The sequence below is a fragment of the Lepus europaeus genome, chromosome 23 (assembly GCF_033115175.1).
Source record: "Lepus europaeus isolate LE1 chromosome 23, mLepTim1.pri, whole genome shotgun sequence".
In the NCBI taxonomy this organism is placed as follows: domain Eukaryota; kingdom Metazoa; phylum Chordata; class Mammalia; order Lagomorpha; family Leporidae; genus Lepus; species Lepus europaeus.
Window position 1 is genome coordinate 23,781,654 of NC_084849.1, and position 130,447 is coordinate 23,912,100.

Below are 130,447 nucleotides of genomic sequence, written 5' to 3' on the forward strand. Positions count from 1 at the left end.
AAGAGGAAAAATAACTAATGAAAACATAATATATATATATGAGGACCTCATCACAGGCTAAGAAGAAACACTGGAGACAGAGTGAAGAATTTGAGATATCCTTCCTCCTGGTCCATACTGGGAGAGGGGAGTGGCAGCTTCGGCAGGAAAGGAGCAAACTTGCACCCAGACACAGTGCTTCTATCTCCCATGCAAATCCAGCCAGAAGGCAACAAATCTCCTGTCACCCGGAGGCAGAGGTTAAGGCTCATTAACACTGAGGAAAAAGAACTTAAGAAAGCATCCTGAACTCAGACCTTAAAAATATATTTCTTACCCACGCATAACAGACCAGACAACCGAACAGCAGCAGCTGAGAACCAGGGATACGGCATCTTTCTGAAACTGAGGCTGGACAAGGACAGCTAAAGAACATTATCCTCAACCACACTCCCAAGCAAGAGAATTCCAAATAAGAGTAGTCCACCACCAGGACACTGACGAGATCACGGAAACGAGCCTTCTCTCTGGGATGTACGCACAACGGGAAGACCAAAAGCAGAGGGTGGAGCAGACACTGATTGAATTCGGACAGATCATTTCCCATACTGAGCACAAGGTAACACGAGATGAACTTGAAGCTAGTAGTATAGTAAGGGTAACCATAACGTCGTAACCCAAACTCTGGCCAGTGACTGAAAAACTGACTCAAATCCTCGCACCGACAGCCTACAAAAGCAAGTGGCACATTCACCCCTACAGACCTCACTCTCCGAACCAGAAGGAGAAAAAAAATGCTATTTTACCTTTGTATCTAGAATACATTGTATCCAGCTTTCAGCAACAACAAAAAAAATATAATACACATAAAAAAGCAATAAAAAATTATCAAGAGACAACCAAAATGTTGAAACTATCAGATGGTGAATTCAAAATAATAATTATCAATATGGTAAAGGTTAATGAGAATAGTGGACGATATGCATAAACAAATGGGGAACTTCACCAGAGATATGGCGTTCAGAAGAAAGAATCAAGTAGAATTCTGGAAATGAAAAATATTGAGTTAGAAATGAAGCATGTAGGGGCGGGCGCTGTGGCTCAGTGGGTTAACACCCTGGCCTGAAGCACCGGCATCCCATATGGGCGCCGGTTTGAGTCCCGGCTGCTCTTCTTTCCATCCAGCTCTCTGCTATGGCCTGGGAAAGTAGTGGAGGATGGCCCAAGTCCTTGGGCCCCTGCACCCGCATGGGAGACCCGGAGGAAGCTCCTGGCTTCGGATCGGCACAGCTCCGGCCATTGCGGCCAATTGGGGAGTGAACCATCGGATGGAAGACTCCACTCTCTCCGCCTCTCCTTCTCTCTCTGTGTAACTCTTTTGAATAAATAAATAACATCTTTAAAAAAAAAAAATGAAGCATGTCACTGAGGGGCTGATAAGCAGGATTAAAGAAGCAATGATGGGTTAGCCCTTAGCCTGGCAGTTAAGACACTGGTTGGGATACCTACTTCTCACATCAGAGCGCCTAGATTAAATTCCCAGCTCTGAATCCTGACGCCAGCCTCCTGCCAATGTGGCTCTGGGAGACGCCAGTGCTGGCTCAAGCTATGGGTTTCCTCCCACCCACAAGGCAGCACTGGACTGAGTGCCTGGGTCCCAGCTTCAATTCTTTCCTCAGTCATTGCAGGCATTTGGGGAGTGAGCCGGTGCATAGTCTGTGTGTCTGTGTGTGTGTGTCTCTGTGTGTGTGTTTCTCAAATAAATAAATCATATCTTTAAAACAATCAGGGAGATTTTCATGGTGCTGCCAAACAAGACTTCCTGTGTGCTGCTAAAAGGCCCCAGGTGGCTCAGCATTTGCTGCTGTTCACTTCCCTCCAGAGCCCTCCAAAGGATGCCTGAACACCTCGGACGTTCGGAAGAGGATCAAGCCACTGAATAGGATAAAGCCACTGGGACTACAACCACCCTGGGATACAAAAACCAAAACCAGAACAACAAAAAACAAAGGAGCACATTTCCAGGGGTCTTACTGGTAACAATTTTCAGTGGAAACCTGACAAAAAGAATGAAGACACCATCCGTCCCGCCCATGCTCCTAGTCTTCTTCCTCCTCCCTCTCTTATTCCCATTCTTAATTTTTACAAAGATCTATTTTCAGTTAACTTTATACTTGTAAGATTAACCCTACACTAAGTAGAGTTCAAGAAATAGTATGAAGAAAAAAACCTGCTCCTCATTTTCCCATTTTTAGAACTTTTCCTAGCCTTTTTTTTTTATTATTAATTTTTTTTTTTTTTTGACATGCAGAGTGGACAGTGAGAGAGAGAGAGACAGAGAGAAAGGTCTTCCTTTGCCGTTGGTTCACCCTCCAATGGCCGCCGTGGCTGGCGCGCTGCGGCCGGCGCACCGAGCTGATCCGATGGCAGGAGCCAGGTGTTTCTCCTGGTCTCCCATGGGGTGCAGGGCCCAAGGACTTGGGCCATCCTCCACTGCACTCCCTGGCCACAGCAGAGAGCTGGCCTGGAAGAGGGGCAACCGGGACAGAATCCGGCGCCCCGACCGGGACTAGAACCCACGGCGCCGGCCACCTAGCCTTTTCTTTCACTTGCATTAGCAATGTTTGCACATCACTGAACGAGGGCCTTTCTCCTAACGTGCTACTACACACAGGATGATGCCATACCGGCAAGCACAGGACACAGTCTGGGACGGCCCTGCAGGTCTTTATCATCGCCACTGCTCAACATGCTTTAGTGAAAGAAGCCACTGGCACGGCACTTCTTACTAGGAAAAAAGAGTAAATATGGTTTTTAAGAATATATACATTTAAGAAAGAAAGCTCTACAATCTCTATTAATTATTCAATTGCCATTGACCTCCATTTCAGCTCAGCCTTGCACTTCTCCTATTTTTTCGACTGGTACTATCCACTTTTGAGATAATTTCAAAATCTCAATATCTGATCACAAACTCCATCTCCTTGCACCTTTACCTGACTTACAAATTAGTTGCCTTCGATAGATTCACATAGTCACCTTTTCTCCTCCTCTACCTAGCCTGTGAGAGGGAAGTACTGGAGTCACTGGGGCTCTGGATATCAGCAGACAGCCATTTGGAAAACACTGAGCGGTTCCTTGTCAGGTTCCCACACCATTCCCGCACCTCCGCTAATTCCAAGCCACTGCCCTCAAAGTGGTCCTTATCTATCCTCTGCCCTGTCCAGAACGTGCAAGCCAGGACTTACTCTTAAGACATATGTTTAGATGCATCAGCAGTCTGCATTTACTCTTTACTTCTTCCCAGTTCAGAATTAACTCTTCCACACTCTCCTCTCTGTACGTCTACCTCCACGTAGGGACTGTTCTCTAACCTATCTTTTCTTAAACATACAATTCTCCTTATCTGTGGCCATTTCATGTCATACCAGTGCTCAATCATCTCATCTGGAAAACAGCAGACACTTCTAGCCCTGTCTGTAGCTATCACTGCTAATAGATTTTTAAATATTAGCCCATGCTGCTTCCTCTGCACCTTTCACTCCTTAGTTCACTCACTGATGCTATCTGCTTGGCTCCTTCCGCACTTCCAGTAACGACCCGTCAGCAAACGCCTCTTAATGTAACTTTGGGATCTAATCTTCAATATCTAGGAAACTTTTTTCTAAAATACAAATTTTTTTTTTGACAGGCAGAGTGGACAGTGAGAGAGAGAGACAGAGAGAAAGGTCTTCCTTTGCCGATGGTTCACCCTCTAATGGCCGCCGCGGTAGCGCGCTGCGGCCGGCGCACCGCGCTGTTCCGATGGCAGGAGCCAGGTGCTTCTCCTGGTCTCCCATGGGGTGCAGAGCCCAAACACTTGGGCCATCCTCCACTGCACTCCCTGGCCACAGCAGACAGCTGGCCTGGAAGAGGGGCAACCGGGACAGGATCGGTGCCCCGACCGGGATACAAATTTAGTTCCACCTGCCACAGGGTAATTCAAGACCAACTTTACGGTAATTTGAGGTTCCCCATTGCCCAGAGTTTAGGATGCTAGCAATCTGGTCCCAGCCAACGTTTTCAGCATCACCTGAGTAACTTTGCTACATGCACTTTGTGCTTTATTAGCAAAACAAATGCCTTCTTTAGTTTCTGTGGGGAATTCCAGATTCCTCTTTTTTCCTCATCTTTTCTTAGATTAATGTAAACATTTAATTGGCTTCTATATCCTTCTACTTCAAGCTAGTCTTTTTGCTACCAGCAATGCTCCTTCTAGATAAAAATAGAAAAAAAGAAAAAGAAAGAGAGAGAGAGAAAGAAAGAGAGAGGAAGAGGGAAGGTAGAAAGGCAGGGAAGGAGTGAGGGGCAGAGGGAGGGAGGGAGGGAGGGGCAGAGGGAGGGAGGGAGGAGCAGAGGGAGGGAGGGAGGGAGACTCCCACGCTGGGGGCTCTGCCTTCTTTCCCCCTCACCTCACGCCTCTCTATGTCTGGCAGAGCATCTCCAGTCACAACCCAGCTCCTGCTTTCTCATCTGTTTTTTTTTTTTTTTTTAATTCTTTGGATAATCTGATTTTTTTTACAGATTTTACAAATCTGTAAAACTTAATTTCAGGATAATTAAAACTGGAATGGCAAGCTTGTGGAAAAAAAACTGTGATGGAGGAAAAGAAGTGGGACAGTGCTATCATACCAACATCATCCCTCTCCTATAAGACATGCTAAAAAAAAAAAGTCATATGTGGGGCCAACTTTGTGGCACTGTGGTGGGGTGTAATGTGTAAAGCCACCATCTGTGATGCCAGCGGCCCATATGGACACTGGTTCAAGTCCTAGCTGCTCCGTGTCTGATCCTGCTCCCTTCTAATGTGCCTGGGAAAGCGGTAGAAGATGGCCCAAGTCCTTGGACCCCCGCACCCACGTGGGAGAGCCAGAAGAAGCTCCTGGCTCCTGGTTTCAAACTGGCTCAGCTCCAGCTGTGTGGCCATTTGGGGAGTGAAATAGCAGATAGAAGATCTCTCTGTCCCTCTATGTTTCTATAATTCTGCCTTTCAAACAAATAAATAAATCTTAGAAAAAATACAAGCCATTTGAGTACAACTCAATTACTTAGAAAAAGTGCATCACGTGAAAAAAAGTCCTAAAAAAATTTAAACCTGACATCTTTCAAGTCATGCTTCAAATCAATTTGATTATAGTTTCCAAAGACACAAATTGTTCAGGATCACTGCAATTCAAATTGAAAGCTCGTTTAGCACTGTAAAACGTCTGACTGAATGACATGTGATTTGGCTAACAATACCAAGAAGTAACAAGGAGAAATACAATAAATGATCAAGATGCCAGGTCTTCTGGAGATCGCTCACTGAATCGAATTCATGTCAAATTTTAAAAGCTTGGAGAATTTTCTTCTGAGGCGCCTAAGTTAGTTTTTCTACACTGCATATACCAAGGACTTGTGAGGACAAAATGAAAACAGTACTACAAAGAGAGAGGGAACAGTTTCTTTTCTCCTCTGTAGCTGGAGAACTGTGGGATCATAAACAAACATTTAGCTTTCTGGATCTCAGTTTCTTCACTCATAAAATGAGTGTTAAATTTTTTAAAAAAATATCTTCCAGTCTAATCACCTACAAATCTATGCATCTAGAAAATCCTGAGGCCAGTATCATCTGATGACATGAAGTAGCCACAATATAAAACTGTTCAAGAAATATAAGAAAAGCAAATCCTGATAAAATCAGCTAATTTTTCAAACACACTCCAAAAACCAACCAGGAATATTCTAAGATACAAGGAAAGGAAAAATGTCAAGACTCATCTTAAATAGGCCAAATCATAAAATTTCGCAAAAACTAAAAACAGAAAATAAATGACAAAATGTACTCAGTTCTAGAAAGGGGGTCAAGTAGAGATAGATAAAGTGGAGATATGTGTGTATGTGTGTGTGTGTGTGTATCTATCTGTCTCCACTCAGGACATTCTGTGAAGCTCCAGACTTTCAAATCCTTTGTATTCAAGTAGAAAAGCATTACGATGAGAAAAATAAAATGTATCAAGCAATGGACTGAGAACCCAACACTGCACCAACAGCCAGAGAATCCCAGCCAAAGGTGTGATGCTGACCATGAAGTCCTCTTTACACCTAACAGAATGGACAGAATGCTACAGGAGAAAATAATCAAGCTACAATTTTTTTTTTCTTTTCTTTTAAAGTCTTTTTTTTTTTTTTTTTTTTTGACAGGCAGAGTGGATAGTGAAAGAGAGACAGAGAGAAAGGTCTTCCTTTTTGCCGTTGGTTCACCCTCCAATGGCCGCTGCGGCCAGCTCATCGTGCTGATCCGAAGCTAGGAGCCAGGCGCTTCTCCCGGTCTCCCATGCGGGTGCAGGGCCCAAGCACTTGGGCCATCCTCCACTGCCTTCCCGGGCCACAGCAGAGAGCTGGCCTGGAAGAGGGGCAACCGGGACAGAATCTGGCACCCCGACCGGGACTAGAACGTGGTGTGCCAGCGCCACTAGGCGGAGGATTAGCCTGTTAAGCCATGGCGCCAGCCTACAATTTTGTTTTTAAAAGCAGCACTCTTGGCTGGCGCCGCGGCTCAATAGGCTAATCCTCCGCCTTGCGGCGCCAGCACACCGGGTTCTAGTCCCAGTTGGGGCACCGATCCTGTCCCGGTTGCCCTTCTTCCAGGCCAGCTCTCTGCTGTGGCCCGGGAAGGCAGTGGAGGATGGCCCAAGTGCTTGGGCCCTGCACCCCATGGGAGACCAGAAGAAGCACCTGGCTCCTGCCATCGGATCAGCGAGGTGCGCCTACTGCGGCGGCCATTGGAGGGTGAACCAACAGCAAAGGAAGACCTTTCTCTCTGTCTCTCTCTCACTGTCCACTCTGCCTGTCCAAAAAAAAAGCAGCACTCTTAGGGGCTGGTGTTGAGGTGCAGCAGGTTAAGTCACCACTGTGACACCCGCATCTCCTAGAATGCCAGTCCTGTTTCCAGCTGCTCTGCTTCCAAACCCAGCTCCCTGCTAACGTGCCTGGGAAAGCAGCAGAAGACGGCCTAAGTGCTGTGTCCTTGCCACCCAAGTGGGAAACCTGGATAGATTTCTTGGCTCCTGGCCACTGCAGTCACTTGGGGAGTGGACCAGTGGACAAAACATGTCTTTTTCTCTCACTCTTTCCCTTTCTCTGCCTTTCAAACAAATAAAATAACATCTTTAAAATTAAATTAATAACTTTTAAAAATGTAATAATATAAAAGCAGCAATTCTGCCAGCCTTGAGCGAAGGTGGCAGCTGAGTTAGGAAAGTGAAGGTACTTTTTTTTTTTTTTTAAATCTCCATTACTGCTGGAACTCACAGGAAATGTGTGTAATGATAGCAGCAGTATGGAAGTCTCAAACCTCCAGTTCACAAGATGAAAGAAAAAAACCCAAGGACCGGGCCAGTGCCGTGTGGCTCACTAGGTTAATCCTCCACCTGAGGCACCAGCATCCCATATGGGTGCTGGATTCTAGTCCCGGTTGCTCCTCTTCCAGTCCAGCTCTCTGCTGTGACCTGGGAAGGCAGTGGAGGATGGCCCAGGTGGTTGGGCCAGTGCACCCGATGGGAGACCAGGAAGAGACTCCTGACTCCTGGCTTCAGATCGGTGTAGCTCTGGCTGTTGCTGCCATTTGGAGAGTGAATCAACGGAAGGAAGACCTTTCTCTCTGTCTCTCTCTCTCTGTGACTCTACCTATCAAATAAATAAATAAATAAATATCCAAGGACCCTGCAAAATTAAAATGCATTTCCCTTTTTTGTGCTCTAACTCTGGCAGCGCCTCCAGAAGGCACGTAATGTCAGGAGGCCTCAGCCAGGTTTTTCACACCCATCTACTTTCCCATGGTTTGGAAACACTGCATGATCCTGTCTCTGTCAATGAAAACATTCATCATCAACACATCTAAAGGTGCTTCAGAGTTCACGTGAAACTTCTTTTCTATCTGAATTAAGCTGCACAAAACAAAACAGACATCAAAAAAAAAAAAAAGTAGAATTTCCAGAGCAGCCTTGACAGAAGCCTTCTTCAAACTTCTCAGGCTTCCAATCTTCTACTTTGGTGACTGTCAGCCTCCCAGTGGCTGAGAGATCACTGTGGTGAGAGAACGAGATAAACCCCTACTCCCCACAGAGTTCAGTGAGGGGCCAGGTGTCAGCGACCATCAGTCGGCAGAGCTCCTCTCCTGTGAGTGTTACCTGTGAGTCAGGAGTGCTTTCTGGACTGGTAGAAGGCAGTTTCGGGCCCTTGGCACCAGCGTGTCCTTCAGCATCTTTTCCTGAACAGAGAAGGGAACAACTGAGGAGGTGAGGACCACACTGCAAGAAAGGTAGGCCTTTTGTGAGGAAAGCTAGGCTACCTGCAGAGAGTATTTACCTACTTCCTGCTTGTATATCACTTCCTCTTTATTGTCTATAGCGTATTCATTTCTTTTCCCTGAAGGACCCTGATCCCCGCTGGGTCCTTTAGATCGCGACCCCAGACTCAAAAAATCCTCAGACCAGATGATGCAAGTGCAAGAGGCGGCTTTATTTCACGAGCGCTCGCGGACGCCGTCTCCAGACCCGACGCAGCGGGAGGCAGGAGAGAGGCGTGCGTAGTAGTGTCTGGGGGGCACTTATATACCTGGGGGATAGCAAAAGCGGGAGTACAGAAGCAGAAGAAGCATGGCTACAGGGCTTCGATAAGACAATGGGGTAGGGGCATGCAGGAAATACTTTGCATACTTTTCCGTCTGCCCGGACCCACAGATAAGGGGCGGTTGGGTACTTTCCGTGCCTGTTCCTGTTTATCGGGTGCCGTTATCTCAAACCGCAGCTGCCTGCCCATGACTTATGGTTTCGGCCCAAATTCCAGGAAATGTTTTACTAGAGTTGCCTAAGATGGTGCTGGGGTAGTTAAAATGGCGTGACCATTGTCAGGGTTTTCATCCCCACTGTTCTGAAAACACACAGCAAACATGATCCTGCTTTCAAAGAATATGCACAGGAAGTTGATTTGGGGCCAGCAGCTTTGCAACCATATCATTCAGTTTGCATATTATCACCATGTTATTCAAGAAGGTACTCATCAGATATATCTTAAATACATACAACCTGCAGAACCTATGCACCAGAATATACAGACTACAATTCTGTGCTTCAGGGTCTACTTTTCTAATAAAGTATGCTATGACTAAAGTCTCACTTTAATTTTCATATTATTTACATTTCATAAATAATAAATTAATCTAAATGGAAGGTAGCTTCAGGCTTTTTAAAGGTTATATGCATCATCCAAGGGAAATTCAAGGCTAGGATTATTAATGATTGTTGCTAATAATTTTATTAATTTCGTGCACAGAATCAGATAAGAAGCCACAGGAATACTTAATAGATAAAACTGTGATATAAAATTTAGTCAGTATCTCTGTGTGCTCACCTCCCACTGAGACAAGCACTATCCTGAAAGAAATGTTTATCAGCCAGTGCTGTGGCTCACTTGGCTACTCCACCACCTGTGGCACCGGCACCCCAGGTTGTAGTCCCAGTTCAGGCACCGGATTCTGTCCCGGTTGCACCTCTTCCAGTCCAGCTCCCTGCTGTGACCTGGGAGTGCAGTGGAGGATGGCCCAAGTCCTTGGGCCCTGCACCCCATGGGAGACCAGGAGAAGCGCCTGGCAGAAAGGAAAAGGAAAAGGAAAAGGGAAAGGGAAAGGAAAAGGAAAGGAAAGGAAAGGAAGAAGGAAGGAAGGAAGGAAGAAAAGAAAAGAAAAGAAAGAAATGTTTATCATTCTCACATATTTCTTTGAAGTTTTACCCTATGTGCATTTAGTTTGAAATTTAAATATAATAGCACACTAAAAAAAAAAAAAAAAAAAGCCACAGAAGACTGCAAGGTATCTGGCGCATAATAAATCTTCCCAGGCAGTCGAATCTGTTAATTCACAGGCTTTTATTGGGGTTCCACTCCCTGGCGAGGTTCCCCGGTCCCAACAGAGCAACAGAGCGGGGGCCGGGGAAGTCGCGCGTCAGAGATTGGGAGGGCTCCTTTGATAGATTCAGGGCATGGGGGTTAAAGGTCGAGGCAGGTCTGATCCTCATCGGTTGACCTTTAGGCACCCACAGGGACCTTGACAAGGACTCTTCATTCCCAGAATTATAGGCCTTCCCTCCTTGCGGATCCCAAAGCTATCAGAGACATTTTTCTCTGATCTCAGAACTGAAACACTCAGAGTACTGTTTTCCATACCATGACAGCCTTAAATGTCATGATTTAAAAATTTTGTGACATGGCATATTACAAAATCAATTTGAAAAGATAGGGGCCAGGCCTGTGGCGTAGCAGGTAAACCACCGCCTGCAGTGCCGGCATCCGATATGCACACTGGTTTGAGATCCAGAAGCTCCACTTCCGATCCAGCTCTTTGCTATGGTCTGGGAAAGCAGATGACCCAAGTCTTTGGGCCCCTGTACTGTCGTGGAAGACCTGAAAGAAGCTCCAGGCTCCTGGCTTCGGATCGGCGCAGCTCTGACCACTGTGGCCAATTGGGGAGTAAACCAGCAGATGGAAGACCTCGCTCTCTGTGCCTCTCCTTCTCTCTGTGTAACTCTGATTTTCAAATAAATAAATAAATCTTTGAAAAGATAGTAAATAGTCGCCAGTGGCTTTACCTGCTATACCACAATGCCAGCCTCTCATTGGTACAATGCTAAGAAGATAACCATACTTCCCTCTCTTCCTCTCTCCCTCCCTCAATCCCTCTCCTTCCTTTTTTTTTAGTTCAAGTTTTGCAAAAATATGATTTCAATCCACTCCATAATCACCAGCTTGATGTACCACTAACCGTAATACTCAACAGTAGAAAGATCACAGTTCCACAGGAGTATAAACAAGGGCCAAAAGCAACAATGAAATCACAAGATGTCCATTTCATCCCTATACAATTTTTGTATTCTGTATTAACATATCAGAGAAATATATGTTATCTGTCCTTTTGGGACTGGCTTCTTTCACTAAGCACAATGGATTCTAGTTGCACACATTTTTTTTACAAAAGACAGGATCTCATTCTTTTTTATGGCTAAATACAATTCCATAGTGTATGTATACCAGATTTTCTTTTCTTTTCTTTCTTTTTTTTTTTTTTTTGACAGGCAGAGTGGACAGTGAGAGAGAGAGACAGAGAGAAAGGTCTTCCTTTGCCGTTGATTCACCCTCCAATGGCCGCCACGGTTGGCGTGCTGCGACCGGCACACCGCGCTGATCCGATGGCAGGAGCCAGGTGCTTCTCCTGGTCTCCCATGGGGTGCAGGGCCCAAGGACTTGGGCCATCCTCCACTGCACTCCCTGGCCACAGCAGAGAGCTGGCCTGGAAGAGGGGCAACCGGGACAGAATCCGGTGCCCTGACCGGGACTAGAACCCGGTGTGCCGGCGCCGCAAGGCGGAGGATTAGCCTGTTGAGCCGCGGTGCTGGCCCATATTTTCTTTATCTAGTCATCATTTGATGGACATTTGGATTCATTGCATTTCTTAGCTATTGTGAACTTAACTACAATAAACATGGGGGTACAAATAACTCTTTCATATGCTGACTTCATTTCATTTGAGTGCATTCACAGGAGTGGCATGGCTGGTTCATATCTATTTTTGCATTTCTGAGGAATCTCCATACTGTCTTACATAATAGTTCTACCAGTTTACATTCCTACCAACAAGTATTAAGGTACCTTTTTCCCAGCATCCTTGCAAGAATTTATTATTTTTTGATTTCTGTATGATAGCCATTCCAACTGGGGTGAGGCAAAATCTCACTGTAATTTTATTTGCATTTTCCTGATATCTAGTGAGCCTGCGCACTTTGTCATGTGCTTTGAGAAATACTTGTTCATGTCCCTTGCCCATTTCTTAACTGGATTGTTTGTTTTGTTGTTGTTGAGTTTCTTGAGTTCTTTATAGATCCTAGATATTAATCCCTTATTGGTTGTATAGTTTGCAAATACTTTCTCCCATTCTGTCAGTTGTCTCTTCAATTTGTTGAGTGTTTCCTTTGCAGTGCAGAAGCATCTTAGCTTAATGTAATCTCATTGTCTATTTTTGCTTCTATTTCCTATGCTTCTGAGGTCTTTTCCAAGAAGTCTGCCATGCCAATGTCCTGCAGTTTCCCCAATGTTTCCCTCTAGTAATTTAATGATATCAAGTTGTAGATTCAGATCCTTGATCTATTTTGAGTTGATTTTTGTAAAAGATGTAACATGGTGGTCTTGCTTTATACTTCTGCATGCATAGATCCAATTTTCCCAATAAAATTTGTTGAAGAAACTGTCCTTTCTTCAAGGATTGATTTTAGCTTGTCAAAGACTGGTTGGTTGGAGCTGTGTAGACTGGTTTCTGGAGTTTCTGTTCTGTTCCATTGGTCTGCATGTCTATTTTCATGGCAGTCCCATGCAGTTTTCATAACTACCCTGCAGTGTGTCTTAAAGTCTGGTACTGTGATGCCTCCAGTTTTGTTTTTGCTGTTTAAGATGGCTTTAGCTATTCAGAGTCTCTTGTGCTTCTACATGAATTTTAGCATTGTTGTTTTCTAGATCCTAAAAGAGTTTCCATGGCATTTTGATTATCATTGCACTGAACCTGTAATCTGCTTTGGGTAGTATAAACATTCTGATTATATTAATTCTTCCAATCCATGAACATGGAAAATTTTTCCATTTTTTTGATGTATTTTCTTCTATTCTTTAATGTTCTGTAATTTTCACCTTGGTTTCCAAGATATTTATTTTTATAGCAATTGTGAATGGCACTGATCTTACAAGCGCTTTCTCAGCTATGGCACTGTTTGCGTATACAAGGCTATTGATTTTTGTGTGTGTGGATTTTATATCCTGCAATTTTGCCAAAGTCTCTTATGAGCTTCAATTGTCTCTTGGCGGAGCTTTTTGATTCCCCTACGTATAAGATCATGTATTTCTAATTTTTTCTTCTTTTTTTATGAGAGGATATTATTCTGTCATAAAAAAGAAGGATGAACCTGGAGGATATTATGCTAAGTGAAATAAGCCAGACACAGAAAAATAAACACTTGAATGATCTAACTTATATGTGGAATCTAAAACCGTGATATTTACAAAAGCGGACAATAGAACAGTAGTTGCCAAGGCCTAGGGGGGAGTTGGTCAAATGCTACGAAGTATAGTTATGCAAGAGTAAATGTCTGGAGACTTAACATACAACTTGGTACCTAAATTTCACAATTGTATATTTAAAATTTGCTAATAGGACAGATCTCAAGTGTTTTCATCACAAAAAGAAGAGGTAACTATATGAACTGCTGGATATGTTAATTAGATGGACTGTGATGACTGTTTCACAATGTAGATGCACGTATCAAAACATCAAGTTGCATAACTTAAATACACCTACTTCTTACTTATTAATTTTATGCCTCAATAACGAAAGGGAAGACAGTGCAGAGAAGGGAGCCAGCATTGCTGACCCAGAGGGCAGAGCAAAGGGGAGAGAGAAGCTGAGAAGAGGTGCGCTGCCGTGAAGGCTACTGATGCTAACACTCGACGACGACCACGCTAGGGCATCTGCAGGGCAGCCTGCCCCTCACCAGGACACTGCACCAGCAACGTGCACCGAAAGCTTTACAGGTGTGTGTGCCCTAAGGTCACAGCTAAGAAACGTATGGAAACAGGCAGAGCTTTGTGGCAGACTATCAGGTCATTTCATAGTCTTAATGTCTTCTTTACGTTTTCTTCACAGTAAAACTGTTCTATTTATAATCATGAAAAAAAAAAGGTGTTATTTGAAAGAAATGAAGCCAAACCCTGCAGTCTCATCCTGGGGACTCTACAGAAATCAGAACAGAGGGCTCCAGGTCGCAGAGCCCGAGGCTCAGACCCTTCAGGAGAGTACATCCACAGTGGTCCTACGCACAGTAAGACTGAAGGCACTGCTCCAGCTCCCTACTCCCACACCTCTAGGTAGATACTGGAGGAGAACAGACCAGGTTTTTCCTGAGGTGAAGACATGCTGTCCCCCTAGCCCGAATTAGAGATGGGGAAGCTGCTTCTGCAGACACTGAGCCTTCGTGTACTGCTGTTGAAAAGCAGGTTTAATCAGTATCCTGGGTGCCAGCACACAATTGTTGTCCACCTGGTCAAACACAAAAGGCAAGAGATTGTCTATTAGACCACTGGAGTTTTCATAACTTTGACATATTATTCATCCAATCACTGTCACTGTCACTCAGTGGGCACTCAATTCTTCAAATTCCACATCTATGCTGAACTAGGTGCTAGGGATTCAACATTGAATATACAAGAATAAACCACATGGGCCGGCGCCATGGCTTAACAGGCTAATCCTCTGCGTTGCGGCGCCGGCACACCGGGTTCCAGTCCCGTTTGGGGCGCTGGATTCTGTCCCAGTTGCCCCTCTTCCAGGCCAGCTCTCTGCTATGGCCCAGGAAGGCAGTGGAGGATGGCCCAAGTTCTTGGGCCCTGCACCCGCAAGGTAGACCAGGAGAAGTACCTGGCTCCTGGCTTCGGATCAGCGATATGTGCTGGCTGCAGCGGCCATTGGAGGGTGAACCAAGGGCAAAAAGGAAGACCTTTCTCTCTGTCTCTCTCTCTCTCACTATCCACTCTGCCTGTCAAAAAAAAAAAAACCAAGAATAAACCACATGAGGCCAGCACCGTGGTGCAATAGGTTAATCCCCGACATCCTATATGGGCACCAGTTCTAGTCCCAGCTGCTCCCTTTCCGATCCAGCTCTCTGCTATGATCTGGGATAGCAGTAGAAGATGGCCCAAGTCCTTGGGCTCCTGCGCCCATGGGGGAGACTGGGAAGAAAAACCTGGCTCCTGACTTCGGATCGGTGTAGCTCCGGCTGCTGTGGCCGTTGGGGAGTAAACAAACGGAAGAAAGACCTTTCTCTCTGTCTCTCCCTCTCACCGTCTGTAACTCTACCTCTCAAATACATACATACAATCTTTTTTTTAAAAGAATAAACTACAGAGCCTGTCTTCAAGGAGTTCATGTTCATTCAGTCTACAAAATGTCATTACATAGGATAAGCGTTTTCTCTTTTGTGGCCTTTGCCATAACTGACCTACACAATCACATTCCACTGTTCCAGTTTTACCCTGGAATATTTTCTATCTGGACATCTTTCCATGAACTACCTGAAATTGAAACAGATTTTACTGTAATCTGAGTTTACTGGTATAAAACAGACATATTTTAAAACTTTCAGACACAGGATATTAAGGAAAATCATTTAAGTCATAAAATTATGGCAAAAAAAAAACAGATGGCCACATGCCTTCCACATCATATGTTAATGGCAAACCATTCAACTCATTATTTACTATTGATTGGAATTCCTAAAATTAGTGAAAATACATGGTAATCTATAAAAACCTGTCTAGTGATTATACAAATAACTTGTCTGATAGGAAAGATAACAACAAAGATACTATAAGTTATTGTCCTGCCGGGCATTAAGCAGGTTTTTAATCTGAGTATTCCTACTCTAATAATGACTCAAAATATTAATAAAAACATGGATATTCAAAATGGCCCTTGAATTACCTTTGCTCTCTTCCTGGTTCTTTCATTAATTAACATACTGAATAAAATATTTAACATGTTTTCATTTCAATTTTTTGTGAGCCATATTTTTCATTTTGTGAAAATTCTACTTTGACAAGGTGGGAAAAAAACCATTTTTTTAAAGTAGGACATCAGGGGCCTTGTGCTTGGTAGTGAGATGATGGACATCAGTAATCAGCCTTCCTTAGTAGGACTCTTGGGACATTAGAGATCTCAAGGTCATCTCAGAACTTCTAAGAAAGACACCCAAGCTTCTGCCTCCTGACTACATGACTAAAAATAGTAAAAACAGAGCAATTTTAATTAGAGACAATTACAATGATTTTCCTTTGAAATTCTGTCAAATAATTTAAGATAATTTTAAGATGCTGCTTGGTAACTAGACGCACTCTTACTTCTTTCAATACCAGTGTTTAAATATGCTATACTCTGCTTCTATCAAGTAATTATTTGACTGGCCCTCGACCCTAATGACTTATTCTCTTTATATAAATACACACACACACACACACACACTAAGATCTCTCTGACAGACCGATGAGTGGAACAGAATCTATATCCATTCATACCAACAGTCCTCGGTTTCAAATCTTCCTTTTAAGCCCGCAATATTTCCAGACCAAACAGCTTTGATCAAAAATGCACATTCACTGTTTGGGCATTTTAGTAAACATCAGTGCAAGGAGTCAGAGATAATCCTATAGAAACACAAGAATCAAACGGAATCAATTTCTTTGCCTTTACATGTTGTACAGTATATCTTAGAACAAATAAACCAAAAAATCAGTATTAAGATGATTCGCATCTAAGTGCATTTTTGAGTTGCAGTCACGGTGCAGTAAAAAGGTACATTGTAAGATCATAAAATTCACCATCAACAGATGTGTAATCAAAATCTATGTAAGAGCCACAGAAGTAAATGCCATAGTAAAAGTAGAATCTACCTTTGTTATAAACCAAAAACAAACAAAAACTGTTCAGGAAATACAGGGACACTTTTTCACTCTTTCCCATCTCTTTGCCAAGCTGGACTACATAAGCCCCCTTATTTGCTTCCCCTGCGATCTCCATGTTTACAATGAGTTCTGAACTCAGCTCCCCAAGGTGGACTGTACGCATCCCGAGGACAGAGCTGTGATGTTCCCACTCCTGTGTCCTCTGTGACTGAGCCCTCAGAAATGTCTGCTGGACCAGTTTGTTGGTCCCCGAGGTACTACTGGTTACAGTACGCCCCAGTCCCAGAAGGAGAGCCTGAGACCACATTTCCAGCCAAAGTTTCTTGGACTGCTAATATCTGGCATATTTTCTGACTCTGAAGAAGTGTTTGCACTTGAAATTTTGGGGGTTTTTTTCTGCTTAAAAACTAATCAATATTCTTAATGAAAGTAAGGTTACCATTAGGAAATTCCATTCAATGGTTTATGAATCATTCTCTGTGGTATGTGTGCCGAGGACTGAGTGCAGGGGTGGACACAGGGAAGGAGAAAGCTCTGAATGTAATGTCAAGAGCCTCCGACAGTTCTGGCCAGTGCGGTCAAACCAAAAGAAAAAGGAGAAATAGGAAGGGAGAGGAGGAGGTGGAAGAGAAAGAACAGAAAGAAGAAAAGATTAATCCTGGGAAGGAATAAATAAAACATCTTTATTCATAAGGTTAGTATTTTTGTAAATAATTGTGCACTAGCATAATGGATTTTTATAAAGCCATAGAAGATAAATAATCTACTTCAATAAAATTAAAAGAAAATATATAGAAATAATTATGTAAAAACATAAGGTTATTAATGAAAGCTTACATGCTAAGAAAAAAGCTGCTGCTCACCAACCCTAGGATGACAGGAAACAGTCCCCCCCCCCCCCACGTCAGCAGCAAGCTCCTAGGGTTATTGAGAATGCATGCAAACAGTGGGAGATTTAAGGTCACAAAAGCACTGGAACCCTATGTCAACAAGGCTCAGTCACTTTCCGCCCAAGTACTGGTGTACGTACCATGAGCCACACTCCAAGTAAATAGATTTCCAATTATTAGAATGCCTTAATTAAAAATAATTATTTAAAATAAGTTTAACATGATTCCGAACACTTCTTCTGTTTAGGCACCAACGTCAACAATCCTGGATTAACTGTTTCATTCACAACATAAATTTCTTTGGCATAGTCCCTCCAACCCCCTGAACCTCAGGTCTGTCCATCCTTCCTTTCTTCATTCCCTCTTACCTTCCTCTTTCTCTCTCTCTGTCTCATATTACATGAGAGGGATATATTTCGAAGTAAAGTTGTTTATACCTACAATCAGTAGCTTACATAAACCAAGGCATTACAGCTTAATAGGGTTCAGTGGAATCCCATTAGTCAAGATAACATGCATACTACATATGTAGGAAGACAAGCATCCATACAGGGGCTGCTACTGTTAAGGTTAAGTCACCACTTCCATCCCACACCAAAGTGCGGGTTCAAGTATTGTCTGCTCAATTTCCAATCTGTAGAAATAGAAAAAAGAGCAGTGTTTGGAAGGAGTTAAAGAGAGAAGTGGAGAGCCAGCGCCATGGTGTAGTGGGTAAGGCCCTGCCTGCAGTGCCAACATCCCATATGGGCACTGGTTCTAGTCCCGGCTGCTCCACTTCCTACCCAGCTCTCTGCTATGGCCTGGGAAAGCAGTAGAGAGGATGGCCCAAGGACTTTGCACCCCGGGTGGGGGCCTGAAGGAAGCTCTGGTTCCTAGCTTTGGATCAGCCCAGCTCCAGCTGTTGCAACCACTTGGGGAGTGAACCAGCAGATGGAAGACACCTCTCTCTCTCTCTCTCTCTCTCTGCCTCTGCCTCTGCCTCTCTGTAACTCTGCCTTACAAATAATAAATAAATCTTAAGAGAAAGAGAGAAGTGGAGGCATGAGGATTTTTAGCACAATAAAGCTACTCTGTATGACACTATAAAGATGAATACATGACATTACAGATTTTGGCAAAATTCATAGAAATGTACAATACAAAAGTGAACCCTAGTGTAAACTCTGAACTGTAGTTAATAATAATGGACAGCCATTGCTTCATTATTTTTAACATATGCACCAAATTAATGTAAAATATTAGTAATAGGAAAAACAATGAGGATGAGGGAATGTATAGGACTTATCTGTGCTATCCATTCAGTTTGTCTATAAATTTAAAACTGTTTCAAAAAATAAAGTCTATATAGTAAAGTTTTTCAAAAGCCATGAGAACAAGAGTTATTAAATGAAGACATAAAAAACTTTAAGCCAAAAGATGGAAAACAGAGGAAAGAGGATTAAAGACTAGGTAAGACAAAAACAAGACAAGACAGCTTCAAACTCAAAAACTAAAACAGAAAATTATAAAATATTTTCAACTGAATGGAAAATTTGTGGATGTAGCTAAAATTGTGCTCAGAGAAAAATTTGCAGTATTAAATATTTATACTGGGGGAAAAATCAGAGGTTTCAAACTAATGATTTAAGTACTCACCTGAGGAAATTAAATCCAAAGCAAGCAAAAAGAGAGAAATAATAAAAAGCAGCAATCAACAAATAGGAAAATAGAAAAACAGCAAAGAAAAACCAGTGACGCCAAAAGCAGGTCCTTGCAAAAATCAAGAGAAATGAGTAACCTCCAGACTGGCACTGTCCAAAGGAACTTTCACTGCAATGCCCTAGATGGTAGCACAAGTGATTACAGTCAAAATGTGGCCAGTGTGACTGAGGGGCTCAATTTTGATTTCATTTTATTTAAATTAACTTCATTTAAATAGCCATATTTGGTTAAGCATGGCTGTATTGGACAGTGAAACTACAGGCAAGAATACTGACGGGAACGAGAACAGGTACAGAAAGAGGAGAGGAAGATAAATGGGAAGGAGGGCAACAGAATGAGGGAATAAGGGAAGACACAAACAACCGAAATCAGGAATGAAATGAAAAAGAGGACTACACTACAGAGCCTAACATCAGAGGCTTCACAAGGATACAAGTGTTATAAACAGATTAAAAGGGCTAACCCCTTGAAAGATATCAAGAACTAAAACTCACTCAAAAAGAACCGAGTAGCACATAGAACCTCGACAGTCACAGTATAAAACTGAGTCCACAGTATAAAACCAACACTTGAAACTGGGCCCAGGCAGCTCCCTCGTATACACAACCAAACCTTTAAAGAATGACAATTCTATATAAAATGTTCCTGAAACAGGAGAGAACACTTCCCAACTAATTTTATGAAATAATCACTAACCTTGATACTAAAAATCAATATTATAATCACTAATTTTTTTTGACAGGCAGAGTGGACAGTGAGAGAGACAGAGACAGGTCACCCTCCAGTGGCCGCTGTGGCCGGTGCACCGCGCTGATCCGAAGGCAGGAGCCAGGTGCTTCTCCTGGGCTCCCATGGGGTGCAGGGCCCAAGGACTTGGGCCATCCTCCTCTGCCCTCCCGGGCCACAGCAGAGAGCTGGACTGGAAGAGGGGCAGCCGGGACAGAACCCGGCACCCCAGCCATGATGGCAGAGGCCCCAGGTCTCAGCTCCCGGCACAGTGCCCGGCACAGAGGGTGTCCTCGGACTCACGAGGTCATAGCCTGCTTCTCTGGGGGCCCCTCGCCCCTCGCCGGCCCTGGAGCAGCGGGTGGAGCTCTGGCCCCCGGCCCTGCCAGGCCCCGGCCCCCTGACGGCGGCAAACCCCAGTGGCGTGGGCTCCAGGCTCCCTGGCCACAGACCGGTGTCCCCAGCCAGCACCGGACACACGGGGTGTGGGCACGGGGTCGGCTCCCCGCCTCAGGCCTCGGCTGGGCCTCGCTCCCTCTCCCGGGCTCGGGCCGCGCCCACGGCATCCGTCCCCGCCAGAGAGGAAGGCCACGCCAGGGCGCTCCGACCCGGCCTCCAGTCCCCACCTGGCCAGTCCCGCCGGCCCCAAGCCTCTCCAGCTGGGTTCGCGCCACCGCCTGTCCTGTCCAATCCCAGAGGCAGCTGCGAGCCTGCGCACTGGGGCCTCGCCCTGCGCAAGCGCGCCCTCTGCTGTCAAGACTGGAGTTGGCTGGGCAGGCCTGGGCAGGGGCTGAGGCTGGGGCAGGCTGAGCTAGGCTAAGCTAGGCTAAGCTGAGCTAGGGCTGGGGCTGGGGCAGGCTGAGCTAGGCTACACTGAGCTAGGCTGGGCTAGACTGGGCTAGGCTGGGCTGGGTTGGGGGCTGGGTTGGGGCTGAGGCTGGGCAGGCCTGGGCTGGTGCTATGGCAGGCTGGGCTGGACTGGGCTGAGCTGAGCTGGGTTGGGGCTGAGGCTGGGGCAGGCTGAGCTAGGCTGGGCTGAGCTGGACTGGGCTGAGCTGGACTGGGCTGGGCCTGGGCTGGGATGCACTGAGCCAGGCCAGCCAAGGCCAGGCCAGGGGGCTTGGCCTGGGAGTGCAGGGGACCTTCCCTCCATCCCCAGCAAGGAATGCTAGGGTGTCCGCAGCACCCGGTTGGGGCTCAGCCTTGCGCCTGTCTCGGCCTCCTTCTCTTCATCCCGTGGGGGCGGGAGAAAGGAGAGGAAGGAGCAGCAGGTCTGGGTTCCGTGGGGGAAGCCCCCAGCAGGGCTGCTGCCACCATGGACAGCAGATCCGGAAGGCACTGCCTGGTCTTCGACTGCTCTGCTTGTCATCCAGGGCTAGGAGCCACCCCCTCCCCTGCCACCTGTCACTGAGGCCACACCTCCCCCAGGCAGTGAAGAAGCCCGCGTGTGGTTTGAGGCCCAGGCCAGAGCTCAGGCTCGGGAAGCCTTTGTGGTTTGAGGTGACTGGAAAGGCTGAGCTGGACGCTGGACACAGGACACAGGGACATGGACAGGGGCCACGGGGATGGGGTGTACAGGATGAGGACAGGGCTGTTTTGCATAAAGCTGTCACAGCGGTATGGGGGTGTGTGGCAGGGTCCTGGCAGACCCCAGAGTTTGGGGGAAGCTGGGACCAGCCTGGGGACACTCTGGTGACTCAGCTGCCAGCCGTGTTCAGGGACCCTGACCAGAGAGGTGATGCCCACTGTAAAGATGCAGGTCCCCCGCAGCCCAGCCCCATTCTGTCCTGAACCCCAAGTTAGCAGACAGCAAGGGGCACGGGCACTGTGTTCTGAGTCGGCAGGGGCTGCAGAAGAGATGGTCTTGGGGCTCATGGGCCCTGACCCACATGACTCCCAGCAGTGATCCTGTTTGGGGGTGAGCTTACTGAGTAGGGGTCAGTAGTAGGTTGTTTGCTCCCAGTCCCTGCTGCCCCAGGCCTGCAATGGACAAGGCCTGGAGACCCCCACCCCTCGGGGCAGCTGGGAAGCAGGAGCTGGGTGGGGGAGCAGCAGCACGGAGTGGGGGCAGGGAACTCTATGTCCTGCCTGGGGTCTATCTGCTAAAAAAAAATGTTGACAAACACTTCATTATTATTAGAGATCTAGATGAATTTTGTTTTCCTCCAGAAAGGATCGGAGGTTCTCAAATCCATGTAAGGGACTAAGGGCAGTAATTTATTCAGAAAAATTAAACTGAACCTAGTAAATGACAAACAAACAAATGCTGAGCTAATACATGAGTATGTGTTTGCATATAAGAAGCTTTGTTGATTTAAATACCAAAAAGAGTTATCAGTAACATGGAACTGATAAGACAGGTGTAACTGAAGGGTTGGACGGCAGTGACATGTCAGAGAGGTCTTAGAAGCTGAAGTGTTCTAAGCTGCTATCAATCAAAGTAGGGTAATGCTGTTGACTCCAGCAAGTAACTGAGCTCAGGAACACAGGAGAGTGAGGTAAGCAGTGCCTACCTGAGACAAAATCAGATTGAACTCAAGTGTATTATTTTATATATATGCATATGTGTACATACTTCCTAGTAAGCACTGTTACAGATGGCCTGGCTCTGCTCCCCTAGGGCACATCCCTTGCCACCCTCCAGGGCCTGGCCCCCCTCCATTCCTCGCCCTCCAGGGCTAGGCCCCTCTCCCCTTTATGCCCTCCAGGGCCTGGGCCCCGCTCCCCTCCCGGTGCTCCAGGGCCAGGCCGCACTCCCCTCCTCCCCCCAGCCCTGGGCCCTGCTCCCCTCCTTGCCCTCCAGGAACTAGGCCCAGCTCCCCTTCTCACCTTCCAGGGCCTGGGCCCAGCTCCCCTCACTGCCTTCCAGGTCCAAATCTCGCTCCTCTCCTCGCCCTACAGGGCCTGGGCTCCGCTCCCCTCCTGGCCCTCCAGTGCCTGGCCCTACTCTCCTCTTTGACCACCAGGGCCTAGGCCCAGCTTCCCTCACCGCCCTCCAGGTCCAAATTTCGCTCCCCTCCTCTCCAGACAGGGCCTGGGCCCCACTTCCCTCCTTGCCCTCCAGGGCCAGACCATGCTCCCCTCTTCGCACTCCAGGGCCCACCCTCCTAGCTGGGCCCCGCTCCCCTCCTCGCCCACCAGGACCTGAGCCCTGGTCCCATCGCTGTCCTCCAGGGCTGGGCCCCCCTCTCCTGAAGCACAGGCCTTGCTGCCCCCCAGGGCCGGGCCCACTCCCCTCCTCGCCTTCCAGGGCCTGGCGCTGCTCCCCTCCTTTCCCTCCAGGGCCGCCCTGCTCCTCTAGGGCACATGCCTTGCCACCCTCCAGGGCCTGGCCCCCGCTCCTCTCCTTGCCCTGCAGGGTTATGAACCCCACTCCCCTCGCCGCCCTCCAGGGCCAGGCCACCCTCTCCTGAGGCATGGGGCTCGCTGCCCTCCAGGGCCAGGCCCCACTCCACTCCAGGCCTCCAGGGCTGTTCCACACTCCACTAGTCACCCTCCAGGGCCAGGCCCCACTCCACTCCAGGCCTCCAGGGCTGTTCCACACTCCACTAGTCACCCTCCAGGGCCAGGCCCCACTCCACTCCAGGCCTCCAGGGCTGTTCCACACTCCACTAGTCACCCTCCAGGGCCAGGCCCCACTCCCCTCCTTACCCTCCAGAGCCTGGTGCTGCCCCTGTCTTGCACTCCAGGGCCTGGTCCTGCGCCCCTCCTCGCCCTCCAGAGTGGCCCTCTTCACCCTCCAGGGCTGGTCCCCTGCTCCCCTAATCGCCCTCCAGTGCCAGGCCCTGCTCTTCTCTGGCGCGGCCCTGGTCACCCTCCAGAACCCTGCACCTCACCCTCTAGGCCCAGCACCTCACCTTCCTCCTACTCCAGGGCCGGGCCCACTCTCTTCCTTGCCCTCCAGGTCCAGGCCCTGCTCCCCACCCTCCAGGGACAGGCACGGCTCTCCTCAGCCATGGGCCGTGGTCCCCTCCTCGCCTTCAGGGCTGTGCCCAGCTCTCTTCCTAGCCCTCTAGGACCAGGCTCTGCTCCCCTCCTGGGCCCCGCTCCCCTCAGCTGGTGCCACGCCATCCTCCAGGGCCTGGCCCTGCTCCCCTGTGGTACAGCCCTCAACACCCTCCAGGGCTGGCCCAACTCCCCTCCTCGCCCACCAGGGCCTGGCCCTGATCCCCTCCTTGCCCTCCAGAGCCGGCCCCACTCCCTCAGGGTGTAGCCCTTGCCACCCTCCGGGGCCCGAGCCCAGCTCCCCTCACAGCCCTCCAAGGCCGGGCCCCCCAGCTCCTGAGGCACGGGCCTCGCTCCCTTCCAGGGCCAGGCCCCGCTCCACTAGCTGCCCTCCAGGGCCAGGCCCCACTCCACTAGCTGCCCTCCATGCCAGGGCCTGCTCCCCTCCTCACCCTCCAGAGCCCTTTCACTTCCCTCCTGCCCTTCCAGGGCCGGGCCCTGCACCACTAGCCACCATCCAGGGCCAGGCCCCGCCCCCTTCCTAGTCCTCCAGAGCCTGGCACCGCTCCCCTCCTTGCCCTCCAGAGCACAGCCCTGCTCCCCTCCCATCTCTCTTGAAATACACCTCATCGAATACTCTGCACCAGCACTGTGGTGCAGCAGGTTAAACCCAGGGGAGCGTCCTGGTTTCCAAGCTTCTAACCCAGCTCCCTACTGATGAACATGGGGAAGCAGCAGGTGACGGCCCCAAGTACCTGGGACCCTCGGGCGGGATACCTGGGTGGGATTCCAGGCTGCTGGCTTCAGCCTGGCCCCACCAGCCATTGGGACCATTTGCGAAGTGAAACAGAAGATGGAAGCGCCTTCTCTTCTCTCTCCTTCTGTGTCACTCTGCCTTTCAGAAATAAATAAATCTTTTAAACAACACTTCCTGGAACCCATACAACAAAAGTATAATGTAATCATGACCCCTCCTCCTCCTCCCTCTCTTCTAGCTGCACACACACACCTATTAATTGTTTTGTGAATAGAGTACTTTAAAAAAACACATAGAGGCCGGCACTACGGCTCACTAGGCTAATCCTCTGCCTGCGGCGCCAGCACACCGGATTCTAGTCCCGGCCAGGGCACCGGATTCTGTCCTGGTTGCCCCTCTTCCAGGCCAGCTCTCTGCTGTGGCCCGGGAGTGCAGTGGAGGATGGCCCAAGTGCTTGGGCCCTGCACCCCATGGGAGACCAGGAGAAGCACCTGGCTCCTGCCTTCGGATCAGCACAGCACGCCGGCCATTGGAGGGTGAACCAACGGCAAAAGGAAGACCTTTCTGTCTCTCTCTTTCACTGTCCACTCTGCCTGTCAAATCTTACAATGAAGATTTCTCCCATCCAAATGTCTGTGTTCATATGAGAAACATAGCAAAGTTACCAACCAAGCTAAGGAACTTTCAAATGAACTTTGTTCTAGCTCCCCACCTGGATAGAAACTTGGAAGGCAGGTTTTAAATACCCAATTATTCCTTAGTTTCAAACTACTGAGGGAGCCCCGGGCTCATGGCCTGTCCTGCCCCATGAGGGACAGGGGTGTGGACATCCACTAGGTCTTATTCCCGCTCCGCCCGTGCCTTGTCCGGTGTAGGAGGCCACACCCTGCAGAGTCTGCCCTCAGAAAGACTGGACTAGGAACCGGTCCCTGCACAAGGCCTGCACGCAGGTGCAGGGCAGCGTCAGCAGAAGATGCTGGAGTGTGTACAGCAGGGTCCAGGCCAGGACGTGGAGGGCTCCAGCCTGGGCTGCTCCTCTAGATCAACCGTCTGCGAACTGCAGTCCTGCAAGTTCAAGGTGGAAAGCGAATCTGAAATAACGTGCTGTTTAGTCCTGCTCAGCCCTGCAAGCATTAGACAGTCCTGGGAATCTGGTATTTCAGTGCAGTTGTGAAACAGCCTGCTGTTTGTTTTACACATTAAATAATAATCACTTAGAGCACGCTAAACACCAGCGCTTATTTTAAAGTGACCAGGTCAGACGTATAGTCATATCAGAGCTAAATTCAGGAATAAAGTTAAAGACGAGATTCTCCAAAATATCTAGCAAGACTCTTATTTCCCAGGAACTGACCATAAAACGCTACATTTAGTATTAACACAAATGTTATTAATGTAATGAACTGAGCTGCTTCTTCAAACTGCATCTGGAATTTGAATATTTAAAAATTTTCTCGGCTGGCGCCGTGGCTTAACAGGCTAATCTTCCGCCTTGTGGCGCCAGCACACCGGGTTCTAGTCCCGGTCGGGGCGCTGGATTCTATCCCGGTTGCCCCTCTTCCAGGCCAGCTCTCTGCTATGGCCCAAGAAGGCAGTGGAGGATGGCCAAAGTCCTTGGGCCCTGCACCCACATGGGAGACCAGGAGAAGCACCTGGCTCCTGGCTTCGGATCAGCGAGATGAGCCGGCCGCAGCGGCCATTGGAGGGTGAACCAACAGCAAAAAGGAAGACCTTTCTCTCTGTCTCTCTCTCTCTCTCACTATCCAATCTGCCTGTTTAAAAAAAAAAAAAAAAAAAATTTCTCAGAACTTTGAGTCCCATGCTTGTTGAAGGCGTACCAATCAAGTATTATTGGGCAAAATGACCAATTCATTTTATATGTCAATAATAAATACGGAAGGAAAATTCAATTCATTCTTTTATCAAATTGTTAAGATAATATTCTTAATCTGATCTTAAAATTTGACTATATAAATGTTAAAAGAAAAAACAAACTGCAGTTTATAAAATTGAAGTACAGTATCATGATTTTGAAAATTACTGCAATAAGAATTTGCAAAAGTTTGATAGAATTCTAGTATCTAGATTTCAAAAATAATTGTTTGCTTCAACTAGAATTACAGAGCATGTTTCTCCCCTAATACCTGGGATGTTCTAGTGTTTATTCCGTACCAGAAATATTGAAATTCTATGAGATTTCTACATGTTTTTTATTTTTATTTATTTATTTTTTTGACAGGCAGAGTGGACAGTGAAAGAGACAGAGAGAAAGGTCTTCCTTTGCCGTTGGTTCACCCCCCAAATGGCTGCCACAGCCAGTGAGCTGTGGCCGGTGCACTGCACCGATCCGAAGCCAGGAGCCAGGTGCTTCTCCTGGTCTCCCATGCGAGTGCAGGGCCCAAGGACCTGGGCCATCCTCCACTGCCTTCCCGGGCCACAGCAGAGAGCTGGCCTGGAAGAGGGGCAACCGGGACAGAATCCGGCGCCCCGACTGGGACTGGAACCCGGGGTGCTGGCATCGCAGGTGGAGGATTAGCCTAGTGAGCCTCAGCGCCGGCCAGAAGCAGTTGTTTTAAACATTTATTTATTTACTTGAGAGACAGAGTTACAGACAAAGAGTGGGAAAGACAGAGAGAAAGGTTTTATCTCCACTGCTTCACTTCCCAAATGGCCACAACAGCCAAAGCTGGGCCAAACTGATTCCAGGAGCCAGGAACTACTTCTGGGTCTCCCACATGAGTGCAGGGGCCCAAGCACTTGGGCCATCTTCTACTGCTTTCCCAGGCCATAGCAGAGAACTGGATCTGAAGAGGAGTATCTGGGACATGAACTAGTGCCCATATGGAATGCCAGTGGTACAGGTGGAGTCTTAGCCTACTACACTACACCACAGTGCTATTCCCTGGAATTAGGTTTTGAATATTTTCTTGAGTATATTCTGTCGTTCTGTGACCTTGGGAAAACGTTTTGGACTTTCTGTGAATGAAAAAGCACTGGTAGTGAGTTCAAGCTTTTTTATTTAAAATAATTTCTAGGCTGTGAGGCTTTGGAAACATGATGAATGCAACGCTACATTAACAAGATGTCATATATATACATATTTATGACATGTGTGTGTATATATATATATATACACAACATGTAACATGATAAAGTGGGTTTTATCACAGAAATGCAAGTGTGGTTCAACATCTATGAAAAATCAATGAAATCACATCAGCAGACGCGGCTCAATAGGCTAATCCTCCACCTTGCGGCGCCGGCACACCGGGTTCTAGTCCCGGCCGGGGCGCCGGATTCTGTCCTGGTTGCCCCTCTTCCAGGCCAGCTCTCTGCTGTGGCCAGGGAAGTGCAGTGGAGGATGGCCCAAGTCCTTGGGCCCTGCACCCCATGGGAGACCGGGAGAAGCACCTGGCTCCTGCCTTCGGATCAGTGCGGCGCGCCGGCCACGCCGGCCGTTGGAGGCTGAACCAACGGCAAGAGGAAGACCTTTCTCTCTGTCGCTCTCTCTGTCCACTTTGCCTGTCCAAAAAAAGAAACAAATGAACAGCTCAATAGATGCAGAGAATGCTTCTGTCACAAGATTCAACATCCCTTCATGATAAAAAAAAAACATAGCTCAAAATTATCAAATCTATATGATAAAACAATAGCCAATGTCATACCTAATGGGAAAAAGCAGAAAACAATTCCCCTGAGTTTTGGAACAAGAGAAGAACTCCACATAAACCATTCTTAGTCCATGTAATACCTCAAGTACTCACAAGAGTACTCAGGTAAAGAAAAGAAATAAAGGATGAAAATTGGGAAGGAGAAAGACAAAATATCTGTTTTTCGAGAAGACATGATTTTAGATGGAAAAACTTAAAACACTGCAGTAAAATATGTTGGGAGTGATAAACCAGTAAGTCACAGGATACAAAATCAATGTACAAAAAAAGTTGCATTCTTCCACACCAATAATGATCCTCTCTAAAGGTAAGTTTAAGATCTTTGTAAAAAGTAAGAATGGGAATAGGAGAGGGAAGAGGAAGAAGGATGGGAATACGGGAGGGGTGGAGGGTAGAGTGGAATGTGTCACCATCTTCCTGTATCTGTATATATGAAATACATGAAATTTGTGTATCTTAAATAAAATAAAAAGTATGAGACAGGAAAAAAGAAACCTAAATTTACAATAGCTACAAAGTTAAATATTTAGTAATTAATTTAACCAAATAAGTGAAAGATCACAATAAAATTATAAAGCACTGATGAAATAAATCATCAGACATATGAAAATGTAGAGATATCCTCTGCTCATGAATTAGAAGAATTAACATTAAAATGTTCATCTTCTCTAGGAAATCTACAGATTCAATGCAACTCCTATCAAAATACCAATGACATTCTTTATACAGTCAGAAAAAAAAATTCAAACATTCATATGGAACCACAGAAGACCAAGAGCAGCCAAAGTGACCCTACACACAAAAAATATAAAGCTGGGGGCATAACAATACCTGATTTCACCAAGGAATAGTAATTAAAATAGGATGACACTGGCATGAAGTGGGTATAAACATCAATGAAAACACAAAAAATACATAAAAACAAATATTCATAGATAACAGCTAGCTGATTTTTGATGGAAATCCCACAGTATTTTCAATACGTGGTGCTGACAATACTAGATATAAATATACAGAATTAAATGTTTACCTTTCACCACATATAAAAATCAACTCAGATGGACCAAACCTAAACCTGAGACCTGAAAATACGAAACTGTTGGAATAAAACGTAAGGAGACTTTTTTTTTTTTTTTGGACAGGCAGAGTGGACAGTGAGAGAGACAGAGAGAAAGGTCTTCCTTTTTCCATTGGTTCACCCACCAATGGCTGCTGCAGCCGGCGCACACAAAGGCCACTAGCAATTGGTGATGTCCCAAGAATTGGTGGACATATGAAGTTCAAGATGGACTTGGATGAGGGTGCACTGCTCAGGAATCAGTAGGTGCTCACAAGTTCTGCGCCTTGAGACACATGACACGACCCCTGTATCTGGCGTCTGATGTGAGATGACGAATGGTGGCTCTCCAAATAGACGACGTGTCAGAGGCTGACATCCTCATCAAGCACACAGACCCCTCAGGAATGAATTTGCTTGATCTCTGAAAATAGCACTTCCACTTCACAAGAGATTCTCAGTGGCTGGAGGGCCCGGCTCACGGTTCTGAGTGAGGTAGTCCAAACTCTCTGTGTCACTAAAAGCTCCAAGCTAATTTGAAGTCCTTTACCCATGCAACCCTCAGAACCAAAAGCTATCCACTGAGCAGTCCTTAGCTTTTTCTTCGGAAGTACACCGGACCAAGGCGCATCCTTGTGGGTGACTGGTGAGACAGGTGGGTCTTAGGATCCAGTAGAGGTGAGGAAGTTGGTGTCATTAGGAAGTAAACTATGCTGGGCTTCCTGGGTTGAAACCGAATCATCGAGGAAAAGGAGATACATGTGGATGTGTGATGAATTTTTCTGAACTCCTTTTTCAAAATATAGACCAAAAATCTGAGGTTGCAAGCGCTCATCTCTGGGACTAAGGCCCCCAGCCACTGGGTCAGGAAGTCAGTTGCTGATGTTCCAGGCCCATTTTTCCTACTTTCCTCCTCCTCTTGATTATCAGTTGAAATGATGTCCTCAATATAGTGTCACAGGTAGATGCTAGATGACATCTGAAGGCCAGCCAGATCCTATTAACGTAGACCATGAGCCCTGGAGGACCACAGAGGCAGCCCACTGGAAGTCTCATAAAGGTGCCTTCAAATTAAAAAGCAAATGGTACCAAGTCTCCACAAGACAGACACAATAAAGTGCTTGCCACACAAAGAATGGCAACATGACCAGAGGCAGTCCGATAACGTCAAGTGAGGCAAATTCAAAGGGAGTGATCCAGTCAATGGGAGATCTGTTTTCTTGTCTTTCCATGAAACATAATGAATAATGCTGAAGTGAGTGAATACAGAAATCACTGGGTCCAAGGTGGCTTATTTGGGGCTGTCCTGGGGCGGGCAGCTTTGCCACTCAAGGGCGGTGGCTGCACACACTCGCTAGGAGCGCTTCCCAGCCTCCGTAGCGCTCTCTGATTCTGCATTGTACACAGTCTGTTGCTACACAGAGGCCCCTGCTGCACACCCACCGCAGCAGACAAAGGGACAGATCATGGTCACTCCGTGTGCTACCGTGACGCCATCTGTGTGTGCTCTCCAACAAGCTGCACAGGGTCTTGAAGCAGTTCAGTGAGAGCTGCCGGCTGCCCAGTCTGTTGCCTGGTGATGTGTAGACTCCTTCCTGTTAGAACACAGCCAAGCTTGCCCTTCTCCAGGGTCCCTGTGCAGGCTGTGAGCAGGCTCTGCGTCTCCTTCCACAGCAAGGTGTGTACCTCTGTGTGGACTCCCCGGTGTCTGAGCTACGGCACTTCACCCTCTGAGACAGTCACAGAGGGCCAGCTGCTTTCTTAACCATGTCCTGGTGGTGCGTGGCAGCAGGTGAGGGGCAGCCAGCAGCATCTGGTGCATCCAGACTCACCATCACACAACACACAAGACCCTGCCTCACCCAGGTGGAGGTACACATGTCTGACCTGCTCCCATGAGACCACGTGACTTCCATGCTGTGGCCAGCAGCACTCGGCACACAACCTCGAGGACAGGCCTTCCCTTGAGAAGCCTCACCGTCTCACTGGGGGTCTGTGGAGGGACACGGAAAGCAGTGATAAACCAATGGGCGAGCCCACGCACTCCACTAGACCATCAGTCCACAAGTCCACCAGGGACTATTCCAATTCCCATATTCTAACACACAACAGAGACATTTTCCACAGGTAAACCTGGAGCCTTTCTGACATGCTCTTATATTTATAACATGAAATATTCCTCAACCCAACTGTTAACAATAACTGAATTAACCAACATTGTAGCATACATGATGTTGTGCATGGAAAAATCTAAACACTCCACCAAAACAGGGTTCAAGATGAAAAACCAGTTCAATAAAGTTACAGGTTACAAAATCAACATACAAAAACTAGCTTTTTTATATGCTAATATCCAATTTGCCAAAAATGAAATCTAAAAATTATTCCCATACACAATAGGGACAAAAATAAATTATTTAGGTTGTAACCAACCAGGTGAACGATATCTACAATAAAAATTCTATGACTTTGAAGAAATAAATCATCCAGGACACACAAAATGGAAAAATATAACTTGCTCATGGATTTGAAGTATTAATAGAATTAAAATACCTATATTACCTAAGGCAATCTACAAATTAAATGAAATTCCTATCCAACACAAATGGCATTTTTCACAGAATGAGAAAATAATCCTAAAATCTGTAAGAAATCACAAAAGACCAGGAATAGCCAAAGTGATCCTGAACAGAAATTGAAAAAAAGCAACCTGGAGGCATCAGAATACCTGACTTCAAAGCTTACTACAAAGCTATAGCAATCAAAGCAGCATGACAGTGAAAAATTAATTAATTAATTAATCCAAACAGGTAGTGCCAATTGATTTTTCAGGAACGTGCCCAGACTATACATTGGAAAAAGTATAATCTCTTCAGTAAGTGGTGCTGGCAAAATTGGCTCCATCTATGTAGAATTGAAGATTTCCCCTCTTATTGTATCAAATGGCTGCAAGTGCAGGACGCCATGCTCAGTGACATTATCCTGACACAACAAGACAAATATTAGATATTCTCCTTTACGTACGGGAGCTAAAATTTTCTTTTTAAACATTAGCCAACAACAAAAGAAAAACAGAAAAGAAACTAATGATGTGTGTGTCAGTATTGCCGCAAATATAGTTTTGTCAAACCTTTCTTTTATATCTTTGTCAAACAAACTTAAGAATTATATGCTACTATAATTGTAATAATTTGTGATTACTTAAAATTTTTTTTAACTTTTATTTAGTAAATATAAATTTCCAAAGTACAGTTTATGGATTACAACGGCTTTCCCCCCCCTATAACTTCCCTCCCACTCGCACCCCTCCCCTCTCCCGCTCCCTTTCCCATTCCATTCACATCAAGATTCATTTTCAATTATCTTTATATACAGAAGATCGATTTAGTACATATTAAGTAAAGATTTCATCAGTTTGCACCCACACAGAAACACAAAGTGTAAAATACTGTTTCAGTACTAGTTATAGCATTACTTCACATTGGAAAACACATTAAGGACAGATCCCACATGAAGAGTAAGTACACAGTGACTCCTGTTGTTGACTTAACAATTTGACACTCTTATTTATGGCATCAGGAATCTCCCTAGGCTCTAGTCATGAGTTGCCAAGGCTATGGATGCCTTTTGAGTTCGCCAAGTTCGATCTTATTTAGACAAGGTCATAGTCAAAGTGGAAGCTCTCTCCTCCCTTCAGAGAAAGGTACCTCCTTCTTTGATGGCCCCGTTCTTTCCACTGGGATCTCACTCACAGAGATCTTTCATTTAGGTCTTCTTTTTTTTTTTTTTCCCCAGAGTGTCTTGCCTTTCCATGCCTAAAATACTCTCATGAGCTCTTCACCATATCCGAATGCCTTAAGGGCTGATTCTGATGCCAGAGTGCTATTTAGGACATCTGCCATTCTATGAGTCTGCTGTGTATCCCGCTTCCCATGTTGGATCATTCTCTCCCTTTTTGATTCTATCAGTTAGTATTAGCAGACACTAGTCTTGTTTGTGTGATCCCTTTGACTCTTAGACCTATCAGTGTGATCAATTGTGAACTGAAATTGATCACTTGGACTAGTGAGATAGCATTGGTACATGCCACCTTGATGGGATTGTATTGGAATCGCCTGGCACATTTCTAACTCCACCATTTGGGCAAGTCCGATTGAGCATGTCCCAAATTGTACATCTCCCTCTCTTATCCCCACTCTTATATTTAACAGGGATCACTTTTCAGTTAAATTTAAACACCTAAGAATAATTGTGTGTTAATTACAGAGTTCAACCAATAGTACTAGAACAAAAAAAATATTAAAAGTGTTAAAGTATTAAATTGTACAACAACAGTCAGGACAAGGGCTGATCAAGTCACTGTTTCTCATAGTGTCCATTTCACTTCAACAGGTTTCCCCTTTGGTGCTCAGTTAGTTGTATATGAGTGTAGTAGACATTTTTATAGAAAGGTTTTTTTAATAAATATAAATTTCATAAGTACAGCTTTTGGATTATAGCGGTTCCTCCCCCCATACTGGCCCTCCCACCCACAAACCATCTCACCTCCTACTCCCTCTCCCATCCCATTCTTCATTAAGATTCATTTGTAATTATCTTTTTATATAAAAGTTCAACTCTAAACTAAGTAAGATTTCAACAGTTTTCACCCACAGAGACCCACAAAATATAAAGTACTGTTTAAAGACTAGTTTTACGGTTAATTCTTGTAGTATAACACATTAAGGCCAGAGGTCCTACATGGGGAGCAAGTGCACAGTGACTCCTGTTGTTGATTTAACAATTGACACTCTTATTTATGACGTCAGTAAACACCCGAGGCTCCTATCATGAGCTGCCAAGGCTATGGAAGCCTCTTTTTTTTATGTTTTATTTTTTTGACAGGCAGAGTGGACAGTGAGAGAGACAGAGAAAAAGGTCTTCTTTTCACCATTGGTTCACCCTCCAATGGCCACTGCAGACGGCGCGCTGTGACTGGCGCACCGCGCTGATCCAAAGCCAGGAGCCAGGTGCTTCTCCTGGTCTCCCATGCGGGTGCAGGGCCCAAGCACTTGGGCCATCCTCCACTGCACTCCCGGGCTGGACTGGAAGAGGGGCAACCAGGAGAGAATCCAGCACCCCGACCAGGACTAGAACCCGGTGTGTTAGTGCTGCAGGTGGAGGATCAGCCTATTGAGCCATGGTGCCGGCCTGAAAGCCTCTTAAGTTCACAAACTCTGACCTTATTTAGACCAGGCCAAAAGCAAAGTGGAAGTTCTCTCCTCCCTTCAGAGAAAGGTACCTCCTTCTTTGATGGCCCTTTCTTTCCCCTGGGATCTCACTCACAGAGATCTTTCATTTAGGTGATTTTTTGCCACAGTGTCTTGGCTTTCCATGCCAGAAATGCTCTCATGGGCTTTTTAGCCAGATCTGAATGCCTTAAGGGCTGATTCTGAGGTCAGAGTGCTGTTTAGGGCATTTGTCGTTCTACGAGTCTGCTGAGTGGCCTGCTTCCCATGTTGGATCATTCTCTCCTTTTTAATCCTATCTACTATTATTAGCAGACACTTGGTCTTATTTATATGATCCCTCTGACACTTCATGCCATCTTACTAGTTAAATTGATCAGTTTAAGTTCATAACTGATCACAAAGAGAGGACTTTTTTGTCTGCTTATTTTTTATTGCCCTTGCTTATATTCTTCCTTACTAGCTGAGCTCTTTATTCAGTGGAATATTAAGCTCTCAGGAGGTAAATTTAAATATACACTATATCAAAATAGACAACCCCTCACTTTTTAAATTTTTGGTTTGTTAAGAATTGTGTACAAATTGAAATGTCTCTGTAGTGAATCTCAACAACCAATAACATATCAAATATGAAAAAAAGCTTATCTAGTTTTCATTGTAGTGCTCTGATGCTATTCAATTCCACATACACATGAAAACATACCACCATTTTTCTTAATTAAAGGAAACAATCTAAAATAAATATCCATCACCAACATAAAATACAGCATAGTAGCCGTTTGAGCATGACAAGAAGGAACAGTTCAGTTATTCCCAGGTTATGTTTGTGCTTTTATTAATGAATCATTTTCAAATACCATCACACTCGTTGTGACATTAATCATTTAAAACCCTTAACTTTATACACCAAGTAATATGTTGGTATTTTTACTCAAATTTTATCAACAAAAATTCTACATATTTATGGGCTAGTGTGACATTTCAATACTCATGTAATATTTGTACTGATCAAATCTACATTTACCTTTTGACATGATTTTATGGTTGGAGCCCTGAGCGCCTTTATTTCGTTTTCTAGTAAAAGATAGATTACTGTGAGCTACATACATCCGCCTGCATTATCCTAGGAAATCACTCAATGATCTAATGCTACTGAGATACGTAATCATCCGTAAACCAACTTTCCCACCTAGTTTTAGTATTGCAATTGGTTTCAAAAGCAAAACACAGAGAAACAATAAGAGGGAGAAGGGGAGGGGGAGGGGGGGGGGGAGGGGTAGGGAGAGGGGGAGGGAGAGACCCACCCATCTAGTAGTTCATTACCCAAATGCCCACAGTACTCAGGGCTGATCTGACTAGGCTGAGCTGGGAGATGGTCTCCAATGTGGTAGCAAGAATCCAACTACTTAAGCCATCACTGCTGCCACTGGTATCCTGAGCATTGTCTTTCCCACTGTACCAAATGACTATCCTTCAAAAAACTTTCTGACATAACCTCATATAGCCCTGGCTTTCAGAGCAGGAGGCCACAGTCCCCTGTCTGGACCCCATCACTGCATGGTCTCCTACACCCCCATCACCATGCATGCCTCCCTATGTGCCTCACACATGCTCCCTAACTTCAACCAGCCCACGTCTCCACCGCATATGCAGTATATCATAACACAGCTTCAGACAGGTATGTGGATATGCAGTTTGTTTCTGCCTGAGATATGGGTACCTTGGGTCTCTTGAGTGTACGTTTAACAATCCCAGAGTGCCATGAGGCCCAGTGTCACCTGGGGACCTAGTACCACAGATAGAACAGAACATCAGAGCCCTAAAGCTAGGACCGAGGCACGGGACTCAGACCATGAGCCGGCAGGTAAGGGTCAACCTGGCTTCTGCCAGCTTCTGCCAAACTCCTGCTCAGCTCCAGCCACAGCATCTGGTTGAATGGATCCAACTGAAGACACTGGGAACCCTGGCCTACTAGGGTTGCCACACATGCAGTCACTGGATATAAGGGCCCTCGTCTGAGGCAGAAGCAACCTGGATATCCACACGTCTAAAATCAAAACTGATCATTGTTATACCACATATCAAAGTCCACTCAAAATGAACTGAAAGTCCACAAAGAAGATCTGAATACTTACAACTTATAAAATAGAAAATTCCTTGACATTAGCCTCAACAGTGGTTGCTTATGTGTAACAACTAAAACACAGAGAGCAAAAGCAAATATAAGGAAATGAAATTACAACAAACTAACAAGTTTTTACTCAGGAAAGCAAATATCAATGAAATGAAAAGGCAAACCAATGAATAGGAGAAAATACTAACAATCTGTGTGATCAAGGGAGTAATACAAGGAATGCATACGAATAAGAAGCAAAGAATACAATTAAAAATGGACAAAGGACTGAATCAATGTTTTCCAACAAAGACAATGTACCCAGTGGGTATGTGAAAAAGTTCTAGGGCCAGCGCCGGGGCTCAACAGGCTAATCCTCCGCCTGCAGCGCTGGCACACCAGGTTCTAGTCCCGGTCAGGGTGCCGGATTCTATCCCGGTTGCCCCTCTTCCAGGCCAGCTCTCTGCTATGGCCCGGGAGTACAGCGGAGGGTGGCCCAAGTGCTTGGGCCCTGCACCCCGTGGGGGACCAGGAGAAGTACCTGGCTCCTGCCTCCGGATCAGCGCAGTGTGCTGGCCGCAGTGCGCCAGCTGTGGCGGCCATAGGAGGGTGAACCAACGGCAAAGGAAGACCTTTCTCTCTGTCTCTCTCTCTCGATGTCCACTCTGCCTGTCAAAAAAAAAAAAAAAAAAAAAAAAAAAAAAAAAAAATTCTGAACATTGCTATCATCAGCAAAATGCAAATCAAGACAACCGTTATTACCCCTTATCTGTTGAATGGCTACTATTAAAAAGTTAAAACATAACAAGTATTGGGTAAAATGTAGAGAAAATGAAACACACAGTATTGGAGGGAATGTAAATTGTAACATCCATTATGAAAAGCAATATGGAAGTTCCTCAAATAAAATTTAAAAAGCATTATTGGCCATGAATCCAAAAGAAAATCACCATCTCAAATAACAGTCTGCACCCCCACATTCACTTCAGCATCCTTCACAATTGCACAATATGGAAATAACCCAAATGTTTGTTGATGGACACATAAGGAAAAGTGGGATACACACACAGTGGAATCCTCACCAAACCCTAAAAAGAAAGGAAACGCTACTACTCGTCACAAGATGGACCCAAAAGTATGCAACTATAGGACAATACACTGAGTGAAACAAGACACAGAAATAAGAAATACTACCTGATCACACTTACATGTGGAATATACAAAAGTCAGACTTACACAGTCAGAGAGCAGGATGGTGTTTGTGATGAACTGGGAGTATGAAAATGAAGAGGTGTTAGTCAAACGACATAAATATATGGTTATGGGGCTGGAGCTGGGGTGTAAAAGCTTGAGCCTCCACCTGGACTGCCAGCATCCCTCATGGGCACCAGATCGAGTCCCAGCTGCTCCACTTCCCGTTCACCTCCCTGCTAATGTGCCTGGGAAAGCACCAGAAGATGACCCAACAACGTGGGCTCCTGTGCCAAAGTGGGAGACCTGGAACAACAAGGTCCTGGCTCCTGGCTTCCTCCCGGCCCAGCCCTTCCACTGAGGACATTTGAGGAGGGAAACAATGCATGAGATATTCAGGGCCTGCTTCCTGCCTTTCAAACACATCTAAAAAAATCAAATTTACAGTTATTATGTGATAAGGTTTTAAAAATCTAATATACACTGGGTAACTAATTAACATTATATTCTGTACTGTGATTTCCTAAGGTCAGTGTTCTTAAAGAATACTATAAACACGATAGGAGTGTGAGTGGGATGGTGGGTATGGCCGGGAGAATTACTAGGCTCCTAAAGTTGTATTTATCGAATGCATTAAGTTTGTACACCTTAAATAAAAATTATCTGGGAAAATACATAAATAAATAAAATAAATTTTAAAAAACACTGTAAGAGTGATACATATATTAAGTAGCTTCATTGTACTAACCCTTTCATAGTGTATTCTAAGTACCAGGAGAGTCAAAAGGTTTGTGTGAAAATGCAATATAAAGATAAGGCTCATATAAAAATACACATTGCAGCCTTGAATATATACAATTTTTGTTTCTCAGTTATACCGTAATAAGACTGAAAAAATAAAACAGGCAAAAATAGGTTCCTATACTTAAAATGCAAATAAAAATTAAGGAACTTAGGTTAATATTGTGAGGACTTGGTAGGATTCATGGGAGAGAAACGATTTTTAAAAAATTCACGATTGGGGCCGGCCCTGTGGCATAGCAGGTGAGCTCACCAAATGCAGTGCGGCATCCCATATGGGCATTCTACCAGACATTTAAAGAACTAACTCCAATTCTTCTCAAACTATTTAGAACAATCGAAACAGAGGGAATCCTCCCACATTCTATGAAGCCAGCATCACCTTAATTCCTAAACCTGAACAAGATGCAGCAGAGAAAAGAGAATTACAGACCAATTGCCCTGATGAACATTGACGCAAAAATCCTTAATAAAATTCTGGCCAATAGAATGCAACAACACAGCAGAAAGATCATCCACCCTGGTACACAGGGATGGTTCAACGTTCGCAAATCAATCAATGCGATACACCACATTGACAAACTGCAGAAGAAAAACCATATGATTATCTCAATAGATGCACAGAAAGCATTTGATAAAATACAACACCCTTTCATGATGAAAACTCTAAGCAAATTTAGTATAGAAGGAGATTTATATCTTGAAAATAAAGATTTGGGAATTCTATCAAGAGAATAGTTAAGACAATATCTAAGTAACATATTACATTGTCACCTGTATCTGCAGGAAATCAGGAAAGTGAAAAGTGAAATGAGAATTATAAATTACTATATGCTATTCTCCCACCAATGTGTGTACATTCCTATATGCATATAACATAGTCACATATTATAGGCAGGTTGTGAATTGGTCCAATTAAATCATGGAACTGAAAACGCAGGGCCTGCTTCATCAGGATGTGACCAGTGACACTGCAACTGTGCCAACCTCAAAAGAGTACACTCTCTGCTGTCCAAATTCTTACTGAATTTCACTTGAATCTGTGTTTTGTAAATGAAGTCTGATAGGAAGATGGGACAAGTGCAGGGCTTGGGGCCAGGGGGCTCATGCACAGTTTGATCTCACTGACTCACTGGGACAGGTCTTGGTCACAGTCCTCAGGTTCACTGCCCTAAAAAGCCTCCCCTTTCCCATCACTGGTGACCACTATGGCCCTTGGTTCAAAGGAATAGTTGGGTGTGGCACATTATGTTTAGAGAACACATGTTTGGGGAGGCACCACGGTAGTTTCTCACCTAAACTCAACCTAAATTCCTAGGGTTTCCATATTTAAATGCATGACAATGTTTAAACAATACAACCTGCATTTTCAGTTCCTACTAGGAGCTACACATTGTGGAGTTAGTTCTGTCAAGGTTTAGAACTTACACCTTCTTTTAATTTTCACAATGACATTCTCTGTTTAATAATCACAAGAAAGGAAGGAGAGAGGAGGACAGGATGGTGGTGCGGGGGAAGGTGGGAAGTATCACTATGCTCCTCAATCTATGTGTATGAAATACATGCTATCTGTTCACCTTTATATAAACAAAAAGTTATAAAACAAAAGAAATTTAGCTGTGAAAGCTGCAAGATGAAATGTATGAACCAAATGGAGATACCACGTATTTAAGTTGAAGAACAAAGCCAAACATGACAATACCACAATATGAAACCAGGACGTTCACGGCAGTATGACAGGCCCTTCCCCGTGGAATGAGTAGCAGCACATGTCTACAGATCCTAGTCACCAGGGGTGGAACCTCTGCCAGGGTTACAGGTGCACACTCTGCACTTGCTTCACTGGATCGATAGGTGGCGATGTCTTCATTTCATTGACCAGGTTGCTTCAGAACCCATGTTCATAAATGGCAGGACCCCAACAGATATCATGAAGTATTTCACTGGAAAACTGTGGGTCCCACTACATTTACCATGTTATCTCTATGTACCTCAAAAGTTTAGGGGTCTGCAAGAATTACTCAAATTCTACCTGCACAGAGCAGAGGACTATAGCCCATGGACAACAGTCTACCACAAGAATATTTCTTGGGGATGGCACTGTGGTGTAGCAGGTAAAGCCTCTACCTGCAATGCCAGGCATCTCATAAGAGCACTGGCTTGAGTCCCCACTGCTCCACTTGTGATCCAGCTCTCTGCTATGGCCTAGTAAAGTGGAAGATGGCCCAAGTGCTTCGCCCCTGCACCCATGTGGGAGATCCAGAAGAAGCTCCTGGCTCCTGGCTCCAGGATCAGCTCAGCTCTGGCCATTGCGGCCATCTGGGGAGTGAACCAGCTGCCTCTGCCTTTCTGTAGCTCTGCCTTTCAAATACATAAATAAATATTAAAAAAACCTTTCTTTCCCCATTTGACACTCACGTCATCTTCCACAGTTATCAGATGGGAAAATCAAGCAAAGCGTTTGATTATCATAGGAGGGGTTACCAATCACATAGAACTCAGTGTTTGTTGAAGCAGCAATTTTCAGTTTAACATCATATGTTAGAAAATGTTTACAAAGTTTAAATGTCTTTGAAAGCAGCACTCTTGGCCGGCGCCGTGGCTTAACAGGCTAATCCTCCGCCTTGCGGCGCCAGCACACCGGGTTCTAGTCCCGGTTGGGGCGCCGGATTCTATCCCGGTTGCCCCTCTTCCAGGCCAGCTCTCTGCTATGGCCCGGGAAGGCAGTGGAGGATGGCCCAAGTCCTTGGGCCCTGCACCCGCATGGGAGACCAGGAGAAGCACCTGGCTCCTGGCTTCGGATCAGCACGATGCGCTGGCCACAGCGGCCATTGGAGGGTGAACCAACGGCAAAAAGGAAGACCTTTCTCTCTGTCTCTCTCTCTCACTATCCACTCTGCCTGTCAAAAAAAAGAAAAAAGAAAAGAAAGCAGCACTCTGAAAACTACAGATGTGCCAATTCATTGAAGGATTTCCTCGACTCAATGCCTGTTCCCTCACTACAGCACTTCAGTAGAAAGCTCTAAAATATGTGCAATACTGAACTACAAGTCACAGTTCTAGTTTTCCCACTCATAATTATTGAGGCCTACATAACTCACAAACAAAATTGTACAAAGGTGAAACAAAGGCATTGTTTGTAGCGAACTCTCCAGCTAGTTTTCCCCCAAAGATCTGACTTTAGTTAAACAGAGGGAAAGCATCTTAAGACGGTTGGCATAAACCGCTTGAATTTTGGAATTTCCCCAGAAACTTCCCCTGGAAATGCCAGTCACAGATCTTAACAGTGCACACAGGGAGCACTAATCCTCCACCGGCAGCTCCAGCACCCTGGGTTCTAGTCCCGGTTGCCCCTCTTCCAGTCCAGCTCTCTGCTGTGCCCTGGGAGTGCAGTGGAGGATGGCCCAAGTGCTTGGGCCCTACACCTGCATGGGAGACCAGAGGAAGCACCTGGCTCCTGGCTTTGGATCAGCACAGCGCGCTGGCCATAGTGGCCATTTGGGGGGTGAACCAACGGAAAAAGGAAGACCTTTCTCTCTCTCGCTCTCTCTCACTGTCCACTCTGCCTGTCCCCCCCCCCCCAAAAAAAAAAGTGAAAGGAGGAAAAAGATTCAAACGGAAATAAATCCAATGGAATAGAAAATAACGCATCATAAATTCAGTGAGACCAAAATAAAATTCTTGAAAACTCAGTGACACGGACAAAACGTTTATCCACAGGAAACAAGGGAACAGACTTAAATGATCTAACAACAGAAATGACAGAGAGGGCACGACTACCTACCTTACCAAAATAATCATCAGAAAACACTATGGAAAAGCCAAGGCATAACATTGATACAGTGTGGACTGATTCTCAGAAAGACACAAACCGCTAAAACAGACTCCAGTACAACTAGGAACTCTGAATATACTTATAATTTGAAGAGAGACTGTAGTAGCAGGGAAACAAACAGAAACACAGGAAGAGAACGCCAGGACCAGACAGCTCCACTGGTGAAAACTCCCATTGAAAGGATAATTAAAATCCGTGATTTGCACACCCTTCCAAAAAGGAGATGAAGAGGAAAAACTTTCCTTTTTATTCCATCAGACCAGCATTATCCCAACATCCAAACACACACACCATACAGAAAATGGCACATAAATACCCGTCGTGAATGTGTCACATTCCTCGACAAAATATTACCCAATGTGATCCGGTAGCACAACTGTGCGCAACTGAGAGTTACTCCAGGAATGCAAGGATGGCTACCATACAAAAGCAATATATCCCAGAACAGAATCAACCTGGGAAAAGCCCACCAAGTATCCCTATAGACACAGAAGACCTATTTCACAAAACCGTCATTACTTTCTGCGGTATTAAAAAAATAAAATCATCAAATTAGGAACGGAAGGTACACCCCGGCTTGACAATGCTCTTTCATTCAAAACCCACAGAGCGCTACAGCACACCTCACGTGAGGAACCTGAAACTGTCCCCCTAGACCAGGACACAGACACGCTCTCGTTCCTCCCATCCAGTCTCAGAGGTCTAGAACAGGGCTGCTGGGCCCTCTCAAAAAGCAAACAGACGGGAACAAGGGGCCATCCGGGAGGAGACGGAGCCAACTCTGCTCTCGCACAGCTGCTCGCACACTGGGGACCGTTCCAGACCGTCCGCACAGCGCGACCGCGACTCCACCTGCGCCTCCGGGACCCGAGAACAATGCGCACGCCGGCAGCCAAGACCCCCAGCGGGACACCGCGATAGCCGCGCGTCACTCACCTCCAAGGGGGGTCTGTTCTGCTGGCGGCACAGAGGCCTGCCAAGGCCGTTACTTCCAGAAGGGGCAGAAAAAGAGAAATGCGCCTGGGAAACGGCGCGGCAGACTCGGACCCACAGCCTCTCCTGATCCCGGCCTGACCCGGGGGCCCCTGGGTCTCCCTCAGGCTCAGGCTCGGCCAGCGGCATCGAGGACGGCTCCTCTCCTCACGGCTCACGCAGGCTTTTGGGCAGCAGCGGACGCCATGCTGACTCCCACCTGAGCGCCAGCGGGGCAGTCAGGGCCACGCGAGTGTGCGAGTACACTTCCGGGGCAAAGTGCCGGGCGCAGGTGCACTACCCTCTGGCCGTCGCCATGGCGCCACGGGACGCACCTGCACACTGCCGCATTCAGCCGCTTCCAGTCCCACCTCTCCAGTGTGACCCAGGGAGGCAGCCGTCACTGATGGCCCAGGTACTCTGGACACTGCCTCCCTCCCTCCCTCCTGGGAGTCCTGAATGGAGCTCCTGCTTCCTGGCTTCCTGTCGGGACAGCTGGAGCCGAGGCCCAGGGGGAGGTGGCCTGTTGCTGGTCGCCTGGCCTCTGGAGGCGAGGGGGCGCGGGCGGGTGGCGGAAGGCGCCCAGCTGCAGCAGCCGTCTCAGTTCAGGCCGGCGCCGCGGCCCAGGGCATGAAGTGGGAGTCCGAGCTGGAGCTGCCGGTGCCCGGAGCCGGAGGAGTCGGAGCCAAACCCAGCCTGAGCAAGCGACCACGCACCGAGGAGTCCAAGGCCAACGGCGGCAGCGGGATGCAGGTGACCGCGCAGCTCGGAGCACCCGTTATCGCGGGGCTGCGGAACATGCCTGCTGGGGTGGCCGGGCCCCCTCACCCCCTCGCCCCCCACTCAGCCCCGCGGCTCTCTTCTGGGCCATCCACACACACAGGACTTCCCAGCCTTAATGACACAGGACACTCCCGGGTACCCCAGGACCCTGCAGAACCCTAACTCACCTCACCTTCCAAGAAGGGAAATGAAAGCCCCTTGGCAGCAGCGCCCTGCTGACCTTCGGAGCTCTCCCTGTCCGCCAACAGCACCGAGCCCTCACGCTCTCCTAAGACTGCATGTGAAGGCAGGGGCTCACAAAGCAAAGGCGGTCCCACGTACCCTTGCTACTTACTACTTAAACTCCTTGATAAGATTCTTGTGAATTTTCATGCAGAAATCCTCCACCGTGGTCCTCGAGTAAGGCAGCACCACCGGGGACGTGTAATCCGGTAACTGGCCCTTGGGCTTGGTGTAACTAGGAGAGAGGGGGTGACAGAGGTTACCACCTACTTAGAACGCTTCACATGTTGGATGCCAGCCAATCCCGCAGCACCCCTGAGGTCGGACCAGGAGAACCTCCCACCTGGGGAAGAAAGCACCTTCAATATGACCTAGAGATGACGAGAACCGATTTCCGTGTATCACAGAACATCGCGAGAGCGTGCTCAGGAGCTCCAGAGGGAATCTGGCCTAACTCCTGCAGCAACATCACGCCACGCACAAGGACTCACATCCTCACTAGTTTCAGGTAGTCCCAGATCTTCTCCAACAGGTCATCAAAGTTCCAGCGGTGATGAGCAGAGATCGGCACACAGTGAGGCACCTTATAGATGATATCCAGTTCCTCAATGGAGATCTGATCAATCTTGTTTAAAACATAGATACAAGGGATATAAACTCTACGAAGCAGAAAACAAAGAGGAATTAGCCTGCAGTTGCTGACAAAACTGTGAGTCTAATGAGCAGCACCTCCTCCCTCAGGCCCCAAATCGAGACTTAATCAACAACTCCCTGCTTTAAAAAAGAATGAGCAGAAATTGCTAAACGTGGAGTCTGAGTTGAGGACTCACTCAGGCCCCGTTCACACTGCGCACCACGGGTTTGTGGCTGCCTATCAGAGTGCCAGCCCGAGCCCACACTGCTCTGCTCTGCTCTGACCCAGCTAGGAAGGCGGCAGGAGACAGCCCGAGCGTCTGGGCCCCACGTCAGAGTCTAGGATGGACTGGCTGGCTCCTGGCTTCAGCCTGGTCCAGACTTGGTTTCTGTGGTCATCAGGAGAGTGAACTGAGGCCTGTGCTGTTGTGCGACAAGTTAAGCCACTGCTTGATGCCAGCATCCCATACAGAAGTGCTGGTCTGAGCCTGGCTTTTATTTTTTAAGATTGATTTTATTTATTTGAAAGGCAGAGTTACAGAGAGACAGAGGCAGAGAGAGAGAGAGAGAGAGAGAGAGAGAGAGAGGTCTTCCATCTGATGGTTCACTCCCCAAATGGCCGCAACAGCTGGAGCTGCGCGAATCCAAAGCCAGGAGCTTCTTCCGGGTCTCCCACGTGGGTGCAGGGGCCCAAAGACTTGGGTCATCCTCTACTCTTGTTTTTGTTTTTTGAAGAAAAATTTATTGGAGCCAGTGCTGTGTGTGGCATCCTGTACGGGTGCTGTCTGTGTCCCGGCACGTGAGATTTCAACACTTCAGAGAAAGGAAGCATGTTAGAAATCAAGACCTGGGGCCGGCATTGTGGTGTTAACAGGTAAAGCTGCTGCCTGCAATGCCGGCATCCCATACGGGCATCAGTTCAAGTCCCAGCTACTCCATTTCCAATCCAGCTCTCTGCTAACGTGCCTGGGAAAGCAGTGGAGGACGGCCCAAGTACTTGGACCCTTGCCACCCACATGGGAGACCCAAAAGAAGCTCCTGGTTTCCAGCTTCAGACTGTCACGGCCATTTGGGGAATGAAAGAGCACACGGAAGATCTCTGTCTTTCAAATAAATTAAAAAAAAAAAATCCAGACCAATCCCTCATTTTACTTCTAAAATACCCAAGCCCACACTGATAGCAGCGCAACTGGAGTCCGAATTGATCCATGCTCCAGGACTGTTTCCACCACAAGGCTTCAAATTCACCAGAGCACAGACCGCACACTCAGTGCGCACCTGTTTCCTTCCACCACGTCGATGAGGTCATCAGCCGTGGCATCGCTGCGCAGAGTCACGTCCGCATTGTGGATTTTGTATTCAGCCAGAATGCTCTTCACGGTTTCCGCATCCAGTTCACTCTGCGGGCACTGAATGGGCAGGGCAGACAGTGACTAATCAGAGAGCACAGAACGGCAGCTCCTACAAGTGGCTGCTACCCAAAATCTAGTTCTTTACCCTGGGTGAGAGTAACTGACTTCTAGCAGGAAATAAATAAAAAGGTTAAATTGTCTCAACTCTGAAGAATGTGTTAAGAGTTGAATTGTGTCATATGTTGAAGTCCTAACCTCAGTATCTCAGAAGTTTGGAGATAAATCTGGAAAAAGGGAATTAAATGAGAATGAAGTCATTAGGGTGGGGTCATTAGCTGTGTCCTTATGAGAAAGGATCAGGACAGAGACACAGAGGCAAGGCTGTGAAGACACAGAAGACCGCCATCTGCAAACCAAGGAGAGCACTCTGAAGGAACCAATCCATCGCCCAACCTCAGACTTCTGGCCTCCAGAACTATGAAAAATAAATGTCTCTTAAACCACCCAGTCTATGGCGCTTTATTAGGGCAGCCCTAGCAAATACAAAGACTTGAATGCACAAATTTAAGCATATGACAGGATGTTGGAAGAAATATTTTGTAACCTTTTGCTAGTCCTATCACTTGGATCCTAGAATGTTAAATTGAGTAGAAAGTCCTCAGTCTTTTTTTTTTTTTTTTTTTTTTTTTTTTTTTTTGACAGGCAGAGTGGATAGTGAGAGAGAGAGACAGAGAGAAAGGTCTTCCTTTTTGCCGTTGGTTCACCCTCCAATGGCCGCTGCGGCCAGCGCATCGTGCTGATCCGAAGCCAGGAGCCAGGTGCTTCTCCTGGTCTCCCATGCGGGTGCAGGGCCCAAGGACTTGGGCCATCCTCCACTGCCTTCCCAGGCCATAGCAGAGAGCTGGCCTGGAAGAGGGGCAACCGGGATAGAATCCGGCGCCCCAACTGGGACTAGAACCCGGTGTGCCGGCGCCGCAAGGCAAAGGATTAGCCTGTTAAGCCACGGTGCCGGCCAGTCCTCAGTTCTAAGCCCAAGACACAGCATTTGACAGATACGATCCCCCCTGCCATCGAAACACTTCCTGTGCTTGGAGTCCAAGATTCCAAACGCTCCCAGTGTTCCTTCTCCCTCCACTGAGAAGTCGCGTTTTCTTTCCTAGTTACACTCACTTCCTCAGTGATCTCAGCAGGCTCGTGGCCTTAAGGCTGGTAACTACCAGACTCATTTCCAGCCCGATCACTCCTCATGCACCTCCCTGACAGAAACCTGGACGTCCAAATCACAACTCAAGCCCTAAACCTTGACCTTCTCATCCCCTGCAAGCCGATTCTACCCAAAATTCTACCATTCGACAACGAGAGCTCCTTTTTCCAATTCAGAAAATACACTCGCCATCATCTCTCTCTCCCCACAAACAACCCACAACCAATCCAGCTGTGATTCCTACCAACTACTTCTCCTCTCTCCACTGTTACAGCCCTGGTCTACCAAGTCATCACTTCTTGATTAGATGGTGTGATACCTCTTAAATGATTTCTCTGATTGTCCTCTTAACCCAGTCCAGTCTATTCTCAACACAATAGCCAGAAAGATTCCACTGAAAACGAAGTCGAATCATATTTACATAGATCAGAACCCAAACAATAGTTAACCTCCTGCAGGTTAAAGCATTCATGGCCCTGATATTTACTCTTCTCCTGACCTGCTCATTCTGCTAACCCTCCAGCATGCAAAGGTGTGCTCCACGGGTTTCCACGTGGAACACTGCACCCCACATCCTCCGGTTCAGCTCTTCACCTCACCTCAGGGAAGACATTCCCAGACGTCCCCATCAGTACTCTCTATTCCCCTTTTCTCCGACTTCAGTTTACAGACTCATCATTATCCAGTGCACTCTATCTTCTTCATTTTGGTTTGCTATGTTACCCAATTAGAATGTAAGGGCAACAGTTTTAGTCTCTTCCATATCCATTCCTCCCACTGCCCAGAGCCTACAACAATGTTTGGTCCAAGGTAGCTGTTCTACCACTTTGTGTTAAATGAATGAAAACAAAGAATACTGGCAATCATCTGTTGCATACAAGCATAAAATTGGTCCACATTCCTGTACCATCCCAAATAGATAATCCAAAAGAGGGAATGAAATTGCAAAGGAAAACCTGAGAACCTGAGACTGACTCCTGTCCAAATCTTAAGTCATGGTCGGTCATTATAAGGTCATTGGTTATCTCAACCAGTTCAGGGAAAAGCCAGGATACACTCAAGAGTCAATGTTGGTGTACCTCAACGTACTCCCTTCAGCAACAGCCTGCTCCAATATCACCTTCCCACTTACAGTAGCCGTGAGATTAATGCCTCCTTTGTCCTTCTTCTTAAAGCCAATGTTGGGAGGTTTGCTGTTCAAACGAATGCCAAAGCCTTCCAGCTCATTTTCAATGATCTTCTTATGTCCCAAGGGTTTCAGGACATCCAGAACAATAGGTCAAGTTACAGGTTCTAGCCACTGAAGAATAAGAAAAATACACACACGTTTTCAAACAAAGCTTAACAAATATTCCTTAAAAATAGTATTTTCTCTATATACATGCACTTTTAAATTTGTATTTATTAATTTAATTGGAAAGGCAGAGACAGAGACAGACAGAGATATCTGCTGATTCATTCCTACAACAGCCAGGGCTTGGCCAGGACAAAGCCTGAAGCCAGGAACTCAATGGGAGGCAGCAATGAACATAAGACCTGAAATGCACTCCCCAGTCCTGGCCTCAATCCCAACCTAGTCCACTGGCTGTGGCACATGGGGAGTGAACTAACAGATGGGAGCTGTGTCTCTCTGCCTCGCAAATACATACATTTTTGAAATAAATAAAAAAAGTAGTCTTCTGTGCCTGGGTTTATTTTAGCACAGTGGTTTCTCCATTTAAACATGCTGCACACAGATCAGTAATCAATCTCTTCTTATAGCAGAGCAGCACTCCGTTGTACAGATTATATCATGGTTTGTTTATCCATCCATTTGTTCATCTACAAACATTCATGTACAAGTCTTTCTGTGGATGTACTGTTTTTTCATTTCCCTTGGGCAAACACCAGTGGAACTGTTGGGTCACATGGTAAATAGATTATTTATTCAAATGTTTGCACTATCTGATAACTCGATCAAGCAGTGTGAGAATTCCAGCCGCTCCATATCTTCCCCAGCACTTGGGCGTTGGCATGCTTTTTTGGTTTTAGCCATTCTAATGGGTCTATGATGACATCCCCTTGTGGCTGCATTTCCCTGATGACCAACAATGCTGAGCCACCTTTTTCAGGTGCCTCTTGGCCATTCACTTCTTGCCTTTTTTTTCCCCAAAGATTTATTTATTTGAAAGTCAAACTAGAGAGAGAAAAAGAAAGACAGAAAATCTTCCATCCACTAGTTCACTCCCAAAATGGCCACACACACACACAGGGCTGAGCCAAGCCAAGCCAGGATCTTCTTCCAGGTCCCCCACGTGGGTACAGGGGCCCAACTACTTGGGCCATGCTCTGTTGCTTTCCCAGGCGTGTTAACAGGGAGCTGGATTGGAAGCAGAGCAGCCGAGACTCTCACTGCTGCCCATATGGGCTGCCAGTGCTGCAGACAGCAGCTTTACCTGTTACGCCACAATGCCAGTCCCTTTAGCCATTTTTTAACTGGACTACCTTACAGTGAATTAATAAGAATTCTTCATATATTCTGGGGGCCAGCATCGTGTCACATGAGATTAGGTGCTGCCTGTGGGGCAGGTCTGAGTCCCAGCTGCTCCACTTGCAACCCAGCTCCCTGCTAATGTGCCTGCACAGAAGATGGCCCTGCCAACCACGTGGGAGACCAGATGGAGGTCCATTCAGCTGAGGAATGAGGCAGCAGATGGAAGACCTCACTCTCTAATTCTGCCTTTCACATAAATAAACCTTTTTAAAAATTATCTATATATTACGAAATCAAATCCATTGTCAAATATACATAGCTAATACTTTCTCCCAGTTTGAGGTTTGCTGCTGCTGCTTCTTTTTTTTTTTTTTTTTTGACAGGTAGAGTTATAGACAGTGAGAGAGAGAGAGAGAGAGAGAGAAAGGTCTTCCTTCCGTTGATTCACTCCCCAAATGGCCACTACAGCCAACACTGCGCCAGTCCAAAGCCAGGAGCCAGGTGTTTCTCCTGGTCTCCCATGGGGTGCAGGGCCCAAGCACTTGGGCCATCCCCCACTGCCTCCCCAGGCCATAGCAGAGAGCTGGACTGGAAGCGGAGCAACCGGGACTAGAACCCGGCGCCCATATTGGATGCCAGCGCCACAGGCAGAGGATTAACCAAGTGAGTCACGGCGCTGGCCCCTGCTTCTTCATTTTAACTGTGTCTTTCATAGGGGGACATTTGAATTCGATAATATGAAAATTATTCATGGTTTCTTTTGCATTTCATGATTTCAGTGTACTACCTAAAAAACCTTTGCCTAACCCTAAGGTACCAAATATTTTCTGTCTGGTTGGCATTTAATTGGACTAAGGAATAATACTTAAATCAAAGACTCTGGGAGTTACTACACAGTTGTTCTAATATTAAAATTTTTCTCATTAATAATAAACCACTCACTGTAAAAACTCAATTGCAGTATAAAAATTTTAGTGTTCTCTGTGTTGTATTATACACTTTCACGCTTACAGAAAACTAAAACCCACAAAAATTAGCAGCACTTTGTCAGTAATGTGTGCCTGATTTTATTAAGAAAAACCAATAATCCACACACCTACTGAACATTTATCCTCCTCTGCTACCAGGTCTTAATGATAACATAAAAACAGTATACCCAGGCCAGCGCTGCGGCTCACTAGGCTAATCCTCTGCCTGCGGCACTGGCATCCTGGGTTCTAGTCCCGGTTGCTCCTCTTCCAGTCCAGCTCTCTGCTGTGGCCCGGGAAGGCAATAGAGGATGGCCCAAGTGCTTGGGCCCTGCACCCACATGGGAGACCAGGAGGAAGCACCTGGCTCCTGGCTTCAGATCAGTGCAGCATGCTGGCCTTAGCAGCCATTTGGGTGGTGAACCAACAGAAGGAAGACCTTTCTCTCTAACTCTGCCTGTCAAAAAAAAAAAAAAAAAAAAAAAAAACGTATACCCAGCACAGACAATGCATGAAGTAGGATACCAAAATTAAAACAGAATGGTGAAATAAGCTAAGTGGCGATGTGGCCCTGGTGGGCACTGAATATTGTCCTCAAGAGAACCAGGATCCAGGGGAAAACGGCCACTGGGACCCAGGCTCGGGCTTACACCAAGAATAGCACAAAAATGGACGGGCAGACCCTCAGTCATTCTTCCTCTCTCTGCCTCAGAAATAACTTTTCTTTTCCCCCTTTTTTTTTTTAAGATAAAGGCCTGCGTCATGGCATGGAGGATTAAGCTGCCTCCTACAACAAGGGCACCCCATGTGGACACCAGTTCAAGTTCCAGCTGCTGTACTTCTGATCCAGCTCCTTGCTAACGTTCCTGGGCAAGCAGCAGATGGCCCAAGCACTGGAGCCCCTGCCGCCCATGTGAAAACTGGATAAAGTTCCTGGCTGCTGACTCTGGCCTGCTCCAGCCCTGGTCTTGCAACCATTTTGGGAGTAAAGCAGAGGATGGAAGATTTCTTCTTATTCTAATTCTGCCTTTCAAATAAAATACATTTTTTAATTTTTTTTTATTTTTTAAAGATTTATTTTATTTGAAAGGCAGTGAGTGAGAGAGAGAGAGAGACAGATTTTCCATCCGCTGGCTTACTCCCCAAATGGCCATAACGCCCAGGGCTGGGCCAGGCTAAAGCCAAGAGCTTCTTCTGAGTCTCTCACGTGGGTGCAGGGGCCCAAGCATTGAGGCCATCCTCTACTGCCTACAGGCGCATCAGCAGGAAGCTGGATTGGAAGCAGAGCAGCTAGGATGGGAACTGGTGCCCACATGGGATGCTGGCCCTACAGGCAGAGGCTTAACCCACCACACTGCACTGTCAGCCCCAATTAAATATTTAAAAAGAAAGAGGCGCCGCGGCTCAATAGGCCAATCCTCCACCTTGCGGAACCGGGACACCAGGTTCTAGTCCTGGTCAGGGTGCCAGATTCTGTCCTGGTTGCCCCTCTTCCAGGCCAGCTCTCTGCTGTGGCCAGGGAGTGCAGTGGAGGATGGCCCAAGTACTTGGGCCCTGCACCCCATGGGAGACCAGGAGAAGCACCTGCCTCCTGCCATCGGATCAGCGCAGTGTGCTGGCCGCAGCGTGCCAGCCACGGCGGCCATTGGAGGGTGAACCAACGGCAAAAGGAAGACCTTTCTCTCTGTCTCTCTCTCTCACTGTCCACTCTGCCTGTCAAAAAAAAAAAGAGAGAGAGAGAGAGGTAATAATCACAATAGAGAACTGGATAAAAGGTATGAAAATTTCCAGGAAACTCCAAACTAGTAACTATATAATCAATGCTCAAAAATCATTAGTGGCCGGCGCCGTGGCTCAATAGGCTAATCCTCCGCCTAGTGGCGCTGGCACACCAGTTCTAGTCCCGGTTGGGGCACCAGATTCTCTCCCGGTTGCCCCTCTTCCAGTCCAGCTCTCTGCTGTGGCCAGGGAGTGCAGTGGAGGATGGCCCAAGTGCTTGGGCCCTGCACCCCATGGGAGACCAGGAGAAGCACCTGGCTCCTGCCATCGGATCAGCGCGGTGCGCCGGCCACAGCGCACCAGCCGCGGCGGCCATTGGAGGGTGAACCAACGGCAAAGGAAGACCTTTCTCTCTGTCTGTCTCTCTCACTATCCACTCTGCCTGTCAAAAAAAAAAAAAAAAACAATCATTAGTGAGGGGCCGGTGCTGTAGCGTAGTGGGTAAAGCTACTGCCTGCAATGCTGGCATCCCATATGAGCGCCAGTTCAAGTCCTGGCTGCTCCACTTCCAATCCAGCTCTCTGCTGTGGCCTGGGAAAGCAGCAGAAGATGGCCTAAGTCCTTGGGCCCCTGCAACCATATGGGAGACCTGGAAGAAGCTCCTGGCTCCTGGCTTTGGATCAGCCGAGCTCCAGCCATTGCAGCCATTTGATGGAAGACTTCTCTCTCTCTCTGCCTCTCTGTAACTCTGCCTTTCAAATAAACAAGTAAGTCTTTTAAAAAAAAAAAAAAAAAAAAGTAGTTGTAAGAAAATGCAATGAAAATTATGAGCTGCCACTTTACATGCATTACAGTAGCAAAATCTGGTGAGTGTTGACAGAGCTAAGAAACAGGCATCTTCATGAACTCTGGTGGAATGTGACCCAGGGCAGGCATCCTGAAGCTTGTTCCAAAACCATTTCCCCAGCTGAAGGCTGCATGTATCTTAGCGATTCTGCTCATGAATATCTAAGAAATTTTCTCACAGTTTTTTAAAATTTATTTATTTATTCGATAGGCAGAGTTACAGAGGGGAGAGACAGAGAGACAGAAATCTTCCATCTGCTGGCTCACTCCTCAAATGGCTACAGTGACCACCACTGGGCCAGGCCAAAGCCAGGAGCCAGGAGCTTCTTCCATGGGTACTAATGATTTTTGAGCATTGATTATATAGTTACTAGTTTGGAGTTTCCTGGAAATTTTCATACCTTTTATCCACTTCTCTATTGTGATTATTGCCTATCTCTCTCTCTCTCTTTTTTTTTTTTTTTTTTTTTTGACAGGCAGAGTGGACAGAGAAAGAGAGAGACATCCTCTGTTGCTTTCCCAGGGGCATTAGCAGGGTGCTGGATTGGAAGTGGAGCAGCCGGGACTTGAACTGGCGCCCACACAGGATGTTGGTGCTGCAGGCCGTGGCTTAACCTGCTATGCCACAGCGTCAGCCCCCACACAGTTCTTAAAGGGACAAACATGAAATTGATACATAGCATTAGTTGTGATAGTAACAGCAAACTAGATAACCCTAACTACAAAAAATGGATTGGTAAAATATGGTAGGTGCCGGCGCCATGGCTTAACAGGCTAATCCTCCGCCTTGTGGCGCCGGCACACCGGGTTCTAGTCCCAGTCGGGGCACCGGATTCTATCCCGGTTGCCCCTCTTCCAGGCCAGCTCTCTGCTATGGCCCGGGAAGGCAGTGCAGGATGGCCCAGGTCCTTGGGCCCTGCACCCACATGGGAGACCAGGAGAAGCACCTGGCTCCTGGCTTCGGATCAGCGCGATGCGCCGGCCGCAGCAGCCATTGGAGGGTGAACCAACAGCAAAAAGGAAGACCTTTCTCTCTGCTTCTCTCTTTCACTATCCACTCTGCCTGTCAAAAAAAAAAAAATGGTAGGTGCACACCATGGAGTACGAGGAAGGAAGATGTTTAAAGCAACAATTACATGCTAATGAAAAAAAAAGAAAAAGAAAACAATAACATTTAGATAAATTAAAAATACAAATAGAATAATATATTTTGTAAGAATATCTACACAAAACACACATTAAACACATCAGTATGGTCTGTGAAGAATAAGAGGTATAGAGATAAAATATGTGAATAAGCAAAATAAGAGTATCTTACACAGATCCATGAAAATGTGCCATGAGCTGCAAACTATTAACTCAACATCCGCTCTCAAGGACAAAAAAAGAAAAAGGAGTGGCTTGATTTTACTTCTATCTCCAATATAAAACCAACAGGATAATGTATTAGATGTGGACGATGACAGAAAAAAATCTGCCCTAAGAGAACTCAAAGATGTAACTGTCTCTCACTGAAACGGTAAAAAGTCAGCGAAGAAGTTGAGGACGGGAATCAACATTTCAGCTCCACACGTCAGGTCTGAAACCCCTACCTGGACATCCAAGTGGAGGGAGGCTGGCAGTGGTCTGAGGTCCACAGTCGGTAAAGGACTGGCATGCACTTCAAAATCATCAGAACAGAGCCAAGCACTTAAGGCTAAGGCTCTCGGGGAGATAACTAAGGGTGAGCACACAGAAAAGAATCCCCAAGGCTAGACCCTGGGGCCGTCCACACTTAGGGATCTTGAAGATCAGGCGAGAGACCAGGAAGCAGCACTACCGTCAGTGAGTGACACAAACATTTCAAGGACGGAGGAGAGGAGAGCATAGGAGAGCAGAGACAGGTGACTTCCACAATCCTATAAATAGCCGAATTAATAATTCAGGAGAAGGGTAGAATAAAAATACTTTCAAACATGAAAAGACAGAAAGATGTTTTCTGTATCATTATTCACCTTCTCTAGGGAGTTACCAAAGAATGTGATTCCAAAGAACACAGAAATAACCCCCAAGAAGTAGGAAATACAAGAGAAAAGAACAGAAGAAAATCTCAGGAAACCCAACTTCTAGTTCTCCATCCACCACCAGCAGTGCAGCACTCCAGCAAAGCACTTCACTTCCCCGTCCCAGTGTCTCCTCAGGTGGAGGGCTGCTCCACCGCTGGGGTCCCTTCGAGGTCTGTCACTCTTCTGGTGAGAGGTCAGGCGACACGATGCCCTTCGCCACAGCACAGTCTCCAAGCCCGGGAGACTACAGGAGCAGTAGCAAGATGGCGGCCCTGGACCCCCCGACCACTCACCTGCAATGACTTGACGGCCTCTACCTTTCCCATCCTTGGCACCTTCAATGATGCCTGGGAGATCCAGGAGCTGCAGGGGAAGGACAGGGAACACCATGCACAAACGTGAACAGATCAAACAAGACGCTTTCTCCTCCGCTATCAAACTTACGAGACTCAAATCCAATTTATAAATCAAGGGGTGGATAGCAATTCTAGCAAGCATCTACTGGATGGCAGCTATAGGTTTTTTTATATACATTACCTAGTTTAAAATGCCTAAAAATCCCGTGAGATAAGGAAATTAACTCAAGTTTGGAGATTAAGGGGCTTACTCACAGTAAATTAAATCAAATAAGATTATCACCCATTTTTGGGGGGCAAAACCCATTATTCTAATGAGCACCATTCAGTGTTCCTCCATTTTTAAGAAGATTGAGCTTCCACACAAATGCCTATAAGTAAAAGCTGGACTTGACATTGACATGTGATACAGAGACCTCTGCAAACCTCCAACTCACAAAAATCTCTGCAGTAATTCTTAATCAGGCAAGCACAAATAAATCTTTAAATAAGGGAGGGGGGCTGGCACTGAGTCGTAGCAGGCAAAGCAGCCGCCCGCAGTGCCGGCATCCCATATGGCCGTCGGTTTTCAAGTCCCAGCTGCTCCTCTTCCTATCCTGCTCTCTGCTGTGGTCTGGGAAAGCAGTAGAAGATGGCCCAAGTCCTTGGGCCCCTGCACCCGCACGGGAGACCCAGAAGTTGTTCCTGGCTCCTGGCTCCAGATCAGCACAGCTCTGGCCATTACAGCCAACTGGGATTCAATCAGCAGACGGAAGACGCTCTTTCTCTCTCTGCCTCTCCTTCTCTCTGTGTGTAACTCTTTCAAATAAATAAATAAATAAAAATTTAAAAAAAAAAAAAAAAAAGGAAGGAAAAAGCAGAGAGAATCTTGTGCTGCTGGTCATTTAAAAAAAAAAAAAAGAATTTTGTTTATGTGAAAGTCAGTCAGAGAGAGAGAGGCAGAAATAGAGATCTTCAATCTGCTGGTTCACTCCCCAGATAGCCGCAATGGCCAGGGCTGGGCAAAGACAAGGCCAGGAGCTTCCTCCGGGTCTCCCACATGGATGCAGGGGCCCAAACACTCGGTCCATCTTCTGCTACTCTTCCTAAGCCATTGGCAGGGAGCTGGATCAAAAGTGGAACAGGTGGGGCCGGCGCCGTGGCTCAACAGGCTAATCCTCCGCCTTGCAGCGCCGGCACACCGGGTTCTAGTCCCAGTTGGGGCGCCGGATTCTATCCCGGTTGCCCCTCTTCCAGGCCAGCTCTCTGCTATGGCTCGGGAAGGCAGTGGAGGATGGCCCAAGTCCTTGGGCCCTGTACCCCATGGGAGACCAGGAGAAGTACCTGGCTCCTGGTTTCGGATCAGCGCGATGCGCCGGCCGCAGTGGCCATTGGAGGGTGAACCAACGGCAAAGGAAGACCTTTCTCTCTGTCTCTCTCTCTCACTATTCACTCAGCCTGTCAAAAAAAAAAAAAAAAGAAAAAGAAAAAACAAAACAAAAGTGGAACAGGTGGGACATGAACTGGCAGCCATGTGGGATGCCAGCTCTGCAGGCAGTGGCTTTACCTGCTACGCCACAATGCCACCCAAAGTATTTTTTTAAAGTGATGTTTAACTGTCTAACCATATTTTATTTTTTATTTATTTACTTGAGAGGCAGAAAGAGACAGACTTAAAGGGAGCTTCCACCATTGCTTCGCTCCTCAAATGCCTGTGAGGGTTAGGCTGCAGCAGAAGCCACACACAGTCCACGTTTCCTCAACGGCAGGAACGCAGTCACTGGAACTGTCACTGCCATCTGCTCGGGTCTGCACTGTCAGGAAGCTACAGTCAGGAACCAGTGCAGGGAACCAGCGCCAGGCACTCGGCTATGAGATACGGGCATCCGAACCGCTAGACGAAATCTGCCTGCTCCCAACATTATTATTTTGACATTCATGCTGATGAGCATTTAACTCACCCAAGCATTCTCTTGCCTTGTATTTTGTATTTAAACTAATTCTAGACTTACAGACAAGTTACAAAAATAGAACACAAACAGTTCTCTTGTGTCACTCTCCCACTTACCCTAATGTTAACATCTTACATAACATAGATACCAGGGACAGGGCAATCACTAACCTACACGTCCTCTTCGACCTTCTACCAGCTCTTCCACCAACGTCCTCTCTGTTCCCACATCCTCTACGGATCATTTGGTCACCTCCTTCTCTCCTGTCCCGTTCTTCTTCACGACCTTAACCCCCTTCTCCACACTGATAGTTGCTGTGTAGCTTGGCCCTCAGCTTGGGTCTCTCTGGTGTTTCTGCATGACTAGACCCGAGTATTTAAGTGTTTTTTTTTTTTTGCAAAATTACCACAGAAGGGCCTGGTGTTGTGGTGTAGTGGATAGTAGGGCCACTGCCTGCAAGACCAGCATCCCATGTGGGCACCGGTTCACGTCCCGGCTGCTCCACTTCCCATGAAGCTCCCTGCTAATCTGCCTAGAAAAAAAGCAGAGGATGGCCCAAGTGCCTGGGCACCTGCACCCATGTGGGAGACCCAGAGGAAGCTTCTGGCTTTGGCCTTGGGTTAGTCCCAGCTCTTGCAGCCATTTGGAGAGTGAACCAGCAAATGGAAGCTGTGTCTCTCCCTGTCTTGCTGTAACTATTTCAAACAGATATTAAATACCGCAGAAATGCTGTGTCTTCCTCACCGCACCATATCACAGATTCCTATGTATAGGTCTTACTGGTGTGCTGACCTTTGTCAGTTTGTCAAGGTGATGTCTGTCAGGTTTCTCCACATACAGTTTCTCTTCCGTAGTTAATAAGTATTATAAGGGTGGGCATTTGGTAGAGCATTGAAGACACTGGTTAGGAAACTTGTGTCCTGTTTCAGAGTGCCTGGATTCAATTCCCCCAACATATTTACTTTCTTTTCTGCGGGGTTTTTTTTTTTTTTTTGCATGGTACTTTTTTACAATAATAACTGCTGAAAAATTCAGCTTTCTAAAGATTTGGATCTGATGTAATTGATCCAGGCGCTGTCTCTCTCTGCCTCTAAAATAAGAAAGATTTTGGGGGGAGGCATTTGCCACAGGGATTAAGTCACCCATTAGGAGGCCACCCAAGGTGACACCCACACAAGGGTGCCTGGTTCAAGTCCTGGCTACTCTGCTTCCAATCTGGCTTTCTCTGAAGTACAACAGGAATCAGTAGACAGTGTCCTAGGTACTCAGGTCCCTGCTACCCACATGGGACACTGAGACAGTAGGGGCTGCTGGCTTCAGCCTGGCCCCACCCCGTTGTGGGCATCTGAGGAGTAGGCCACCAAATTGAAGCTCTTTCTCCATCTGGCCGTCCACCCCTCTGCCTTTCCAACAAAATGGCAATCAATAAACGTTTTAATAATGAATTTCTCAAAATAATTATGCTGAATGAAAGAAACTAGCCAAAAACAAACTATACTTGTATTTACATATGGTTTTTGGTACAACTAACTCTTACCATGTGAACTATCCTACAGAGACCAAAATCACAGAGATGATTCTTTAGCGATGGAAGGGCCCCGTATCTGTACAGAACTGGTTCCAGAATTCTGTCAGTAACAAAATCAACAGATGCTCAACTCCCTCCAATAAAATGGCAAAGCTATTTGCATATAACCTATGCATGCCCTCCTACAGACTTTAAATTATCTGCAGATTATTTAAAATACCTATATAATGCAAGTGCTCTATAAATAGCTAGTACACTGTATTGCTCAGAGAATGACAAGGGAAAAAAGAATCTGTGCATAGTCAGTATAAATGAAAATATTCTCCATTTACAACTGTGTATGTTTACAACCTTGACTGTGATATTTCACCAGTGTATACACATCTCAACACTTATCAAAATAAGCACTTCAAAGACGTGTGCTTTATTGTGTGGGAATTACACTTCAATACAGTTTAAAGAAATGAAAATGTCAGGGTCAGTTGATCTAGAATCTGCTCAGCTCTCAGTGATTCTGGAATCCACTTCTACAGCCGACTAAATCTTTCTGCTTAAGAAAATAAAAATAGGGCCGGCGCCGTGGCTCAACAGGCTAATCCTCCGCCTTGCGGCGCCGGCACACCGGGTTCTAGTCCCGGTCGGGGCACCGATCCTGTCCCGGTTGCCCCTCTTCCAGTCCAGCTCTCTGCTGTGGCCAGGGAGTGCAGTGGAGGATGGCCCAAGTGTTTGGGCCCTGCACCCCATGGGTGACCAGGATAAGCACCTGGCTCCTGCCATCGGAACAGCGCGGTGCGCCGGCCGCAGCGCGCTACCGCGGCGGCCATTAGAGGGTGAACCAACGGCAAAGGAAGACCTTTCTCTCTGTCTCTCTCTCTCTCACTGTCCACTCTGCCTGTCAAAAATAAAAAAAATAAAAAAGAAAAAGAAAAAGAAAATAAAAATATACACACACCATCAGCAAAAAGCTTTATTATATATTCAGCCCAACATTACCAAGAACTTAAAAATCCATCTGAATAATCTGAAAGTGCTGAAATTGGAATATATAACATCAAATAAAAGATTACGTGAAAGAGATACATACACTGAGGGGAAAAGAGCAAAGACTTTCTAAGTAGAGCAGCTAGGGGTGGCGTTGTGGCACAACAGGTTAAGCCACCACCTGGGACACCACACCTTGTATCAAAGCACCTGGGATGGAGTCCCACCTCCACGTCTCACCTAGCTTTCTGCTAATGCACCTGCGAGGTAGCAGATGATGGCCCGAGTGGTTCCTGCTACCCACCTGGGAGATCCACATGTATTCCTGGCTCCTGGCCCAGCTCTGGATGTTGTGGGCATTCAGGGAGTGAATCATGGATGGAAGACCTCTCTTTCTCTTTCTCTGTTACTTTGCCTTTCTAATTAAGTTAATTAACAGGGAAGCTAAATACTGGAGCAACTGATCAAGGCCTCTTACACAAGTAAAAGCAACCAAAATTTAGCTTTTGTTGAAAAAGCAATATTTAAGAAGTTCACTGAACTATTTAATTGTGGCAATTACATTTCTTGGAACAGAAATAGCCAGGCATGTGACACAGCAGTTAAACCACTGCTTGGGACTGCTACAGACCACACCAGTGCCTGGTTCAATCCCAGCTACTCCACTTCCAATCTAGCTTCTTGAAAATATGTATGTACCCTGGGAGATTAAGGATTTGGGTCCTTGCCACCCACATGGGACATCTGTACTGAGTTCTGGGTTCCTGACTTTGGCCTGGCCCCGCCCCAGATGTCCTGGACATTTGGGGAGTGAACCAGCAGATGGAAGATCTCTCTCTGCCTATCTTGCCTAGTCTTACAAATAAAATAAAAATAAATAAATATTTTTTATGAACAGCCGACAGGAACAGGTGTTTGACCTAGCAGTTAAGATGCCAGCTGGCACGCCTGCATTCCATGTATCAGTGTTCCTGGGTTCGAGTCCTATCTCTGGCTCCTGATTCCTGCTAATGCTGACCCTAGGAAGCAGCAGGTAGTGGGTCAGGTATTTAGATTCCTGACACCCATGTGGGAAACCTGAATTGAGTTCCTGTCTCAACCTGGTCCAATCCTTGCCACTGTGGGCATTTGGGAAATGAACCAGGAGTTGGGAGCTGTGTCTTTTTCTCACTTAAAAAAAAAAAAAAAGCAAATACTTTATATGCCTGAATCTCATAATGCAATCAACTAAGATATTTAAAAGTTTTTCTTGAGGTTGGCATTGTGGCGTAGCAGGTAAAGCAGCTGCCTGCAACATTGGCACTCCTTATGGGCACTGGTTCAAGTCCCAGCTGCTCCACTTCTGATCCAGCTGGGAAAGCAACAGAGGATGGCTCAAGTGCTTGGGCTCCTGCACCCATGTGGGAGACATGCAAGAAGCTCCCTGACTTTGGTCCGGCACAGATCAAGCCTTTGTGGCCTTTTGGGGAGTAAATCAGTGGGTGGAAGATCTTTGTCTTTCTCCCTCTCTATCTCCCTCCCTAACTCTGCCTTATTTAAAAAAAAAAAAAAAAAAAAAAAAAAAAAAAAAAAGTTGTTCAGGGCCAGCACTGTGGTACAGCGAGTTAAGCTACCACCTGCAACGCTAGTATCTCACGAGTGCCAGTTCAAGTCACAGCTGCTCTATATTCAATCCAGTTCTCTGCTAATGTGCCTGGAAAGCAGCAGAAGATGCCTCAAGTGCTTGGGCCCCTGGTACCCAGAAGGAATTCCAGGTCCCTGGCTTTGGCCTGGCCCAGCCCTGATCAATGCAGCCATTTGAGGGGTAAAAGAACAGATGGAAGATGCCTATGTCTCTCTCATCCTCTCTCCCAAATGTTGCCTTTCAGAGAGGTAAATCTTTTTTTTTTTTTTTTTTTTTTTGGACAGGCAGAGTGGACAGTGAGAGAGAGAGACAGAGAGAAAGGTCTTCTTTTTGCCGTTGGTTCACCCTCCAATGGCCGCCGCGGTAGCGCGCTGCGGCCGGCGCACCGCGCTGATCCGATGGCAGGAGCCAGGTGTTTATCCTGGTCTCCCATGGGGTGCAGGGCCCAAACACTTGGGCCATCCTCCACTGCACTCCCTGGCCACAGCAGAGAGCTGGCCTGGAAGAGGGGCAACCGGGACAGGATCGGTGCCCTGACCGGGACTAGAACCCGGTGTGCCGGCGCCGCAAGGCGGAGGATTAGCCTATTGAGCCGCGGCGCCGGCCCAGAGAGGTAAATCTTAAAATACATATATACATATTTCTTTAAACCATGGAGCTATAACATTTTAAGAACTGAAAGTTAAAGGACTTCCAACTGAAATGCCTTAGGTGAAGCAGGTAATTTAACGTGCACATCAACCACGCATAGCACAACAGGAGTTAAGGGACCCAGGCAAGTTGAAACATAAGCCCTATAATTTTCAAAGCACTGTACCCCCGCTCTGCAGGCCTATATCTGCCTATGTGATACTTTTTTTTTTTTTTTTGCATCTATGGGATACAGTGGCTGAACCATTACTTGAACACCTACAGAGGAATTTATTACCTCAAGGAATACCATTCCATTTTTAGGTCCCTTTATCTTTAAGACCTTTCGTACAAAAAAAAAAGAAGAAGAATAAAACAACCTCCCTCCTTATAAATCTGATTCAGTGGCTCTACTTCTCCACACTCCCCCAAGTCACAGACAATGAACTGTCTGCGCACAGGCCTCACAGAAACACTCTCAGGACAGTCATCTCACTACCAGCAGGCTTCCAGGAACCCGGTTCTGCAGAGTCGGGGGGGAGGAAGAACAGAGGCAGAAGGCACAGCGGAAAAGCGAGCGTCGGGAAGGTAGGGAGGGAGGACCCAGAAGGTCAGCAGGTGCTGAAATGAATGAAGACCGGAAGGGGAAACACGGAAGGAGGGGAGTCACACAGCTTTTTACTCTGACATACTCACAAGCTACTCTGTGCGGCCAAAGCTACGACTACCAACAAGGCTCTGAAACCAACGAGCATCAAGCCCTGATCCAGACACGGCCATGCTTCCTCATTCACGGTGTACAGGTTTGGGCATGGGAACCCAGAAGGGAATCTGCACGCCAACACAGTCTCTGTAGGGACACCTCACCAGCAGGGAGAAAGTCTCTGTACGCACAGCTCACCAGCAGGCAGAAAGGCCATTGGAAACAGCACCAAGGCACAGGGCCTTTCCTATGCCAGCAAGGAGAAACACAAATGCTTGTATCAGCGGTTCCCAAACCACGTGCCGAGGCTCTCTGGGGCACTACAGATGCTCTACATTTTCAAGAGAAACACTGCAATCCTTGATTTCTACAGGAACCAAAGTAACCCCCAGCTCCAGCACCTCACAACTTCAACATCAGATCCCACTGTGCTGCTCTGGGTTACACCAGACCCAAGTCTCTCAGAAGCTGGATCTATCAGCAGTTGCTATGATAAAAAAAATAAATACCGGCCGGCGCCGTGGCTTAACAGGCTAATCCTCTGCCTTGCGGCGCCGGCACACCGGGTTCTAGTCCCGGTTGGGGCGCCGGATTCTATCCCGGTTGCCCCTCTTCCAGGCCAGCTCTCTGCTGTGGCCAGGGAGTACAGTGGAGGATGGCCCAAGTGCTTGGGCCCTGCACCGGCATGGGAGACCAGGAGAAGCACCTGGCTCCTGGCTTCGGATCAGCACGATGTGCTGGCCACAGTGGCCATTGGGGGGTGAACCAGCAGAAAAGGAAGACCTTTCTCTCTGTCTCTCTCTCTCACTATCCACTCTGCCTGTCAAAAAATAAAAAATAAATAAAAAAAAACATCAAAATTCAATCTGGAAAAAGAAATAAATGTGGCAATATCCAATCTGATTCTAAAGCTGAGGAATTCTGTGGCATTCAACAGGTGCACATATCCAATCAGCGAGTAACTGTGTATCTGTAAGAACATACTTTATTAATTTGTTTGGACTTAATAAACTGAACCACTGGGGGCTTTTTGGGGTAGAGGCATCATAAAAAAAATTACAAAAAAGTTATCATAAAATAATTACTGAGACACCAAGAGTGCTGTGAAATCAAGAGTTTGGAAATCTGAAATACAGATTCCAAACTGCACCCTTAACTGTGCAAGCAACAAGAATGTCCCACTGTGGCCAGCGCTGTGGCCTAGTGGATATAACTACCACCTGCAGTGCCGGCATCCCATATGGGCACAGGTTAAAGTCCAGCTGCTCCACTTCCAATCCAGCTCTCTGCTATAGCTCAGAAAAGCAGCAGAAGGTGGCCAAAGTCCTTAAGCCCCTGCACCCGTGTGGGAGACCTGGAAGAAGCTCCTGGCTTAGGATCAGCCCAGCTCCAGCTGTTGCAGTCATTTGGGGAGTAAACCAGTGGATGGAAGATCTCTCTCTCTCGCTCTCTCTGCCTCTCTAACTTTGCCTTTCAAATAAATAAATAAATCTTTAAAAAAAAAAATGTTCCACTATATTTTACATATACCTTCTCTCCTATCTAGGGCGACCCCTCACATGGGAAACCTAAGTGTACCTTCTATCTAAGAACATTTTAGGATACCAACTTTATTAAGTCTCACGGACAAGAAAGACCTTTTTGAAAGGGCCTGATCCTCTTACTTACTTATTAGAAAGTTTCTGGCGGTCCCTGGCTTTCTGCAAGATGAAATTTAATTTGCTTAGCAGGTGCAAAGGGCCTTTCACAGTCCAGCCCCAAGCTACCTGTCCAGATTCAGCGGCCGCCACGCCAGCCCCGCACCTTACCTGCACCACCATAGGGCATTCACTATTACCGCCCCGGAAGGAAGGGCACCGCTCCCTCTGCCTGGTGAGTCCACTCTAACGGCAAGACCCAGCTGTCACTTTCTGTAGGAAGCCTGCTGTGTTCCCACGCTTCTCCCGCATTAAGAGAAAAGGTAGCCCCTCTGCCTCCGCATCTTCCCAGGCCCTGTCCCACCGGATCCCCTCACTCAGGTGCTGCTCTAGCTGCCCTGCCAGACAGGAAGAGCCTGGCAGATTAAAGATCAGGCCTGGCACACAGTGCGCTCCCAACCAAGTGCTTTGTAAACGAACAGGAGAGAGCACCTCTTCCCCCTTGCTCGGCCCGCAGGCCTGACTCACCTGGATCTTGGCACCCTTGTATCTGATGACACCAGGCACAGTGGTGAGAGTGGTGAACTCATAGGCTGCCACCTCGGAATACACCCCTGCCAGGTTACTGAGCAGCGTTGACTTCCCCACAGGTGGAAAACCCACAAACCCGATCCGAGCATCGCCTGTTTTGGCCACATCGAAACCTAAAACATCAAGAAATATCAAAAAGAGAAGAGTTATCCTCAGGTATGTTAAGACTCATGAAAACGTCTCTGACATCCTCACTGCCTGTCCCTCTAGGCCGTATTTCTCGAACGTTTGTCGCTTCCCTATAAAGTAGGCCTCAAGCACACAAACTTTCCCCACAGCAAATTACAAAACTCAGTGCCGTATCTGATAGAAAAACTGTATTCCTCTACCATTTAAACTGTTATATACCTCACAGCCCAAGCATAATGGGAGGGGGAGGGTTCTGCAGGTCTCTGGCCTGGCAGTGAGGAAACCCACGCGGAGTGCCTTGGTTTCCACGCCCAGCCTCGCTCCTGTCTGTGCAGATGCTGGGAGGCAGCCGTCAGGCCCAGTAATGGGATTCCGACACAGGATACCTGGGTTGAGTTCCTGGCTTCCAGCATTAACCTGGCCCACTCCTGGCCATTATAGGAGTGAGCCAGTGATGGGCATTCTTCTGTCTCCCTGCTTCTCACACAAAAATAAATAAACAAAAATAGAGGGTTCTCTTGTCTTGTAAACCCCTCTCTACAGAGAGTACCCAGACCTCATGCTACTCCTCTGGGTGCTAATCTCTCTCTCAACACCCGATTGCTACCTTGTTTTCCCTTTACGTCAATTTCCTCATTTCTAATCTTGCAGACGGTACAAAGTGTTGGTGCTTCCACAGGCTCCTGTAAATCTACTTACGTCTGTATAATATACACGCTTGTATTATTTCCAAATCATAACCCAAAATGCAGCGGGGAGCAACACAAACCTTCTCCGGGGCCGCCGCCGCCCCCACCCTTCGGAGTAATGAGCTCCCTGCGGAGCTTGGCCAGGCGCGCCTTCAGCAGCCCTAGGTGGTGCGCTGTGGCCTTGTTCTTCTGAGTCCGAGCCATCTGCAAGGGATGAACCACAGCTATAAACCAAAGCAGCTCCCACAGGGCCAAATTTTCAGCTCTGAGAGCGACTCTCCCCACCCCCACCAACACACACACACATACACACACACACACCCAGGTCCTACTAATGTCACCGTGTCCATTTTCAACCTTTAAAAAGGTTAAAAAAAAAATCCATTTTCCCCAGAATCCAGCTCATTTCCCTACAGAGCCAACATATGAGGCCCAAGGAGAAGGACAAGATCAGGGCCGTCAGACTAAGCCTAAAACCCGTCTGCTGGCTCCGCTCCTATTGCTCGTACCTGGAAGCCCCCACCTGACCCAGGGTCACCGTTCTGAACGCCGGTGGCCGCCGACTCCCACGCTGCGCAGGTGGAAGCAACTCTTACCGAACCAACCCATTTACTCCCGGACGCCCCCGCCCGCCGCGGGCAGCACCGTGGGAAAGGAGCTCGCGGGGGAGCGCGGAGCGAGCGCGGGACGGGGGAGACGCTGAATCCGGCCATCAGGTCGGGCTGGGGCCCGGGACGGGAAATCGGCGTCGCTCGGAGAAAGGAAAAGGGAGGGGAACACGGAGCCCCGACAGCCCAAGGGGCGAGGGGAGCAGGCGGTGGCCCGGGTCAGACGGGGGTCCGCGCACACCGGCACGAGGCGGCGGGGACCGGCTGGACGCGGCCCTTGGGGCTACGAGCAGTCAGCAAACGCGGGCTCGGGGCCAGGAGTCGGGGAAGGGAACGCGGGCCCCGAGGGAGGGCAGGCGGGAAGCTGAGGGGCCCGGGCCCCGAAGCAGCTGACGGCGCAGCAGGCAGGAGCGACGCCGTCGAAGGAGGGATGCTCAGATCGGCAGGAAACGCCCGCTGCGCCCCTTACCTCAGCTTCGATCTCCGCGATCTTTGCTAACGTGCTACTCATGGTGGCGAGTTCCGGCGGGGGCCGCGGCGGCCACCACACTGCCTGTCGCCTCTCAAACGCCCGCCGGCGGACCCGCCGCCGCCGCCACTCAGGTCGGTTGCAGTGCGCAGGCGCGGCGTTTTCTACGTTCTCGCGAGAGCGTCCGTAGCCGGTCCACGTACGGCGTGGGGCGGTCTCCTCCCACCTGCCCGGCCGGCGGCCCCGCCCCGTCCCGTCCCGCGAGCCAGTGCGGTGTCATAGAGCCCGGCGGGAGCCCGGGCCAGAGAGGCCGCCCCGGCCGGACCAGCCCGAGCGAGCGGAGGGTCGCGCGCAGCCCGGCCCCGCCCCGCCCCGCCTGTGGCTCCGCGCGCGGCGTGCGATGGCCGTCCGCCGCCTGTGGCGCCCACACTGGGGCGGAACGCAGGCTCCGGCGGACGCCGGCTTCCAGCCTGGCGCGTCCAGGCCCTGAGACCCCGGGTCCCCCGGGCTCCTCACAGCCGGGCGACGCCCTGCGGCCTCGTGGGCTGCCGGAGTCGGCGTGGAGACCCGTTTCAACCTGTCTCGCCGTCGTTGAGACTTTCCCGGTGTCTTCCCCCGCCCGGACGAGTTCATTTATGGCATTTTTTAAAGATCCCTGTGCACTTAACATAGGCCTGTAAGGATGGAATTGCCTTGTTTGTAAACAAAAGGATACATCACAAATTCTTACCAGAGACATGAGATACATGAAAAGGATGTTCCACACTTTTTTTTTTTAATTTGCTTATTTATTTAGCAGAAACGCGGAGTGACAGAGGGGAAGAGAGATGAGAGATCTTCCACCTGCTGCTTCACCCGTGGACATGGCCGCCACAGCCAGGGCTGGGCCAGGCTGAAGCCAGGAGCTTCATCCACAGCTCCCATGGGTGTGGCACGAGCCCAAGAACACTTGCACCATCTCCCGCTGCTGCTTTCCCCGGGGCCGTCGGTAAGGAGCTGGATCAGAAGTGGAGCGGCCAGGACACGAACTGGAGTCCCTATGGGATGCCGGCCTCGCGTGCGGCTCAACCCACTGTACCACCAGCCCCTCTTCCACATATTTCTGCACTGAGTATTCTCAGGTGGCTTAGATAAGCCTGGTCTTGTGGACAGGAAGCCAGGACACCCAGGAGCTGTGTGCTGGCTTTGAATGTCCTTCCTTTGCTTGCATTGAGTCCTGAATCAAAGATGGATTAACCCACTGGGAGTCCACAGCCCAGGCTAACTCAACACAGCTGCCCTCCACCCAGCTCTGGGAAGGAAGTTTCTTTATTTAAATTCGTAAATAAAAACAATCCCAACTTACCAGAGACAAAAAAAAAAAAAAAGATTTTTTTTTTTTTGTCTGTTTGTTATTTGATTTCTTTTGTTTTTATCAGGCATAAGGGAGGAGATGGGGAAAGAAAAGCTTCCACAGAAGGTCCCTGAAGGACCTCCTTCTCATTAACCTCAGCTTTATCATAAATAAATTAGAGGTTGATGAGGTCATTAGATCCCCACCATTAGTCGTGGGACAGGGAAGCAGGTCCAGCTGCAATGGGACTGATTGCAGATCAGCCTTTAAAGACAGATAAGATCAAATCAGCAGGCCTCGCCCAACTTGCAGTATTCAGGAATTAATTGGCTGACACTATCGGGGCATCACTGCTCTGTGGGCAGGCTCTCCTTCACAAATCTGTTGTAGGCAGGCCTTCAGCTAAGTTAACCATCGCTCAGACACACCATAGGAGCCCCGGAGGGTCAGCAGGATGCCAAGGGGGAGTATTCCTCTCCCCAAGGATCCTGGGTCCCAATCTGATTCATGTGCCTACTATGTACTGAGCTCCAGCTGCTGCCTGGCACGGTGACAAGGTGGAGGGCAGAGCACAGGGAGACCCAGATATTGTCGAAGCCCTCAAGAAGTGTTGGGATGCAGTGGGGAGGGGACAGCGCTGTGGCGTAGCCAGTCAAGCTACCACCTTCAGTGCCAGCATCCCATATGGGAGTCAGTTTGAGTCCTGGCCGCTCTACTTCCGATCTAGCTCCCTGGTGATCCGTCTCCGAAAGCAGGAAACAATGGCCCAAGTGCTTGGGCCCCTGCACCCATGTCAGAGACTCGGAAGAAGCTCCTGGCTCCTGGCTTCAGCCTGGCCCAGCTCTGGCCATTGCAGCCATGTAAGGAGTGAACCAGCACATAGAAGTTCCCTCTCCCCCTCCTCCTCCCCCCGCCCCTCCCTCTCCCAACTCTGCCTTTCAAGTAAATAAATAAACCTCTTAAAAAGAAAAGACAGACATGCTTCAGCTCTTGTCCGGCCACTCCAACAAGCTGAAAAATAACCACATTTCTTCAAACACTCGGGCTTTCTCTGACATTTGTTTGTTGTTTCTTGGCCCTCAAGGTCAAGTAGGGGCCCTGCCTCCGGCTCCCCCACGCTCAGGTTCTCTCCCCATCTGAGGACCACAATCCCTCTGGGAACTTGTCTCCCTCCCGTTAGAGCACAAGGCCATGGAGGATGGCCAGCACTCATAGGTGAGGAAGACTGGAAAAGTTCAAGGAAAGATAGAATTAAAACACAATGTGTGGGGGCTGGCACTGTGGCACAGCAGGTTAATGCCCTGGCCTGAAGCGAAGGCATCCCATATAGGTGCCGGTTCGAGTGCCGGCTGCTCCACTTCAGATCCAACTCTCTGCCATGGCCTGGGAAAGCAGCAGAAGATGGCCAAGTCCTTGGGCCCCTGCACTGGTGGGAGATCCGAAGATGCTCCTGGCTCCTGGCTTCAGATCGGTGTAACTCCGGCCGTTGCAGCCATCTGGGGAATGGACCAGTGGATGGAAGACCTCTCTCTCTGTCTCTACTTCTCTCTGTGGCTCTATCTTTCAAATAAATACAATAAATCTTAAAAACACACACACACACAATGTGTGTGGGTGCAGGGAGTGGGGGAAGAGACAGCATGGCCGTGCAGCAGGTTAAGCTACTGCCTGTGGCACCAGAATCCTGTATCACAATGCTGGTTTCAGTCCTACCTACTCTTCCAATCCATTAGCTTCATGCTAATGCGCCTGGGAAGGCAGCAGATAATGGCCCAGGTACTAGACCCCCGCCACCCATGTGGGAGACCCAGATGGAGTTCCTGGCTCCTGGCTTCCGCCTGGCTCAACCCAGGATTGAACCCATGGGTGTGAGGGCAGGTGTGTGGCCGAGCAGTTGCAATGCCTGCACGCCATATTAAAGTGTGTGCGTTCAAATCTTAGCGGCACTCCACTCCAGCTTCCTGCTAATGCAGATCCTGGGATGTAGCCAGTGATGGCTCAATGCGTGGGACCCCACCACACATATGGGAGACCCAGAATGGCCTCCCAGCTCCTAGCTCCAGCTTGCCCAAGCCCTGGCTGTCCACAGCATTTGGGGAACGAACCAGGAAATGAGAGCTCTCTGTCTCTCTGCCTCTCAAATAAAGATTTTTTAAGATTGATTGATTGATTTGAAAGGCAGAGATGGAGAAGGAGAGAGAGTTCGTTTGGTTCACTCTCCAAATGATCGCAGCAGCCAGGGCTGGGCCAGGTCAACAAGAAGCCTGATGCTTCTTCCAGGTCTCCCACATGGGTGCAGGGGCCCAAGGAAACAGACCATCCTCTGTTGCTTTCCCAGGTGCGTTAGCAGGGAGCTGGATCAGAAGCAGAGCAGCCAGGACTTGAACCAGCACCCACAGGTGATGCCAGCACTGCAGATGGAGGCTTAACCTTCTATGCCACAGTACCAGTCCAAAAAGTTTTTTAAAAATGCAAAGTTTCGAGGCCGGCACTGTGGCGCAGCGGGTTAACACCTTGCCTTAAGCACCAGCATCCCATATGGGTGCTGGTTCTAGTCCTGGCTGCTCCACTTCTGATTCAGCTCTCTGCTATGGCCTGGGAAAGCAGTAGAAGTTGGCCCAAGTCCTTGGGCCCCTGCACCCACGTGGGAGACCTGGAAGAAGCTCCTGGTTCTGGCTTCCGATCGGCACAGCCTGGCCGTTGCGGCCATCTGGGGAGTGAACCAGCGGATGGAAGACCTTTCTCTCTGTCTCTACCTCTCTCTGTAACTCTGTCTTTCAAATAAATAAAATAAATCTTTTTTAAAAATGCAAAGATTCCATGACCTTTTTGAAGCTCTCTCCAGAATTAGCACAGGGGTAGCTATAGCAAGCTTCTTAAAAAATATTTATTTTATTTTTTTTTTAAGATTTACTTGGAAAACAGACTTAAAGAAGGAGAGGGAGAGAGAGAGAGAAAGATCTTCCATCAGCTGGTTCACTCCCCAAATGGCTGCAACAACCATGGCTGGGCCAGGCAGAAGCCAAGAGCCAGGAGCTTCATCCAGGCCTCCCATGTGGGTGCAGGGGCCCAGGCACTTGGGTCATCTTCCGCTGCCCCTCCCAGGTGTATTAGCAGGGAGCTGGATTGGAAGTGGAGCAGCCAGGATTTGAGCCGGTGCCCTTATGGGATGCTGGCATTGCAGGCAGCCGTTCAACCTGTTACTCTACAGCACTGGCCCCAAAAATGTTCATTCAACAAATGAAAATTTTCAAAAGGAGACAAAAACTGTTAAGGAGCAGACAACTCAATCTGATCCTCCTGTGTGGGCGGCAGGGACCCACGTCCTTGAGCCGTCACCACTGCTTCCCAGGGTCTGCCTTAGCAGGAAGCTGGAGTCAGGGGCAGGAGCCCAGCATCGAAATCGCACAGCCGCTGTGGGACTCAGGTTTCCTGATTGTCTTACTCACGAGGCTGAGTGCGGCCCCTATGTAATCAGGCTCAGAGGGTTTTACGGTTCAGTTGACTCCAATTTTAAAGAACAGGAAGGGATGTGGATGATTAATCATCTTTTTTTTTTTTTTAAGGTTTATTTATTTATTTGAAAGGTAGAGTTAACAGAGAGAGGAAGAGACAGAGAGAGAGGTCCCAAAATGGCCACAATGGCCAGAGCTGGGCCAGTCCAAAGCCAGGAGCTTCTTCTGAGTCTCCCACATGGATGGCAGGGGCCCAAACATTTGAGCCATCTTCTGCTGCTTTCCCAGGCACATTAGGGAAGCTGGACCAGAAGTGGAGCAGCCAGGAATAGAACCGGCACCCATATGGGAGGCTGGCACCACCAGCAGAGGCTTTACCTGCTACACCATAGCGGTGCCTCAAATTAATTATCTTCAAGTCTTCATTATGGTGCTAGTTCAATGGTTATATACACAAGTCAAAACTCATCAAATTGTACACCTGAAACCTAAAGAATATATTTTATATTAAGTTATACCTCTGAAAAAATGTTTAGGGGCCGGCATTTTGCCTAGTGGTTAAGACATTGGTTGGTTAGGATACCACATCCCACATTGAGTACTGGGATCTGACTCTCAGTGCCACAATGCCCACCCCCCAAAAAAGTTTTAATAAATAAAGTAGGGGATAGTGCTGTGGTCCAGCGGGTTAAAGCCCCAGCCTGCACTGTGACACAGTAGGTTAATCCTCCGCCTGTCGTGCTGGCATCCCATATGGGTGCCAGTTTAAGTCCCGGCTGCTCCACTTCTGATCCAGCTCTCTGCTATGGCCTGGGAAAACAGTAGAAGATGGCTCAAGTGCTTGGACCCCTGCACCTGTGTGGGAGACCGGGAAGAAGCTCCTGGCTCCTAGCTTTGGATCAGCTCAGCTCTGGCCATTGTGACCATTTGGGGAGTAAACCAACAGAATGGAAGACACCCCCCCTTTCTCTCTCTCTCTCTCTCTGGCTCTACCTCTCTCTGTAACTCTGTCTTTCAAAAATAAATGAAATGAATCATTTAAAAATTAAATAAATAGAGAATTAAAAAAAGGTTAGGAAAAGAAAGTGACACACATTTCCAATGACAGTAAACTAACCCAATAATCCTAAATAGCTCTAAAAGAGGCAATTGTTTTCAGGCAATGGAAAAAGAGGTAACGCAGCCGAAGATCCTTGAGAAAATGGAAACGGACGTGATGGGTGCTTGACCTGGCTTCTGCGGGCGACAGTGACCCTGGGGAAGGAGGCCTGTCCCAAGCAAAGGGGCGTTCTTCCTGAGCTGGGGACCCAGAGGTCAGCATTTGAGGGTTGCTGAAGCAACTGGACTCTGCAGGACAGGGAGCAGAACAGAAGGGAGCCTCGCCACCAGGGGAGTTGGAGAAAACGGAACTTTCCATGGACCGCGAACGGCTGGGCTGAGGACTGTGTGTAGCGAGCCTGGCGGAGCACAACTGCTTCTGGGCTGGGAGCTGAACGGAGATACCAGAGTTTGCTCATTGTTGGAGCATGTTATGCTCAAGCCGAGCCAGAGTGAAGAGAACAGGCTATACATTTTGGACATTTAGTAGAGACACCCCCCCCCAACATATGCATTAGGAGTAGGGGCCATGCCTAGGACCAAAGTCACCATCAAAATAGACCCACCCAAATAAAACTTAAAATCGGGAGACCTGGGAAGAGGGTGTTGTGGTGCAGCGGTTAAGCCCCAGCATTCCTGGGTTCAAGTTCCGGCTTTGCTTTTGATCCACCTTCCTGCTGACGCACATCCCAGGAGGGAACAGAAGATGGCTCCAGGACCTGGGTCCCTGCCACCCACATGATTGGATTTCCAGGCCCTGGCTATTCTGAGTAATTGGAGAACGAATCAGCAAGTGAGAGATCTCCTTCACTCTCTCTTTGTTTCTTCGAATTAAATAAACAAATACATAGCCTGACAGGAACAAGAGGACCCACCAGTAAATGTAACTACCAGAACAAAACTCAAAACCCTCAAAAGGAATGCAACAAATTCCAGATCCTGTATCATTCATAATGTCTATCATTCATAATGTCTATCATACAGTAAAAAATTACTAGACAATCAAAGATGCAGGAAAATGAGGCATGTGATCTAAGGGAAAGGCTAGAAGAAAAAGAGGACGTAGATATTAGAATTAGCAGAAGGCTGGCACCACGGCTCACTTGGCTAATCCTCCACCTGTTGCGCTGGCACACCAGGTTCTAGTCCCGGTTGGGGTGCCGGATTCTGTCCCGGTTGCTCCTCTTCCAGTCCAGCTCTCTGCTATGGCCCAGGAAGGCAGTGGAGGATGGCCCAAGTGCTTGGGCCCTGCACCCACATGGAAGACCAGGAAGAAGCACCTGGCTCCTGGCTTTGGATCGCAGCAGCGCGCTGGCCGCAGTGCACCAGCTGTGGTGGCCGTTTGGGGGTGAACCAATGGAAAAAGGAAGACCTTTCTCTCTGTCTCTTTCTCTCTCACTAACTCTGCCTGTCAAAAAAAAAAAAAAAAGAATTAGCAGAAAAAAGGTTTAATACCACCATTATTAACATATTTAAAGAGACAGTCATAACAGGGGACCATCTTAGCAGAGCAAAGGAAAATACAAAAAAAAAATGATTCATGCAACAGATAAGTATAATATCTGAACTAAAAATACCACCACGTAGAGTTAACCAAAAAGCACCAACTAAAGCTAAAATAAACTCGAAGGACCAATAAAAATAATCCAAAAGGAGAAAACCTTTGGGAAAAGAATGCACAGAGCATTTGTGCCTCATGAGGCTTTATCAAATGATAACATAGTTGTAACGGGAGTCCAGAAGGAGAGGAGAGATAATGGAGTAGAAAAACTATGTGAAGAAGCAAGAGCCAAGATTTCCTCCAGATTCAAGGAGGTTGGATCTTCTTAAGTAAGAGAAATACAAGGTCCAGCACAGTGGTGTAGTGAATTAAGCAGCCGCCTGCAATGCCAGCATCCCGTAGGGACACTGGTTCGAGTCCCGGTTGCTCCACTTCCGATCCAGCCCCCTGCTAATACACTTGGGAAAGCAGCAGAGGATGGCCCAAAGCTTGGGCCCCTGCACCCACACGGGAGACTCCTGGATCCTGGCTCTGGCCTGGCCCAACCCCAGCCATTGCAGCCATTTGGGGAGTGAATCAGTAGATGGAAGAGTCCTTTCTCCCTGTCTCTTTCATGCTGTAACTCTGCCCTTCAATAATAATAAAGTCTTAAACATACATCCAGAAACATAATATTCCAAGTGCTAGAAAGCATGGTTATTGGGCCCCTGCACCCGCACGGGAGACCTGGAAGAAGCTCCTGGCTCCTAGCTTCAGATTGGCACAGCTCCGGCTGTTGCAGACAATTGAGGAGTGAACCATCGGATAGAAGACCTCTCTCTCTCTCTTCCTCTCCTTCTCTCTCTGTGTAACTCTGACTTTCAAGTAAATAAATAAATCTTAAGAAAAAAAGAAAAAAGAAAGAAAGCCTAGTTAAAGAGAAAATCTAAAAGCAGGTGAAAGAGTAAGACACATTTATTAACCACGAGGGAGTCTTCCAAAAGTTCATGGAAATGCTTATGAAAAAACTATGCATGGAGCTTAAAATATTTTTGCAACAGGGGCCAGTATTGTGATGCTGCATGTTAAGCTGCCACTTGCAATACTGGCATTATACATCAGAGAGCCAGTTACAATCCCAGCTTCTCCACTTCCCATCAAGCTTTCTGGAAAAGCAGCAGGGAAGATGGCCCAAGTGCTTGGGCCCCAGCCATCCATGTGGGGGATTCCATAGAGTTCCTGGCTCCTGGATTTTGTGGCCATTTAAAGAGTGAACTAACAGGCCGGCGCCGTGGCTCAACAGGCTAATCCTCCGCCTTGCGGCGCCGGCACACGGGGTTCTAGTCCCGGTCGGGGCGCCGGATTCTGTCCCCGTTGCCCCCCTTCCAGGCCAGCTCTCTGCTGTGGCCAGGGAGTGCAGTGGAGGATGGCCCAGGTCCTTGGGCCCTGCACCCCATGGGAGACCAGGAGAAGCACCTGGCTCCTGGCTTCAGATCGGCGCGGTGTGCTGGTTGCAGTGCGCCGGCCGCGCCGGCCGTTGGAGGGTGAACCAACGGCAAAAAGGAAGACCTTTCTCTCTCTCACTATCCACTCTGCCTGTCAAAAATAAAAAAATTAAAAAAAAAAAGAGTGAACTAACAGGTCAAAGATCTCTCTCTCTCTCCTGATACTTTGCCTTTCAAATCACTCAATAAATCTAAAAGCTTTTTTTGCACCAAAATAGATGAACCTTTTCATTCCATTTTTTCCATGGACTTTTCTGAAATACTCTCATCCAGGGGGAGATAATTCGTTTCCCATCAGATGCCAGCAGACACTGGAGCAACACCTTTAAACAGAAATAGAAAAGTGTCTGGGCCAGCGTTGTGGTACAATAGGTTAAGCTGCCACTTGCCACGCCAGCATCCCATGTCAGAGCGCCAGTTCCAGTTCTGGCTGCTGGGACTCCAATCCAGCTCCCTGCTAATGAGCTTGGGAAGGCAGTGGATGATGGTCCGAGTGCTTGGGCCCCTGCCACCAATGTAGGACACCCAGCTGGAGTTCCTGGCTGCTGCCTTCAGCCTGGCTCAGCCCTGGCTGTTGCAGATATATGGGGAATAAACCAGCGGATGGAAGAGATTCTCTCTCTCTCTCTCTCTCTCTCTTTCTCTCTCTCTTTCTCTCTCTCCCTCCCTCCCTCCATCCCTCCCTCCCTCCCTCCCTCCTCCCCTCCCTCTCTCTCTTTCAAATACACACATACATACATAAAAAGACAAGTGTCAAACCAGAATGCTCTTTAGTGAAAACAGCCCTGAGTATACAGACAGACACTGAAGCTCAGCTACTTGAGCCATCACCTGCAGGATCAGAGCCCAAGTTCAAGTCCAGCTGCTTTGCTTCCAATCCAGCTCCAGGCTAATGTGTCTGGGAAGCAATAGAGGATGACCCAAGTGCCTGGGCTCCTACCACCTATGTGGGATACCTGCATGGGGTTCCAGGCTCCTGGCTTCAGCCTGGCCCAGCCTAAGGCATTTTAGCAATTTGGAGAGTCAACCAGTGGATAAAAGATTTGCTCTCCCACGCACGTGAGCACTCTCACTCTCGCTCTCTCTCTGTCACTCTGCCCTTGAAATAAATAAACATTTAAAAGAAAAAAAAAGATGATACAATGAGGACATTTTTAGATGAAATTGAGAGAGTTGATTGCCAAGTCTGTGAAAAGCTAAAGGAGGTGCTGGTGCTGTAGCTTAGTGGGTAAAGCCACCGCCTGCAGTGCCGGCATCCCATATGGGCGCCAGTTCGAGTCCCGGCTGTTCCACTTCTGATCCAGCTCTCTGCTATGGCCTAGGAAAGCAGTAGAAGATGGCCCAAGTCCTTGGGCCCCTGCACCCATGTGGGAGACCTGGAGGAAGCTCCTGTCTCCTGGCTTCGGATCAGCCCAGCTCTGGCCATTGTAGCCATTTGGGGAGTGACCCAGTGGATGGAAAACCTCTCTCTCTGTTGCTCCCTCTCTCTGTAACTCTACCTTTCAGATAAATAAAATAAATCAAAAGGAACGTAGGAAAACGGGTACTCTCATTACTTGGTTGTAGAAGGGTGAATTGTCAATTGATTTGGAAAGTAATGTTTATGCTAATATTTACAAAAACCTAAAACATTCATGCCTTTTGGCCATGCATTCCCACTTGGAGAATCTATCCTGTAGTCCATCTATACATACAAGAATTTTGTGGTAGTATTGTTTTTAGTTAGTGGCAAATAAAAAGAAAACACCTGAAAGAAGCCCCAGTCTCTAGGAAGTGAATGGCAGAACCCATTATGTATTGGGTGATGCAGAATATTACACAGCTCTGAAAAAGAATGAGTAAACTCTTTTTCCTGAGATGCATAATACTTTATTTTTACATAAAAAAACTATACCGTAGTATGTACAGTTCAGCCTAATCTTGTTTCAATTTGTTTCTATACATAGCAAACAGGAATTGAAAATGTTCATGTTTTAGAAGCTTTTAATTTAGATAAAGTGAACAAATGTGATGTATTTCATATATACAGGTTTAGGAGTATAGTGATACTTCCCACCCCAGCCTAATTTTTATAAAAGGACAAATAAGGAAACTCACATAAAATATTCTATAAAGCTTCTAAAAGCCAAAGCCAGAACACTGCGCAACCAGCTAAATAGCGCAGTATCGGATTATAACCCAAGAGATATGTTAATAAATGTCCCGAACCCATACGGATAAAAATGAATGAATGAATGAGCGAGTGAAAAGAATGAATCGGTTCAGAAAAATGCCGACTGATTTACATAGAAACTGTGCCATCAAGGAAGTGGGAGCAGCCAGGACACAAACCTGCGCCATATGGGATGCTGGGACCGCAGGCTGCAGCTGCACCTGTTATGCCACAGAGCAGGCCCCAGGAAGTATTTTTAATGTTTATTTACTTTCATCCACTTGAGAGGTGGGGAGAGAGAGAGAGACAGAGAGAAACAGAGCTATTAAAACAGATCTTCCATGGGCTACTTTACTCTCAAATGCCCACAGCTACCAAAGCTGGATCAGGCTGAAGGCCGAAACCCGGAAATCCATCTGGGTCTCCCACGTGAGTGGCAGGGGCCCAAGCCCTCGAGCCTTCATCCTCTACCTAGATTGCATTAGCATATGTAAATATACACAATACAAATTAACGATACAAATTAACGATATTACATATGTAATATACACACATTAACAAACATGTGCCATCAACAAACATGGCACAGTAATGTAAAATGTTAACAGGAGACACTAAGTGTAGCATCTGTGGGACTGCCAACCTCTCAAATTTCCTGTAATTCTAAAAACGGTCCTGGGGTGGGTGTTTGGTCCCAGCAGTTTAGGTGAGTTTGGGACACCCGCATCCCATTGGATTCTGGCACTTCCAGCTCATGTGCACGCCGGGAGGCAGCAGGGGGATGACTCAAGTACTTGGGTCCCTGCCACCCACGTGGGAGACCTGGAACAAGTTCCCAGCTCCTGGCTTTGGCTGTTGTAGGCATCTAAGGAGTGAACGAGCAGATGGGAGATTTCTTTCTCTCCCTCTCCTTCTCTTCCTTCTCAAATGGATAAAGATGAATAAATAAAGTGACCTTAAAATTACAGCCTACATTTCAAAAACGTAGACATAACATAAGCGTGTATTTGTAACTCCCCATAGATATTTGTATGAATGCGGAGAAAGAGGTAGAAGTGTATGTGCAAACCCTGGTCACGGCGAGAAGAGAAAATGAAGATTGGTTTCTCCATCACCTGACTGGATGAGGGAAATGTGGTATATATACATGACGGAATATTACTCGGCTACAAAAAAAAAAAAAAAAAAGAGTGAAATCCTGACATTTGCAACACAATGGATGGAACTGGAATTAGGCTCAGTGAAATAAGCCAGACCCAGGAAGACAAATATCACAAGTTTTCTCATTTGTGGAAGTTCATACACAGAGATTAAAACTGTGTGAGTGTCTTATCACTTGGCATATAGTCATAAATATTGCTTCGCAGAATCATACCATAGACATGACAAGGTACCCTTCTTTCTCCATGCCATGATCATGAATGCCTCACTTTGATATTAATATTTCTGGTCTCAGGAAAAAGCAGTACAACATGTCTGTGTGTGATGTCTACCTACAAAGTGAATGTGGCAAAATGTTAAAAACTGTTAAATTCCAAAGCCCCAAAATAATAAATTTATGTTTAAAAAAAAAAAAAAGGAAAGATTGCATCTCAAAATAACCACAGGGTACTTCAAACAGTTTGTAGAAAATTTGAATAAAAAGCTTGAGTTTGCACTTATATAAATTTATTTGTATGTAATTATCCTGTCTCCCCTACAAGACGGCAAACTCTTCAGAGGAGCCAATACATTGGTTGGTTTTTCTCTTTGCTACAGAGTGATAATCGTCTGCTTGAATGAGAGCTGAACTCCAGAATGAGCGAAAGTTCTTAATGAAAAGAAAAGGCACTTCATGATATAACACTAAGTTAAGAGAAAGAAAGTGTTGGAGCCAGCACTGTGGTGTAGTGGGTAAAGCCGCCGCCTGCAGTGCCAGCATCTCATATGGGCACTGGTTCGAGTCCCGGCTGCTCCATTTCCAATCCAGCTCTCTGCTATGGCCTGGGAAAGCAGCAGAAGATGGCCCAGGTCCTTGGGCCCCTGCCCCCATGTGGGAGATTCAGAGGAGGCTCCTGGCTCCTGGCTACAGATTGGCACAGCTCTAGTCATTGTGGCCAATTGGGGAGAGAACCAGCAGATGGAAGAATTCTCTCTCTCTCTGCCTCTCCTTCTCTCTCTGTGTAACTTTGACTTTCAAATAAATAAGTAAATAAATCTTTAAAAAAAAGGAAAGGAAAGGAAAGAAAAAAGGAAGTGGAGTGGGTGTTTGGTCTGGTTGTTAAGACGTTGCTGAGGACACACAGCACCAACAGCAGAGCGTCTGGGTGAAAGTGCCGGCTCCACCTCCAGTTCTAGCTTCCTGCTGATGTGCACACAGGGAGGCTGCGGCTGAACAAACAGTTGGATCCCTGACACCCCGGTAGGAAACCTGAGCTGAGTCCCTGGTTTGGAGCTTCATCCTGGTCCAGCCCTGCTGCTCTAGGCATGTGGATGGGACAGGTGAGTCTCTCTGCCTCTAAAACAATGTACAAGCTTACAAAACTGGATATAAATGGGCAGGCATTGTGGGATAGTGGGTAAAGCCACTGCCTGCAATGCCGGCATCCCATACGGACACGGGTTCAAAACGAGGCTGCTCCACTTCTGATCCAGCTCCCTGCTCCACGCCTGGGAAAGCTGTGGAAGATGGTCTAAGTTCTTGGGCCCCTGCATCCACGTGCGAGACCGGCTGAAGCTCCTGGCTCCTGGCTTCAGCCTGACCAGCCCAGGCTATGCCACAATCTGGGGAGTGAACCAGTGAATGAAAGAGCTCGCTCTCTCTCTCTCTCTCTCTCTCTCTCTCTCCCCTCTCTGTAACTCTGACTTTCAAATAAATAAATCTTAAAAATAATAAAAATGTCCCTCTTGGGACACCCACACCCCAACTCAGAGTATCTGGTTTGAGTCTAGACTCCTCTGCTTTCAGTCCTAATGCATACTCTGGGCGGCAGGCAAGCAGCTCAAGGAGCTGGGACCAGCGTCGTGACGCTGTGGGTTAAGCTGCCACCTGTGATGCCAGCATCCCATAGGGGTGCTGATTCAAGCTGGGCTGCTCTGCTGCTGGTCCAGCTCCCTGTTGATGCACCTAGGAGAGCAGCAGAAGATGGCCCAGGTGTTTGGGTCCCTGCCACCCATGTGGGAGACCTGGATGCAGTCCCTGGCTCCTGGCTTCAGACTGGCCCAGCTATGGCTATTGCAGCCATTTGGGGAGTGAATCTTTAAAATAAATAAACATATTTTTTCAAAAAATGGCTCAAGTGGTTGTGTCCCTGCCACCCACACTGGGAGGCCTGGAATCCTGGCTTTGTGGGTTCCCATCTTCGGTGTGGGCTAGCCTTGGCTTTTGTGGGTATTTTGGGAGTGAATAGTGCTTGGGAGATCTCTCCCTGTCTGTCTATTTGTCTGTCTGTCTTTTTTTTTTTTTAATGTGGTTAGAATACATCACAGCTAGACAAGATTCATTTATTCATTTGAGAATAGGAGAGGCAGAGGCAGAGAGGCCTTCCACCCGCTGGTTCACTCCCCAGATGGCTGCAACAGCTTGAGCTGCGCCAATCCAAAATCAGGAGCCAAGAGCTTTTTCCGGGTCTCCCACGTGGGTGCAGGAGCCCAAGGACTTGGGCCATCTTCTACTGCTTTCCCAGGCCATAGCAGAGAGCTGGATTGGAAGTAGAGCAGCCGGGACTTGAACCGGCGCCCATTTGGGATGCTGGCACTGCAGGCAGCAGCTTTGCTCGCTATGCCACGGTGCCGGCCCCACCTCTGTCTTTCAAACCACATCAGATCCCTGGGCGGGGTTTCTCAGAGTGGCTAGGGGAGACTTCCGAGAAGAGATGGTGTTCATGCTGAGACCTGGAGATCGGAGAGGATCGTAACCAGAAGGAGGCAGGGGTAGGCTTGGAGTTGGCAAGGAAATGTTATGATGTAACCAGACCCTGGTGAGTAGTGCTATTTAGTCCAAGGTGTTGCCAAGACCAGAGGCATCGCTGGAGCCACCACACGAGTCCTAACCCCTACCCAAACATTCTGCCTGCAACTACTCCTGAATAGCGTAGGCACCTCTGTGAGGAGGAGGGCACAGGCGTGGCTGTGTGACACCCGCACAACCTCCGTGGACACACAGGGCGCCTCAGACCAGAGGGTCCTGCACTTGGAGGGGTTTTTTAAATGTAACTTTTATTACGTATTTATTTATCTGAAAGGCAGAGAGAGAGAGAGAGAGAGAGAGAGATCCTCCATCCTTTGGTTCACGCCCCAAATGGTCATAATGGCTGAGGCTCGGCCAGGCTGAAGCCAGGATCCTGAGACTCATCAGGGTCTCCCACGTGGGTGCAGGGGCCCACGTGGGCCATCTTCTGCTGCTTCCCCAGGCACTGTATCAGGGCTGGATGGGAAGTGTTACAAACAGTAGCTCGCCCTTCTGTGCCTCAACACTGGCCCCTGATGCTATCCCCATCCTGGCAGTCTTAATTTCACCCTTGAACTGGTGTTTATTAAGTCGAGTCCCACGGGACAGTGGGGTAGAGGAGATTCCGGTAATAGGCATGGACACTGTAGGTCCTTGCTGCCCCATGTCCGTGTAGCATTCCCCACGTCCCATGAGCGCCGGGATGCACAGTTCAGCAAAACTTGAGGCAAGTTCAAGGTAGGTGGGTGCTATGGTCTGAGTGTATGTGTGTGCCCCGCAAAAAACTTCCTATATTGGAGCCTGGACCTCCAAGGTGGTGGTTTTAACAAGTGGGGGCCGGGGCCCGGCACTGGCGTAGGGGTAAAGCCGTCCCCTGCAGCGCTGGCATCCCATATGGGCGCTGGTTCCAGTCCCGGCTGCTCCACTGCCCATCCAGCTCTCTGTTATGGCCTGGGATAGCAGTAGAAGATGGCCCAAGTCCTTGGGCACCTGCACTCACATGGGAAGACTCAGAGGAAGCTCCTGGCTCCTGGCTTCAGATCGGCACAGCTCCAGCTGTTGCTGCCAATTGGGAAGTGAACCAGTGGATGGAAGACTCTCTCTCTCTCTCTCTCTCTCTCTGCCTCTACCTCTCCTTCTCTCTGTGTGTTACTCTGACTTTCAAATAAATAAACAAATCTTTAAAAAAAAGAAAAGAAATGAGGAGTTGGGGGGCCAGTGTTTTGGCATGGCAGGTAAAGCCACCTCCTGTGACATATGGGCACCAGTTCGTATCCCAGCTGCTCCACTTCTGATCCAGCTCCCTGCTGGTGGTCTGGGAAAAGCAGCGGAAGATAGCCCAAGTGGGAGACCTGGAAGAAGCTCCTGGCCCCTGGGCTCGGCCTGGCCCAGGCTTGGCAGTTGTGGCCATCTGGGGAGTGAACCAGCGATGGAAGATCTCTCTGTCTGTCTGTCTGTCTCTCTCTCTGTGTAACTCTTTCAAAAAGTGGGAGCCTTTTGGGAAATGACTCAGTTATGGGGCTTCGTCCCGTGGTTGGGTCAGGGCTCAGTGAAGAATGTGGAAGGAGCTGCCAGTGCCTTTTGCCCGCCCACCTTCTGCTGTGAGATGTGGCAGGGGCAGGGGGCGGCCCTCGGCTCACACCCGAGTCTGACCCAGGCCGCTTCGTCGTGCACATCCCAGCCTTCCTAACCCTGAGAAGCAACCATCCCGCTCTTTATAAATCACTCGGTCCTGGCTCCAGGGGCGGACTGGGAGAGGGGCGGCCTCCGGCGCTGAGCAGGAGCGGCAGGGCCGGCTCCCAGAGGCCAAGTGTTCCGTTTGGATCAGAACTCGCTTTGAGCACAGGAAGAAAAGCAATGGGTTCCGAGAAACGAGACTGGCCGAGGAAGTCTATCATCTTCCTCTTGAAGTAGTCAACTCCTTGTGCCGCAAAGGAAGATGGAAGGCGGGGAAGAGAGGCGGCTGGCATTGGTCGTGGCACAGCAGGTGAAGCCGCTGCCTGCAACACTGGTAGCTCAGATTGGCGTGCCACATCGAGTTCTGGTTGCTCCACTGGCCTTCCCCTCCCCCCCAGGGAGAAGTGCCAAGTGCGTGGGCCCCTGCCAACCAGGTGGGAGACCTGGAAGGAGTTGTAGGGCTCCTGGATTTGGCTTGGCCCAGATCTGGCTGTCGTAGTCATTTGGAGAGTGAAGCAGTGGATGGAAGATCTGTTCTCTCTCTCTCTCTCTCTCTCTCTCGCTCTCGCTCTCGCTCTCGCTCTCTCATTCTCTCTCTCTCTCTCAATCTTTCAAATAATTAAATCTTTAAAAAAACAAAAAAAAAGGAAAAAAAAGAGAACGTAAGACAATTCATAGTTGCTTTCCCCTTCAGTTCTTCCTCATTCCTTAGTAAGTTGGAAATATTGTTGGTAGGATGAATGTGCATGTACCAGGGTGGGTATCTGGTACACCTGTACCTAGTATCTGAGTTCCAGATTCAAGTCGCAGCTCCGCTTCTGATTCCAGCCATCTGCTAATGAGCAACCTGGGGGGAGCCAGACGATGACTTAGTGCTTGGAACCCTGCCACCCACATGGAAGACCAGGATGAAGTTCTGAGCTCCTGCCTTCAACGTGGCTCAGCGTTGGCTGTTGCAAGTATTTGAGGAATGGACAGCAGATAGAAGATCTCTTTACGCCGGCGCCGCGGCTCACTAGGCTAATCCTCCACCTGCGGCGCTGGCACCCTGGGTTCTAGTCTGGGTCGGGGCGCCGGATTCTGTCCCGGTTGCTCCTCTTCCAGGCCAGCTCTCTGCTATGGCCTGGGAGTGCAGTGGAGGATGGCCCAGGTCTTTGGGCCCTGCACCCGCATGGGAGACCAGGAGGAAGCACCTGGCTCCTGGCTTTGGATCAGCACAGCGCGCTGGCCACAACGCACCAGCTGTAGAGGCCACTTGGGGGGTGAAGCAACGGAAAAAGGAAGACCTTTCTCTCTGTCTCTCTCTCTCACTATCTAACTCTGCCTGTCCAAAAAAAAAAAAAATCTCTTTCTCTCCCTGTCTCTCTGATACTCTGCCTCTCAAACAAGCAAAATAAAATTTTTTTGGATTGTCTTTTTTTTAACTTTACAATTCTTACTTCCTTTTTCAAATTTTTATTTATTTGAAAGAGTTACAGAGAGAGGTAGAAACAGAGAGAGAGGTCTTCTATCTGCTGGTTCACTCCCCAGTTGGCCACAATGGCCGGAACTTTGCTGATCTGAAGCCAGGAGCCAGGAGCTTCTTCCGGGTTTCCCACATGGGTGCAGGGGCCCAAGAACATGGGCCATCTTCTACTGCTTTCCCAGGCCATAGCAGAGAGCTGGATCAGAAGTGGAGCAGCCAGGGCTCAAAGTGGCGCCCATATGGGATGCCGGCACTGCAGGCCAGTGCTTTAATCCACTTCAGCACTGCGCCGGCCCCACAGAATAAATTTTTAAAGACAATACTGTGGGTGATCCTGTGCATGGCTGGGAGACTGCCTGCCTACCCATGCAGGAGGTTAACAGGACATGGCACACCATGCCTCCCAGGAAAGACCCTGGTCAGGGGCTCAGCACACTGAGAGCCACACATGACCTGGCTGCTGGCAGGTGGCAGGGACCCCAGGTATAGTTCCATCACCCCCACTTCCTGTTGAAGGGCCTCATAATTGTCAACCAAATAAACAGCTCCGGCGTGTGGTGCAGACCCATAAGAACTACCTGGAAGGCTATGTAGGCTCCATGACCTTCAAGCCGATTGGAGAAGCATACGGGTGCCAGTATTGGCTTTATCCTATAGAATTAGTGTTGCCCTGAACTAGCTACTCCCTTCTTTGCCTTCCCTTTAAAAGCCTGTGCCTGATTGTTAATAAATGGACGTGTTCACCGACACTGTCTCTGGTGCTTCTTGTAGAAGAACGTTGTCACCCCATACAATACATGCTTGTATCATCAGAAGTGGAGGTACACTTCTGTACATATATGGATGTTAACAGTGGACAAAGGGCCAGTGCCGCGGCTCAACAGGCTAATCCTCCACCTTGTGGCACTGGCACACCGGGTTCTAGTCCCGGTCGGGGAGCCGGATTCTGTCCCGGTTGCCCCTCTTCCAGGCCAGCTCTCTGCTGTGGCCCGGGAGTGCAGTGGAGGATGGCCCAAGTGCTTGGGCCCTGCACCCCATGGGAGACCAGGAGAAGCACCTGGCTCCTGCCATCGGATCAGCGCGGTGCGCCGGCCTCAGCGTGCCAGCCGCGGCGGCCATTGGAGGGTGAACCAACAGCAAAAGGAAGACCTTTCTCTCTGTCTCTCTCTCTCACTGTCCACTCTGCCTGTCAAAAAAAACCACAGTGGACAAAGGTCCTCCAGCCCTGTTGTGTCTTTGTTTCTACTGGCCTGTCTGCTCCCTTGCACAGTCTGTCCTTACACACCACGTGTGCACAGCTAGTAGAATGGAGGACGTACTGAAAGGGTTTTCTCTAGGGAAGCCGTCAACCATGTTGGGGAGAATCTGGGTTTCAGGCTTGGCTCCGTTCCTTGGCTTCAGACTTTGGAAAAATCTAGACTCCCCTTGAACCTCAGGCTACACATCTCTAAAATAAAGATCACAGTGGGGCGGTGTTGTGACGCAGCAGGTTAAGCAGCCACTTGCAATGCCAGCAATCCCATATGAATACAAGTTCGAATCTCAGCTACTCCACTTCCAATCCAGTTCCCTGTTAATGCACCTGGGAAAGAAGTGGAAGATGGCGTAAAGGCTTGGGCCCCTGCCACTGTGTGGGATACCCAGATGGACTTCCAGGCTCCTGGCTTTGCCTGGCCCAGTCATGGCCACTGTCATCATTTGGGAAGAGAACTAGTAGATGGAAGATCGCTCTGTCTCTCTGCCGTTCAAATAAAGCAAATATCTCTTTTTAAGAAAATAAGTCTTGGGGCTGGTGCTGTAGTGTAGTAGGCTAGACCTCTGCCTGCAGTGCCAGCATCCCATATGGGCACCAGTTCATGTCCTGGTTGCTCCTCTTCTGATCTAGTTCTTTGCTGATGGCCTGAGAAAGCAGCAGAAGATGGTCCAAGTCCTTGGGTCCCTGCACCCATGTGGGAGACCCACAAGAATCTCCTGGCTCCTGGCTTTGGATTGGCCCAGCTCTATCCATTGTGGCCATCTGGGAAGTGAACCAGCAGTCGGAAGACCTTTCTCTCTGTCTGTCCCTCTCTCTGTCTGTAACTCTGCCTCTCAAATAAATAATTAAAAAATCTTTTTAAAAAACACAATAATTTATTTGAGAGGTAGAAACAGAGAGAGAGAGAGAGAGAGAGAGAGACTGAGAGCTCCCATCCACTGCTTCAATCCCTAAATGCCCACAAGGGCTGGGCTGGGCCCAGGCCAAAGTCAGGAGCCAGGAACTCCATCCAGGTCTCCCATGTGTGTAGCAGGAACCCAATTTCTTGGGTCTACGTCAGCAGGAAGCTGGAATCAGGAGCCTGAACTGGGCACTGAACCTGAGCACTCCAGTGTGGGATGTGGTCTATTGATTGGCAGCCTATGTGGGTGCCGGTTTGAGTCCTGGATGCTCCACTTCTGATCCAGCTCTCTGCTATGGCCTGGGAAAGCAGAAGATGGCCCAAGTCCTTGGGCCCCTGCACCCATGTGGGAGACCCGGAAGAAGTTCCTGGCTCCTGGCTTCGGATCGGCCCAGCTCCAGTCATTACAGCCATCTGGGGAGTGAACCAGCGGATGAAATACCTCTCTCTCTCTCTCTCTCTCTCTGGCACTACCTCTCTCTGTAACTCCTTCAAATAAATAAAATAAATCTTTTTTAAAAAGATTTATTCTTTTATCTTTATGTTATTTATTTTGAGAGGCAGAGTAACAGAAAGAGAGGGAGAGACAGAAAGAAAGGTCTTCCTTTTCTTTTTTTTAAAGATTTATTTTCTTTATTTGAAAGAGTTAGAGAGAGAGAGAGAGAGGTCTTCCATCTGCTGGTTCACTCCTCAAATGGCCACAACAGCTGGAGCTGGGCCAATCCAAAGCCAAGGGCTTCTTCCGAGTCTCCCATGTGGATGCAGGGGCCCAAGGACTTGGGTCATCTTCTGCTGCTTTCCCAGCCCATAGCAGAGTTCAGAAGCAGAGCAGCCGGGACTCAAACCAGCGCCCATATGGGATGCCGGCACTGCAGTCAGCAGCTTTACCTGCTATGCCATAGTGCTGGCCCCTCTTTCTTTGTTTTTAAAAAGGGAAGTAGAAAAAAAATGCACCTGTAATTCTGTCCCCCACTAAATGTCACTGATGGGACAGACATGTGGCGCAGTGATTAGGATGCTGCTGCTTGGGCCGCCCACCTCCCACATTGGAGGGCCTGGCTTTGAATGGCAGCTCTGCCTCTGACCCCAGCTTCCTGCCAGCGCAGACCCTGGAGAGAGTGGCCGATGGCTCAATAGCTGGGTCCCTACCACTCACATAGGAGACTCCCATTGGGTTCCCAGCTTCTACTTTGACCCAGTCCCAGCGGCTAGGGGCACATGGGGGATGAACCACCCGATGGGACAGCTCCATCTGTCTGTCGTCTGTCTGTCTGTCTGTCTTCCTCTCTGCCTTTAAACTGCTAAGATTTTAATGCAGGTCCTGAAATATTTCTTCTTTGCTCACCTTCTTTTTTCCTAACAGAACTGAGGTCCCCACTGCTTTGTATGAAGTGGTAGCCGACCCCGAACAACAACTGGTGAGTTTTCATTCCTGTCACCATCTCTCTGTTGTTACAAGGCCTCCTGCTGGACACCGGGGCAGTTCACTGGCAGGAGAGGTCAAAGGTACTCAGATAAGGACTGGCGGTCACACCGGAAAGAAGTGGGGGAGAGGAGGGAGCCTCCGCACCGGTGGAATGTCTGGATGTGTTTGTGAACATACAGTCAGCTCACTTGGCTAGATGGACGAGCTGAAACCTGAGCCGACTTGAAACCAAGCCCGTCCGGATGCCTTTGATGTGGACTTTATCTGGCGGGCCTGGGTTCTCTCCCCTGGTGTGCGGTTCTTTCTCCACTATGAAACCTACAAGTCAGCTCCTTACTAAAGATGAGCTCGCTACACTAAGGCTCCTACCAGACTCCAGATCACATGACTGAAGGCAACTATCACCCCTGCTGGGAACGTCTCTCCAAGCTGAGATGCTTCACAGGTGCTGGTCAAACTTCAGTTTTAATCCTCTACTCATAGACCGCTCGCCCCACCCCCCAAGGCAGGCTGGAGCCTGCTTTGCCATCACAACGTTCTCGGATGAGCGTGCCGGCCTCCCGTCACTGACCAATCAAAGGCAGGCCAGGAGCACGGTGCCTCAACCAGAGACCAGCGCGCGGCTCAGCCCTGACTTTAATCTACAAGATTCACTGCGCTTAATCCCTGAGGAGTCCGGAGACTGAGCAGCAGCCGCCCGGCTTCTTGCCCTGCACGTTGCAAAATGAGCGCCTACTCTCTTCCGCCACCCACGTGTCAGTGATGGACCTGCTGCAGGACAAGCACGTGGGCTAAGGATTTGAGAGGTTCTACAACAAACTGTTGGAAAAAAAATAGGTATGTGGCAGGGATCCAAGTGCTTGGGCCTCCCAGGATGCATAGCGACGGGATAAGTCATGGGGGAAGCGGAGGAGCCGGGACCCGATCCAGGCACACACCCCTATGGGATGCAGGCGTCCCGGGCGACATCTTAACCATCGTCCCAACTGCCTGAGCCAGGAGAGGGGGGATTTTTAAAGGGCGTCCAACTAGGTTCCGAGGGAGTCACCTGTTTAGAGGGAGGCCTAAAATCGAGCTGGAGAGTCTCAAAGCCCCGAGCTGGAACCCAGGCCTGGGTGACTCCTAAGGGCTCACCAGGAACCACTGTGGTTTTGCCGGAATTGGGGCTGGGAGTGAGGACATCAACTCCATCATACCGAAGGTGCGGTGGAGGAAACTTCCTGCGAATCCAAGTTCTGATTCACAGCAGGTTTGATTGATCAATCGATTGATTGGTGTGTGTGTGAGTGTGTATGAGTGTGTGTGTGTGTGTGTCTCACCCTGGGTCTGGGATGGTCAGATGAGCCTGCTGGGGTTTCTAAGCATCTCTGAGAAAGCTCTGAGTTCCAGCTCCACCCCGGGGAAGCACCCCTGTAGCGGGCCTGGCGGCTCAACCCCGCTGCCCGGGGTCAAGTGCTGGATCGCAGCACGGCCGCAGAGAAGGGCTGACCAGGCAATCGTGGGAACAATATGCAGGCACATGACAATGGCAATGTGAGTGAGTGAAAGAGCGAGCGCTCCTCTGAGCGCGGCCAGGCCAGGGATGAGGCACGGGGAGCTGGCTGGAGGTTCTCTCTGGTTCACTGGCCTGCTTCGTTGGGCCCACGCAATGCTTAGTGGACATTTTGGACGGGTCGTCAAACATGTGAACCTGGGAGCCGCATACCTAGACTCTCGTGAAAAATCGGGAGACCTGTGAACACGAGGGCCCATTCCCAGCCCATTCCCACGGCTGGGCCGGACTCCGCCTTGCCCTTGGCTCACCCCGACCCCTATCCAGGTCAGCGCCTTTGATGTACAGATAAGGAAACTGAATTCCAGAGAGGGCGAGAGATCGACGTGGAGTCACTAAGACTGGAGGCTGCACCTGGGCCCCGAGTCCCAACTTCCTTCACAACACAGTCCATGGACCAGAAGAGCAGACATCCTTGGGTCTAATGGGCAGATGGGGGGGCCTGCTCTAGGCCAGGGGCTGCAGGCGGAATTAAAGGGCAGCTCCCCCTGGGCTGGTGCCGCCAGGATCCCATGGAACCTGCCACCCCCACTCCCTGGGGATCCTAGGGGTCTGCAGGCTTTGGAAGTCACCTGGCAATAGAATATGGGTTTTTTTTTTTTTCTTTTTTTTCCCCCCAAAGAAGTCCAGTTGCCAAAAAAAGACAGACCCTGGGGTCTTTCTTCTCTCCACTGCTGTGGCTTCCTTCCTGTAGGAAGCTAGCTCTGATTACCCTCGTTGGTGCAAGCATCCTTGATAGGACTCGTGGAATGTCTGTGCTTCTCTCCTCACAGCAGCTCTCCTTTTAAAATTTTATTTGAAAGGCAGAACAACAGATCTGTGTGTGTGTGTGTGTTTGCCATTCAAATACAATTTTAAAATATTTTCATCTAAGAGACAGAGATCTGCCATCTGCTGGTTCACTCCTGAAATAGCCAGGCTGAAACCAGGAGCTGGGAACTCCATCTGGGTCTCCCATGTGGGTGGCAGGGGCCCCAGCACCTGGGCCATCTTCCGCTGCCTTCCCAGGCACATTAGCAGGGAGCTGGATCGGAAGTGGAGCAGCCGGGACTAGAACTAGAGCTCCGATGCTGGATGCTGGGGTCATAAGTGGTGGCTTTACTTGCCGCACCACAACACCAGCCCTACAGCATTTTTTTTAAAGATTTTTTTATTTGAAGGGCAGAGTGACAGATTGAGAGAGGAAGAGGGGGAGGGGGAAGGGGAGGGGGAGGGGAGGGGGAGGTGGAGGGGGAGGGAGAGGGAGAGGGAGAGAGACATCTTCCATCTGCTGCTTCACTCCCACAGCAGCCAGGTCTGGGCCAGGTCAAAGCCAGGAGCCCTGAACACCATCCAGGTCTCCCATGTGGGTGGCAGAGGTTCAAGTACTTGGACCGGTTATCCACTGTCTCCCAAGGGTGCCCATCAGCAGGAAGCTGGATCAGAAGCTGAGTGGCCTTAACTCACTGTGCCGCAATGACTGCGCCCCCTCCTCTCCGCGTTTAATCAGAACTGCAAACACCACCCCCAGCCACAACACGGCCACACTGAAGCCTTCACAGCATGCATAATACTCCCCTCACTAATCTTATCCGAGCGCCTTAGGCTCCAGATCAATCAGGAAGGTAGAAGGGGCTCAGAGCCCGTCCCTCCCCGCCCCCATCCTACTTTCTGTGCCCTGTTGGGTTTGCAGAAACCAGCGAGAGGCCACGCCCCGAGGAGGGGGAGGTGGGCCGGCAGTCCGGCAGTCCGGTCAGCACAGGCGGGAGCTGGGCAGGCGACCCCAGCAGGAACTGGCAGGGGCTTGGCGGCGTTTTCACCAGGGTGGTCCCTGGGATTTCAAGCTTCTGCTTGCATCTGCACCCACCCGTCTCCCTGGGCGGGGCCTCAGATCAACTACCGCAAGGCGAGTGTGCTTAAGCTACTCCATGGGACACCCACACTTCCCAGGGCTCCAAATGCCTGGATCTGAGTCCCTGCCCAACCCCTCCTTGCAGCGTTCTGCTAAAACAAATCCTGGGAGGCGGCAGGTGACGACGGCTCAAGTACCTGGGTCCCTGCCTCCCACGTGGGAGACCTGGATTGAGTTCTGGGCTCCTAGATTCAGCCTGGCCCAGCCTCAGCTGTGGGAGATCTGTGTGTGTGTGTGTGTGTGTCTTTACCATTCAAATAAAGGTTTTAAAAATTTCACCTCAGTTTTGGACTTTTGCTGTTTTAATTTTCCCCCATCCTCTAAAAATAAAAATCTATTTACTTCCCACTGCCAGAAGAAACCTCCTTGGCAAAGCCTCCTTGGTTCCTTGAGCTGTCTTCCTCCACTCCATAAATAAATAAATAAAGCAATCACCAGACGATCACTTTCATGACACGTCTGCTGTTTGATGTGCAGGGATGCTCCTCTTAGCCCTGTCTGTAACAGCAAAGAAGAAGGACGCCGCCTAGACGCCCAGCAACGGAGAACCGGTTACCAAATCAGCGTGGACACACACCCAGCCACCCAGCAGGAAGGCCTGCAAGCTGTGAAACTAATAGTTATTTAATACTTATTTTATTGGAAAGGGAGAGAGCCCCCATTTGGTTCACTCCCGCGGGGAGTCCTGGGCCTGGGGCTTAGGCCAGGAGCCAGAAACTCAATCCAGGACTTCCACACGGGCGGCAAGAGTTCACTTCACGTGGAGTGGTCGGTGAGGCTTCCAGGTCTCCACTGGCAGGAAGCTGAGGCAGGGCCAGAGCCAGAGCCAGGTCTGGGACTCAAGCACTCTGATGTGGGATGCAGGCATTTCAGACAGCACCTTTCTTGCCTTTTTAAAGATTTATTTATTTGAAAGGCAGAGAGAGAGAGACAGAGAGAGAGAGAGAGAATCTTCCATCTACCAGTTCACTCTCCAAATGGCCACCAACAGCCAGAGCTGGGCCAGGCTGAAGCCAGGAGCCAGGAACTCCATCCAAGTCCCCCACGTGGGTGTCAGGAGCCCGGGTACGTGGGCCGTCAACTGCTGCCCTCCTAGGTGCCTTAGGACGAAGCTGGATCAGAAGCAGAGGAGCCAAGACTCAGACTGGCACTTCAAGATGGGGTACCTGTGTCACGTGTCACAATGCCACCACAGCGCCAGCCCCTAAACTGGGCCAAATGCCTGTTCTCTATCTTAGTTTTAATGGTCACCTAATGGTTTGAGAAGTGCTCATCATATTCTGGGTTCTTTATTGTTTTCAGGGACAAAAGAAACCATTTACACTGCAAAGAGAGCGAAACAACTAGAGAAGTGTTAGGCCACACGGCCTTCTGTTGCTATAACTGGATCTATAGGATTTATAAACAGATTCAGGGCAAGTCTTGTGGCAAAGTGGGTTAAGCTGCTTCTCGGGACACCAGCATCCTGTATGAGGTGGACTTTGGTCTGGGCGTTCAGCCACTGGTTGGGACATTCACATCGTCTATCAGAACGCCTGGGTTTGAGTCCCTGAGAAGCAGTGGTGTTGGCTCAAACAGTTGGATGGAAGACCTGGATCAGGTGTACAGCTCCTGGCTTTAGCCTGGCCCAGCCCCCGCCATTGCAGACACTTGGGGAATTAACCAGTGGATGGGGAACACTCGCTCTCTCTTTCTCTCTCCCTCAAATAAAATAAATAGATACAAATTTTTATTTATTGTTTTTTATTTTTGACAGGCAGAGTGGACAGTGAGAAAGAGAGACAGAAAGATCTTCCTTTTTGCCGTTGAGTTCACCCTCCAATGGCCACTGCGGCCGGCGCATCTTGCTGATCCAAAGCCAGGAGCCAGGTGCTTCTCCTAGTCTCCCATGCGGGTGCAGGGCCCAAGCACTTGGGCCATCCTCCACTGCCTTCCCGGGCCATAGCAGAGAGCTGGCCTGGAAGAGGAGCAACCGGGATAGAATCCAGCGCCCCGACCGGGACTAGAACCCGGTGTGCCGGCGCCGCAAGGTGGAGGATTAGCCTGTTGAGCCACGGCGCTGGCCAATAGATACAAATTTTAAAAATCAACATGAGGATTAGACATTTGGCCTAGCAGTTATGATGCCAGCTAAAACACCCGAATCTCACGTTAGAACGCCCAGGTTCAATTCCTGGCTGCAGCTCCCAGTTCCGGCCTCCTGCTAATGCACCCCCTGGGAGGCCGCAGGTGATGGCTCCAATAAGTGCCACCCACTGGGGGTCCTGGATGGAGTTCCTGGCTCCTGGCTTCTGCCTGGGCCAGGCCCAGTGAAGTCACTGCAGGCATCCGAACAGTGAACTCGTGACCAGGATCTTTCTGTCTCGCAAGGAGAATAAAAAGAGAGAGAATTTTTTAAAAACCAAAATAGAAGAATCTCATCTCTTTCTTCGTCTTACTTAACCTAAGGACCAGTGTTAGTTCAAGATCTGTTTGCACGGAATTGGGCTGCAAGCAAGCCAGGTGGGTGACCCTTGAGGCAAGCCACAGTACCAAGGGCCACCTGATGTGAGCCAGTTTTTTGGGTAAGGACGCTGAGACTGAGAAGGGCAGGGCTCTGGGAAACAAATCCAAGATCAAGGCCAAGCATAGGAGGCTGGGAGGTGGCCACTGCCCATGTCTTACGGCCGCTCCAACGTGCTCAGTGCAATGCTACAAACTCGGGATGCACTGACCTCTATGTGTGCTGGGCTCTGTGTCCCGTGGCAAGAGCCAGGGGCAGGAGTGACCTAGGGGCCCCTCTGCCTTCTCAGTCTGGCTGTGCTAACACAAAGTGCTCCAAGGGACCCGGAGGCTGAACCGGACATCACCCAGGAAGCTGCAAGCATCATCCCCCTTGTGCAGAGAAGCAGCCTCCCGGGTGGGACTTCTAGATGGTTTCCAGTTCGCGTTCTCAGAAAGGATTCCAGCAAACATTTGCGAACCTACCTCTGGGAGCCAGGATCATGTGGTCATTCCATTTTTTAAAAAGGATTTATTTATTTGAAAGGTAGAGTGACACAGAGAGGAAGAGATCTACCTGCTGATTCACTCCCAAATGTCCAGAACGGCTTGTGGCTGGGCCAGGCTGAAGCCAGCAGCCTGGAACTTCATCAGGTCTCCCACGTCGGTGGCCAGGGCCATCCTCCACTGCTTGCCCGGACACATGTATAGGCAGCTGGCTCGGAAGTGGAGCACCCGGGACTTGAACCAGGGCTCGTATGGGATGCTGCTCTCTCAGGGACAGCTTAAAATGCTGTGCCACAGAGCAGGCCCTGGTCATCCTACTTTTAATGTTTCTTTTTCAAAAAAGATATTCAAAAATGCTTTTGTATATTAAGGATGTTAACTCTTTCACTGTAGAGTGCAATTTTCTTCAGTTGGCCACTTGTCTTTCACGTGTGTGTGTGTACATACATGTGTGCACATGTGTGCGTGTGCTTGTATGTGCATGCACCACACACGTGTGCCTGGCTTCTCATCTCCCACTGAAATCAGAATATGGCCCCCCTGAGAGTCCCCCAAAAGCCTCATCTGGGTCGCCATAAGAAATCGGACTATGGGCTGCCATTTGATATCACTGTGTGCTTATTGATAAATTCCCGATATTAATCAGCCTGTGTGGGCTCTTGCCTAATATTCAGAGAAGAATTCTGAGTACCGGCATAAATGAACAAGGCCGCATGATACGTTTTATAGGTTTAGCTTTATTTATTTATTTACACACAGAGAGAAAGAGAGAGGCCTTCTATCCGCTCGTTCACTCCCCAGTTGGATGCAATGGCCGGAGCCGTGCCGATCTAAAGCCAGGAGCCAGGTGCTTCTCCTGGTCTCCCACGCAGGTGCAGGGGCCCAAGGACTTGGGCCATCCCCACTGCCTTCCCGGGCCACAGCAGAGAGCTGCATCAGAAGTGGAGCAGCCAGGACTCGAACCAGCGCCCATGTGGGATGCCGGCAGTGTAGGCAGCGGCTTTACCTGCTGTGCCATAGCGCCGGCCCTGCCTGCATGATATGTTTTAAGCTTTTATTCAGTGAGAGAATTGCATAGGGGAGTGAAGGCCTTATCTAAAAGGAGAGAGAGAAATCTGGATTCCTACCCAGCATGGGGCAGGTGGCCCAAAGGCCACACACCCTGGAGGGGCCCACGCTGGCAAAAGGCCAAGAAGCCAAGAGAAAAGAGCAAGCACACAGTGTCCCAGGCTTTTAATCCACTTCCGGGGAGGGGGGGAGTGGTGAATTAGCTCGACTGGCCTGTGGGCACACAGGTGTGGCCAGGCAGGGGCGTGGTGAAGGCATGGCCTTCCAGCTCACGAGCCTGATTAATTTTATTCTGTGCCTACAACACCCTGACTCCTGCCCCCGTCACACCACTGCTCCCTGACCATCCCACTTTCAAATAAATGCTCGGGAACAACAGACAATCATAAACTGTCGACAATGCGAAAGAATTGCCCCGGCAGGGTTTTCTTCCTGATTCACTGAAAGCGAGCTAAGGTCCCTGCTGCTGGCAACACAGAGACAGGAAACAAGGCTGCTGATAAACCAGGGCCCGCCGGGCCTCTGCCAGGCTGCTGAGACCGCAGCTCGGAGGGGCTGAGATGGGCGGGGAGGGGGCAGGAGACAGGAACCCCTGACTAGGCTCCAGGGGCTGGGCCTCCAGGGGGAGGGAGTGGAGGAGGTGCACATTCTCCCAGGGCGCAAAGGGAACCCAGTGGTCAAGGACAGGGCCAGGCTGCGGTGGCCAGCGAGGACCCCTCCCCCGTGCCCACCCCTCCTCTTACTGGCGCAGGCTGGTAGCAACCAGGAGCCTCCCCCATGAACACAGGACAAAGATTCCGCCCTCAGAGGAGGCCTCTGGGGACTCAGTGAGCGCCTGGCACCCCCTCCAAAGCTCCAAGGGCTGGAACTTGAACTTGTGTCTGTCTGGCTCCAAGGCTGAGCTGGGTTCTTGCTTGCGTGGCCATGGATGCCACAGGCTACCTGCCACTCAGCAGCTGGGAGCCAACCGCAGCCCGCCCCTGAGCAGAGCCACGGCGGGCAGGTGCTTTCCCATTGGCACAAGTGGGTACCTCGCTGTTAGAGTCGCCCTCTCTCCCCTCCCCCAACAGCCTCAGATCCTCTAGGAGGAGCGTGTGGGGGAGGTCCCAGGAGCGAGGGGAGGGCGCCTGCAGCACACAGTGGGCCTCCCTTTCCCTTCCCCACCTGGTCACTCCTCCTGCAGCTCTGGCCACTGCAGCCATTTGGGGGGTGAACCAGCAGATGGAAGATTTCTCTCTCTTCTTCTCTCTCTCTTGTAACTCTGCATTTCAAATAAATGAAATATTAAAAAAAAAAAAGTCTGGCAAAATCTAAGCTGTCCCTTGTGCCCCAAGACTTGGTGACCCTTGATCCCATGCCTATGTAAGCGTCTGGATTCCCTGGCGTGACCTCTCTTGCCACCCACAGCTGGACCGCAGTATTCTCCTGGAATCTGCCGTACATTTATGAATCCAGTTTTTTTTTTTTTTTGGGGGGGGGTGGGGGAAGAGGGCTGTGTGTTGAGGCACAGAGGGTTGAGCTGCCGCTGGGGTGCTTGTGTTCCATACTGGGGTGCCCGGGTTTCAGTCCTGCGAGTGCGCCCGGCAGGCAGCAGGTAACAGCCCAGGAGCTTGGATTCCTGCCACTGCCGTGGGAGACCCAGAAGGAGCTCCTGACTCCTGGCTTCAGGCTGGCCCAGCCCGGCTGTTGCAGGGATGTGGGGAGTGAGCCAGCAGAGGGGTGAGCTCTCCCACTCTGCCTCACTCTGCCTTCTCAAATACAGGGCCCCCCCAATTATATCTTCTTAAAAATGAAATAATAGGGGCCAGTGTTGTGGTGCAGGTTGGAGTCCCGGCTGCTCCACTTCTGATTGCGCGCCTGCTGATGAACCTGGGAAAGCAGCGAAAATGGCCAGAGTACCTGGCCCGCTGTGGGAAACCCCGATGCAGTTCCAGTCTCCTGGCTTCAGCCTGATCCAGCCCCAGCTGTTGTGGCCGACTGGGGAGTGAACAAATGGATGGAAGATTGAGCTCTCTCTCTCTCTCTCTCTCTCTCTCTCTCTGTAACTCTGCTTTTTAAATAAATCTTTACAAAAGAAAAGAAACAGTATATATCTGTAGGAAGGGGAGACCAGGAAGGACGGTTGGCAGTTCTTCCTCTTGGTGGTGGAATTACACATCATCATTTTATTTTCTTCTTTGTGCTTTCCTGCATTTTCTACAGTTCCTGCAATGCCTGTATCACATTTGCAGTCAGACAACAGAACGCACCGTGAGAGCTGAGGGGCGTTAGTGCTCGGATCTGGGTTCTTCGAGAGGATGGTCCGGGGGAAGTGGGTTTGAGCAGGACCTGGAGAGATGGGAGAATTTAAACTGGGGGAGGGGGGGCGGGCAGAAGCCGTATTTGCTTCCTTGATTTCTGCCCGGCTCCTCCTCTAGGCTGTGGCCTCCTCGCAAGCTGGGTCTGTGGTCTGGCTTGTCCCTTGCTGTATCCCTAGCATCTGAGAATTCAATTCGATTCAAGCAAGGCTGGTGCTTAGTAGGTGCTCAACAAATCCCAAGCCAGGGACTGAACAAATGACCTTGACAGCGCTGCTTTAGCCTGGGAGACAAGGATCCTCTCCGATCTGCTGCCCAGCTGGTGCGCAGCCAAGACGGAGGTGCGTGGTTTCCATGGCAACAGAAGAAGGCCCGACAGGCCAGCAGCAGGAGGCTCAGGGATTGTGGGCTCTGCAGCTTTGCAAGGTGTGGCCTGGAACCTGGGGACATGGCCATGGGCCCTGTGAACGATGCTGAGTGGAGAAGAGTTGGATCCCCACGGTTCACGCTGGTGTCCGATGGACAGGTCTGTGGGGCGAATCCACGGATGCTCAGGCGAGGTGGTCTGGAGGGCGGAGGGGGAAGCCCTGAGTGTTGGAAGGCCAGGGGCTCCAAAAAGTCTGCTTTTACTCGTGACCTCAGACAAGTTACTTTACCTCTCTGCGCCCAGGGGTGCTCATGGACAAGTTACTTTACCTCTCTGCGCCCAGGGGTGCTCATTCCTAAGATGCGGGGTAGGGGGTGGGATCAGTTTTAAAATTACTCACAAAAGGATGCCTCGGGGTAGGAATGTAAAATGGGGCAGTTGCCAATGCGAAAGAGAGCTTGGTGGTTCCTCAGGAAGTTAACAAACACACAGAGCTAAGTGTCCAAGAGAAAGGGACACAGGTACTCAGGTGACCACCTGGGCGCAGACGATCTGTCGGCACTATTTGGAACAGCCGAAAGGCCCTTAATGGAGGAGTGCATAGAGGTGGGTATGTCCATACGAGGCAATACGATCCAGCCAAAAAAGGAACGCAGTACAGGCCCGGGCCACAGCAGGACGCTAAGAGCATGCAGCCAGACCCCAAGGGTCCCGTATTCTATAATCCCTGCTTACACAAAATCTCCCAGGCGGACGAATGCGTAGCGACGGAGTGCAGTTGGTGGTTGCCAGGGACTGGAGGGACATGAGGACCAGCGAGCAGTGCCTTCTTCATGGGTACTGAGCTCTCCCTGGGAGTGGCGGGGCTTCAGAGAGCCGCTGGTTGCCCAAGATTTGGGAATGTGGTGAGTGCTGCTAAAGGACACACCTTACAGTGATGACTTTCACGAGATGTGAACTTCCCATCGACTCTCACACACACACACACACGCGTGCGAGGACGTGGCTCAGGGTGGGCATTTGATGCGGTGGTCAAGACGCTGCCTGGGATGGCAACATCTCAGGCCTGGGTCATGGAGCCCAAGCTCCTGGTTAAAGCTCCCTGCTGAAGCAAGCCCTGGGAGGCGGCAGGTGATCGCTCAAGGAGCTGGGTTCCGGCCTCCTGCGTGGGAGACCGAGTTCCTGGCTTGGTCCAGACCCAGCGTTTGCAGGCATTTTGAGGAGAGCCAACCAACAGATGAAGAGATCCGCTGCCTGTGGCTCTGTCCCTCTGCCTTTTAAATAAATAATAACAAAGGCACGCCTCCTGCAATCACGCGCCTCCAAGCTGCCTCCAAGCCTCAGTAGCTACGGGAGTGGATTCCCGGGAGTCAGGAGGTGGGCAAGACAGGAGGCAGGGTTGTGGATGGAATGGAGAGATCGATCGGCACAGACCTGTGCCCCCTGCCCTGCAACAGGGACACGGCCAAGGTTACACGCAGGAGTAAAAGCGAAGCGCTGGCATTGGAACTGTGACCTGGACCCGCCTCTGGTCACTCTCCCAAGGTGGGCTCCTGGAGCCTCGGGTTTTCCTATGTGCAAAAATGCGCAAGGGCGCTGTGCTCCTGGGGGCACCGTGGATGAAGATCCTGCTACCAGCCTTCCGTGAAACCCGGCCCCCTGGAAGGAAGCCCGTCAGGGACCCCGGCCCCTACTCCCTGAGCATCACAGACTGAGGGCGAATTGCTCCTGGTTCCCGTGGAGCCACAGGTGAGGAAGGGGCAATGAGGCCAAAGGGCGGGAATCCCAGCTCCTCCACCACCTGTGTGGCCCTGCGCCATCACTCACCGTCCCCCGGTTCGGTTCGGAGCGCACACCTCCCGGCCCCCGGGTTCGGGGAACTTGTCCCATTTGTCTTTCCCGACGGCAGTTTGACACCAACTGCGCCTTAGTGGGCGCGGGGGCGGGGAGTGCGCCCATAAGGAGGCTCTGCCGCACCCTGGTCGTGGAGTCCCTCCCTCATCACGTGCGGGGACCAGCGCCGCGGCTCCAGGTGTCCAGGTTAGGAAATGGACCCGGCTCCAGGGAGGCCCGGGGGAAGCACACACGACCCAGGCGCGGAGGTCTCGGATTCGAACTCGGGTCTGGCCGCGACGCCACCTCCGGAGGCCGGGCGCGCGGCGGTGGGAATCCCGCGCGGAGCTGGAAGCCGGGCCCGTGCATTTGCATGCTAATACCCAGAACGGCGTCCCCTCCCCCTCCACGCGCGCACACACACACGCACCCCGCTTCTTTTCATGGAAGCGCTCAGTTTGGAGCCGTGGAAAGTTTGGAACGCGCACTTCGCTCCCTCTGCGACTGTGGGAACTTCCCGGCCGCACTCCACCGCCCGCAGCTCCGGGCTCCGAGCCGCTCGGCGCGGCGGCGGCGGCGGCCCCAGGGCTTCCCGGCCGGGCGGACGACCCTTCACCAGCCCCCGGGCGGGCCGGGGACAAAGCGCCGGGCCTGGCAGCGGGGGCCCGCGGCCGGAGGCTGCCCGGGGCTTGGGGCAGCCCGGAGGCTCTCCCCGGCACCCCCACCCCGCGGGGATCCCCGCTCCTGCCCCATCGCCCTCGTGTTGTCGCCGTCCCGCTCCCCGGGGGCACAAAGCTCGGAGCGCGCCGGTCTCGGGGAGAGGCCGGGCGCTGGGCTCGGCTCGCCCGCTCTCCCGGCGCGCAGCCCCTTCAGCTCGGTCCAGTGTGCGGGGTGCAGCCCGCAGCCCTGGCGGTCCGGCCTGCCGCCCCCCGCCCCCACCTCCGGCCAGGACCCCAGGCCCCTCGCCGGGCTTGGAAGCGGGGAGGCGGCTGCAGGCGACTTCTGCGGGGGTGGGGGCTGGATCTCGCGCACCAAATTGGGGTTCCGAAGGGTGGCTGCCGCCCGCCCGACCTGCGGGTGCGCATCGCCGGCTTGGGGGGGGGGGGCCCGGATCTGCACCCTTCGGTTCTCCCCCCCACCCCGCCCGCTCGCCGCCACTCTCGGCAGGGAGGGGAAGGGCAGTGCGAGCTGGTTTGCTGGCTCGGCGCTGCGTTTGCATTGGCCCGGGGGGGCCGAGACTGCAGCCCCCGGCCCCGCGGGCGGGGTGGGGAGGCGGGGGCCGGACGGGGGCTTGGGCTGCGCTAGCATTGGCGGAGCTGGGGAATGGGGAGGGGGGGCAGGAAGCGGGGGGGAGCGGAGCCGCGGGGGGGGTGTATAAATAGGGAAGGGGGGACGTGCATCCTCGGCTGGGTGAGGGGGGGGCCGCTCGGCACAAAGAAAGTGGAAAGTTTGCGGCGCCGGGCGGCCCGAGATCGGGATCCGGGCGCGCACGTGCAGGGCAGGGGGCGCCGCGGGCCCCCACGCCGAGCTCGCCGTTTCTTTTTTTTTTTTTCCTGCCAGCGAGAGGGGGGGGTGTTGTTGGTATCGCCCCCTCCTTCTCCTCCCCCCAGGGGTGAAAGTGCAAGAGGAAGTGCAGCCGCTGCCATCTTTCCTCCGCTCCGCACACACGGAGCCCGGGGCCGCCTCGCCGCCGCTCCGCCGCCGCCGCCGCCTGGCCCGGGGAAGGGCCCGCCCTGCCGCCGCCGCCGCCTGCTCGCCGCCGCCGCCGCCGCCGCCAGGCCCCGGGACCGGGCCCGCGCCGCCGCCCCCGTGCGCTCCCAGCCGCCGCCGCCTTCGCCTTTTGTTTCCGCCGCTCCGGCGCCCCCGCCCCGGCTCGCGCTTTGCAGGGGACGCAGCGCGCGCCCCCAGCGGGCCCGGGAAAAGCCGCGGAGCGCGCGCGTCCGCGCGCGCGCCTGCGCGGCGGCCCCCTCCTCCCCCTCCCCACCCCCGCCTCCCCGGCGTCCTCCTCCGCCCCGAGTGCGCGCGCCCCCGTTGGCTGCGCGCCGGCGCCGCCTGGCGGGCGGGAGGGGAGGTGGCAGCCGCGTTTGCAGGAGGGGCGCACCTCTTCGCCCGCGTCCCCCCCACCCCCACCCCCCGGAAGGTAGACCGAGGAGGGGAGGCCGGCGGGCGGAGAAGCGAGGAGCGCGCGATCCGGCGGGAGTGGGGGCGGCTATGTGGGGAGTGGTGCACCTCGCAGTCTAGACGGGCCGCTCCGGGCGGGGGGCGTGTGCGCTGGGGCGCACCTGCTAGACGACAGAGCCCCGAGCCGGCACGTGCAGCGAGTGTAGCCGCGCCCGCCGCGCCCCGCTTCTGGCTGCTAGGGGAAGGGAGGGGGGGCGGACAGGTGCCGCGGCCCGGCTAGTGGGGAGGGGGCGGCGGCCATGGAGCGGGTGAACGACGCCTCGTGCGGCCCGTCGGGCTGCTACACCTACCAGGTGAGCAGGCACAGCACCGAGATGCTGCACAACTTAAACCAGCAGCGCAAGAACGGCGGGCGCTTCTGCGACGTGCTGCTGCGGGTGGGCGACGAGAGCTTCCCGGCGCACCGCGCCGTGCTGGCCGCCTGCAGCGAGTACTTCGAGTCGGTGTTCAGCGCCCAGCTGGGCGACGGCGGAGCTGCGGACGGGGGTCCCGCCGACGTGGGGGGCGCGGCGGCAGCCCCTGGCGGCGGAGCGGGGGGCAGCCGGGAGCTGGAGATGCACACCATCAGCTCCAAGGTGTTCGGGGACATCCTGGACTTCGCTTACACGTCCCGCATCGTGGTGCGCCTGGAGAGCTTCCCCGAGCTGATGACCGCCGCCAAGTTCCTGCTCATGAGGTCGGTCATTGAGATCTGCCAGGAAGTCATCAAACAGTCCAACGTGCAGATCCTCGTGCCCCCCGCCCGCGCCGACATCATGCTCTTCCGCCCCCCTGGGACCTCGGACTTGGGCTTCCCTTTGGACATGACCAATGGGGCAGCCTTAGCGGCCAACAGCAATGGCATCGCAGGCAGCATGCAGCCCGAGGAGGAGGCGGCGCGGGCGGCTGGCGCGGCCATCGCGGGCCAGGCCTCCCTGCCTGTGCTCCCTGGGGTGGACCGCTTGCCCATGGTGGCTGGACCCCTGTCCCCCCAGCTGCTGACGTCCCCATTCCCCAATGTGGCATCCAGTGCCCCTCCCCTGACTGGCAAGCGAGGCCGGGGCCGCCCAAGGAAGGCCAACCTGCTGGACTCCATGTTCGGGTCCCCAGGGGGCCTGAGGGAGGCGGGCATCCTCCCATGTGGCCTGTGCGGGAAGGTATTCACCGATGCCAACCGGCTCCGGCAGCACGAGGCCCAGCACGGGGTCACCAGCCTCCAGCTGGGCTACATTGACCTCCCTCCTCCGAGGCTGGGCGAGAATGGGCTACCCATCTCTGAGGACCCTGATGGCCCCCGCAAGAGGAGCCGGACCAGGAAGCAGGTGGCCTGTGATATCTGCGGCAAGATCTTCCGCGACGTGTACCATCTCAACCGGCACAAGCTGTCCCACTCCGGGGAGAAGCCCTACTCTTGCCCTGTGTGTGGGCTTCGGTTCAAGAGGAAAGACCGCATGTCCTACCACGTGCGCTCCCACGACGGGTCCGTGGGCAAGCCCTACATCTGCCAGAGCTGTGGGAAAGGCTTCTCCAGGTGAGGACGGCGCCCTCCCCCGCCCCTGCCCGGCCCCGGCTGCTTGCTAGGATCTGGACGAGGGTCTGTGTGTCGGGCTCGGCTGGCCTTACGGAAAACCGTGGCAGGTTTCGGGGTAGTGTTTCCAGTTCCCTGGCTTGGGAGGTGGTGTGGCCCAGAGCGGCCTTCTCTTCCCTCGGGGGAAGTTCTGTGGCTCCAGGCGTGCCCCTCACTGTTTCTGCTCCTTGGGGCCTGTGGCAAGGGGCCGGATTCCTCAGGCCGGAGCCACCAGGCCTCGGCCATTCTTCTCCCCGGGCTCCCTTTGTGTTTCCGGCACCAGGCGTGGGGCCCCCTCTGGGGGCGGGAGGCTGGGCTCCTCCTGCGACTTTCCCCGCTTGAATGGCTGCCGAGGGAGGGGCTGGGACAAGTGCATGTGGGACTCCTGCACTCCGGAGGCGCCAGGCCCCCCAGCACGGAGCTTGGGTGACCCAGGATCAGTCGCCTCGGGCTTTGCCCCTCACATGACCCTGGGGATGAGGGATACGGAGCCGCTCTCAGCACTGAAGCCTTTGATGTGTTCCTACCTGGTGGCTAAGTGCGCCCACAGATCCCCCGTGGCGATCTGAGAGGAGGGGGTGGGGGAGACTGACTTTCTAGTGAGCCCGACCGGGGACAGAAGATTGGTCCAGGGGCTGAGGTGGTTTTGTTTTTCTCCGGGTATGTTCAGAGGAAAAGGCTGGTTTTAACTTGAACACCAGGCACCTTGTGTGTATGAACCTAGGGATGGAGAGCTCCCTCAGAGGCCCCCCCCCCCCCCCAGGAACCAGTCCTACCGGTCAGGCAACCCCTGCCCACCTGCTCAGGCGGGCATCTGGCTTAACAGCCCAGCTGGGGGACGCGAGGCTCCATCGCTGGCCTCTGGGGACTGAATTCCATCCGGGCCGCATTCATTGGCTGCCATGGCGGGAGAGGCTGGGGGAGGGGAGCGCTGAGTTTCTAAGGGGCTTTAGTCTGGACAATGAGTCACACACACACACACACACACACCCTCCCAGAAAGCCTGCAGCAGGCAGCCCTGTCTCTTTCTAAAGCCACTGCCTCCGGTCCCAGAAATCTTTGAGTTTCTGCTGGAGGGTATGGAGGGGGTGGGTAGGCAAGATCACAGACAATCCCTTCCCTTCCGCCTCCAGAGAAAACCAGGGCCCAGGGGCCTGGGCCTGTGCAGCCAAGGCCTGGTGGTGACTTTGTCTTTGTCATGCGGGGGTGGGGGAGACAGAAGGAGAAAGAGAAAGGTGGCGGTGGGGGTGTCTGGGCAAGTTTGGGCCCCAGCTTTGACTGTCTTGTTCTAAAGTCCTTCTTGGTTCTGTCTTTTCCAGGCCTGACCACTTGAATGGACATATCAAGCAGGTGCACACCTCTGAGCGGCCTCACAAGTGTCAGGTAGGGGCCGGGCCAGGGCAGAGATGGGCTGGAAGAGAATGATGCTCACAGCCGCGGCCGTGAGCGAGCTGCCGCGTGTGCCGGGGCCCAGCCCGGCTGACCACCGCTTCGCACACCTCCCCACACTGTCCCTCCACCCTCCCTCGGCTCTCCTTTGTTCTCCTCCCCCAGCCCCACTCCCCCAGGCTGACGTCCCCTCCTTCCTGGTTGCTTGGTCGGGGTTCCCACCCTCTCTTCGTCTGCGCTCTGTTGCTTGGCTTTCCTCTCCTGGCGTCTGCCGGCCCCTTGGATGGCGGGCCACGTGGCCACAGATGCCGTCCTTGGGGGCCTGGCACCCCTCCGGGCCTGGCTGCCGCTGCCCAGCAGTTTGTAGGGAGTGCAAGGTTTGGTCGTCCAGCCCACCGCGTTTCCCTTGTCTGACCCAAGATGGAGCGCCTCAGCTCAGCTCAGGGCACAAGGCAGCAGGGGCCGCAGGAGGTGGGGAGTGGGGGTTGTCACCTCCAGGCACAGGCGTGCTACTGAGCCACGGAGTGCAAGGCCGTGTCCTCTTCGCACGAGCACCGTGCGTGGCAGCAGGTTCTCAGCCTTGGTCTGCCTCCTTGACCAGTATCCGGGTACCTTGCCGGCCTCCCAGAAATTTAAGTTTCCTCCCCTGGCTACTGGGCATTCCTTTGCCGATCGATGGGAAACAGGCTTCTCTCTTCTCAATCTTTCCCTTCTTTCGTGCCAGGTTCTTGGCAGCTGAGGCCAAGACAGGGTTGTGGGGCGCTCACTACCGCTTCTGGTAGGGCAACGCCTGCTTCTGCTGACCCTGTTGACGGCAGGAGGGGAGGGTTGGGGCAAGCCTGTATGTGCTGGAGCCCCAGGGGTCGGGCTTAGACGCTGTCCACAGACTCCAGGCCAGGCGGCCTCCAGGGAGGGCCTGCTGGGCTCTGGCTTGCCTCGATGCCTCTATCTGACTCTCTCATCACAGGGCACGTTGCGACCCTCCCAGGTAGTTGCTGAGCAGCCCGGGCAGGCTAGGCGGAGCCCAGAGGGCAGTGGGGGTGCGCCCGGTGGCCTGGGAGGGTAACCTGCACTCTCTGCCCTTTTTCCAGGTGTGGGTTGGGAGCAGCAGCGGCCTGCCGCCCCTGGAACCTCTTCCTAGCGACCTGCCAGCATGGGACTTTGCCCAGCCAGCTTTGTGGAGGTCGTCCCATTCGGTTCCTGACACCGCCTTCCCCCTTTCTCTAAAAAAGTCATTCCCAGCCCTTGAAAACCTGGGCCCAGCACACTCCAGCAACGCCCTCTTCTGCCCAGCCCCGCCGGGATATCTGAGGCAGGGCTGGACCGCCCCAGAGGGCAACAGGGCCTTTACTCAGTGGCCTGTAGGCTAGTCTGCATCTCCTTGGAGAGGGTTTCTGGTGACAGGGAACGGGACTGGTGCGTGGCCTGAGACCCCTGCTTTTGGGAGAGGCCAGCCATTAGGGTGGTTCCTGCCCACCATGCCCAGGTCCTCCTTGGGTGACTTGGGGTCTCCCCCAGCGCAGGGTCCCGGGAAGGAAGGACCAAGGAGCTCCGTCTAGGTCCCACCCCCAAAGCCTCCAAGTGTCTTTCTAGGCTCTCTGCCTCCCTCTGCCACTGCACCCCTTAACAGACCGTACCCCCGGGACGCCTGTCCTTGCCTGGGGGATCTCGAGGTTGGCGCTTTCCTGGAGCTAAGCCACCGGCCTGTCTGCTCGCCCTTCCCTCGTGTGTCTGGAGTGGGGCCTGGCCACCCTCCCCCCGCTCTGCATGTGACTCTGCCTCCAGAGAAGCCCCTGGCGCGGCCCCAGCTGGGGTCAGCCCGTGCTGCCCGCTCCCTTTCCCGCCCAGAACAGGTCTTGCTGTCCTTGCTGCCTAGTGAGTTACACTTCGGTGATTTGGAAGTTTTTTTTAGCAGGTGCGCTCAGGAACTAACCTACCCAGTAGCTTTGTACTGGGCTTTGGGGGCTGGTAAAACAGATGTAGACCCCCTCCTCGGATCCCACTGGTGTGCCCCTTAGTCCCCACAGGCTCTGCGGGGAGAACAGGAGTGATGATAAAAGTTTTCATTCTAACATTTGAGGCTTTGTGTGTTTTGTCCTTGGTCTGTGTCATAACACTGACATTGTCCCCAGTGTCCGAGCCCACTCCTGTTCTGCCCTTCTCCACACTCTCACAGACTCTCTGGCCCGTGGCCGGAACACTCTCCTAACGGGCCCGGCGGGTGAGGACACGCGGGCGCTCAGGCTCCTGGTGGGCCGGCCAGGTGTGCTGGGCTGGGTTCCACAGCAGGGTGGCTGTCTGGCATGGTGTGGCCTGCAGAAAGCATCTGGGGTTGGCCAGATGGTAGCGAGCTCTGGAAGTGGGTTCCTTGGGCCCCTGGCTGGCTGGGGACAAGCCATCCTCGCAGCCGCTTCCCAGAGGAGCTGGTTCCCGAGACGGGCGCCACAACTGGGGTGCAAAGGCCTCCCCGAGTGTGGGGGAAGGGAGCATCAGGCTTGGCAGAGACTTCCTGGGGCTTGGCCTGAGTGTCCTGCATGGGCCCTGGACACGTCTGGATTTACCAGCTCCGTGGGCCGGGACAGGGTCGCACACGGGGCTCAGCCCGAGCCCAAGGGGCTGGAGCAGTGCAGGGCTCTCCCGTGGCCCTCCCTCTCTGGGGCTGGTTAGACAAAGAGCTGAGGTGTGCAAAGGCTCAAGAAGCAGGGGGCCAGCCCGACTCCTGGGGCTGGACTTGACACCCTTTCCATTTTCTTCTCCAGGGCGGTGGGAGGAGGCTGCCAGACTTCAGAGGCCCGGGGGCGGGGGTGTGGACTCGTGTCCTTGGTGCCCTCTGGGCCTCCTTCCCAAGTTGCTCAAGCCTTGGAAGGAAAGCTGCAGGAAGTCTGGGAGGGGAGGGTGCCTGGGTGCAGTGCCGAGTGAGGATGACCCAGGCTCGGGCAGGGAGCCGGTCTGAGCACCGTGGGCAGCCGGAGGGTGCTGCTGCTGGCTCCCCCTCTGTTTTCTCCGACTGCGTTTCTCCCGCGTGGCCCCAGCCTGGGGGTTCTGGGTGTCCGCTTCTCTGAGATCGGCTTTCCCTCGGGGCCCTTCCCTCTCTCGTCGGGCGCGGGACCAGGCTCTTTCCCGCTCTGTGCCGTCTGAATCTCCGGTAGGCCAAGACTCCAATGCGGTTTCCCCAGAAAGTCTGGGGGCCGCCGGCCACTGCGGGCCACTCCTGGCACGAGGAACTTCATGATCCCCACAGCCGGGCTTGGCAGCACAGCGAAGGTGCTGGTTGTGTTTGTGGCTTCTTCCCCATCCCCAGCAACGATTTCCAGTCCTGATTACTTTTGCTCAGGCGAAGTTAGCTTTCATTCCTGGGGTGGTGATCAGCGGAGGGCGGGGCAGGGAGACCTGCCTGGTCTGGGATTTTCATTTTGCTTCGCTAATCCCCAAATGGGTAATCCGCTTGGGGATCCTCGGGGGCTGGCTGGCTGGCATCTCTACGTAGCAAAGTGTGACGGGCCAAGCCTCGAGGGGGCAGATCCCAAAAGGAGGCTGGCACGGGGAACAGGCGCCCCTTCCCCAGCCCTCTGGGGACTGCTGGGCCGCCTCGGGAGACCGGATCCCGAGTGCGCGGGGGCCGTGCTGCTTCCTTTCTGCAGCTTGGGGTACGCGCCCTCTCACCACTGGAGGGGTGGTCCTCGGGTCGTCAGGCCAGCTCTTGCTCCGGGATAAACCGGCAGGTGTACCCCTCTCAGCCCTTGCTCTGGTTGAAGGCTGGTAGGCTTTGGGGGGAGATTCTGAGTGTTCCTCCTGTGGCCTATCTTGGATCATGGGGGTCTGACCAACAGCCCCCACCCCTTGGCCGTGAGGCCACGTGTCCGTGAGCTTTAGGAATCCCCTAGCTGGTGGATTTTCCCTGTAGAAAGCTTGCTGGCTCTCTGACAGGGGAGTCCTGGCCAACAAGTACACTGTGCTCAGGGCAGCTCTCCTGTGTCCCGTCAGGGCCTCCGTTTGCCTAGCTGTAAATTGGGAAAGCTAAGAACACCTCCAGAAAGCGGGGAGATGGGTAGAAGACTTGGCCATACTGGCCGCCGCAGGGGGGCCTGTGTGTTTGGGTGTGGCTCTCCCCGGGGGCTGAGTCTCTTGTGCTGTGGGCCAGTTCACTTTCTACAGTGAGCTTCCTCATTTGGCAGAGGAATAAGCCGCACGTTGAGAACAGAAGCGGCGTTTCCGTAGCGTGAGTGGCTCTGTTCGACGCTGTAGTGTTGACTTCGGAGGACAGTGAGTGGGGACGGCAAGGCCTGTGCTAGCGCCCGGGAATCTGGGGTGGGCGCGGCCGGCAGTGGCTGGCCTACCTCCACCGCGGGTGTGCGTGTGACCTCGCTGTGGCTGTGAAGTCAGGAGACGGGTGGAAGATGGTAGGTGGGCGACAGCAGGCAGACGTTCTCGGGATCTGCTGTGTCAGGGCGCAGGGCAGCTCCGCGCGGCACGTTTCTGGGGTGTAGGTTCTTAACATGCTTCAAGGTGAACGTTGCTTTCTCTTACGTTCTGAAAACAGTAAAAGCGCATTCGCATACACACAGAGAGAAGAGCAGTGCGTCAAAGTTGACTAGAACGCCCAAAGCCCCTCCTTGGGACCAACGCAGCTTGAGACCCCAGGTTCAGCACGTCTCAGGGCTTTCCCAACATTCTGTGTCCCCCAGGCCGGGGGCCTTTGCCAGCCCCAGCGGAGATGTTGAGAGATACAGTCAGGTCCTCAGGTGATAGGAAGCACCTGGGCACCTGGGGCCTCCCTCCCCAAATCATCTCACTGCCTGAGAAGAGCCACTGACGGGCCAAGCATGGCGCCTGCCCGGCCACGCGGGGTGGTGCCGTCATCCCGCTCAGTGCCAGCACTCCCCCAGCTGCACATCTCACAGCTGCTCTCGGAGCCTCTGGCCCTTGCTCTCTGAATTCCCACATTAGCAGCATCGACCTGTCGTTGTGTGGAATACTTCTTAGATTCAAACTCGCAAAAACACGAAGAAGCGCTCTCTCGCTGCTTTGTTCTGTCGTCTTTCCTTTCTGCTTTGCGTGGTCAAGACCAATATCGCTTTTGAATGAAACGAATACACTGAGTTAGCGGTCTAAAGCAACTAGAGGAAGCCCAGGGGTGGAGGACAGGGAGACTCATGTACGCGCCCAGAACCCATCTGTGGATTCACTGGAAGCCCGTGCGCCTCAAGCTGCTTCCTGACGTTCCCGATGAATTAGCATCCGGCTCTTTGCTTCATACAGAAGCACAGAACCAAGCTTGCTGTGTCCTGGCCCTGTCTTTGGTAGCCACCTAGAGCCCGTCATTGTAACTCAGATGTAGGAGCAGACCTGAGCCACACTCGCGCGGGTGGTGCACGCGGTGGCCAGGAACGCGGTGCCCTTGGTGGGGGATCGGCGCGGGGTGCTGCCGACTTTCGCCTCACCCTGTTTTCCTCTCTGCCCTCAGACCTGCAATGCTTCTTTCGCCACCCGAGACCGTCTGCGCTCCCACCTGGCCTGCCACGAGGACAAGGTGCCCTGCCAGGTGTGTGGGAAGTACCTGCGGGCGGCCTACATGGCAGACCACCTGAAGAAGCACAGCGAGGGGCCCGGCAGCTTCTGCAGTATCTGTAACCGAGGTAATCCGCCCGCAGAGGACGGGCCTGGGCTTGCATGGGAGGCCCGGGGAGTCCCGACCGCCCTGCCTCAGCCTCCACTCATCGCACGGCCCCGTCTTCCCACTGAGTCCAGCCAGCTGTTTGTCAGCCCTGCCTTCCCGAGGAGCTTGAGGTGCTCGGAACAGGAGGTCCCAGGAGACCAGCAGGCGGCAACACGAGGAGAGGCTGTTCCCGCGCTTGGTCCCGTGACACACCTGTTGCCCAGGAGGCAGGATGCGCGTGTTCTGCAGACGCCTCCGAGCTCCGCGGTTGGTGAGGGGCTCAGTCGCTCCCGGCGTGGGGGTCGAGGGCACCTGCTTGGCAGCTTTTGCTGGCTGATTCACTGGCGCATGAAGTTCGGCCGAGGAAGGAGGTCAGGCCTGGAGATGAACAAGGGACAGACACTGCTTAGCACAGTTGGGACTCAGGTGGACGGCGGCCTTGTGAGAGAGGAGGTGGACGGTGCTCCGAGCGAGGCAGTGTGCCCGAGGGCGAGGTCAGCCTGGCCGGTTGTCTTAGCTGTGGCAGTGGTGACGCGTTGGATGAACGCCAGGCCTGTCGCCGAGCTTCGGCCGGGTCTGGTTGGCTGTTGGAAGTGTTGGAGGTGTGTTGTTTTGCAAGCAGCACCAGGGAAGGAGGCTCGTCTTGTGTCTGTGTGGAAGGAGGTCGGGGCAGCTGCGTGGCTGGGGGCGAGGACGCTTGTGCGCGACATGCCTGCTTTGGCCAGTCGGGGACACTGCCGTGTTTCCTTATCTCCTGGGGCCCTCTTGGCCCGGTGCTTCTGGAAATCTCGGGTATGGCCCAGTGGGTCAGGAGACCCTGGGTTTAGTCTCTCTGTGACTTTGAGCTCTTCCTTTTCTAAGTCTCCATTTCTCCATCCCTCCAGTGGGGTTGTGAACACCCCCCTTCCCCAGCTCACAAGGTTGTCACAAAGATCCCAAGAGACATGGTGGGGGAATTCTTGGAAGCATGAGGCGCTGCACACTTCAGGGGTGGCATCCTTGCAGTCTGTGACAACGTTAGGAAGGAACCCATCTCTGGCCCTCCGGTTCGGACCAGGCGTAACACCCTTGCAGAGCGTGGCTGGGATTCTTGGGTGCCTGTGCGTTCTCCATGTCCCCGGCGGAGGGACACTGCGGAGGGGCTCAGAGTCCTTGGCATGCTGGCCCTGGGTCTCCCTAGGATTGCACACTTGAAGGCCACTGGATGTCAAAACGGCAAGGTGATGATTAGAACGGGTTAAGCCACGTGTCCCGTGTTACAAGTCAGAGCTTCGCTGGGTGGCAAGCGGTGGGCGGGCTTTGGTGCAGGGGGGGTTAGCAGAACCATCTTGAGCAGCACTGCCTGAGCCCTAGAAAAAGCTGGCTTCTAGCCTTGCTTCCCCCGACCTGGCTTCCTGACAGCACCCCAGCTGACGCCAGCTTGGCCGTGACGTGCCACCAGGTCAGGTTGTCAGTGCTGGCGTTCAGGGATCCAGTTAGGAGACCGCTGACGGGGTGAAGCCAGCCACCCCGCCCAGCAGTTCTTCTCAGCTGAGGGCTGCTAGAGAGGACTTGAGCAGCTGCCACAGGCTGTGGGACAGGAGGCGGGGGTGGGGGCATCCGGAAGTGTAAAACCAAAGCCCGCCTCTTCTCTGAAAAGCTGACGCAGTCCGAGTCACCCAAGCAAGGGGTCCCACTCCTCCAAGAAGACCACAGAGAGCTGTGGGCCAGCCAACCCGTGCTGGCGGCTCAGAAGGAAGACAAGGGCTGTCTTCCTCAGAGGAGCGGGAGCGGGTTCGCCTCTGGACTCAGCTCCGAGGCACACACAGAAGAGACCAAAGTGGGTAGGGCAGAGGGGCGGGGAGGACGCAGGCGAAGGCAGTTTTCTCGGAACAGAATTAAGGTTTTTTCAGGGTGCCTAAGACGTTGAGGCCTCGGCGTCAGAATGCCGAGGCTCTGTGTCGTCGTCTGCCCTGCTGAACACGGCGAATTGTGTGGATAAATGGATGTTCTTATCCGTGCAAGGTTTCAAGCAAATACTGAATGTCAGCCGTCTGCAGAGAGTGGGCCTGGCGTTGCGGCGTAGCCGGTAAAGCCACCACCATGATGCTGGCGTCCCATATGGGCACCGGTTTGAGTCCCAGGTGCTCCACTTTCAATCCAGTTCTCTGCTCATGGTGTGGGAAAGGCAGCAGAGGACGGCCCAAGTGCATGGGCCCCTGCCCTCACGTGGGAGACCAGGAAGAAGCTCCTGGCTGCTGTCTTGGGCCTGGCCCAGCCCCATCTGTTGCGGCCATCTGGCAGGTGAACCAGCGGATGGAAGATCTCTCTCTGTAACTCTGACTTTCAAATAAGTAAATCTTACCAACGACAGAAAATATTTAGATTGGGTGAACTTATAGGTGCCTCTGAAATCCTTCAATCCTGATAGGTTTTTAAAAATTAACTTATTTATTTGAAGGTCGAAGTTACAGAGAGGGAGGGGAGAGACAGAGAGAGGTCTTCTATCTGCTGGTACACTCTCCAGATGGCTGCAACAGCTAGGGCTGGGCCAGGCCAAAGCCAGGAGCCAGGAGCTTCATCCATGTCTCCCACGTGGGTGAAGGGGCCCAAGGACTTGACCATTCCTCCCCAGTTTTCCCGGCGCATTAGCAGGGAGCTGGGTTGGAAGAAGAGCAACCAAGACGTGCCAGGACGTGAACTGGCACCCATGTGGTGTGCTGGCACCACAGGCAGCAGCTTCACTTGCTACACCACAACGCCAGCCCCAGTTTTAGATTCTGTAGCAGGGCCTTACATATGCGCACGGGCCCTGGACTGGGGAAGAGGGTCAGCTTATTGGAAATCCGCCTCTGACAGAGGCAGTGGGGCTCAAACATCAGAGCTGGAAAGGTAGGGGAAGGTCTCTCCCCAGTCAGAGTTGAGTGTGTAAGTGGGGGGACACAGGCAGCCTGTGCCCCCCCCCCCCCCCCGGGCTGACGCACACCCAGCAGGGCTGGAGGTTTGGACCAGGAGAAGGCAGATCCTGACCCCTGCACGGATGGAAACCTTCCCCAGGAGAATTTGCTCCTGGAGCGCAGACTGCAGGTGCCCAGGCAGGAGAACACAAGTGAGGGGCAGGGAGAGGCAGGCAGCTGATCACGCGTGGCGGCAGTCCTGTGTGTGCTCTGCATCCCCGACGCATGGGTGCCTGGACCACGCTGCCTGTTCGGCCCGTGGTTAATCGGTGGTGAATGGGCGGGGAAGTTTAGAATTCCGGCTACATACGTCTGGCTTCAAAGACGTGTTCTGCTCCGAAGCTCAGCGTCTGTTTCGTCCCGACACGTGGGTGCTGAGTTGCTCTGTGTTTAAATACGAGCTGTAAGTGGCAGCTGTGGATCCACTCCTGCCGTCCTGCCAAGTCGTTCTGCTATAGATAGTACATTCTGCAGCTGGGTACGGTCGAGAGGACCCAGCCACGTGTCCTCAGGCTGTTTTTCAGGAAAACGTGGCAAGTTTTTATTAAGCATCTTCTATATTTTCCATTGGCATAGCACTCCCCACAAGGAGTAAATACAGTAATTCCTGGCGCTCTCCCTTCCCTCCTGCCTCCTCTGATTGCAGCGGACCTGCGTCGGCATGCCATGGGGAGGGCTTCACACTCCCGTAGACTCCACAAGAGGCTAAAAATGAAAGAAAAAATTCCTTTCTAAAGTGGCAGAAAGTTCCGCTGTCTGTGCTGGTTGCCAAGGGCCGGCATCCCTGGTTCTCCTTGGTATTTGGGGTCTTACAGCCCCACCCCAAAGGAGCAGTGCTGAGAGCCTTTTTCCCATTCACTTCGTCCACTGGGTTCCTGACTGTAGCCTCCCTCTTAGGATTGTTTATGCGGGGTCCTCTCAGGCTACTCTGTCCCCCCCAATCAGCTCCAAGCAGACCACTTTGGTCACAGCACGGGACAGCTCACTGTAGCGGGCAGGGCAGGACACTGGCATGTGGTCCAAGCAGATCTGTTAAGTGGCTGTGCTGGGAAAGGAAGGAAAGTCGGCCTGATGCCACACTTCCCTCCAGAGCCCCGGCTGCCGCCATCAGGGGAGGGTCTGTTAAATATGTTTCCCACGGGCCAGCCCTCTGTCTGCCAGCAGCTGCCTTCCTAGCCCACCAGTAACATGACAAATACATGAGTTGATGATAATGAAACCTAGTGCAGACTCCAGGGGATGTTTCCAGGGCCCAGGGCCAAGACATAGATGCAATGGAGGGCCCTCCCCGTGGTTAAAGGGCCAACCCCAGCACCTGGGTCCTGGGGTTGGAGTCCAGGCCCTGCTACCTAGTGGCTGCACACGTGACTGAAGTTACTAAGGCTTCATGTTTGTTTCCTCATCTATAAAACTGGTACAGTAATTCCCAACACACAGGGTGTCGGGGAATTCTACAGAGCAGCATGTGCAGTGTGCTGGGCCCTAGCCCCCACCCCCACCCCACCCCAACCAGTCTGGCTTGCTAAAAGGGCAAACCTTTATTACAGCTCCAGCGGCGTTCAGAACGCCACGCGGACTCCAGCTTCTTACAGTGAGGCACGTGCAGACACTGCGCGCTACTTGCCAGCCTCTGGCCCTGGGACGGTGGATCTCACTGTCACCCTGTGTCATTTTGAGGGGGAGCGGAAGGACCTGAGGCCGTATGAACTCCATCTGGAGTGGATTAGGGCACTGGCACTCCACGTGGCTCCTGCTAAAGGCACTTTCTCTTCCTTGACGGTGGAGGGGTTCAGTGGCGCACTCCCACCCTGGGACACCCAGGGCACCAGAATCCTTGTACTGGCCTCCTCTTCGCTCATCCGTGGACTCCCTGGTGCTATGGAAGTTGCCCCAAGGTCTGCTTTTCCCAGCCTGAGATCTCATGGCTCAAACTGAAGCGACCAGGGCGATGGGGCCGGAGCAGTTCCAGGATGGCTGGCCTGCTGCTACCCCAAAAGAAAGACAAAGATCACCTTTGCTTCTTTTTCTCTAAGTGAGCCTGGTGGATGTGTTCAAAAGTGAACAAAAAAGACCACCAGGAGTGAGACATGTCCATGTGCCACGACTCTTAACTTCCTATCTTTGTTGCTATTCTTCAAAAGGACTAAATAGTTGCCAAACCCAGTTATTCTGAAGGTGACAGTGAGCAACACAGAGCACATCCAAACAGGTGGAAGAAGGGAGACCCTGGAGGCGTTGCCTGGGGAGTTGCTTTTCCTCCACCTGGTTTTACAAGGGCTAGGCAGGCAGTGCGCTTGTCTGACCACATTCCTGAGTGGTCCTGCGGCTGACCTGGGGCTGTGGAACACCCACTCAGACCACCTGTTACTAGCCCGAGGCCTTTGGCCTCTGGCCTCTGGCCCTAGCAGGAGCCAGGCGGCTGGCCTGGGCCTCTCACCACAGCTGTGCAGAGTGGGCTCTTCGGAGAAGCCGATTTGTGGGCAGTGCCACCCTCCACCCTGGGCCACGTGGCTCCTGTGGCTGTAGTGGTGTTTGAGCCCAGGAAAGGGTCCCTTCTAGGTGCAGCTAACCTGGGATGCTAGCCAGAACGGCCAGAGGAGAGGCGTGGGGGAAGCAGAGAGGTACCTCTTGCTGGCCGCGGGATCTCATCTCCTTTTGTCTTGTTTAGGTTTCTCCTCTGCCTCCTACTTAAAGGTCCATGTTAAAACCCACCACGGTGTTCCCCTTCCCCAGGTCTCCAGGCACCAGGAGCCCATCCCGAATGGGGGAGCAGCGTTCCACTGCGCCAGGACCTATGGCAACAAAGGCAAGCGACCCCTTGCTCTGCACTTTGCTTTTCTGCGCAGACTGTGTTGTGGGGGCGCTGGGCCGGGTGTGGGGGGGAGGCTGGCAGCTTTCTGGCTGCCTCGAGGAGGCTCGGAGATCTGAGCGGCAGTGGCCTCCAGGACCAGTCACAGCGGGTGTCTCACTCCAGTAGGGCAGAGAGCGAGGCTTCCGGGCACTGCTGAGATCTAGCCCCTGCCTCCTCTTCCCCAGCCTTTCTTCCTTCCTCCTGGCCAGCCCCCAGCGTCAGGAGCCCCGCAGGGACGCCCCAGGCCCAGGGCAAGACGGGGAGTCCTGCATGACGCGTCCCTCGGGGCTGTCCGCTGCCTGTCACCCTGTAGGACAGTGTGCAGCTGCTGCTCGATGCTTTCTTCTCCTTGGACCCCGTGAGTGGTGGAAGCCAGTGGCTGGCTTCTCCTGCCACGGGGCTGGTTGGTTGCTGTGAGCTGCCCGATCTTAGGAGCCTCTGGCTGCGTTTGTGAGATGCATGGCAATACGTGAGCTACCTGACTGCCTCTGACTCGGAGTTGGTTTGCAGAGACCTCCCCAGCCCACCTTCACTTGCTGATTCGGGTTGTTCTCTGGTGTGTCTTGTTGTTGCCGCCGCGGGGGTGAGGCCAGGGGTCGGCAGATGGTGGAGACGGCAGAGATGGCATGCTCCATGCTCCCATCACAGACCTCCCTTCCCGGCATGGCTGGCTGGACCCAGGCAGGAGGCTGCTGGTTGGCAGAGGACTCCAGTGTGGGCTGTGCAAGGCACAGCCGTGAGGGTTGTCTCAGCCCAGCTTGTCCTGGGCCCTGGGTGGGGACACCCAGCTGACGAGTTGTTCAGAGTTGCTCTTAATCTCTGTTCTTTGGCTGCATGGCCCTGGATGGGTTTTGGCAGGAGGAAGGCAGCAGTGGTAGGGCTTGTGTTTGGAAAAGGACAAGGACTGACTTCTGTCTGAGCCGCCATGGAGTCTTCCTGGGTCAAGGACTTCATGGCTGATTCTGCCTACCTTGGTCTGGTACAGCTTGTCCGGTGCCAGGAGATGAGGCCACTGATGGACCTGGTTGGGGTCATCAGAACAGCTGTTTTCACAACCAGAGGCATACAAGAGGCACCTAGGAGCTGTTCTAGACAGAAGCAGTTGAGGTCACCTCTCCGTACCCCCTTCCTGAAGTAGGCCGAGACGATGGTGAGCGGCACACATGCACCTGCATGAAGAGTCCACGGCGAGGGAGGCTGGTGGCCCCCGGGCCCTGCTATGTCACCCCCTGTAGGCCCTCCAGGCTCCCAGACCAGCTGAACCTCCGTGGGTTCTGCCAGGGCAGTGGACGGCCATCGGCTGCCCCCACAGGCCTGTGAGCTGGCCCCTCATGACCCCTCCAGGAGGGGGCACCTCCAGAACCTGGCCTCATTCTCTCCTCTGTGTTTTGTTTTTTTGTTCTTTTTTGTTTCTGTAGAAGGCCAGAAATGCTCACATCAGGATCCGATTGAGAGCTCTGACTCCTACGGTGACCTCTCAGATGCCAGTGACCTGAAGACGCCAGAGAAGCAGAGCGCCAACGGCTCTTTCTCCTGTGACATGGCGGTCCCCAAAAACAAGATGGAGTCCGACGGGGAGAAGAAGTACCCGTGCCCCGAGTGTGGGAGCTTCTTCCGCTCCAAATCCTACTTGAACAAACACATCCAGAAGGTGCACGTCCGAGCGCTCGGGGGCCCTCTGGGGGACCTGGGCCCTGCTCTCGGCTCGCCTTTCTCTCCACAGCAGAACATGTCTCTCCTCGAGTCCTTCGGGTTCCAGATCGTCCAGTCGGCGTTTGCGTCATCCCTGGTAGATCCTGAGGTAGACCAGCAGCCCATGGGGCCGGAAGGGAAGTGAGGCAGGCGCTGCGTCCCCATGGAGACCGCCATCGGGGCCGGCTGAGAAATGCTGTGAATGCGGAGGGAAGCGATGTCTTTGAGTTCTGTAGCTGAGAGGTTTTTCTTCGTTTTTGCCCGCCCACCCAGCCCTAGCCCCATTCCCTTTCTGCCACCCACTCCCCCAGTGGCCTTTAGGAATAGATTCTCATCTGATACTCAGCAGAAATGTCTGCAAGATCCGGTATGGGACGAGGGTGGACAACACTACACGTGCCTCCATGGCAACACCAGTCCCGCTTTCTCTTAAGAGGTGGAAGCTGGAATTCCTGGTGCTCAGTTCTTAGCGACCCCAATCCCAAACCCAAACCCCATGGCATTCTGGGACCTCGGTGGTTTTGGTCTCCGCCTACTTCTCGGATTCCTCATTCCCCTTTCCCATATCCTCCAAAAGAAACCACAGTAGGGTCTCCACCCATTTACACCTTGATACCCAGCTGCTTTTAAGGAAGCCGGAAGCCTGCAGCATCCCACGGACCACGGGGTGAGCGTCCTCTAAGAGCCCCTCTGAGCTCAGCCCTTGGCCTTGAGGGCCCAGACCCTCCTGAGCCCTGCTTGGTGGCCAACATTTTGCTGCTAGGACAAGCTCAGCTATTGAGGACACCCCACCCCAAATTCCAGTTCTCACAAGATCTTAACCATTCAACTTGCTGTTGGGTTTGAATTCTCTAATTATTATTATTGTTGTTATTATTTTTTAGGACCAGTTGTAGTGAATTGCTACTGAAAGCTACCACAGGTGATACAGAGCTCTTGTAAACCGCAGTCACGTTAGGGTTAGTATCCAACTTTGTTTAGATGTACCATAATTAACTTGGCTAGTTGATTGTTTGAAGTCTATGGAAGAAATAGTTTTATGCAAAATTTAAAAGAATGCCAGTCTGGTCAGGGAGATAGGGAATTCTAGTGCTGTTGGAAGCCAGGAAGGCACCGGAGCCAGCAGGGAGGGACGTTGTGTAGCTGGGCTGTGTCAACGCAAGAGTGATGTGCATTGATCTGATCAGACTGTATTAAAAGCGTTAGTACCTTACTCCACCTGCTCCCCAGAGTCCCGTTTTTCAGCTGGAGTGGGGGGGGGGTGGCCTTTGGGACCCGGGTGGGGACAGGATTCCAGGAGACCTCTCTGGCGCTTCACTGAACCAGTTCCACTGGGGATGACGGGGGTGTTCCCACTGAATACCTGGCTGCTAGGATTCATACATTTCTTAAGAATATCCACTCCTTGTGTGCCAGGCACGGTTTCAGGCCCTGGGATACAGCGATGAGCGAGGTGCCCTTGTTGCCCGTTAACAGGAGGGACTGACTGGGCAAGGTGAGGGGGTGGTGACAACGGGAAGATGGACAGGAAGGTGTGAGGATGAGTTTGAGGGAAGATACCTGGAATTAGAAGGGACCCAACATAGCCAGCTGGTTAGGACCTAAGGAGGGCCACGGGCGGGGAGAAAATCCTCATGTCCCACGTGCAACGTGAATATTTCCCTGTCCCCGTGTTACCCACCTGACATAAAGGACTTGCCTAGTAGTGGAGAATGGAGAATGGATGGAGAAAAGGGGGAAGGAACAGCAAGCAGGAGGCAAGGAGTAAGCACGATGGGGAATTATGGGGAGCAAGACGGGCAGACCTGAGCACCCTGGGCATCTTGAGAAACCTCACGGGAAAAGGAAATCTCTAAAGGAAAAGAAGCGGTACTTAACCGTCTAACAATAAGAAAACAAACAAAACAGAAAAGTAGACCAGCAGGAACAAAGCACAACATTATTTAGACTTACATTAATCCCAATAATTACAATGTTCTGGTTTAAAGGCAAAGACTCTCAACTAGATTTGGAAAAAGAAAGAACACTTCTTAAGCCAGGTACACAACATCTTGGATAAGGTGCTGGGCTCCGTGGAGAATGTGGAATGGAGGCTGGAGCCATTTCGTGTCTCACAGGGAGGAGTGGCCAGAACGCTGAGGCCTGTGGCCCTGTGGTTTTGTAAGCACTGCAGACACTGCCAGCCGGTCATAGCTGTTAGAGAACCTGCCCGGAAACAAAGACATTATAAAAATTTTCATTTCTTTGAAAGAGAGGCAGACAGAGCTTCCATCTGCTAGTTCACTCCCTAAATGCCCACAACGCCGGAGCTGGACCAAGCTGAAGCCAAGAGCTTGGAACTCAGTCTGGGTCTCCCAGGTGAGTGGCAGAGACCACCCCCTGCTACCCCCCAGGGTGTGCATCAGCAAAAAGCTGAACTCGGGAACAGAGCTGGGCCCTGCAGCTAGACTCTCACAGGGGACGCAGACATTCCCAGCGCTGCTTCAGTGCTGCGCCAGGCACCCACCCCGAACGAGGATTTGCCTAGGCTGGCCCGGCGCCTCTGAAGGCATTGTCCTGCTGTGTGGAGACCCCCGGCTCTGGCTATGGACAGCTTGGGGACCACAGTTAGGAAGTAAGTTATGTGGCAGGAGGTGGACAAAATGCCAGCAGGCCACTGCTGTTTCCAAAGCACTGCTCACCTGCTGGCCCGAGCAGTGACTGTGTCCTGTGTACACCCGTGTCCCCAGGCCACAGGGAGAAAGGCTGTGCAGAATAAGGGTGCGTAAAGGGATGAGGCGTGCACGTGCTGCGGACTAAGGAATCTGAGCTTTGGCTCTTAGGCTTTATCTGTTGGCTGCCAGCCCTGGCCCAGTCTGGGGTCCTGTTTCCTCATCAGTAAAGCAGACTGAAGGCAGGAGAAGAGACGGCCTGTGAGGCTGGCTCCTTGGCTGTCCCTGCGCTGGAGATGAGGAAACCAGTGCCAAGAGGCAGAGCCCTTCCCCAGGGTCACACGGAGTGGCAGAGCCACAAACTCATGTTTGTCTTCACTCCACAGCTTTTTTTTAAAAAAATTCAGCTGTAATTAGCTTTTTTTGAGGTCTAATTTTTTTTTTTAAAGATTTATTTATTTATTTATTTGAAAGGCAGTTACAGAAGTAGAGGAAGAGAGATCTTCCATCCGCTGGGCCACTCCCCAAATGGCCACAACAGCTGGAGCTGGGCCTATCTGAAGCCAGGAGCCTGGAGCCTCCTCTAGGTCTCCCCAGGCAGGTGCAGGGGCCCAAGGACTTGGGCCATCTTCTACTGCTTTCTCAGGCTATAGCGCAGAGCCAGATGGGATGTGTAGCAGCCAGGACTCAAACTGGCACCCACATGGGATGCTGGCACCACGGGCGACGGCTTTACCTGCTATGCCACAGCGCCAGCCCTGACTCCACAGCTTTTAACAAGCTCCCAGTGATGGTTCCTTTATGCACATGTCAGTACCCAGGGCCACGAGGCACAGAGGAGCCTCTGCTACTCTGCCACATCCCCAGGATGAGGGCCAGCATAAAGCAGCAGAATAAAGCCACTGAGGATCAATGGCAGGGCCCAGAGACCACATGTGGGCCCCCAAAACCCACCTTCCACGGCAGTTTGCCTCATTGGGATTTCTCAGGCTCCACACCCATGTTCCCACAGCTCCACACTGGTGTTCTTATTTTTCTTGTATCAGGCATTTTTTGGGGAGGGGGAGTGTGGGGAGAAGTAGAGAGAGCACTTCTGTTTGTTGGTTCACTCCCTAAATGCCTGCGACGTCCGGGCACTGGGCACTCAATCCAGGCCTCCCACGTGGGAAGCAGAGACTCAAGCACTTGAGCCATCACCTGCTGCCTCTCAGGGTCTACATTAGCAGGAAGCTGGAATCAGGAGCAGAGGTAGGACTTGAACCCAGGAGCTCTGATATGGAATGTGGTATCTTTAACTAGCATGTTTACTTCGAGGCCAAATGCCCGTCACTTATTTACTTATTTAATATTTATTTATGGCGCCGGTGCTGTGGCACAGCGGGTTAATGCCCTAGTCTGAAGCGCTGGCTTCCCATGTGGGCGCCTGTTCAAGACCTGGCTGCTCCACTTCTGATCCAGCTCTCTGTTATGGCCTGGGAACGCAGTAGAAGATGGCCCAAGTCCTTGAGCCCCTGCACCCGCATGGGAGACCCGGAAGAAGCTCCTGGCTCCTGGCTTCGGACCGGTGCAGCTCCGGCCATTGCTGCCAACTGGGGAGTGAACCAGTAGATAGAAGACTCTCTCTCTCTGCCTCTCCTCTCTCTCTGTGTAACTCTGACTTTCAAATAAATAAAATAAATCTTTAAAAAATATTTATTTATGTAGATTTGAGAGTCAGAGTGAAATTGAGAAAAAGACCGTCTCCAGCGGCCAGGACCCTGCCACTCAGATCTGGGTCTTCCTCGTGGGTGCAGGAACTCAGCGGCTCGAGCAGTCACTGCCGCCTCCCACGGTCTGCATTAGCAGAAGGCAGGAGTCAGGAGCCACAGGCAGATGCTTAGCCCCGGCACTCTGATGTGGGACGTGAGTGTCTCCACTGGCGTCTTAAGTGCTAGGCCAATTATCTGCCCCGTACCGTATCAGGCTTTTATACCACCCTTCAGTCACATCGTATCCCTGACAACCAAAACAGTCACGACACATGTAGTAATCACTAAGTACCCAGCATCCTTCTAAACACTGCACATGTCAATTCAGTTTTCCCAAAGAGGTAGTTGCTTTTTTTTTTTTTTTTTTTTTTTTATTTTTTTGACAGGCAGAGTGGACAGTGAAAGAGAGAGACAAAGAGAAAGGTTTCCTTTGCCGTTGGTTCACCCTCCAATGGCCGCCGCAGCTGGTGCACTGCGGCCAGCGCACCACGCTGATCCGATGGCAGGAGCCAGGTGCTTCTCCTGGTCTCCCATGGGGTGCAGGGCCCAAGCACTTGGGCCATCCTCCACTGCCTTCCCGGGCCACAGCAGAGAGCTGGCCTGGAAGAGGGGCAACCGGGACAGAATCCGGCGCCCCGACCGGGACTAGAACCCGGTGTGCCAGCGCCGCAAGGTGGAGGATTAGCCTATTGAGCCGCGGCGCCGGCCCAGTAGTTGCTATTTTTATAATTAAGCAACTTGCCCCAAACACAGGTGTGAATAAGACCGGGAGGACCTGAGCCTCCAGTCTCTTACTGCCACCCTGCACTGGGGACTGCCATGGCTGGAGCTCTGGTGTTCAGCTCCTCCTCCTTAGCACAGAGCATTCGATTCCCAGGCCCTGCGTCTGCCACAGAGCATCCTCCACCTGGAAGGCTCTCCCTCCACATCCCTGCGCGTCTGAATCTGTACCCTCTCCTCTGACGTTCTGCAGCGTGGCCTGCCCCTTCTCTGGGTAACCATCACTGTCCTGGTGATGAGCGGTGCTTTCTAGAGAGATCCAGTCAGCACCACCACTTTCTAACTGGGTGACCTTCGGCATGTGCATCTGTTCCCTCACGTGGGAAACAAGGATAACAGCTCTTACTCACAGGTGAGGAATAAAAAGTTGATACCTGGGGCCGGCGCTGTGGCGCAGCAGGTTAAAGCCCTGGCCTGCAGTGCTGGTATCCCATATGGGTGCCGGTTTGAGTCCTGGCTGCTCCACTTCCAATGCAGCTCTCTGCTATGGCCTGGGAAAGCAGCAGAAGATGGCCCAAGTCCTTGAACCCCTGCACCCGCATGGGAGACCCGGAAGAAGCTCCTGGCTCCTGGCCCCTGGCTCCTAGCTTTGGATCAGCGCAGCTCCGGCCGTTGCAGCCATCTGGGGAGTGAACCAGCAGATAGAAGACCTCTCTCTGCCTCTACCTCTCTCTGTGACTCTCTTTTTCAGTTGATACCTGTTGAAGCACATCAAGAAACACTCAAAAGCTCCCTTTTAATTTACCTTCCTTGTCTCTCTCACTAGACCACACCCTCGTTCTTAAAGAAACAGTGAACGAGGGCAGGGGTCAGCGACGTTCTGGACAGAGGGCAAAATTGTCTCTGTCACACCCCCAAATGGGTGCAGCTGGGGCAGGTGTTGTGCAGCAGATTAAGACACCACTCGGGGCCGGCGCCGTAGCTTAACAGGCTAATCCTCCGCCTTGCGGCGCCGGCACACCGGGTTCTAGTCCCGGTTGGGGCGCCGGACTCTATCCCGGTTGCCCCTCTTCCAGGCCAGCTCTCTGCTATGGCCCGGGAAGGCAGTGGAGGATGGCCCAAATGCTTGGGCCCTGCACCCGCATGGGAGACCAGGAGAAGCACCTGGCTCCTGGCTTCAGATCAGCGAGTTGCGCCAGCCGCAGCGGCCATTGGAGGGTGAACCAACCGCAAAAGGAAGACCTTTCTCTCTGTCTCTCTCTCTCTCACTATCCACTCCGCCTGTCAAAAAAAAAAAAAAAAAAAAACACCACTCGGGACGCCCGTATCCCATATCAGAGTGCTGGTTCCAGTCCTGCCACCTTTGCTTCCCATTCAGCTTCTTGCTGGTACATCCTGGGAAAGCGACAGATGAGGGCTCTAGTACTTGGGCCCCTGACACCCACGTGGAAGACCTGGGTGGAGTTCCTGGCTCCTGGCTTCAGCCTGTCCCAGCCCTAGCTGTTGTGGGCACCTGAGAAGTGAACCAGCAGATTGAAGATCTCTGTCTCTCCCTCTGTCACTCTACCTTTCAAGTAGGGAAAAATGAATACATACCTAACCCCGTCCCCACACACACACACACATACACAAACGGGGATGGCTATGTTCTGATAAAATTTCAGTGATGCATACTGAAATTTGAGTTTCATATAATTTTACATGTTATAAAATATTACTCTTCTTTTGACTTTCCTCAACCATTTAAGAACGTAAAAGCCATTCTGAGCTTGCAGGTTGTATCAAAGCATTTTGGCCTAGAGGCCCCATTTGCCAACCACAAGGCCAGCGTCTCTTCCTGCCTCCAGGACTTCCCCTGCTTTGATCTCGGGTTCACAGCTGATGGGAGCTGCATCGATCTGACACCTGCAGCTTGTGATTTCTTGGTCTGCCGATCAATCCATTGATCCACACAGAGTGCAACGCTGTGTCTCCCGACTCCAAAATCTACCCGAGGACGGGTCTAGTGCGCTCGGAAAAAGAGCTGCCTGCCCAGTTCGTTCTCTGCTCTGTTTTCTGGTCATTTTGCTCCCATGCATGTCTCTCGTGGAGGGAGGAGCAGAGGAAGAGGAAGGCCAGAAGGGAGAGGACAGGCAAGGCGCTGGCAGAAGTGGAGGAGGACGTGAGGGAGCCGCCAGCTGCCGCCTGTGACTGCCTGGTTAGGGTTAGGGTTAGGGTTAGGGTTAGGGTTAGGGTTAGGGTTAGGGTTCTTCCCCGGGGCTCATCCGCCTCTTTCTGAAAAGCTTGCTCTCCGAGGCCACAGAGACAAGTGGGGGGGCTGTCAGTTTAGCCGTAGATTCAGAGCTTCCCGGTTTCCTTGAGTGCCTCCGGCAGGGGGAGGTTCCACAGATAGGCCCTCTCCTGTGGTCAGCACTCGCCCTGAAGTTATCCCCAGAGTCCTGCAGATCCCCCCAGCCCTGGCAGGATTCCCTGCAGGGTATCTAATCATGCCTGGCATCCGAGCACCTGGAAGCTTGCCAGCCCTCATCGCTCTCCTCTCCCTTCTCTGTCTCCCATGGCACCGCCCGAGAGTGGAGGGCTCCTCTGGAGGGTGTGAAATGGCTTTTACCAGGGCGGAGAGGAGGGAGGGCAGAGCGACAAACGCCTGGCTCTGCCTCTCATGCTAAACTGCCATGAAAGGAAATGCTCCGTACCATCCGAGAGAGAGTCCATCCTAACAACAGAAGTTTCCTTTGAAGACAGGGCAGTGGGGAGATAGGAGCCTCCAAATGAAGCTGTTTTGTACTTCTGCGGGTGGGTGCATCGGGAAAATAATTTCTCTTTCTTTCAGGGAAGATTGTGCTGCCCTCCTGCATCAGGTGCCCCTTGTGGCCGGTCTGTGCCAGACAGAGGTCACAGCCTGTAGACTGCTCAAGCGGAGGGGCCTGATTACCCATCTCTCTCCTCCCTCAGGGGTATTCTCGTTTTCTCCCTCTTGAGTCAAAGTCTGCACAGAGCCTGGACTTGAACCCTGAACTGTCTGATTCTGAGCCCAAGACTCCTCACTGTGTCCTCTGCCCACCTTCCGTGTCCGCACGTATTTCCACTTCTGCACCCTCTTTCTATGGACCTGTCTCCCCCTGAGACAAACGGGGTTCATCACCTCCATATTCCCACTACCTAGAATAGTGCCTGGCACCTGTCAGAGTTACTGCCGTTCTGTTGGCTGCTGTGTGCTAGGAGGGACGTAATTCCTGCCCTCGAGGAGCGTCAGCATTTGGCCTCGTACAGGACATGGGGCACACACACAGATGAAGGTCCACGTATGTGAGAGGGGGAAACGCTCTGGCCATGTGGAGGAGATGAGATGCAAGGTGCCATCAGAGGAGGACCCTGGGACACGTTGGGACTTGGACAAGTAGGGGGGTGGCAGAGATTGGGTAGGGGCTCACGGACGGGAGGACACGGGCAAACGTGCCTTTGAAGTCCAAAAACCAGCTGATAACCGAACTGATAAACCCCTCGTGTCCCTGAGGGGGAGCCATTTCGGAGTGTGTGGGAGCTGCGGGGAAAAGCTGCCTGTGGTCAGAAGGGCTGGGCGGGACAGACCGTGCTCTGCCGTGGGGGCCGGTTTGAGGCCGAACACCAGAATAAACACAGGGTAAAATAACGTTAGCTGCCCGCAGTCAAGGCTGCATTTCATAAAAACACAACCCCACACCTCAGAACCTCCTGGCACACTGGGGGCCGGGGCCCAGGAGGAGAGCCCAAGGGAGGTCACCGGGTAGACAGGTGGCCATGCCTCCTGCGTGGGAATCCTCCCAGGCTCACTCCACCCCAGGTCCTGAGAACACTGTTTATTTTTTTTTTTACTTTAGATTAAAAATTGTTAAATTTACTTGTTGATTTAAATTTACTTATTTATTGGAAAGGCAAAGTCTCTGTCACACACACAGAGAGACAGAAAGACAGCGAGCGAGAGTGAGCTTCTATCTGCTAGTTCACTCCCCAGATGCCCACACCAGCCAGAGTAGGGCCAGGTCAAGGCCAGGAGCTGGGAACTCGGAGTCTCCCACGTGGGTGACAGAAGCCCAAGGTCTTGAGCCATCAGTATCTGCCTCCCAGGGTGCACATAAGTAGGAAGCAGACAAAACTCCCTGCCAGATACTGCAGTGTGGAACCGGGCATCCCAAGCACTGGTTTCCCTCGCTGCTCCACAGCACTTGCCCCCAGGTGTGTGCATAAACGGTGGGCGCCGCCGTCTTTGCAGCGTTCACATTTCTTCAGACCTCGGTTTGATGTGGCCCGGGCAGCTGCCCTGCAGCCTTCCACTGTGTGGAATCACTGGTGAATGCGGAAACAGGAACGGCTTCGGCTTCATCCCGCAAAGGGAGCGCAGCATCTCCTCCAACCTCTCCGCGGAGCCTCAGGGGCCCTGATGGCTGACGGCTCCCTTTAGTGGAATTCTCACCCTTACTTGAAGATGGTTCTTCTTACCGGCACCAGCCCAGACGTGGAACCAGACCTTCCCTTCACTTTTTCCCCAAAGCAGTGTGCGCTCAGGTAGTTACTCAGACTTGGGGGTAACAGAGGGGTTTAAATCACAGCCGGCAGGAGACTCCTCAACTGCTCGGATCCCACCACCACTGCTCGGATCCCACCACCACTCCCGCCTCCGGGAACGTCTCCAGCTGAGGGGTTCCTCTGCGCTCCAGCTGCCCGCAGGTGCTGTCTGTCACTCCCCGCTCTGTCTCTGCTCCCTCGGGCTCCCCCCAGTCCCTCGTCCTGGGCTCACTCCCACCCCTGAGACGCAAAAGTCCTCTCACTGCATTTGCAGAGTATCTAGCACTCTCTCTTTTCTAACTCTGAACTGGAGGAGGAGCAAGAATGCACCTTCCCTTGCTTGTCAAAAGGAAATTAGGTGCTTCCTGAACAAAGACAATTTCCCAGGAGGAATTCTGCAGCCGGCTTTGTGGGAACCGTCTTTGTCTTCTCACATTATAATCATGTGTACCACCTGCTGAGCGTACATTCACAGATAGGAAAACTGAGGCTCTGGGGCAGGTTAACCACGTGGTATTTAAGACTCATTTTAAATATTTCCACACATAAAAAGATTCATCTGAAAATGTCCAACTCAACTTCCTCTTCAAAGCTCTCGGGGCGCTCCCTCCCAGGGAAGCTAGAACTGGCCTTGGCCTGGGTGGGTTGAGTTGGGGGGAAGGGCGGTACATTCTGCCTACCAGTTCCCCACCTGTCTCCCTCTACTGGTAGAGCTGGGGAGGCAGAATTCTTCCTACCTAATCAATTGGCCTCTGCTGGTAGCTGCTTTTCTTCAAGACGATTGGCTGGCGTGGGTCTTAAGCCTCTGCTTGGGGTGCCCCATCCCATATCAGAACACCTGGGTTCACATACTGCCTCCATGTTTTTAAAAATAAATCATTTTGGCCGGCGCCGTGGCTCACTAGGCTAATCCTCTACCTGCAGCGCTGGTACCCTGGGTTCTAGTCCCGGTCGGGGCACTGGATTCTGTCCTGGTTGCTCCTCTTCCAGTCCAGCTCTCTGCTGGGGCCCAGGAAGGCAGTGGAGGATGGCCCAAGTCCTTGGGCCCTGCACCCACATGGGGTACCAGGAGGAGGCACCCGGCTCCTGACTTCGGATCGGTGTAGCTCCGGCCGTGGCAGCCATTTAGGGGGTGAACCAATGGAAGGAAGACCTTTCTCTCTGTCTCTCTCTCTCTCACTGTCTAACTCTGCCTGTCAAAAAATAAAAAATAAAATAATAAATCATTTCTACTTTTTTAAAAAAAAGAATTCACTTATTTATTTGAAAGAGGTGGGGGGAGGGGAGAAAGAGAGATTTCTTTCATCT

General features: G+C 51.0%; 2 protein-coding genes and 1 long non-coding RNA gene across 6 annotated transcripts; 1 reads left to right on the forward strand and 2 right to left on the reverse strand.

The window, feature by feature from the left end:
• Positions 1 to 11,311: 11,311 nt before the first annotated feature.
• LOC133752152 (uncharacterized) lies at positions 11,312 to 20,520 on the reverse strand. The gene is made up of 3 exons (XR_009864893.1): positions 20,492 to 20,520; positions 16,162 to 16,290; positions 11,312 to 14,131 (listed from the first exon to the last, which is right to left on the reverse strand). It is a non-coding gene; the product is annotated as an uncharacterized LOC133752152 (long non-coding RNA).
• Positions 20,521 to 28,113: 7,593 nt separating this feature from the next.
• Positions 28,114 to 67,695, reverse strand: LOC133751885 (developmentally-regulated GTP-binding protein 1-like). Its single transcript, XM_062182077.1, is given in 10 exon segments — positions 28,114 to 31,288; positions 44,553 to 44,675; positions 44,932 to 45,099; positions 46,352 to 46,482; positions 48,762 to 48,906; positions 48,908 to 48,929; positions 55,974 to 56,043; positions 65,599 to 65,774; positions 66,560 to 66,683; positions 67,557 to 67,695. Coding segments are annotated over 10 exon segments (1,002 nt in total). The 5' UTR covers positions 67,599 to 67,695; the 3' UTR covers positions 28,114 to 31,287.
• A 35,636-nt stretch (positions 67,696 to 103,331) lies between these two features.
• Positions 103,332 to 120,691, forward strand: PATZ1 (POZ/BTB and AT hook containing zinc finger 1). 4 transcript variants are annotated; one of them, XM_062181945.1, is made up of 5 exons: positions 103,332 to 104,918; positions 106,274 to 106,337; positions 111,808 to 111,979; positions 117,604 to 117,741; positions 119,205 to 120,691. In XM_062181945.1, the coding sequence occupies exons 1-5, from the start codon at positions 103,648 to 103,650 to the stop codon at positions 119,621 to 119,623; spliced, it is 2,064 nt and encodes a 687-aa protein (XP_062037929.1). In that variant the 5' UTR covers positions 103,332 to 103,647; the 3' UTR covers positions 119,624 to 120,691. The 4 variants fall into 4 exon arrangements, with proteins under 4 accessions (XP_062037929.1, XP_062037927.1, XP_062037926.1 ...); XM_062181943.1 differs by having other exon boundaries at positions 117,669 to 117,741; positions 119,205 to 119,331; XM_062181942.1 differs by lacking the exon at positions 117,604 to 117,741.
• Positions 120,692 to 130,447: the final 9,756 nt, after the last annotated feature.

Excerpts from the sequence above, each read along its gene's own strand:
- PATZ1 (XM_062181945.1), top strand. The coding sequence starts at position 103,648 with ATGGAGCGGGTGAACGACGCCTCGTGCGGCCCGTCGGGCTGCTACACC. Across the intron at positions 104,919-106,273 it reads TGTGGGAAAGGCTTCTCCAG|GCCTGACCACTTGAATGGAC; the intron begins GTGAGGACGGCG and ends TGTCTTTTCCAG. Across the intron at positions 106,338-111,807 it reads AGCGGCCTCACAAGTGTCAG|ACCTGCAATGCTTCTTTCGC; the intron begins GTAGGGGCCGGG and ends CTCTGCCCTCAG.